Source organism: Lipophrys pholis (genome assembly GCF_963383615.2).
Source record: "Lipophrys pholis genome assembly, chromosome: 9".
Classification (NCBI taxonomy): domain Eukaryota; kingdom Metazoa; phylum Chordata; class Actinopteri; order Blenniiformes; family Blenniidae; genus Lipophrys; species Lipophrys pholis.
Window position 1 is genome coordinate 14664895 of NC_137639.1, and position 144179 is coordinate 14809073.

The 144179-nt window shown below is 40.8% G+C and overlaps 5 protein-coding genes across 8 annotated transcripts; 3 read left to right on the top strand and 2 right to left on the bottom strand.

Moving 5' to 3' along the window:
* The first annotated feature begins 444 nt into the window (after positions 1-444).
* limd1a (LIM domains containing 1a) lies at positions 445-19441 on the top strand. Its single transcript, XM_080472337.1, has 8 exons — positions 445-2109; positions 6893-6994; positions 12749-12816; positions 14078-14140; positions 14881-15011; positions 16031-16082; positions 17476-17544; positions 18037-19441. Exons 1-8 carry the CDS (start codon positions 936-938, stop codon positions 18175-18177), a joined length of 1800 nt encoding a protein of 599 aa, XP_080328463.1. The 5' UTR covers positions 445-935; the 3' UTR covers positions 18178-19441.
* Positions 19442-24742: 5301 nt separating this feature from the next.
* Positions 24743-44916, top strand: ncam3 (neural cell adhesion molecule 3). 2 transcript variants are annotated; one of them, XM_080472152.1, is made up of 17 exons: positions 24743-24945; positions 34539-34631; positions 34955-35026; positions 35194-35391; positions 35482-35619; positions 36353-36496; positions 36582-36699; positions 37265-37419; positions 37533-37666; positions 37909-38044; positions 38139-38306; positions 38781-38900; positions 41725-41852; positions 41941-42109; positions 42282-42477; positions 42566-42682; positions 43207-44916. In XM_080472152.1, exons 2-17 carry the CDS (start codon positions 34565-34567, stop codon positions 43247-43249), a joined length of 2103 nt encoding a protein of 700 aa, XP_080328278.1. In that variant the 5' UTR covers positions 24743-24945; positions 34539-34564; the 3' UTR covers positions 43250-44916. The 2 variants fall into 2 exon arrangements, with proteins under 2 accessions (XP_080328278.1, XP_080328277.1); XM_080472151.1 differs by lacking the exon at positions 24743-24945 and having other exon boundaries at positions 34384-34631.
* A 2062-nt stretch (positions 44917-46978) lies between these two features.
* Positions 46979-70198, top strand: mroh1 (maestro heat-like repeat family member 1). Its single transcript, XM_080471568.1, has 45 exons — positions 46979-47141; positions 48294-48368; positions 48453-48598; positions 49783-49914; positions 50040-50202; positions 51110-51208; positions 51595-51746; positions 52265-52405; positions 52544-52636; positions 53887-53965; positions 54327-54440; positions 54691-54764; positions 55262-55384; positions 55767-55874; positions 56054-56198; positions 56394-56434; positions 56834-56975; positions 57303-57355; positions 57558-57665; positions 57910-58029; positions 58134-58256; positions 58379-58525; positions 58898-58924; positions 61009-61131; positions 61237-61316; positions 61532-61673; positions 61830-61925; positions 62077-62181; positions 62410-62545; positions 62786-62898; positions 63054-63206; positions 63333-63389; positions 63758-63855; positions 63980-64142; positions 64953-65122; positions 65223-65360; positions 65586-65700; positions 66023-66169; positions 66249-66315; positions 66445-66566; positions 66767-66916; positions 67009-67143; positions 67507-67609; positions 67795-67860; positions 67958-70198. Exons 1-45 carry the CDS (start codon positions 46985-46987, stop codon positions 68032-68034), a joined length of 5118 nt encoding a protein of 1705 aa, XP_080327694.1. The 5' UTR covers positions 46979-46984; the 3' UTR covers positions 68035-70198.
* A 1720-nt stretch (positions 70199-71918) lies between these two features.
* Positions 71919-76777, bottom strand: ccka (cholecystokinin a). Its single transcript, XM_080470643.1, has 4 exons — positions 76709-76777; positions 74872-74951; positions 74254-74440; positions 71919-73773 (listed from the first exon to the last, which is right to left on the bottom strand). The coding sequence occupies exons 2-4, from the start codon at positions 74947-74949 to the stop codon at positions 73634-73636; spliced, it is 405 nt and encodes a 134-aa protein (XP_080326769.1). The 5' UTR covers positions 74950-74951; positions 76709-76777; the 3' UTR covers positions 71919-73633.
* Positions 76778-109338: 32561 nt separating this feature from the next.
* On the bottom strand, positions 109339-142804 carry trak1a (trafficking protein, kinesin binding 1a). Of its 3 annotated transcripts, none has more exons than XM_080471855.1 (16): positions 142597-142804; positions 133542-133736; positions 121465-121541; positions 120385-120501; positions 119910-120010; positions 119555-119663; positions 119077-119155; positions 118791-118921; positions 118627-118701; positions 118237-118374; positions 118041-118117; positions 117689-117928; positions 116522-116841; positions 113590-114066; positions 112261-112363; positions 109339-110763 (listed from the first exon to the last, which is right to left on the bottom strand). In XM_080471855.1, the coding sequence occupies exons 3-16, from the start codon at positions 121513-121515 to the stop codon at positions 109695-109697; spliced, it is 3087 nt and encodes a 1028-aa protein (XP_080327981.1). In that variant the 5' UTR covers positions 121516-121541; positions 133542-133736; positions 142597-142804; the 3' UTR covers positions 109339-109694. The 3 variants fall into 3 exon arrangements, with proteins under 3 accessions (XP_080327981.1, XP_080327980.1, XP_080327982.1); XM_080471854.1 differs by lacking the exon at positions 142597-142804 and adding an exon at positions 138360-138476; XM_080471856.1 differs by lacking the exons at positions 133542-133736; positions 142597-142804 and adding an exon at positions 125459-125621.
* Between the last annotated feature and the right edge of the window lie 1375 nt (positions 142805-144179).

Genomic DNA, 144179 nt, shown 5'->3' on the forward strand with positions numbered 1-144179 from the left:
TAAACCATTATAGTGAAGCCAAGTGTTGAAGGGCACACCAACCATCTGGACCAAACCAAAGCTGGAACCTTGGAGTGAAACATTGCAGTTCCCCTCCACAGTTTCTCTAGATTTTGGATTATAGATTTATTTTACATATGAAAATTAGATTTAGAGAACCTGAAAACATGCTGATGTCTTGCACCTCCTGGACCCCATATAAGTTCATTTAAGCCAGTTTTTTTTTTTTTTTGGAACAGAGTAAAAACGGTTTGATTTGACTGTAAAAGTAGTGGCTGGCTCATGTTAAAGTCATTGTTATGGATGACACGGTGCGTGTAAGAAGCAGAATACATTCAGTAGATGTGGGTCACCAGGGTGTGCAGTCTGTGTGAACAGTTAGTGGGACAGAGGTCTGGGTTGTCCTCCTCGGTGTGCTGCGCCTTTAAAAACAAGCTGCTCCCTGTTTGAGTCCAAACGGTGGGCCGGTGGACACGTTACAGCTCCGCTGCGGCTCCGACACGGTCCTCTGTCCCGGCGCGACTTTCCACACGCTTCAGCCAGCTCTCCCAACACTTCTCGGTGGAGCGGAGGACAAAGTTTTGAATGACGGTTTCCCGCTGGGACTGTACGGCCGGCACAGGGGAGGAGCGGGCAGTTTGCGGGGTCGTGCGGGGTTTCTGCGGCTCGCTGTTATAAGCGCTGGGACGCCGAGCGGAGCGGGACGCAGCCGGACGGACGCACTTTCACCAAACTTTTCTCTCTTCACCGCGGAGTCTGGACGGAACTACAGAGGTGGAAATAAAGGAGAAAAGTTGTCTCTTTGGTTTCTGCAACTTCTCGGAGGGCTCACTTTTTCCCCCCCACAGACATTTGTGATTTAGGTTCAACCTTCCACCTATCACAACTTTTTCTTGGAGCTGACGCGAATCGCCTTTTTTTTTTAACCCCACAAAATGGATAAATACGAGGATTTAGGACTGGAGGCGAGTAAGTTTATCGAGGATTTAAATATGTATGAGGCGTCCAGAGACGGTTTATTCCGGATGAGGAGGGATGAGGGAAATAACCCGGACTTTGAAGAGACGAGGAGAGTTTTCGCCTCCAAAATGAGTAAAATTCACATGCAGAAGCAACAGGAGGAGATGGCGAAAAATAACCAGGCCATCAAGATGAATGGGGGTCACGGCAGCACACTTTACACCAAGGACAGACCGCCCATCAATAGTTACAGACAGCCGGGGGAGGCGGCGGCGAAGCCCCCGATACTGTCTGGCCCGGTGCCGAGCGCCGCCGCTGGGAACCAATACGCACAGTTTGACGGCCAGAAACACCACACGGCTCCCCAGGCTGAACTCCCGGCCGGCAGGGCTTATGCCTACGGAAACAATTACGATAATAAAGAGCGCTTAGAGCTGCACTCGCCCCAGCACAACACCCCCTCCCCGCCCAGTCCTGGAAACCATTGCGCGCCCACACATGCCCGTCATGCAGCCAGCGCGCCGGCTGCCTGGGCCCCATCCAGAGAGGGCCAGCGTTCCCCCTCATTGTCTGGGTCAGCGGGCAGCAGTGCAGCTCATCAGCGCCTACCAGAACTTTCCACCGTCAACAGCCTTCCATCCCACCAGACTCAGGCTGTCCATGTTGCCGCCAGTCCACCCACATCCGCTGGACCCACCAGGAGGTGGGCTGAAGAGCCCTCTTTCCCACCGAATCCAGACCCCATCCCTGCCCTGCCTCTGAGTGCCTTCACAGGAGGAGCAGACTTTCATGTGCACCAGCCTGCAGCCGCTTATCCAACTTCCAATCCCTCTTCCAGCCATAATGGTCTCGTGGCAGCGTCCTCTGTTCCACCTGCATCCTCTGAAAAGTCTCAACCCAAAGCCCAGTCACCTGCCCAGAGCCCGGCCAGTGTCTCCAGAAGCTTCAGCCAAGGTCAAGGTCAGAGTCAAGTCCCTGCCTGTGGACAGGCCGAAGTCCCCTGCTCCCCTAAGCCGGTCCAACTAGCCTGCCAATCCCTTACCACCCAGCCCCCCGAACAGGGGCCTTCAGCAGCTGAAATGAAACTAGAAGCCCTCACTAAGCGGCTGGAAAAAGAGATGGATGCCCAACCAAAGGCTGACTACTTTGGTAAGACGTCAGATTAGCAACACCAACATGGGGGCCTCTGTCAATTTTGTATCTGCTTTCAAGCCACTGACATGATTGAGCCGCCCACCCACAGTTCAGAACATAAACGCAATTGTTGTTGACTTCATATCTACACGTGCAGACACTGTCCCTCTCTGCCATCTCTGGTGGGTTTCCTTCAAACACAGACACACTTGTCTGGTGTGTGTTTCTAACGGGCTTCATCAGGAGTGCATCCCAGATGTTAAAGGTCTTTGGGAGCATTTACAGTCAAACTCAAATGTCAAATGCTGACAATCATTTTTTTCAATAACAAGAATGAATAAATGAAGTCATTAGTTAGAGCTTGGTCGCTTCCATCAGATCTGAGTTTGGGGTTACTCAAATTTAACTTCCTATGTTATACTTTGTTTGGATAAAGTTTTTACATTTCATTGTAGCCCCAGACCTGTGCATGCACATTTTCCAGCACTCCCTGAGCATGCCATGCATAACTTGTGCACATGTGAAAGCAAGAGTGTGGAAAATGATTAAGAAGAATAGCACCTTTGACTGTCAGTGTGGGCATGATGGGAGTCATATGAAGAACAAGTAACCATTAACGTGTGGCTGCAGAGGGTGGAGGAGGATGTCCATCATCAGCAGAATATCTAGTTTCTATTCCTCTTATCAGTCCTTGTTGCTCTTTAGCTGCGCTCCATGTGACTGGCAGAGCGTTGGCAGGAACTGATTATAAACTTGGCTTGGTTGTGGGATGAGTTGACATAGTTGCGAGCAGTAACTATGCCTCATATAGTGTTTTGTTTCCGATAAAGCCGACGCTTGTTTGCTTGATCATTCATAGAAATGCGATGTGCTGCTTCTCACGTGAAGCACAGCAGGATTGGAAACAGTGCGAGTTGGGTGATGTGTTGTTGAAGGCCACAAAGCCCCTCATTACACACACAGCCCACTCCTACATCCTCACTGGAGGAATTTCCTGGTGGAATGTCATGATTGTAATTCACAAAGTTTCTCAGACCACCCCCCCCCCCCCTCCCCCCCCCCCCACACACACACACACAAACTGTGTGTATCGATGTGTAAAGGTAGACGTCCTGGCGTATGTCACCAAACACAGCAAGCTTCATAAATAGCCTTGCAGCATGAATGTTACGGGTGTGTGGGAGTGCACAGCAGAGGAGCAGATTTTAAAGTAGCGCAGTATATATCTTTTCTCAGCCACACACACACATTCCCACATAGCCCACACTGAGCTCCTATAAGGACTTTCCCACCAGACCATGGCTCATCCTCTGAGTCATGCTTCCATGCCAGAATAAAAACCTGTGTAGGCTAGTTTCCTGCGCTTTAGTAACTTGATATAAGGCGTTTGTAATTATTCATAGAGGTCTTAACATTTTGAGCAATTTTAGGTGCGTTTTCTCGTCCAATATTTTTAAGGTGCTGGTAGAGTGCACTCTTTTTTTTGGTGGAATGCAGAGGCAGCAGGAACTGTGCTTTTCTAAGCCTCTGCCAATGCGTCAGTGATTTTTACATGATATCTCAGCTGGTTCCATATGCAGGGTTGAGTCCATTTTGCTGATTGGCACAAGTGGAATCAGAGGTTCTGGGAATATGAGTTCAGTGCCAAACGGCTGCACCAGGGGAACACTGAGGAATGTCTGCAGGAAGACAGCGAGGAATTTTAGAAATGAGGTCTCAAGAAACAAAAGGGAGGGGGAGCCTCAGACGTGTTTTTTGGGGTTCCTGTGGTGTGGTTGAATGGATCAGTAGACAAACGGGACAGATTTAGGGACAAGTCCTCGGTTGCCTCTTTGTTCTTTGCCAAAAGAGCTCGAGAGGATGTGAGATTTATGAACAAGTTCATCCAAGAAGGGAGAAGTGGAAGGACATCCCTGCGTAATGCTACCCTCCTCCTGACACACACCCCCCCCCCCCCACACACACACACACACACACACACACACACACACGCACACGCACACGCACACGCACACACACGCACACACACGCACACACTCAGTGGAGCGTTTACTGTTGTGTTAAGATGGAGGATTAATTTATCCCATCTGGCTGTTGAGTGGAAAGCTTTGTCTTAACTCTTCCCGTGGATTCGTGCCTTGTGGCAGACTTTTGGAGGCTTTCTTTCTTCTTTCTTGTTAATGTATGAATGTGATATTGTCTCAGGCATGTCTGTATCTTTTTGCTGTTGAATAAATAGACTGCGGTACTTGACAGAATTTTATTTTTAAAGCTGTGCCACTTGTGGGTGTGGTGCTTTTAGCACGTTTCAGTGAGCAGGACTGGCTCCAGTACATGTACAGTTTTTCTACTTTTACATGTGGATCATGTGGTTGATGTGCTGTCAGACTTACAGTTGTCTTTTGTTGCTCAGTCTTTTGAATGTATATATTTTTTAAATATCATTACTGGGGTCTGATATAAGAAGTTATAACTCAACTTCACCTCTGCCACAGTCTTTACGCAGACTTTACACTCCTTCTCTCACATAGAGTAACTTGTTACATCTCATTGCTATTTTTCCATCAAGAACACTTGAAATGTTTTCTGTAAGGCCCCGTTTACACGACGACGAATACGGGTGTATCCGCAAAGCTTTCTTCACTTTTTGGGGGGGTCCGTTTACACGACATCAGTGTGCGGATCCACTGTATACGCAAATTATTATTTTTTAACCGGCTCCCAAGGTGGAAAAATTCTTTCACGACCCCGATTCCCCCATGCAGAGACTGCCAGAGGCTATGGAGCGCTCTTCCTGCGGATTTCACTTACTGTACATAATAAATGAATGATGCAATCTGGAACCAATAGGTTCATAAGTATCCAGCAGTTTTTATGTACCCGTTTTAGCACATTAGATTCTGATCTGCATGCTTTTTGTGAAATGTTGGTTTTTAACATAAAATTGAATTTCCAATTTTAGAAGTGATACCAACAGCAGCAGCAGCAGCAGCAGCATCAGCTACAGTTTGTTGTTTGTCGGTGGCCTGAGAGCAGACAGCCACCAAGAGTTTTGACAGCTGGGTAAGGTGAGCGGCGGTGGAGGGAAAAATAAGGGAGAGATTTGACTGCATATTTTGCTTCCCTTCCCCCACAAACTCCAAGGCAGTCTGTCCCCATGAATAATTACACTGTTTTGGAATATGAGACTGGCCAAAAAAACAAACTAAATTTCTGGAAGCCAAACAGGCTAGCACTTTACTATGAAAATACACAATTTTTACTTTAAAATTTAACTTTCTAGTGTTTGTTGTATTTTATACAAATTACAGGCAGAAATAATCTAGAATGGAGAGTGTACTGTCGTGTCTGTATGCTGTTTCTGTACTGTGCTGTTGGTTCACACTGAGAGGATGTGCTCTGAAGACCCTTCGTTCACTGATTTGAGCATTTTGACAGGATAACTACTTTATCGTGTGTTCACGTAAACAAAATAGCTTACATAAGACCAACATTCTTCTGCCTTCTATTAATATCCCTTTATTATCTCCAAATCTTTCCAGCCGTTGGGGCCCCTGCTGATGTGTCCTGTGTGGTGGCATTAGGAGAGGCTTAGTTGTATTATATATAGGCCCGTTGTATATTGTGTTACCGAGAGTTGATGGGGAGAAACATTTGACAAAGGTTATAAAACGTAACGGCGTGTTTTTGGAGGCGGCAGCCGTGTGATGCGTGTTGGATCCAGTGGAAACAGAAGTTTCTTTGTTAGCGTTCGAGGAGGAGCAGGGCTGGGCTACTTCTTCTGCTCAGCGCTATTTGTCAGTCTCCGGGGAGTTTTTCTATAAAAACACACATAAATAGGCTAATGCCAGTACACATACGCGCGTGCACACACACCAACAGTCTCCTACTAAGTGAAAAAAAAACAACCTGAGTCTCACTTTTCATCAGCGTCATCCCCCCCCTTTTCCACAGTTTTCACTTCTTGATGGGCTCCTTGTTTCACACCGTATCATCTGATTGATATAGCAGCCAGCTGACTGCTCATTAGGGTCACCAGTGATGGACAGTCCAGATGTCAGCTGTCACAATACATCGAGTCATACAATGCATGCTCAGAGCGAGACTGGCAGGGAACCGTGATGATGAAAGGGTGATGTTTCTTCACCAGGTCTTAGGAAAGTGTTGCATCCTAAGCAGCTCTAGATAATAAGAAAATAGCTGCTTGTTGATGACAGGCTGACTGTGTGTTGCTCAGGAGCTTTCCAAAGTCAAAGGAGAGATTATGTAATTTACCTGGCATGTTCCCATGTGATCTGCTTTCTGCCAGGCCTGAATGCATACTCTTCAGTCAACACATGGGAGAAAGAGAGTCCTTACTTCCATGCATTTCCTCCTCCAGTTTCTTCTATCTGACATTTTCTCTACACATTTGAGCTCGTCTGCTTGGGCTTGAATGAGTGGGAGGATTTATATCAAGTAGACTCAAAGTGTTTGATATCAAGTCACACAAACTGCGAGTGCTGGGAGTAGAAACACTTTGATTTTTATCAGGGCTTTTATTAACAGAACTCCCGTTCCCTGAGCCAAGCCAAATAAGCAATGAGCGATGTATTTCCCCTTTCAGTCGTACAGCTTACTGAATGGGCTGCCTGACATATATGAAGTTATCTTTTCTTTGTCTCCACAAACTGATAGTATAATCTGGTTTGTGGGTGTGCGATTGGTTCATTTGTGATTCAAATGTATTTTAATTGGACTGCTTGCACTTTTCTTCCGGTGACTTTCTCTGACTTGCTGTCTTGCTGTTATGTTCTAGGAGCCTGTGTGAAATGCAATAAGGCCGTGCATGGAGCAAACCAGGCCTGCCAAGCAATGGGAAGCCTCTACCATGACAGCTGTTTCACCTGCAGTGCCTGCAGTAAGTACACACAAGCACACACACACTAAAAAACTCTGGCTCGTAAAAGCTCCTGTCACCTCCCGACTCCTACTACTTCTACTCCTGAATGAAAGTGGTGCCACCCTCCTCAGTCATTCACAGCCTCAAGCTAAAACAGTTATTTAGGAATTACTGACCTGCACTCGCTGCTGGTGTTTGGTTTTTGGGTGTGCCAGTCCCTCCCCCAGCCCACACAAAGATACACACAGTGAGGATTTAAGGCTGAATAATTCACCCAGGAAAGTAGCTTTTAGATTATTATCGGCTCTGCATCTTGTGAAGAGGTTCAGACTGTGAAGGCAACTTTTAAAACAATAATCATGTTTGAGAAATATGAGCTCTGTGCTGCTTATATGGCAGAAAAGTGGCAAGTGAACTGCTCTACTACAATGTATAGTCTTAAAAAAAAAATGCTATACATGGAATTTAAAGAAAAATTAACAAATAGACAGATTAAAGGATGTGAAATTCTGAAAATGTATATGATGATAGTAGAGATTGGCCATTACCAAAGTTTTCCTACTATTTTACAGTAATAATATGTAGGAATAGGAAAACACCTTTGAACCCTAAAACTAAAATAGCATTGTTAAGTAATGTATATTTGAAGTCTAAACAGATGTTAGATTGTATTTTCTGGTCTTTTTCTGTCGTGAATATGAGTGTCAAATCTCCAGCTCCTGTCCTACAGGTTTTATTCATCCCCTGCTCCAGCACACAGATTTAAATCAACGTGGCAGCTTCAGTCTTCCACGTCTTCATTCTTCATGATGATAAATTCATTTTGGTCACATGCGCACTGCAGTCCGGAAGCACCTGCAGGGTGATACATTAAAATGACGACGTGGACTGGAAATCACACCTCTAACTTAAACCCAAAGGTCTTTTTTCTACTGGAGGACTAAAACATAACTCCAAAAATATAATTCTCGAGAAAAGTCAAGTGATTGCTGTGCAGCAATGCTCATAATCATCAGCTGGCAGGTTTTTTTTTTTTAGATGACTTGCAAACTGCTGGCTGCTCATTTTACTTCATTTCCCCTCACCATACCCCCTTTTTTTTAACTGGAAAGATTTTGCTGCTATTTTACTATAAATTCAGACTTTGCAGTCATGTACTGCACTGTTCTTACTGCATAGTTAGGTTATAGTATAGGTTTACCATCCACTTGACAGTATTAGAAAAAAACCTTTTCAAGCATTTGCTACTATATCATTTACATTTATGTGTATGTCTCTACATATTTTCCCCTCTGAATTTCTGGAAACCGCATTAGCCAGTGCTTTACTCTAAATTACACATGTTTTCATGGATCTGAGTGTGACCTCTGTTCTCTGGCCCTCTCACCCAAAGTTGCACTGGCTAAGTCTTTTGGGTGTGCTTGTTCAGCTTAGATGACCAATTAAGTCCTGTCAGACATCAGCTGAGGTTCCTGACCCCTTCTGCACCGTCCAGCTCATGGCTGCTCGGTATCTTCATGCCTTGGTGAAGCACAGCCTGGCTCTCTACTCCAACCAATTAAAATCTGTGTCCCAGTTATCAGATTGTGGGTATGCGGAGGATTTCTGGCATGGTGGTGACCCCCTGCGACGGCTCATTATTTACATCACTCTTGACCTTACTAGTTACACACTCGAATGTGTGATTAACATGGTTGTATTTTCCCTCCGTACGCTATGTGTGTGTGAGAGAGAAAGAGAAGGTAAAATAAAAAATTAAAAAGAGAGAGAGAAATGTTGTGACACTTGGTGAAGCTGATGTCTGAAGTGGACAGGGAGACAGGGAGGCTTAAACACCACATACCTCTCATAGCTTGCTCCACGTGAGGGCATTAGGGTTGTGTTTGCTGAGAGTGGCCCCGGAAAAAGCATCTCATCTGGGGAGGAATGCAGGCACAGGGGGGCCCTCAGTAGGTCGGGCTCCAGGAGGGACAGTAGATGCTGTTATGTCAGCTGGACATGAAGAGGACAAGCAGACTATTCAGTGCGAGCGCCTCACCCACTCCACACAGCCGCCGCGAAGGAGCGTGCTTACATGTACACATCCATGTTCACTGTGCATCTTTTTCACACAATAATGAACGGAACAATCACGATGCCACGTGTTATTATGAGAGGCATCATTTCTTCCTCTCCTCCATCGTTCTGCTTGTTGGGTTTCATAACAAGTGTGTGAGACCGCAGACCTCATTCCATGTGAGAGGCACGGGACCGTTTGTGGTGGATTGAGGAGCTCAGGCTCTTTTAAATTCAGCTCTTCGCTGCAGGGGAGCTTCCCTCAAGGTTAATCATTACCCATGCTACCATGCAAGGGCATAAACAAGTTCCAGTTTGTGATTGAGCTTAATTTAGACAATTTCTCAAAGTAAAGCAGGATGTCAAACCAAAAATAAAAACTCTTTTAAGGAGATATTTTTATATTATGCTTATGTTGAATTACATGCAGTTTAATTGTACTTGTTATCCTGATGATAACTTATGACACATTGGTACTGTGAACACAAAACGACAGACAGATTCTTTACTCTTAATATCTGCCCCGCAGGCTTTGAGTACAGAAAAGGCCCTGAATCCACTGGTATGTTAACATCTGGTGGGGAGATTGTCAGGACCTGAACTTGATGTTCGAGGTGTAGTTCGCTGCCGGGAGAAATGCATTCAGACTGCCAGAAGTAATTCCTGCGATGATGTCTTAAGTGTCAATGAAAAGGCCTTGAAGTGGTTCTTAAATCGCAGATAAAATAAGACGACGCTCAAAACTAGAAAGTGGTTGGACTGTAAAAACACTTGAGGGTTTTTAGCTTGTGAAAAAAAGGAATTTTCCTTTTGAATTGACATTCATGGCCACGGCATTCATCTGACTAAAAGGGCAATTTCAACGCGCAGTCATGCAGCAATCATCTGATCAATCAATCATTTCTAGTGCTTGTTGCAAAATAGCCAATAAACTACATTTTTTAAAGTTGGTTTTAAAAAAGTTGCTCACTGCTGAAATGTCTTACTTGACTAATTGACTTACGGGAAGAACAGAGTTAAGCCTGGACTGTTAAGTCATGGCATGGTCATTTTGAATTGCTTATTTTCTGAATGGGATTACATAAGGGAATTCATAGAATAGTTTAATTAGAAAGTGGCGTTGTGTTTTGTTATGTCCCTCAGGTGTTTTACATTTTTATGAAAGCGTAGTAGTCGTAGCTTATTCTGGTGCTTTTTGAACCGTCAGTCCTGACTTTAATTAAGCTCTTATCTTTCCACAAAGCTTAAAGCTTTCCTTCCCTAACTCGCTGGGAGAGAAAAAAAGAGAGAGAGAAGAATGTGAGGAGGAATGGAGCATAACTCATTTCCATCCTCATGATTCTTCCCTCCTTCCTTCAGGGGATGCAGTTCCAAGTCTGTCTGTCAGTAAGTGCCTGAGGCGAGTCGCACACCTTGGCCCGGTCGCAGTGGCTCGTCTCTCCTCTGTCGTCTGAGCGCCTCGGCCAGACCTCAGCAGCTGCAGCCATTCTTCCATCTCCAATACTGCTTTATCCAAGTCTGGGTTGCGAGGGAACTGAGCTCAGCTGAATATGGGTGAAGGTGGGATACACTGAGTTGACCGTGCATCGTAGGGCAAACACTGAGGAAAAGACAACCACACAGAAATGCTCCCAGCACAGACTGAAGCGGGACACACACTATGCAGGAGTGGCTAATAGCCACTAAAACACTGTGCAGGGCTCGGCAGCTTCAGTGTGATTATTATTCAGTTATTTTAAGATAATGTATTTGTGATTAATCAGTTCTGACTATACTTTATGTCCCTTTGGTTTAAAAATTGGCTGTTTGTCCCTGTTTTTTTGCAATGAGTTTAAATCAAACATAAAAGAAAACAAAGAAATCTAGGTCTTATTGTTATTTTCCCTAATAGATTAATAAAGATTTTCACCAGAGGAAAACAGTACAACTTGTTAGGCTGCACTCTTATTCTTTGTACCAAGACTGAAATGGCCATTTTCTTCGCTTGGTAGGTTGATTGCACTGAGCTGTGCGACATGAAATGTTGAAATGTGTACGATGTCTTTGTGTCCTAGGGGCTATATGTGGCCCTATTGTTGTCACAGACCAACTGTCAATGTCAATGACATTATAGGAATTGAAAAAAAAGTATGCATGATGCTTTCGATGCAACTGTTTGCGTTCATTCTGAAGGAAGCAGCTTTAGTTTTCCTTATTGTACAGAATTCATTATTCTTCATTGTGTTGATGAGCAGAGATAACAATGAGAAAATGAGAGTTCACGGGGTTCACGCTACAGAAACAGACTGATTCAGGATGTGGTCAGTCAAATTGCTGTACATCATCATTACACAGAGATACTAAAACCAATTGAAGAAAGTAAAACAAGAGTGAAACATTGTACTTTTAAAGACGAGATTATGTGGAATTGGGTTCATCTCATTGCTCTGCCCTCCACAGCAATCTGAGCGTGTCATGTGGGCACTTAGGAAAATGAATCGCTCTCCCCTGCTTTGGATAGACAGGCAGACTGAAAATAGTGTGGATAGAAATAATCAGGTAAGCAGAGCATGAGACAGGCCGAGAGATAAAGAGAGCTGCTGTCCACTAAAATTAACCCCTCCTCCCCCTGCTGTCCCCTCCCTCACCTCCCCACTTGGAAAATGTGAGGAATGTTGCCTCTTCCTGTGGGACCTGAGCAAGAATAACTAAGTGAAGTTGACTAAAACGTTTTGCGTCTTTGTGTATGTGCTTGTGTGTGAATCATGTATTACTAGTGTTGTGAGGACCTTGGTCCGTTCGCACGTCCCCATAAACTGTGTCTGTGTCCTCTTTACGGGTGCAGAAACAAGTCTGAGCCGCTTTAGATTTTAGGGTGGCAGCTTGTATTTCAGATAAGGATGAAGTCAGGCATCATTTAAGGATACGGTCAAAGTCAGGCTTAACATAATATGTTTATGACAAACAGTGAAATATTATGCTGGGACAAGAAGCACATCTGGATCAAGGACGGGGGGGCTGATTAAATCCACTTACAGGACAGGTGTAACACATTAAACGCTGCTCTATTCATGACAGATCACAGGGAAAAGTCCACAACAACCTGCCATTCTTTGTTCTTTTTTTTTTTCTTTTTTTTTTACACATGCTGGGCATGCTTCCTCTCTTCCTGTCTACAGTCTGGATTTTGTTTTTTTTATAGCAACACACACACACACACACACACACACACACACACACACACACACACACACACACACACACACACACACACACACACACACACACACACACACACACACACACACACACACACACACACACACACACACACACACACACACACACACAGAGTCATATTTCCATTCACATACATCTATTTCTTATAGTCTTAGTCGATCCTTTTACACACTGCAGTTCACTTTATTTGATTTATATGCGCTGGATTTAGCACAGTATGATACATGTTGCGGAAGGGTTCGTTACCTGAGAATGGCTTCAACTAATTACCGTGTACCTCACACCAATAGTGTCCTAGCTTTGTTACTGTATTTTCTTTCCCTTGTCACATTAAACACATATTACCAAAAGTATTTGATTTTGTCCTCGTCAAATACATATGCTTAACCAAATACACATGTTCTGATGGTGTTTGTATGAAATTGTCCAGTTTAGTTTTTTTTTAGCGACTCACAATAAGCACACTAATGCTACAGGTTTTTCTGCCTTTGCCCGCAGGTCGGAGGCTGAGGGGGAAGGCTTTCTACTATGTTGGAGGGAAGGTCTTCTGTGAAGAGGACTTCCTGGTGAGTGCTTTATATGCAATCAATATTTAGTGCACCTCTGCTGAGTGTGTGTGTGTGTGTGTGTGTGTGTGTGTGTGTGTGTGTGTGTGTGTGTGTGTGTGTGTGTGTGTGTGTGTGTGTGTGTGTGTGTGTGTGTGTGTGTGTGTGTGTGTGTGTGTGTGTGTTTTCTGGAAACCTTTGTTGTGACTTCAATATACATTGGAGCGAGAGCCTATATTTATTCATAATATCTGTTCTGATCACCAATGTTAATGTGATCAACATTTTTATTTTCTCATTCGTCAGAATCCTTTCACATTAGCTTGCAATCAATAACAACAAAGTGTGAGTTAGTCATCGACCTTGTGACTGGGTTTCAAACCTCTAATGCAGGCGGTTCATATCAGTTCGCTCCCTAAAGTGGAACTGGAGGAAGGTCGGTAACTGGAGAAGCTTCTCTGCTCTGGTTTATTACTTGCAGGGCAGCCAGCCTGTTTACACTGCTGCAGTATTGACGGCATTGCAAACAAGTTGAAACTTTCAGTGTTCATATAATCACGAGTTGCATAATAAACGCCACTGAAATCCTCAGGTAGAGTTTGACTATCTATTTCATTCCAGCTTGCTTTTTATGGCGAGCATGCAAAAGTTTGTTTTCCTGACCTACCGGTAGTCTTGTATTTACACTCTCAGAATGTCTGTGCATGTTTAGACTCTTGTGTAAAACCTCATCTAATTGCCCTTCCACCAAAAACTCTTGACTGGCTAATTGTAATAGAATGATTGCAAAATTAAACTTTCACCCTGCATGCAGAGATAATTATATGTAGTTTTTACTCAGCATGTCAGCATGACCTGCCTATGCTTATATCAGTCATAAAATACAAAAGATTCCACTCATTCAAACAGTGTATGTGCATTCAGTGTAGGTAAAACCAGTTCTCAGCCAAACACACATGTACATCAGTACTGACATTCAAGGATTTTCTAAAAATGTGTAAGTTTTGTGATAAAAACACTTATAAGAAAGCAATGTCCTTTGCTTGAAGTTATAGAAACTGTTATCTGTGTTTTCAGTCCGTTTAAAAAAAACAAAAAACAGTTTTAGCTCAATTACATATGCTTAACCAAATACATGTGTTCTGATGGTTTTTGTCAGAAATGGTTGAGTTTTTGTTTTTTTTGTAGCGCTCTACAGTAATCAAAGCTGAAGAATTCAGTCATGCCTTCAAGAAATCATTCCCAGTGATGTCACTGCTAACTTTTCTTCCTTCTGTTGCAGTACTCCGGCTTCCAGCAGTCTGCTGACAAGTGCAATGCATGTGGACATCTGATCATGGACATGGTGAGAGCATGCGTGTGTGTCGGAGCCAGGTCTACTCATTTACTTCACCCTCAATTTTTTTTTTTTATTCATCTTTTTTATGTTAGCCCCTCTGGATAAAGACTTAGGAGGAAGTTCAGCAGGCGCACACACGCACACACATGCTCGCGCCTGCGGGTAAAAGAGGGGGGGAAAAAAAGGACAGACACATGCTGTCATCCGTAATCAGCTGCTGACTGATTTCGGGGCGATTGTGGCTCGGTTGGTGGAGCCTTGTCTCTCGATCAGAAGGCTGCGTGTTCATTCTTCTTTTAAGTGAAATCCTTTTTACCATTAGTGAGTCTCTCAATGCTCTCTTTTGAGCAGACACGGTGAAGAAAAGGACTTTGTTCTTATTGTCGTCGCCAACACAATAAAGTTCTTACTGTCGAACAACAGATCATTTGTCTTCATCTCACAATTCCCAGAGGAGGCAGTTTATGTTCCCAAATTGCGGGCGGTTTCAGAAAAGGTTTGTTATTGAGATTTCTAAATAATAAACCAAGGACTTGTGAAGCTCCTCCTCTTAGTTATTTCAGCATTGTTTTAATTGATTAAACACACAGGGATTATTAAACAGCCGCCCGGAATTATTTTAAATCATTCATTGATTATATTCTTCTTTTTTTTTGTGTTCAAATCGAAAGAAATATGATAGAGCACTAATAGCTGCAGAGATAAGGTATTAATGTTTCATTCACTCGACTCATTTGTCTCTGAAGATCCTGCAGGCCCTCGGGAAGTCGTACCACCCCGGCTGCTTCCGCTGTGTCATCTGTAACGAGAGCCTTGATGGAGTGCCCTTCACTGTGGACACTGAAAATAAGATCTACTGTGTCAAAGACTACCACAGGTGAGTGAGACCCGTTACTGCCGTCGTTTAAAAGAACACAAATCAGGATTAATCCGTGCTAAACACGACACTGGAGGAAAAACAATGTCTCGGTTTCAAATTCCCAGTGAACTCGCAGCCGTATTCTCTGAAGTCTGCTGCTCTACTGTGGGATCAGACTGAGAAGGCCTGCGCTGGGTTGACTGAGTTTCCCTGCCACGTGTGGCAGACACATGGGAAGTTTAGTCTGGCATGAAAGAAGAGGGAGGATGGAGGGGGGGGGGGGGGGGGGGGGTGGTTGTCACTGTCCAGTTAGAGGTGTGAAGCAGCATGAGGGCAGAGCTGTTCCTGTCTGAATCGGACAGTGACGGACTTTGTCACAACAAACCACGATTTTCTGACGCCAGTGTTAAGATTGTAGGCGTTGTGTGAGAAAAACTGATGTAGTGTCCATGAAATACATACATAACTGGGACTCACATTTGAACTGTCAGTAGTAGCACCTGTAGACACTCAACAGCAGCTCTTTTCCAGCTGTTTCATCTCTCTGATGGGACGGCGTATAGAGCCCAGCCAAACACACGGCCCACCGCCGCCTACATGCTCCCCTCGCTGATTAAGTCAAAGCTTATTGTGTATACAGTAGGTGTGTGACTGTTCCCTGCTCATCCACACTGAGAGACCCTTTGTTATTTCCTCAGACTTCCAGGTGCCAGCCATGTGTGTGGAAATAATGAATTCAGCTCGGCCTTTTCTTTCCTGCTTGATGTTGGATTTGGGGAATCACTTGTGTGAGGGAGAGAAAGTGTGCACATCTGCAAACCTGGCGTCTCCTCGGTTCCGTCCGGATCTGTGAATGTAATCAGAGAGGGAGGCGAGAGACTCAGCAGCTTTAATGTTTAGAAGAGGGACTCCATGTATAATTTGGGATCTTTCAAGTCTGGATTTGAATTCAACTGTTTTATGGACTGCACTTACTCAATTTGATATAGTTTAAACAATCCTGTGAGACTCTGTTTCTCTTCATCTCACTCTCTCAGGGTCCTTGCTCCTAAATGTGCCGCCTGTAACCAGCCCATCCTTCCTTCAGAGGTAAGACACCTTTTTAAAACATTTTTTTTTTTAAATTTCATTTAAATATTTGTGTGGGCCACACCTAGTTAATAAGCAATATTGACAGTTTGTCAATGTCACACTGGCAGGAGATACTCAAATGATTGCCCAGATAAAGACAAACTAAGAGAATCGTTTAGTCTTTCAATTAAATTTTTCCGGCACAAGTTCATAACGTTCCACTAAATGAACCTAATTATGATGTGATTATGATTCAGTGTTTTTCTTTGTATCGTGGCTCTTGACATTGAGTATCCAGGAGTTCACAAGAGGACAAAGAGAGTAAAGACAGTGAATGATGTCATGTATATAATCAAGCAGTGAGTCCAAACATGTTTGGAAGGGTTCAGGCTGGCCAGTTGGGTGACCTTACAATGTGGAAAATAACAACCAACATTAGACATTTTAGTGGTAAAACCGTTTCTCACAGTTTCAGTGAGAGTAGAGGACATGCAGTGATGGATGTGAGGCTGAGAACTTCTGGGGCTTCTACGTAGAGAGAATTTCACATAGGAAATTTCTGACGCTGCACGTGGAAGTAACTCAAAGACGTCCGCATCAGCTGGAAGCAAGAACCTAACTATAACTTTAAGCTTTTTGTTTGAAGTTAAATTTGGGTTCTTGCTTCCTGCTGATGCTTATGAATAGCAGTCTACTAGAAACGGGGCCTTACCACAGCTAATTTTAAGACCAATGTTTACGTGAGCCCATAAAAGCAATTATAGCTTCTGTTTTAACAAACATTGCGGCAACCAAAAGGCCAACTGCATCATTTTGACACTGTCAAAAGTTAATTCTATGGTGTTTGTTGTTTCTCTGCACTGACGATAGCATAGAGTCACAGTTGTGTCAATCCCGTTCTAATGTGTCACGTTAATGAATGAATTACATCCACAAGCGGTTCACGTGTGGCTTTTCAGTCAATGAGTACTCTGCAGGATACTGTCTGGTCAAAAGCCCATTTGCCACCAGGCAACAGGTCAGAACAAAAGGAGCACTAACATCTCTCAGCTGCGGTTGGATTCGCTGGGTATTGGGCAGATACGCACAGAGACAAGACATGCAAGCTGAGAAATAGAAAATTCCCAAGGGAGAGTTGGAATTTGAGTTGTTTGTTCAACAATAAATTCAAAAGACTCAATAGAGTTTTAACAGGAAGAGAGGATGGTAGTTGATCACCTAAACTAAAAGTTGTAATACAGAAGAGTGTTGCAAAGCACAGCCGATTCAATTCTTGCTTTTCATCGGTGTCCTCCTGCTTTTTAATTGATCTATGAAGTGTTTGTCAGACTGAGGGGTTGAACAGCACGAGGTGGCGACGTGTCTCCTGCCGAGTTTTGCTTCACCTGCGTTTGTCTTGATTTCTTCCCAGGGCTCTGATGAAACTATTCGAGTTGTGTCCATGGACAAAGATTACCATGTGGAATGTTACCACTGTGAGGTGGGTAGAAAAAAAAAGACGTCTCTGAGATGGCATCTGTTTAGTGGCTCTTAGCCAGGGATTTTCTGAATACCTCATTATGAGAAATTATAATGAGTCGATCTTAATTACAGCCTTGGTAATTGTGCGTTGCTGAGTAGCGCAGGTATCCAACACCTCATCATCCATATCTCACCATTTTACTTAATTGCCTCTTCATTTAGTTTTTTCAAAGTCAGACTGATGGAGCTGTTCCTCTTCATCCAAAAATAATCAGTGAGCTCTGAGAGGATTTATGTCCTTGTGATTTTTAAAATCTTTAAAAAAAAATTCAGGAAGTGGGTTTTTTAGAGTCCTGTGTACATATTTATTGCTATAGTTATAATGAAGGATTGCTCACATACAGGAAACATATCGAGCAATGGATAATTTCAAATTTTATTCTGGTCAGAAATGATTGCAGACCTTTTTTGTAGCAGTTCAACCTGTTGTTCCTGTTTTTGTGCTGTTCAGGATTGTAAGATGGAGCTAAACGACGAGGAGGGTCACCGCTGCTACCCTCTGAAAGGCCACCTCCTCTGCCACTCCTGTCATCTGAAGCACATCCAGCCTGGCTGCCCCTCTCCTGTAGCTGCTGCCTCCTCCACCTACTAACTGCTGTGTGGGCGGGGGGAGACACCTGGTGGACATCAGGAGGAACTGCCTAAAGTGGATGTTTACAATTCTTGTTGTAGAGGGTTGATTCAGTTCAATGCATTACATGCTACTGTTTTTTGATGCAAATTTTTTTGACAGGAAATTTAATGAAGTGTCCTTAATGGGTATGACCCAGTAATGAAGTATTGTGATATACCAAAGCCTCTTATTTGAAAGCATTGAAGAGTTGCATACCGACTTTGCAGAAGTGTTTCCATATGGTTGTTGTTCCATAAATATCAGTTGCATTGGCTGTGTAAATATCAAACTGTCTACTTGTTTTAGATGCTGTGTGCCTTCTACTACACAATTTTGCAAAGAACCCGGGATTTAGGACATGAATCAACATATTGATTTACAGAGAGTACATGAAATCTGCAAATCACCGGTACCTAATGTTTCATTCTAATATGAAGAATAATCTGCTCACTGAGATTATGCAATGTTCATAGGATTCTCACAAGATGTTCTGGATCACAATTATCTCCACATTGGAAGTATCATGACACCTTTTACCCAATACCAGCTGATGTGTATTTAGATACAGGAGAAGTGTTTCTTTTTTTCTATTATCGTCATTGATTGTGGTGCAAAAAAACTATACATTTTTCTTTCAAGCTGATGATCTGCATGTTTGAAGGTTACACAGTCGATTCTCAATCTGCACACAGTCAATATTGTTATTTTTGAAATGCAAACTACTATAAATTATACCAAACGAATAATTATTGAGTTAACCACCTCATATCAACACGAAACAGTGAGACTGTCCTCCAGTAGCTACACCTCCCTGAGTCTAGGGTCAGTTGTGTAACCATGAATCCATTACTTGTCCCATACGGTCTGTTCTGAGCACTTAAAGATAGCAGTGTGATTTTTCTATGCACCTACTTGGACCTTTTACTAGGCCTGCGGTTTGTTGTCTTTTATTACATTGGCAAACATGTTTAAAAAATATTTATATTACAATCGCTAATCATTAGTTCTTTGTTTTAAAATTTGATGCAAGTCCCATTAATTACTAACTTGATTTGCTCTGTGAAGAACAATGTTTGTCATGTACCTTTAAAATCCAAACGTTATATGTGTCTTGTCAGGAGTTTACTAACTTATCATTTAAAGTCCTTATTCCATAGCCAGCTGTAGATTCAATAAAACTGCGTATATCTATGTGCTGCATGATTGTTTAAAAGAAAATATTTAATAAATATATTGAATGATGCCAACTGGTTATTTTATTGTTTCATACCATTCAATCCACCCATCTTCTAAGCTTCACTATCCAACTTATTACTGCATGGGACTGGAGCTGGTCCCAGCTGACTATGGGTCAAGTCAGGATACACTAGATAAACACACGCCTATGAGTCATCCTGCCATTTAATCTCAAATATCTTTGAACTGTGCGAGGAAACTATAGCACCCATGGAAAACCCACACATTTACAGGAAGAACATGCAAACTGCACAGTGAACCACAACACTGCAAAAAACAAAAACAAAAAAATATATATTTTTGAGGGGTTGGACCATTACATCATAAGAAACATATAATGATTAGTCACATTCATTTTTTATCGATTTAGTATGGTATCATACTGCATAAATTGTACAAATTGAAGTTTTACCATTTAAAAGTGACAGTACAAAGTACTCTTCTTAAAAACCTACATAAAGTATGAGATACTTTTAATCACAAATAGTTGGTATATATAGTAATTGGTATATTATGTCATTAAAAACTCACGAAGTACCGGAAATATCACTTTATTTTGATCTTTTTTTTGTTTTTTATAGCAGTATAGCGATTAAAAGTCTGAAATGCCCGTCTCCGCCGGAGGGGGCGCTACAGATCCGCGAGGAGCAGTTGGAGCTGTTCGCTGCAGGTTGAGCGCACGTGTTTACACACTTTACGAAGTTGCAGCGCATTTAAAGCCATGTGTTTGTATTTATTTGACAGCCCCCCTCTCAGAGTCTCGGGAGTGGATGCTCGCTCAGAACGACCGTCTGCATTCAATTACAGTAAGTTGGTCATTCCTTTGTGAAAATTTCGTGTGAATACTTTTCAGTTAGTCAGTCAAGAACAAACGTTGTCATGCATGATATATCGAAAAGTTTCTTTGTTTTACTAAATTTATCCGCACAAGCACTTTAACACACGTGCTGGAACCTATTTTTAAACAGGTATTTTAAGTATGTGACACCTCTACGTTTCGTCATCGGGCCAGTGGCGCAATGGATAACGCGTCTGACTACGGATCAGAAGATTCTAGGTTCGACTCCTGGCTGGCTCGAACTTTTATTCTTTTTTCTCTTTTACTTAAAAGTTGGAGAAAATGGGTAACTTTGCAGGCTCACTTATTATAACGACATTTTGGGAATTAATTATGTATCAGCAATCAAATTTAATTAAAAACCTTAGTTAAATCTGTTTAGTTACAGGGGGCGTCATATCGCTGGAGTGTAATAAGGAATCGCTGTAGAGATGGGAGGGTGTAAAGAAAACGTCCTGTGTGGGAAACAGAAGGTTTAGCGAACACAACAACACATAATACAATCTTCCTAAAGTACAGATACCTCAAAATTTCAATGAAACACGTTGAAGATCACGTGTGTGCAGGATCCAACCAGTAGATGGCAGCAAAACACATACATTTTTCATTATTTTTGAACAGCAGTTTCACGTGACACGCAAACAGTCACCCTCACAACACACTAAAACTAAAACTGACATGATGGACCTTGATTAACAGTTGTATGTGTACAAAAACCAATGAGGCCATAAAAACTTTGTGTGAGACATCAGTCGATTCTTTATTTATTATTATTATTTTTTATGTCACATGGTTTTAATAAGCTGCTGTTCCCAGTCAGTATCAGTCTGGTTTTGGAAATTTGTCTCAATTATTGTAAATCTAATTCTTTTCATTGAACAATGCAATCTGCTGTTCATAAAGTAAGCACATTGTCAACTTATTTGCCTTTGAAGTTTGTAGATAGCAGCATTTACGCAAATTGTGAAGTATCAAACAAATAATTAACATTTCTTTCCAACATGAATGGGACTGTTATTAGCATAGGCATGGAATACTTACACTCTTGACAGATTTCTATTGACTTTACATGAGTCGATCACAGACAATGGCTGTATGTAGCCTGCAGGGCATAAACTCCAAGGTCTGCTTTTATTCCTGATGGATAGTTGTCTTGTTGAAAAGTTCTATAAGTTCTTTAGTTTACAGACCTAAACGATTCACTGGTCATTGGATGTCATGATGTCATAAAACAAGAAGTTATTAAATTAGACAATCATAGCGATTTAATCCAAAACTTGTTTTTACACACTGAAATTAAATCAAACATTCAGCAGGGAAATACCCGCACTCCGGTGCTTAGAATTGACGAACAGATTGAAATTAGATTAAAGATTTCAATTGCTCCAGTTGGACTCTAATGTCAACAAATGTGTGTGTTTCATCAGGGCTCATGATCCAAGGTTTAGGCTCTTTGCTCTCTCAACACTTCCTCTACATGCTTGTCCCGTTTATCCTATCAGCACATTTGAGTAATGGTAATATTATTATGGCTGCGTATAGAACAGGTGGTGTACAACACACAGCTCACAGAGAACTTGTGAAACTATCAACAAAGATATTTACAAATAATCAGAGATGTCTTTCCTGACTTTCACTCGTTGAAACAAATTAAGAGCAACAGTTTTAAATTATGTTGCCGGTTTAAACATATCAGATTTCTACCATGGTAAATAGTTTTGGATAACTTAGCCTCTTCAGAAATATGAATGTCTGTTGTCATTAATGTGAAACATGCAATGGGAATTATTCATGAAGTTTGCAACATGCATGCCATTGACACAGCTCTCATTTTCATACAGATCAATGAACCCTTGTATATCATTTTTACTCTTTGGATTTCAGCTTCATGTTTATGTTCTATTGGCATAAAACATTAGAACTTTAGTATTTGTTGTGCCACAGCTGATAAATCCCAGCCTTGGCAGTTCAAACCATAATTCTGCCTTGTCCTTGTGTCAAAGTGCTCTTGGGCAAAATAGTGACCCAATGGTGGATGAGCATCTTGCAAAGCAACTATGGCATCATTAATGGTGATCATGTGAGCAGGCGGGTGAACATGACAAGTCGTGGAGATTGTGTTCGGACTGCTGATGTGTAAAATGTGCAACAAATATCAATTTTTATTTATATATTTCAGATCTCTTCTTAGAGTAAGAGATACTGAATGTCGACAGTAAAAAACATATTTTTGAAAATATTATTTTTATTCTTACGTATTAGAGACAACAAGTTCTTAGAAAACATAATTTTAAAAATCCTAATAAAGAACCCCCACCCCCCAAAAAAATAAATAAAAGCTTCCTGCTAATTCTTACTTATAGAAAAGTGATAAAACACATTTGTTACAGTTTTATAATTCAGAAGTTGTCAGCAATAATGGAAGGTTGGTCCGTAGGATCCATTCTAAAGTCAAAGCAGTTAGTGGTACAGCTCCTCTGAGTGTGCACATGTTTGTTTGTATGCATGTTTGTGTGTCTCTCTCCCTTGAGCTCTGACACTACTACAATTACACGGTGGCCTTTTGTGCCTGAGGAGGGGTTTGTGTGTGTGTGTGTGTGTGTGTGTGTGTGTGTGTGTGTGTGTGTGTGTGTGTGTGTGTGTGTGTGTGTGTGTGTGTGTGTGTGTGTGTGTGTGTGTGTGTGTGAAGGCAGACGATGGGCTCCAGGACACCCACCTCGCTGCCGCCTTGTGCCCACTGGTCCTGCCCTGGGCTGCCCACAGGATGCTAGTCAGCTTTGATGCCCTCCTCTGATCAACAATGACACACGCACACACACACACACACACACACACACACACACACACACACACACACACACACACACACACACACACACACACACACACACACACACACACACACACACACACACACACACACACACACAACAGAAGATAGCCAATATATCCTCAGAAGATCCTGTAATCTTGTTAAAGTTTGTAACTATCAGACGTCCAAGTCTTAACTTCCACCGCTGAGAGCAATCTTCACATTTATTCGATGAGGCTTCAGTCCAGGCAAGCAAAAGTGTTTTGGGGACAAAGTTGCCATCAGATATCAGGGGTGTTCATAGTGTGGGAGGATGAGCTCCCTCACTTCTTCTGAAATAAACAATAGTTTTGTCCTCTGCTTATTATATATATATATTTTTAAATTGCAATTTCCTTTTAAAGATTAAAAGGAAAGAAACTCCTTTTTGTTTACTCACCCCAAAGGGAGGACCAATGCACGATTTGAAAACCACTGACAGTACAATTTGGAGTCCTCTGTCAAAGTTCTTTTTATACTTTTTGTGTACTGGGAACTTTTTTTAGTTTTTAATTGAACCTGTCAAAATGAACTTGAGTGTGCAAACATGTAATCTCATATTTCTGGGCATTTCTCATCTTTGTCTTGATTTAAAGCGATCGCAGAAAGGAAGGTCAAACTATTAACAACACTCATTTCTGTACGGTAAACATGACATTATACGTTTAGCCTTGCATAGATACTAGAAGCAACAATAGTGTTTGATCCAAAAGATGTAAAAACCACCAATCTTCCTGTTTGATTTTTAGATGAAAATTTGCTGTACCAGGCTGTACCACATCCTGCTGAGGCTCCCGTCTGCTAAATTGATATATGTTTTTTAATTTACAAAAAGTCTCGTTTATTTTCAGACTGTAATCATCCAATGTACGCCAAACACCAGTGAAGTGAAAATTGAACTTTGACAATGACAGAGAAGATTTGGTCTTTTTTTTTTTTTCTCTGTTGCTCATCCTCCAAATGCAATTTATTCACAAATGTTTTCTTGCTGAGAAGCATTGTTACAATGAAGAAATAATCTACTCAGTGCAAAGTACTTGGCTTCTTATTCATAATTGTCTGGCTTCAGGATCGACCGTCACCCCTCAATAATAAGCTGCGACCCAAATCAATAATAACTTTTCAGATTCATTGAATCAAAATAGGTATAAATAACAGATTGAACTGAGTTTTTTTAAAATAAGTATACATTTTTAATGGAGGTCCTCAGTATAATGAAATCCATACCTGATATTCTTCCTTGTGCCTTTGTTTCACCATGCTCCATTAGAGATGTAAACTAACTGTCTACGTTGTGAAATGATGGATCTCAAGTCACATCACAAGGCTTTATGGGCAGATACTGTTAAGAAGTGAATAGATGACGTTACACTACTTTATAGCTTAACTTTTTGACCTGTGACCCACTGAGAATGGCCCAGTAACACAATTTTGACCCACCAGTTGAGAATCACTGGTTTCGATAACCACAATTTCTTTGGTTTTTTCCAACCCCCATCACACAAGCTAAAATGCCTGAAGATGAAGAGTTTTGGGAGTGTACAAGCATATCCCGAAGTAGGCCGGATAATCCATTAAGCTGCTGCATCATTAGCGTAGCTGCACATACAGTATTAGACGCATTCAGCCCTCTGTCGGCCTTCCCCAGGGTCATATCGCCAGGCCTAGACATCTGCAGATGGACCCACGATAACATACAGTGTGGCATCTAAACATCCTCTCCTCCCTTTCTGTACGACACAGGGAAGTCATCAGGAAGACAGATGAACCGTCACTGCAGCGTGCCTGTTGCATCCAGCACATGGCATCATCGTGACGCACAGTAAGTGTGTGTGTGTTTCTTATCTTTTATAAACTACACGCAACATGTTTTCGTGCACATTGTGTTAGTCTTCACAGATGCGCCGACTTACGGCTTTTTGATTACTGTTGCATTTTTCCATCTTGATTTAGGTCTGAGGTCTTCACCACAATTGAATTACTTCTCTGTATTGTACTGTGTAGTAGCCAGTTCGGAGATGTTCAGCCAGCTTTCGCTGTGTACTTTTTCTATTCTCACAAAGTATACACACCCTATAATTGGTTGACTCCGTACTATTTCTCCCGGTATCATCTCCATGCACTCGCTCTCATATCTTCTTTGAATGTCCATCAGAAACAGCACATAACCTCAGGACAGAGTACACAGTGGTCAATACAGATATGTAAACAAGTAAACAAGCCCTCATATATATGTGAATGACTGCTACTTCTCAGACACACACACACACACACACACACACACACACACACACACACACACACACACACACACACACACACACACACACACACACACACACACACACACACACACACACACAGGCACACACACACACTCCTCAGTCACGCCCCACCCAGGGTGTCTGCAAAGTTTCTGGCTGTGGGGCAATTAGCAGTAATGGCAGGAAGCTAGTTAGTGTTATCTGCTGCCACGGCGGCCTCCACTGGCACTGATGGACCCTGGACCGGTCACGTAGAGACAGAGACAGGGAGCCTGGAAGGGAGGAGGATGTGGACCAGTTAAAATGCCTCGGGCAAAGGGCCGGAGAGAACATTACAGTCGATAATTCACCTGCTGGACTATTTATTTTTTATTTTTTAATTATAAATTATATTTGAGGAAATTAGGATTCTTGGGAAAACATATCATCACCAGTAACACAAACAGAAGAGATTGCCCAAATTCATATTTCATGTTTCTGGAATGACAAAAATGACCTAACGTCTCATTTGTGTGCTAGTGCTTCGTCTGCAGTGCATCTCCTGGCTGCAGCCGACATGCCTCTCTATTGTTCCAGCAGTATGCCTCTCTTCCTGTATGCATGACACTGTACACATGCCTAGCAGGGGGGAAGGGGGGGGGGATGACGGTAAAACCAGCACTAAAAAGCGTAAGAGGATGTAGTCAAGGAGGCCCAAAAAAGACTAAACAAAATAAACATACATAAACCCCAGAATGAGGCTCAGACACAACAGTCACGTACCGTAGGTTTCACTCGCTCCAGGTCACATTGTCAGACCAGCAGGAGCTCAGACGTGCCAGCAGCTTCCAGAGTTCACTGGGACTGTACTCAACTAATCACACTGTGTTCAGAAAATCCCAAAGAAAAAAGATGAATGTAAGATTTTTTTATTTATAGTATTAATACTATTTATATTAATAATGGAGTGGTAAGAACTATAAATTATTAAATCCCACTATTTCAACCAGTGGTCCTAAGGTAGTCTCCTTATTACCTCACTAAATAATAATAATTAAAAAAATGCAAAACACCCAGAACAACAACAAAAAAACAAAAAACAAAAGCAACATCGCAGAATCCGTAATACCCTCCTATGAATCTCAGTACCAGTCCCTCCCGACTTTATCTCTTTATATTGTGATGACCCCAGATTAAAAAAATAAAAGCCTTATCAGAAATTATGTTCAGTTTACATATTTATTAAAACAAAACAACAACATATAGTTGCATTAAAATGATTTCAGGCACATGTACAAATGTCGAAGCAATACATCGATTCTTCTATATGGTTCTGACCTGCAGAGAAAATATCAATTAATTTCACAAAAGTCTTTAATTTTATTACAATGTGACAGTTTCATTCAAGGTAAGTGTGCCAAACTTTCTACTTAATTATAATGATTTATTACAAGACTCACTACTGCCACCTAACGCACAAACATGGCATTCCTAAATTGTTATGTACAGTAAACACTTCATATGAAGACACTTGGTGAATTACATGGCATGTACGTGTAGCTCAACAGTGGGAAGCAATTCAACGTGTTATTTAGATGGACTGTGGCATGTTTTTATATTTTGTGGTGTTATTATATTTCAGGTATTCACATTCAGTGCGACTCAGAACTGAGCAGCACATCAGTGATGCAGCAGTAAGAAATACTCTATTGCTTGCATTTGACATTAAAACCATAACACAGGGCTGATTTAATTTTTTTTAAACATGCGTGCTAATTGCTGCACAAGTTTTATTTTCTGGGAACTGACAGACTTTGCCAACACTGAAACAGATAGATTTTCAGATCACACTTCTACAATTGGTGTCAGTCTTAATAGATTTTGTGCATCATATATGAAAAGCGGGACTTCTCTGTATTTTCAGGTCATTATGCTATTATTTAATGTTCTTGCTCAATTGAGATCGACTGATGTGACACAGTGAGTTTGACACCTTGGGATCATATATTTCAGCGGTGCTCAAAGTCAAATGTCTACTTCAAGACTAAAACAGTTTGTCACTAACAACTTACTACATAAATATGTACATATTCTTCAAGGTGTCTGCTGTATCGTGTTTGATTGGTGATGGATGGTTGTTGTGTCACACAAACCATAAAACAAAGGGTGCGTTGTTGTGGACACACATTTATAATGTGAATGTGGAATGATGTTTATCTGATTCGTGTGTGTGCTATAATGAATATTCACCGTAAGCGTCCCTTCTCTTTTTCCTTCCACCATTTCAATAGTCCAACAGAAAGAAAAGGCCTCAGTCAACAGCAGAAGCTGAGATAAAACGTGATAAATACCCCGACCAAACAGCTTACGGTAAATCTGCACCAAGAGGTTACACGGGGGCTTCCTGTCACTGTTTGGCTGAGTGCTGACTCCACATCAGTGAAGCTATTAGTAGTTTTACTGAATGCTCAAATGTAAATGTTTAAATATCCAGTAGATGTTTAAAAAAGCCCAAACCAGCATCAATATAAATACTCACAAGTTGTTCCCAATTACATAAAGACTTTAAAATAATCTCAGCGCTCGCTCAACGAGTGGTCACATGTGTTTGGATGAAAACATCCTTCACGGAAATTGTAGTAAAACACGGGCTGATGGCAAAGCACTTGCAGTGTGTTGCACTGTTTGCATTCATTCATCTGATGGCATGCAAAATAAACTGTAAGTAAAATAAACAGGGCTCCGTTTTGGTCCACTATTGTATTTGTCTCTGTGAGGTGGGATTGGGTCAGTTCAAGATGTCAGTGGTTATTTATGTAATGTACTGTATTACTGAATACACTAAAGCACAGTGGAAAACAACCTTTATTTGAATATTGGCTCAACAAAAGAACAGGTTTAACTTTCCCTCATTCAACAGACATGGCCACACAGTGCACACACAGTGTACTGGTTAATGCTCTCGCCTCGTAGTGCGATAATAATCAGTTTGACTGCAGGTTGTACCTGTAGAGTTTGAATGTGCTTCCTGTGTGTGTGCAGGTTTTCTCTGGTGACTCTGGATTCCTCCCACTGTCCAGAAACATGCATTTGAGGAGACCCTAAATTAAATAGTCAACAACTGCCCATTTTATGTAATGGCCTGTCTCTCTGTGTTTGCCCTCTGATGGACTGGCACTGGTGTCGTCTGTATTCTGCCTTCGCCCATTGAACCACAATCCTGAATAGGAAGAAGTGGTACAGAAGATCAATTGATGGATGGATGAATTCATGCATAGATAAACAGTACATTTCCTCCATATAAGCAGGAGGATGCAAACCAAACGGTGAGTAAATAAGCCATGCTCCCATGTTTGCCTACATGAAAGAGATGACCTGTCGAAGCACATGTGTAAAGATGCCTAATTCTGGACTGGACAGTCTGCAGTCTGTCTTCCTTCTATTGTTTTTGCTGATTGTATTTTGAATTGTAGTGACACGCAAACAGTGGCAGACCCCATTATAGTGTAATTAAATCACGCGCAGTGGCTTCAGATGACTGATGGTCAACTGAATGATCAAGGGAGATTAGTGAGTTCACTAATTTGGGCACTTTTCTATGTTTTATTTCCAGAGCAGACCTGAAATGCTCACTGAGCTGCTTATTTTTGGAAAATTTTGCAGAAAACAGCTCCCAATGATAGAAGTTTCTTAAAGTAAACAGAGTACCATTTGGGTCAGATCCTCTTCCTGGTGTGTATTTCACATTGCTTGGTTCTCACACTCCCAATGCTATATTTCTATCCCATTACACACTCATCTACAGCTGGATCTGCCACAGTGGGTTTTGATGTCTTCGAAGTTCAGATGAAAGATCTGGTGAGAGATTTAATGGCGACTCTCTAGATTGTTTAGACTGTGCAGCCGTTTGATGGCTTCAGCTGGAAAATGACCTCTTAGATCCCACTAAACTTTGTTCCTTAACTTCTTCAATATGTGTTTCAAACGTAAAAGCTTATTGTTCTGGGGTCTCATGAAGACAAGCGGGATGTAATGTCCGCAACCAAGGAATCACAGATGTTCAGAGAAATCCAAGCAAACTGTCTCACACTGAAAGGCCACCTGTCACGGTCCTCTGTAAATCCACCACAAGCTTCCTGCGCGGCACAAGTTGCCAGGAAGATAGGACCCCCAAGCAGGAAATGGTGGGGTAACTCCCATCATTGCCCAAAAACTGAGAAGGTACACGGGTCAGACAGAATCCTGGACTATTCACAGAACAACCTCATACAATGTGGTGTACATGCGGGACAGCACACTGCACTGTTTATTAGTTATTTATGTGACAACAATGATTGGCATAAACAGGTCTTGATGACCTCGGGGCGCCTGTTTCACTGTCTTCTTTGTGATTAAATGGAAGCAGGATAAATATAGCAACAACCTGCTTTGCTGTCACTTTCACGTTGGTAACAATAGGAAGAATAGAAGAGGAAGGAAGTGTGCTTTTTTTTTGGAATCCACATCGTTGTTATTTTGGTGACAGTGATTACGTTACAGACGTGAGCACAAGCTCAGATTCGCGTGTGAGGAATAGGCTAAACTTTGCTTACTATGTCAGTAATTACTTTGACTATATTGTTACAATGATGACTTTAAAATAGTAAACAGACGCCAGTGCCGGTTCCTGATCAACTCTAATACTGCAAAGTGTTGTTTTTTTTAATTAGTATTGAAATTGCATACTTAAACACTCAGTAGATTTCAGCTGATATTAGATTGATTTTAGATTGGACATGTACCCCTGGTCACATTTTTCTTTTCAACACCTGATTATTATGTGCAGTTAATGTTAAACAGAAAAAGTATCCTCTAAATCAGGAAACATGTTCAGATTATTTCTCTTTCAGATTTGTGTTTCATCTCTTTTTCGTGATATAGTTTGAGTGGCATGGTGCACACAAGGAGTAATTGACATCCAATAGACCTGATGACAATGGGGGACACACAACTTGGTCATTCATGTGGCACCATAAAAGCCCAACCCCTTCGTGATGAGACTAAGAAACTATTAAGTAATGTAGTATTTACATCTAAGCATTGTAGTATATCTAAAGAAATGCCGTATTGCCTAAAAGTGAGGTGAGCTGACAGGCAGCAGTGTTCTCAACTTCCGAATATAACAGGTGCTGAATTCAAACAGGAAAATGTGAGGAATAAATACAATACAATGTGTACCTGTGTTGCAAAATAGTTCCAGATGGGACTGTTACTGTGGATTCAGTCAAATAAACCAGGAGTAAAGCCTTTGAGTACAGAAAAGAGACTTGAGGACAAGCGAGTGCACACTCAGGTCGCACACAGAGTGGGGGGGGGGCGAGGGTGTGCCGTCCCCTCTCACGACAATCTATCTCTGTCTCTCCCTCCTTCCTGCTTGTCTCGTCCTCAAGTCGGCAGCTGATCTGCTGCTGTTACTGAAAGCCTCTGTGTTGTATAGGCCATCAGAGACTAAAATAGCAAAGTATACTGGTGTGCAGATTTCTCTCTGCTCAGATACCGCAGTGAATTTTAAAACCAACAGAGGCTTAGAGAGATATTTGGTTTTATATCATTTAAAAAAGGTGACTGAGACTTTACTTAATTGTATAAGTGACTGTGCATTTTGTGTGCATTTTACATGTGTTTCTGGTGTTATTTGCTTTCACTTCAATTTTGTTCATTGTGTGTGTGTGTGTGTGTGTGTGTGTGTTTGTGTGTGTTTGTGTGTGGGTGTGTCTTTGGATATCTGGTTTTGTGTAGTTAACTAAAAGAAAATCAAAGATTGAAATTTCTGACTTCCACTGAATTTCAAATATTAAAAGTGTTATTTATTGGAGAGTTCAAGGCTCATCTTTAGTATTGCATCTGATTTTCTAATCAGAGTTCCATCTGCCATTAATTTCAAAGCTGTTTACTAGTTGCAGCTGTTTCAGAATGACTTTCTCAGAATGAAGTCACTTCCTCAAGAAAACAAAAAAAAAAGGTTGCAGTGTTCCATAAAAGCCTTATGATAATGTTGATGACATATTCTTTATATATAGTTTTCTCCTGCAATTTGTGACTGTAACATCAATCAAAACGCGAGTCAGTTCGGATTTGGTGAGTTCGCGGGTGAAAAACAGAGCTGAGAGGAATGTGATGGAGAGAAGCTGTCAGTGTGTGTCCACCCTTGTTAATGGCACTCATTATGTGCACACTCCATTCTAATGAGCCATAATAACACCTCCTGATAACCAACCTGATAGGTGGCCCCTTTGGACTCGCTAACCTTTGATTGGCTGGTTTGATGTTGGTGCAGAGACACTGAGAGGCTATCAACGGGAAAAGCAGGAGTGGCAGGCTGGCTGTTGTCCAATAGAAGTGATTGGACCCAAAGGAACCGACTTGACTGCCATTCAAGCACTAACACCACATAGATGAAAGAGCGGTGACGTAAACCGTGTGTGCTTGAAGAAGATCATTTGATTGATATAGCTTATCTCATCATCAATCATTTTTGGGTTTTGTGTGATCATTCAATATATGTTTATCAGAACAACACATTGATCTTTTTGACAGGAAGCAAAGAAAATCATGGCACTTAGCATCTTAGCAACTTAACTTTATCCAGTCTGATCAGGACACTTTGGTCCAGCAAAGCCATTGTTGTTGTTTATCTAACACTTAATACAATGACCATTTTAAACTGACGACTGCTTTACTCAAGTAAAATTTCAGTATTTTATTGATTATATAGTGTTATTCAATGAGACCATAAAATGTACAATAAAGAATAAGCCATGGAAACAAAAGTCATTAACTCATTGAGAACAGGATTCAGAATCCTACTCAAAGTGGAAAAATCTGATCCCAGCTCATCGAACGACTCATAATGTGGCTCAGTAGTTTGTATTGCCTCTATTTGACTGTAGCCAAGGCATTTCTTACAATGTCTCAGTGATTTAGGTCTGGGGAACGGGCAGCTCAGTCAATAGCATCAATGTCTTCATCATGCAGGAACTGCATCGTCACCTCAGCCCTGCAGTCATGATACCTCTGCTTAGCAGGTAGACGTCTGTGCAGCCTTCCAAAGATATGCCCCCCAAACAGATAGCCACTGGGTTGTTGCCCTCCTGCTGACTCCATGTAGTCTAGTTAACTACCTGCTGGTATCTCCTCCAGGCTTTTACACTGTGCTGGGCTCACAGTCAAACCTTCAAGCATCTACACATATGGATGTGCCACAATGGAGTAACTAGTGTAGGCTTTAGATATCACCTCATGATACCATGAATGGTGCATGTTACTGGAAGAATGCAAAACTAGTCATGAATCAACCAGAGAGGATGCAGAGAGGATAATAGTCTATAGAAACCACCTGTAAAAACACATTCCTAAATGGTGGTTGTCTTTCTAATTGCTTCTCCTTTCTACCTCTTCTCTGTCCAGTTATCACAACAGCAAATTAAATGGATTCACCATCAGTATTGCCTCCTAACTGGACAAGTTGATATCCCCGGAGTTTAATTGAGTTGGTGTTACACTGTGATTATCTTTTTTGAGCAGTGAACTAATATCCTGTCCCCGCTGACAGGATTTGGTATGTGTATTTGTTATAACTAACTCCCAGACATTTTAAAAATTGAATTACAAAAAAGGATTCCTTAAAGCAGAGAATTACAGCTTTGCGTGGCAGCTCTCAGGAAACCATGACTGTCCAACTACAGACGAGACGATTGTGACTTAAGCCTGTTATCACCAACGCATAGTAATATTGAACAACAAAGATATGGAAAGTTGAGGTTGTCTTGGAAGCACTCTTGTATATTTATTAACAATTTTAAAGCCATTAAGTCAAATTAAATCTTGTCAGTCTCGTAACACGAGCATTTATTTACGTTGACGTTTTTCAGCAAGGTAGAAGCTGGACAGAGAACCAGCATGCAGAATTTTGTAAAACTGAAGCATCCAAAAACATCTATCTGTCTGTATTTCTGTGTGTTGGTATCTTTAAATCTTAATGTCTACTTGACCTGCTTTCACAGTGACATGACATATATCAGGCACATGATTGTAGAAAAAACCCAACAACCTTCAAACTGTTGTTTTCAAAATGTGTTTGAGTGAATAACTTTGGTTAAAGTCATGGCGTGCCTTTGAAGGTCATTTTTATTTGACTTAAACTGGAACATTTACTCAGATGATTAAATGTAGACTACTGAGCCAACAATTATCACTGTCAAACTCTTCCGTGTCTGCAATTACAGAGTAGAGGCTGTTTGGCAAAGTTAAGGAAAGGTTTCCTTTGCAGAAGCGAGGGCATCTCTGAGGTTCGCTGATTCCAGCATCCTACAGGATGTGAGCTTTCAGCGACACATGAGCGGTGGCAGTTCGGTCATTTTGGCGAGTGGTATGTGCAGTTTGCTGCGCGAGTGTAAAGAATGCAAGCTTTTTTTTTTTTTTTTACAAGAGAGAGGAAAAATGATGGAATGATAAAAGTATCTTCTGTCCCTGGAGAGCTGCCTCTCCTGCTTTCATCCGGTAGCTTGTTGGAAGAAAGACGTGAGCAAAAGGGCGGAGAAGGTGCGAGAGAGAGAGAGAGAGAGAGAGAGAGAGAGAGAGAGAGAGAGAGAGAGAGGAGAGAGAGAGAGAGAGAGAGAGAGAGAGCAGGAAAAACAAGTTAATAAATAAAGCAGAAACTTTAAAAATCAAAGATTGTTGGGAAGCCTGTGAGTTTCATCCCATTGAGATTTAAGGATTTAGGAAAGTAATGAGTTGGACAAATAGTGACCTCATTCAGTTATCACTTCCTATCTCTTGCCATGAATGAGCAACTTTAACTCAGGGTTGTTTTGAACATTCAAGAGTCTCTCTCTCTCTCTCTCTCTCTCTCTCTCTCTCTCTCTCTCTCTCTCTCTCTCTCTCTCTCTCTCTCTCTCTCTTTCTCTCTCTCTCTCTTCCCCACCCCTTCAAATTTCCTCTCATCTCCTCTGCTCTTTTGTCCCTATATAACCCCTGACAGAGACCCTGTTTCTGTCATAGCTGTTAGGTGGAAAGGAAGCTCAACTTATCTGTGTGACACTAAGTGACAGATTCAAGTTTTATTTTGTAGCAGGCTTTTATATTTTTGTGTTATTAATTAGATAAACGTTTAAGCATTGTGTACCGTTTTAAGATTTAGAGACCTGCAGTTCTGGGAACATGATGAACCAATCTGCCATAATTGTGAAAATGGCGCTGCTGCTCCTGTTGGTGGTGTACAGCTCAGGTAAGATGTGTTGGCATTTATTAAGAATATTGGTTAGAAATGCACTGTTAATTATTTAATCTGAGTAGTTTAATCTGTCAACAGATGTAATCTGGTAAGTACAATCAAAGACATCTGATTGATTCTGTCCAAAATCTAAAACGCCAAGGTCTGTTTAAACAGGAAAATGCACTTTTCAGCTGAACCTGTCTGAGAGCTCAAGATAAGATTTTGAGTTCAAAATAGGAGTGCAGATGAAAACTTTGGTCTACTAAATTTTAAATGGTTTGACAAAACATTGCAATGAGGCAACTGAATACTTCTGTTCCTGCTTTCTTCTCCAGATGCTAAGATGAACATTATTATCAGCAAACAAGATATCCACGTGGGAGAGGATGTTTTAATGTTGTGTAAAGGTGAGTCATCTATTTTTTATTTGATGATTGATAGACTAGCCTGCCTGAATAAATCTGTTAAGCTTCAACCACCTGCCATGTTTCATCCTTCTGAATCCGATGAATCCACTCAGCCTTTTGAAATGCATTTCTAATAAATGCATTTCCTCCTCTCTTCATTGTCGCAGCTGGAGGAGAGGGAGACATAACCTGGCAGAAGGACGGGGAGGAGGTGGACAATGAAAACATTGTCTTCAAGGTGGATGAAACCTCTTCCAAACTGATCATTAAAAACGCCACAATGAAAGATGCAGGCAGATATACGTGCCTGTGTGATTATGACAACGGACACACCGATGATACTCAGACAGTGCTGTATGTTTACGGTAAGTGACGACGGCGACATAAGCCATGTTTAGCATAGTAAGACGCTCTTATATGCAATAAAGGGATTCTAACATGCCTCCTTTTGTCAGATGGTCCATCATTTGAAAGCACGACCACCTATCATGAGTTTCTGGAGGGCACAGATGGGGTGGTGCCATGTCTGGTGAAGGGAAAGCCAGCGGTGGATGTTCAGTGGATCAGAAACGAGGGGCGAATTTACTCCAATGGTATGAGTGGCACGCAGGGTGAAAATCCTCTGCATGTTTGAATTTTTAATTATTATTATTATTATTTTTACACGTTATGCCTTTTGTTGATATTGCAAACTGTGAGAATGTGACAATGCTAACCTGGGAGGATAGTTAAATAACTCTACGAGTTTCGATAATGTTGGGCAATTCATTTTCCCAAGAGCACGATATGAAAACCTCGGACTACTTTGGAGTACTGAAACATAATTTCTGTAGTAAAATGAAGCTGATACCTTCGAAATATAAAAGACGCAATTATATTGCATGCGTCAATTTCAGTTACTGCAATTTCTGGCTGACCTTTTGTGGGCCAGTCAGGGATGGCCAACGGGCCACATGTTGCCTGCGGGCCACACAAAGCTCCAATGTTTACAGTGATCTAATGTAAGATTTAAAAGAAAAAAGTCTTATGCAGTTTATCCAAACTGTGACTGAAATCAACAGCTCATAATCTTTACAGTAATACAATTTCAGTCATTACATTTTTGCAGTAGAAAAATTATTAGAAATGATTAATTATTAGTAAAATCATTAATTTCATAACACATTGCTGTCCATTGAGAAATGCTCTCCATTATCAACATTGTGCAGCTCCAATAACAACCCTCCAAAATGGTGCAGGTTTGTCTTTTTGTGTTTGTCCTTGCCTTCATCTTCATCAAACATTTCATGTTATTCTGTCTGTCTCCTCTTGTCTCATCGGCTCCAGTGGAAAGACATATGGTTCAAATGCCCGATAACAGACTGCGTATCAATAAAGTGAAGCGAGAGGATGCTGGGACTTATATTTGTAGAGCCCACATCAGAGGAAGGCCGATCTCTCAAGCACTCTCAATTTCTGTCGTCATCAATGGTAAATTAGTATCATCACTTTTATGATGGTGAATATTACGATAGAATAGGATTTTGCCTCATAATCTTCTCTGCTGACTGTGCAGCTCCTCCTACTGTGCATCTGAGAGAAGAAGTGAAAAAAGTGATTGCAGGACCAGAGAATAATGTCTCTTTGGTATGTTTGGTGGACGGTCAACCAAAGCCCAACATCACCTGGACCATGTAAGTCTGGATGTTTACATTTCACTGAGAGTGTATTAGTGTAGTTCAGATAGTGTTGTGTCTGAATCTGTTCCCTTTCTGATGCATCTGCCGAAAATGCCTGAAGAAAACACCTTTTATTCTTCAATTACAGTTTGTGTAGTTAACTTCTGCCTTGTAATTTCAGGTTATAAACATTTTTGTGATGAGTAAAGCAATAATTTTGTGCATTACCACCTTGGCTGAGAAAAAGTTTGCTTTCAACAACAAAACTGGGTTATTTTGTGTTGATGTTTATTCGAAAGTCACTGAACCACTGTGTTACCAATGTAGCATGACATCTTGTCTGTGTGCCAGTGGGTGGAGTCGTATGTGTGTGTGTGCAAAACGGAGGTAGAGAGATTTCCTTATCGGCTTTGTTAATGTCCTGTGGCTGCACTCGTCTCACCCTCTGCCTCCAACTCTGGTGGCCTCGTTCCACCTTCTCTCCAAACCCTGGAAAGATGATCCCACTGCCATATATCTTGAATCCAGATAAATAACAATATTGTGTTTTGTTATTCATTTTAAACATTTCTAATTCCAGGCCGGTCACATTTGACTCCTTCCACCATCAGTTCAACTCGGATCGCAGCCAGCTGACCATACAGTCTGTTGCGAGGGCCGACTATGGGGAGTACATCTGCACGGCCACCAACAAGATTGCTGAGAGCAGTGCCACTATTATACTTCATGTTTTCGGTTGGTTTTTCATGTCAGATCGGGATGTTGCACCACTGTGGTCACTTTGAGTTTTTTCTTCTCTCTTTAAAAACCTTGGTGAGATACTTACTGAATTAGCGTTATGATTTCAGAGGCCCCAGAGGTGTTTGTGTCGGTGGAGCAGCAGCATGTGTCGGTGGGCGATCACGTCGCTGTGTCCTGTAACGTGTCTGGACATCCTCAGCCTCAGCTACACTGGCTCAACAAGCAGAACGGACACACGCTGGTAAGAGACTCTAATGAACACACACATGCACACGCACACATAATGAAATATTGTGTGACTCAAACTAACATTAACCAAACTTCGTGACGCATTTAGAATTGAAATGTTGACCATGACATACAGAAAACAATGATGCTCGTTATTCTGAGCCAGAACTTACTTTGTGGGTTTCTAAATGATGAACCGCATGTGCTGGATTTCAAATTTGGCCTCGTTTGATGTAATGTCGTCTTTTCTGTCAGACTTCGTCTTTTGGCCGTGTCCGTGTGGAGGAGGGCGTGTTGTTGATTGACGACCTAATCCCTTCTGATGGTGGATTATACTCCTGCATGGCTGTCAGCATCACAGGAAATGCATCAAGAGATGTTGCAATTTACAGTAAGGGTTTCATTCATTATATTCAAGTTACACGAGGGAAAAAAAATTATTCATATTTTACTCATAGAAATCCTCCTTGCCTTCTAATTCCCAGCCCAGCCTGGTGTACCCTTTTACATGACCGTCTCTCCGGGTCTGAGCTCCGTCCTCTTTTCTCTCAAAACCCCGCCGACCAGCGGAGGAACTCCAATCACAAGTTATGTGCTGCAGTGGCGACAAAACCCATCAGGACAGTGGAAAGAGACCACAGTACCAGATTCAGGTAAAATACTTGCTCTTGATATAGACTTCATAGTCATTCATCCAGCAATGAACATCATTTACACTGTAGCCTTTGTCAAACTCAAACTGACTCGATTTCATAGAGAGTATCTAGTACTTAAATTGTACGCAACAGCTCTGTGTTTTTCAATTGTTGCGTGGGTTGCCCTTCGGGGGCATCAGAGTTCTTCAGGGAAGACCAAGCAGCCAAAGAAAACTACAAGAATCAGCGGGATGCCTTTTCTCAGGATGTTTTCCTTTTAATTTCTGAGAAGAATAAATGATAACAAGAAACTAGTGGAGTTTGAAACTATTAATTATCTAATTGAAACACACATTTTAAATTCACTGTAAATATAATAATTGAGAATTAATATAATGGAATAAGTTAAAAAAAATGTAAGTGTAACAGGTATGCAAACTATAGAAAGATAAAAAGAAATAACTCTTTGTTTATCTGCTTATGTTTGTGCAGATTTCCTCGCTATTACAAACCTCCTGCCATACACAACGTACACTGTACGCTTGGCTGCTTTGAATGCAGCGGGACTGGGACAATTCTCGGATGAACACACGGTGCGCACCAAGGGAATGCGTAAGTTTTTAATTACAAATAATTAAATGTAACATTGAAAATACAATTTCTTTTGTGCATTATCTGCAAAAAGTGTGTTTACATATGTGTATTTCTATAAATTTGAAGTAAAAAATGCATAGCTTTTTTTTTTTTTTTTTTTTTTACATGACCGGGGGGAACGCACAAAGAGAGAGAGAAGAGAAAAGAGAGAAGAAAGTTTGAGGGGGAGGGGGAGGGGGAGGGGGATAACATACAATATCCTTGTTGTGCTACATATATTATTTGCAGTTATCACACTGATCCAAATACTTTCCAACTGTTTTTTGATTAAACCAGCCTGAGCAGCTCTATCTAGACAGTAACGTGAAGCAGGAACATGAATTAACAAAGTGGTGACAACAAAAGAGGAACATGACCTCCAAAATTTGAGCAAATGATGACAGAGAACAAGCAACTTCAGAAGCACCTTTCGTGAGGAGTGGAAGTGTGTGTGTGTGTGTGTGTGGGGCTTGTCCACTGGGTGTGACCGGAACTGTTGTGGGGGGACCCATGGCGACACCCCGGGGTCCGAGGCCATCGGGCCCGGACACCGCTACCCCGGCAGACGGAAGCCCCCCAGGCCCGGGGAGACCCCAGCGAACCACCCCAGAGAGCCACGCCCCCGCCCAAAAAGCACCAGACGGAGAATGCAGAGAGGAATCCCCCCCAGGCAAGAGGGGCCCACAAGAGAAGGATAAAGGGCACAGGGCACAGGGCCCCAGGCCCCGACCCAAGCCGCCAAGCCGAGAAAAGGCCGGAGCAGGGCCCCCGGGCCGAGCGGGTCGAGAGCCCCCCCAACCCCGGCGGCGAGTCCCGCCGCACCCCCAGGAACAGGCCCACCCACCGCCCCCCCCCCCAACCCGGCAAGGCAGAGACGGCCCCAGCCGCCGCGCCCCGGACCAGCCCCGCCCCCAGACCCAGGAAAGCGAAGGCCGGCGCAGGCCCCGGTCGGAGGACAGTCAACTCTACACCCCCAGGAGCCTCATATCCCACCCGCCCCATGATCCTCCCCCCCCGATCTTCCTGGAAGAACCCAACCCCTGACCCACCCCCCACAGACACCCACCCCTGATGCAGACGCAGACAGACACACACAGACACACACACACACACACACACACACACACACACACACACTCGGGACGGGGGGGGGCGTGATGACTCTCGCCCCCCCAGGCCGCCGGCCGGGCCCCCACCCGGCCACCACGGTATCCCAACCTCCACCAATCCAACAGCAAATGGAGAAGGAGCACCGCACCCCAGCCCCCCCACGAGCGCCACGCCCGAGGGAGTGCGCCCCTCGCATTCCAGCCGCACTCACCCCGGGCCGGGGCGGGACCCCAGCGGGAGGTGCTGGGAGGAGCCACGTCTCCTGCCCTTCCCCTGCCTTATATGTGTGTTGGATGTATGTAAGGGTGTGTCTTTGTGTTTTGAAAAGGTGGATGCAATGTGTGTGTCTATGGTGCGGTTTAAAATTGGGGGGTAGCGGGGCCCGGGCGTTCTACCGCTGACAAGCGGCAGAACCCCGAAAGCGGCTTTCCCCCTCAAGACCCTGCGTGACTAAGTGTGGTTAAAATTGTGGGTGGTGCAAAGTCGGGGGAGGACCCAGACCGCAGTTAAGTAGCCCGGACCCCCCACCTAGGCACCGCCCCACTGTTCCCTATTGTAAGGTGAGGTAAGGCAGGGAGGGTTCTGAGGGAGGGGGTCCCCCCGTCGCTAGGACCTTGGCCCAGCTGGACCCCCCGCGCTGCCCCACCCCACCCCCGAGCGGCCGGCCTAGGACCCGGGGAGCCACCCCCCCCCCAACAAGGCGCCGTAAGGGGACCCGGGGAGGGAGCCCTCACCCCACCCAACGGCCAGACAGCAGAGTCTGAAACCCGCAGGGCCCAGTGCGAGCCCAGCCGGAGGCCAGTGGCCAGGGCAACCCCCCTCATTCGCCCACACCCACACAGCCCCACCCCCCAACCCACACACACTCACACACACACACACACACACACACACACACACACACACACACACACACACACACACACCAGGCCCTGGAGGTCACTCTCAGTCAACCGTCCATCCAGAACCCGTCCCCCGCTCCCCCCAATCCGGGAACGAGGCAGACCCGGAGCGCGGCAGCAGGGGCCAACCCGCCCCACCGGGGGAGGGGGCCAGAGGGAGGACCCACCCCCAGCACCGCAGCGGGCACCCCCACCGGAAAGGGGGAGGCCCCGCACCCCCAGGGCCCGGACGACCCGCCCCCAACCCCCCCCCCCCCCCCCCAGCCGACAGCCCAGCCGGGGCCCGACACCCAGCCCCCCCACCACACCCCAGCGGGCCCAACCCCGGCCCAGAGCAGAGCCCCCCCCCACACCCCCGCCCAGGACTCCCCAGGCCAGGCCGCAGCCCCCCAGCATAGACGCCAGGACCCCCCCAAGCCCACAGAGCCACCAACCACCAAAGCCACGACGCCCCAACCACTGACGGTCCCCAGAGCCCCGGGGTGGAGAAAAATGCATAGCTTTATTGCATAAAGTGCATTATAAATATGAATTTGTCTTGATATGCAGATGTATATATATTAAGTGAAGCTCATGTTTTTTCTCGATTTCTTTGTTTCAACCCTTTCATAACATCATCTGCTGCTGCCCGGTGTTCACTTGTGCTGGTCACCATACCATGTGATTAAACTCGCCGAAGGAGGTAAACTGCTCAAATTTAGTATCTAAACTATGAAATGATGCTGAATGTTCCTGATCACAGTCATGTTCAGTTCTGAGTAATCATCTTTATCCCTTTCCCCTGCCCATAGGTGAACCGGACAGTCCAGTTTTGTCGTCAGATAAGATGAAAGTGGAGAGCAACTCATTCTCTGTCCCTTTTAAGCAGTCTGACAATGGTGGGACTCCTCTGCTACACGTCAATATTCGTTACAGACAGGTGGGAGACGGCGTGAGTTGTCAGTGTTACCTTTTCTGATCCATTGTGCTTGACTGACTGATTTGTTTCCTGTGTTCCTTTTTTCCAGGACAAAGAAGGTACAGAGTGGAAAGAAACGCAGCTGTCATCTGACACTGATTCCTTATTGCTGGAAGATTTGGCTTTCGGGTCAAACTATCAGCTGGAAGTTGCAGCTGTCAATGCTAACGGTTCCTCTGTGCCTGCAACATTTAACTTTACCATTGCAGAGCAGCCAGGTATGAAAACTCCCAGTCCCTACAAAGATAACGCTGAGTCGTGGCAAACAGAAGTGTTATTTTTGTCATCTGAGATATTACAGCAGATTGGCTGCTCAGTATTTTGGTTTCCAGAATAGAAATGTTTGAACGTTCAGCGAGGTGATCCAAGATCATTTTTTTTCTCTTACAGCGAGCAGCCGCAGCATGACCAAAGGCAGTGTGGTCGGCATCGTCATGGTGATCTTCCTGGTGGTCCTACTGGTGGTAGACGCCACCTGTTGCTACACGAATCGCTGCGGCTTGCTCATGTCCATTGCTGTGAAAGTCTTTGGACGGAAGGTCCCGGGCATCAAAAATATAGAGGAAGGAGAGGGAAACAATAAAGGGTGAGCAGAAGATCAGAAAAATTTGCCAGCCTTAGAAATTGAGTGGATCATAATAATTGAAACATTTGTATTCAACATTTGGCTGCAGCGAACTGAACCTGAAGGGTGTGTCTACTATGGGAGACAGTATGCAAGGGACACTCTCTAAGGAGGCAGGACGGATCACAGAGGTCACCTGCGACAAGGCCCCTCTCACCAAACATGAGTATGATCCCTTCTGCATACTATAACTGTACTGAGAATCAGAGCAAGTTCTTCTGGGGTTTTTTGAGAGGATCTCCTCCCCCTATGGTCAACGCATCCCCTCTCACAGTGATTGAACCAAATTCAACAGACAAAACACACCAAACAATTCTATTTTGAAATCCAAGTTCAGCAGGGTTGCCAGATTCTACACATCAAAAATGAAAGTCTTACTATTAACTCCAAGATCAATGACTTTTACATTAATAGATGTTTTTGTTAATGGCTGATGCGATTGAAGTTCTTACTAGGCCTGCAGTTGTATTACTTGTTAAACCTTCACTGATATTATATAAAGTAGGTTATGCTGGATTCTGGTAAAATAAACATACCCCTCTCTGGTTCACTGAATAGGCGCACCCTGCATACATATGCCAATTAGGGCTTAACATTCGGACCACTATGACTGTGCATGCATGTTTATTAACTTATTTTCTGCACAGCTTGCTGACTTGATCTCAATATGTCACTGATATATTTTCACAGGAAAACACAACCAGATAGAGAACTGCCCTCTGCTGACGCATGAAGCAACCAACTGAAGAATCAAGTGATAACGTACTGTACACCCAACAGAAGTCAGCCAGTCGCAACTGCTATGGGAAAGATCGAGCATATGGGCACACTGAAGACTAACAGAGAATACAGGCAGAATTTGTGCAGTATTGTGTTTATTTGCTTTGTGGTGATTTAAAGATACAGCTGAAAGTCAGACGGTAACCAGGTGTGTGTTTTACAGGGTAAAATTGCTGTGTTTATGTTTGTGATATTCAAAATGGTTTTCTGTAAATTATTTCAAAAACCACAACACATTTACCTACTGAAATCAATGTATGATATCAATGTCTATTAAATATGTTTTTTCTTACTAACTTCTTTTGCATTGTGGCAGCTCCACTAGTGGCAGCGCCTCATCTGATCCTGACACTGCAACTGTATCTTGAACCTAGATAAACTTAATGCAACGTAACGTGTTCTCATATTTATTGCTTGAAAGCCATGATATAACCAAAGGAGAAAGGTTCATTTTGAGAGGCAAATTTTTGTAGCCAGCTTGACGTATTCACATTTGTCTGTGGGTATTATTTTATGGTCAGCAGCTAACACTTTGGGGAGCTGTATTTAAGCATAATTTTCATCCTGAGAACTCTCTAAAGTACCTGTAATAATAATCAATGTTCAACACATGTAAACTCCTACGTACATGGACAAATGTAAGTTATTTTGTCAGCCTAGTCACATTATCACTTTAAGGAAACAACAATGTTAAGATGAAAATGAGTAAATCAATAAGTGTTTAGACATGGACTATGATATTTAACACTGTACATAGTTGTATATACACACATGTTGCATCATTGATTGTTGTTTGTGACATTTTGGACCATAAAACAGCTTGTTTTTGTCTTTTTAGGTCACCTAATGAATGTTTTTGTTGTTGATGTCATTCACTCAGAGTAAATCCTTAAACATATAATCTGTGTGTTGATTTAATGGTTGCAAGCAGATATTGTGTTACTTATACCAGGGGTCATCAACTTTATTTAGAGGAGCTTGTTACAAACGTCTCAAATAGCTAGAGTTGCACGGTTCACTCTTAATCACAAGGAATGTTATTATTTCTGAAGGGGCTCAGGACGTTAACAATAAATCAATGTGGTAAGAAACTGACATATTTGAACATACAGCAGTATTTATCATTATATGTATTCCCGGTGGGCTACCACAAATGATGAATTAGTCTGAACCACCTCACCTGACCCATACACAGAAAATAGACACTTTGAGGAAGTTCAGGCTATGTTCCATCCATTAAGAGTTCTTAAATCAATGACAAAGATAAATCTGACATACGCAATGACACACGTAGTTTCAAAGTTGTCTAAGCATGTATTATATATCAAAGTTATTGTTGTGAAGTCAACATTGGCAAAAGACAGACTTAACTATAATTTATGTTTTCATACATCACGGATTCGTGCTCTCAATGTCAACATGCGCATCTGGCCAATAAGATGGAGACCCACTGACCTAGACTGTTGACCCCTGAATGTTTTTCACTTCACTATTTCCCATATGACATAATTCCTGTTGGCACAACAGAGGCAAAAAAGCACAAAAATCTAAGAAACGTAACTTATAAAAAAGAGCAATAGCCCTGTTTGTGAAACCAGTGGGAATCTCAGAAGCAAAGGCAATAAAAAAAAAGAAGGAAAAAAAAGAAAAGAAAAGACAAGCACCTCATAGCGGTGTATTTTTTTTAAATTGGGTCCAAGAAGAGAAAGAAAACTGTTATTTGGGAGCATGAATCCCCAAACACAAACACATCCACATCATATACTGAAGTTATTGTTTATCACAAGCTATAATATAGCTATATTCACATGTTTAATTAATATTATGCACATGTTTAATTCATATTATGCAGCCCCACTAAATACATCTACTCCCTCCTTTTCCCTGAAATTGACACTCTTCCTGCTTTCAAGCATTCAGTCCAATTTCACTGTCCCAAAAGCAGAAGTTTGTAATCTCAATAAAGTGCCAAAGTGATTTAAAGGTTCATGGCGTTTTGAAACCGTTTGCTTTTTTTTTTTCTTAATTTAATTAGATTTTTGCTGCAAAAACAGTCTTGTAATTGCATGTTTTGAGATAGTCCACATTGTTATACGATTAAAACTACCCTTGGTTTATTTGTGGTGAAGTGAGCTTGTGTTGGTCTTTTGAAGCATAAGCATTGAATTTCCTCAGGAAATAACTGACACTGAACTCTTTTTTTGTCCAGAAACTAAACTTTCCATCTGTGTATAAACAGGATAAACAATGTCTTTGGTTTATTTTTTTTCATGTTTTGATAGCTAAAGAGATTAAAAAATTTAAAAAAAACCTAATTCCTATAAACTGTTTCCAACCACCGAGCGGCGGAACCTGCTCAAAAGCTACAGGGCATCATCACGACCAGAAAACAAAGAAAAACAGGAATTTTTCATATGTGGACCTGAAAGACTGCAAATGTATTTTATATGCAAATATGGTGAAAGGAGGTTGTTACTTTTCATAGATAATATAAATGAGAGGTTGGTGTAATAAGTTGTTCAAGTCAATAAAACGGTAAATACATTTAGATGACTTAAAGTGTGATTAATAAAATTGTTCATTATTAAAAGGGACATTATGAATGAGAAAATGAAAAAAGGGCAAAAGTTTCAGGAATAGACATCTTGAAATGGAAGGAAATGAAAACTGAATACAGTGTACGGCTGGATACCTTTAAATAAAGGAATAAAGGAGCAAGAAACAGTAAAACTCACTATCGTAAAACTCATGATTTATGAAATGTATGAAAAGTACTAACACACAGAAACGCACACACACAAAATATATAGCTTTGGAATAATGTGAAAATGTGATGAAAAGTCACCTGCTGATGCAATGTGTCAAGCTAACATCTTCATATATATATAAAATACATGCTATGAATAAATGATTTCAATTATTTACAGATTAGTCAACAAAAAGTCACGCTCTTTAGAGACATTACAATTGCCTATACTGATTGGAAAATACAATTATCTTATTGGAAAATACAATTAACTACCGGTACACTGATTGGAACACAAAAGTTGCCTCACACAGAGTAGTAAATATTGTTTGAAAACCAGACTTCCTGCGACCAAATATATTTGTAAAGATAGTAAAAGCTCTCTGTACAGTTCCTGTCACTATACAGCCTCATCCATAGTTAGCCAAGACGAGTTTATTTGTGTAGCACTATTCATACTCAAGGCAATTCAAAGTGCTTTCCCTAGGCAAAGAAATACATGGAATTACATTAAAATCATTGAAATAAAACCAGATATCAAGAAAATAAAAGCACATTTAAAAGAGAAAAGGCAATCATAACAGGAGAATGATTACAAAATGAATCAAATGAAACTGGGATTGGCTCCAGAGTTCCCCAACCATATAGAAGACTGAAGGACATTATCTTATCTAACTGAATAAGCTCAACATTTTGTTTTCAAAGTAATTGCAAGGAGGAAGACCTGAACTACCGCCCATTGATCACACATCACCCCATGAATTAAAAAAAAAACAAGTGCTCCAGTGAAAACATGACATGTAATGTCCTTTGTGCACAAAAGTCTCTGTCCTGAGTGTCTGTGTGCAGGGGTGGTGCAGCAGTGACCGGGGGCCGGACTCCCCGGTCCGGTCCTGCCTGGGCCCGCCTCCCTCTACTTCCGCCCCTGCTGACTGAAAGCACATGACCGGGCGTGTTTACACCTGCAGTCCAACACGGTCCCCGCTAACCTCAGCTGCACTGCTGACGACAGAAGCTGCTGCGGTCCTTCACGCCGAGAAAGGAACTCCCCCGCCAGTGAGAGAGGTCACCGTTTACCGGACGTTCACTGGGAGTCGAGGTGAGTTAGTGTCTTTGTGTTTTTGCGGCAGAATGTTGACATTTGTCCCTCTGCGCCTCTTCCGTAGCTGCTAGCATAGCATGCTAACGTGTGTCTGTGGTTCACTGGTTGCTCCATCACCAGGCGAAAGGAGGGTTAGAAACAAGGTACAGCAAGCGTTATCTTAACCGATTTACTCGGTTATAACCATCAAGTGTGTTTGTTCTTGATGGTGATGTCTCCAGGCTGATTTTTAGTCGAATTAAGTGACGGATCCTGTTAGCTTCTTGATGCTGATTGTGTTCACCTGTCAGTGACCTGAACAGGTAATCACACGTCTCTCCTAATATCTTCCAGCAATACTCGGTTATAATATCTACAGCTCATAAGATTGTATCATTGAGGCTGCTGTGACATGATTTACACGTTGTCCTGTAATGAACCCATCAGCAGTCTCCACAGTGTCGTGTCAGACGTTGTTTCTCCTTCTCAAGATCAGTTTTCTATATCAGCTGTTTTCTCCTCCGAGACACACTGAGCACACTGGACACGAGTGACAATCAGGACATTAGAGGGACAGCTCGTCTTGGACACTTTGATGGGAAAGTGAGGAGGTTGATGCATATAGTGAGGGACAACATGCAGGGGGATGGTGTGTGGAAGGAGACACAGACACATGATATTGGAAGTTGATCTGCTGTGAAAAGTCTGCAGATGGATAAAGTTTTGAAACTGAGCCTGTTGTGGTTGTAGCTAGTGCAATTTTAAAGAACTTGGTCAACTTAATTGTCTCATTTGGCAGGGAAATCATATTACTTTGTCGTTTTCTTTCATCCGTCGTTATTGTGCCTGCGCGAGTGGCAAGGCGCAAAGACTACTATCCTATATTATTATTTTTCTGCCATTGATTCACTGAGTAGCTCGTCCTGCACTTTTGAGAGCATGGACACAAAAAGCACATCAAAATGTGTGCAATGTTCAGTAATATGTTGCAATTTCTTTTGTTAATGATTCAGCTAACAGTTTCCGAAAAAATCCCCCAAAACTGCAAAAAAAAAAGCCCCATACAAATTACCATCTGTGGCCAGGGAGACGCTGATATCAGAGGAGAGGCAGGCAATACTTTCTAGATTTACTTTGTTAAGAATTGACATTTCTCTCTATGCTCCTCAGCTTATCCATCATCGTCCTCTGGCTGGTCAAAGTCAGCTCTCCAGCTGTCCACCATGGACGAGACTGATGTAGAACGTGAGTCTCGTCTCGTCTCGCCTCTGTGTTTACTTATTTTCGCACCAATTTTTTTTCCGTTCTTATTTATTTATTTATTTTCAGAGGTAACTTTGGCTCTGCTGGACGCAGCCAACGATAAAGACGCTGAGGTCCAGGAGCAGGTCAGAAAGTCTGTGTTAACTCTGGGAAAACAGCAGCCTGACCGAGTGCTGGCAATGTGTCAAGACTACCTCCTGAAACACCCCAAGGTAAAATCCCCACCGCACATAGCATTTCATGTCTAGTCTCAGCCAACACAATGTTCAACATACAACTTCCTAACTACTGTAGGTATCTTTATTCTTCCTTTTTATTAACAATAACATATTTTGTTTAATAAGCATGGCTAGAGCTTCATGGTGGTATTGATATTTACCTTTGAGCCTACTGCAGCTGTATTTATGTACGAGAACGACACATACCAATGTTTCTTTAGGAGTGCTCCAATACTCTTTCATCTTCTGAATTATTATTAATTTAAGTTTGGAGTCTAAAGTCAATAAAATCAGGTACATCCACACTATTTTTTTAGACAACCCGAGCCAACAATAGTTACGCAGTCATGCTGTAATCTGTTAAGCTGGTCACACACCCAATCCAGCCGCTCATGTGGCTCCCTTGCTTGTTGTGTGTCAGTCATACTGGTAAAACTCAGAAAGGTTTTCTTAAAAAAAATGTCAATATTCAATCATTTTTGGCCACAAAAAGTAATTTTAACCTAAATATGGTCACCTATATACATTACAATAACAATAATGTTGTTATTTTCTTAGATACCCATTGTAGTTACCAAATCCATGGCTACAGATCATCTGTCAAAATTTGAACAACACTTAGTTAACAGTTGGATGAGATGATTTTGTAAAGCTAATGTTTTACATGCTGATAAACTCATTTTTATCTTTAAAAAATGTTTATTATTGGTCATCCTTTCAAGTACAAAACAATCAGTCTTATGCCGATTGGGAAAATATTTGACATTTGCACATGTAGCATGACATTTCAAATCTCCATCTTTTTTTTTTTTTTTTTTTTAATACATACATAGACATTTCACCCTAGAGCTCTGATTCAGCATCAGTATATGAGGCTGCAGCTCCTGCAGTGTCATACTGTCACAACAATGTTCTTGTGATTATCAGCTGATGGATCATTGCAGAGTCAGTGACGGGACACAGGAAGTCTTTTCTGTTGAGACGTTACAAATGATCTCTTCCCTATTTAGTTTTTCTGTCTAAAAGCTGGTTCCCAATATGTATTTGAAACGTGGTGTTTTTATTGCAGATGACTAACTGTTGTACCATTGTAATATTTTCTGCTTTGGGATTTCTTTGTAACCATCATTGTTGTTACTTTCCTCTACTTTTGTTTCTCCATATGTTCCTTTATGTAGTTGGTGGTGAGCCACAGAGTCGTGGTTCTTCGAACTATCGAGCTGATTGTCAGCTGCAGGATTGACGAAATTAGCGCTCCCAGAATAAAGAGCATTATCACCTTGGCTTCAGATGAAATGACTCGATCAAAGGTATATATAAAAAAAAAAGTGTTTGAAGATAAACATTACGAAATTCCATTGTAGATAAAGAATAACTCGCACATACAATCTTTTTTTACTTATTTGATTTTTGACTGTGTGCCTGTGTGAATCAGGAGGTTGTCCCGGAGTGGCAGCAGGCAGCCAGTAATATCCTGGTGGCTGTGGGCAACAAATACATCAATGATATCATGGAGGAGATACTCAGCAAGTTTCAGCCAGGGGTCTTGCCTCATTTCTTTGTGGTTCAAACACTTGCTAATCTGTCGGATTCAAATGGTAAGAAACTATTTCATGAATTTAAAAAAAGAAAAGAAAAAAGACATTGAGTCTCGTTATGAGCAGAAAAAAAATCCACGCACAGTTCAGGAAGTGAAAACTGGCTCAAAAGCAGAGGCTCATGTAAAAACAAGAATTTGTTAAACTAGATCAGAAAAGCATTTTTCAGGTGGCTCCTAAAGATGATTTGTTGTCTGGATGTTTGATGACTCAAATTAAATTCATTTCTATTCTCTCTCCTATTTTTTTCTATTCTGAACAGAAATAACACTGTAGGGTGTTCTTAGCTGATTGATGCATCTCTTATTGATTAGTAATGTAATTCAGTGAAGCCTGAACTAAATGTGGGCTATTTGTTTAAATGTGATTAATGCTGTAATTGTCTATTAATAATCCACTTACACAGACAGGAGCTACTAAATGTTACTGTCAAATGGTTGAGTTCAGGACAGTTAATTGTAAGCAAAAAGAAACCTCTTTTTCCGCCAAACTAAGAAAGCTTACCTTTAACGTTAGACTGATGTAATTAATCCTGAAGTGAGTTTGTGTTTGGTGCTGGTTTGTCCAGATATTCCTGCCGCAACAGGATGAATCGGCAAATAAATGCTGACAGTTAACGTATTAAGAATACTGAGTAATAGAAGAAAAAAATACTCTGATCTCACCTTTTATCTGTACTGTTTTTCTCTGTGGATTATTTGGCCACAGCCTAAAGACACATTCATGGATTCATTTAAATAATTGTTTTCACAACTCATGTGATTTTAAGAGGGTCTTTATGAATAAACTTATCACATTCTTGTAGTAAACAAAAGTCATATCACTCCACAGGGCTACTTTTGAATATTTTGTACCCATTTAAAATGCTTGATATGAACCATTGTGTATATTTGTCCTTGTTCCATAGTTTATGGCATGGTGCCCTTCCTCAACGCTATACTAGGCACCATGTTGCCCATGCTGAACATCGCCAAGCAGGACAACATGAAGTGGGTCTTTTCTTCCGGTAAGAACCTCCCAGCAGCTTCCCCAAAAGCATGCAATGTAAATCTTCATGTTAAATTATGTTTGTAGGAAACACTTTTATGTAATTAAAGTCCCTTTTTCCAGGACAACTCGAACTTCAGTATTAGTGTTTTTCTTTAGAAACTAATGTAAAAAGTGTGAATCTTGTCTGTGATTGGATGGATGTACTTGATGACTAAAATCCACACAAAAAGCCCCATATCTCAGCTTCCTGGTGCTTTTTGGATTTTCTACATATTATAAAAAGTCTGGTTACGGGACGTATGCATGCTAAATTGTTAATTTCACATTTTCCTTTGTGTTTTTGTTTTTCTTACACTTTGCCTTTACTGCTTTTCCCCTGTTTTTTTTCTTTCTCTTTTGCAGCTTTGTGTCACTTCAGTGACAGCATTCTGGAGTACTTGGCCAACCTGGATAAAGCTCCTGATCCCACCGTCAGAAAAGACACATTTTCCAGTGAAATCTATTGTGCCTTTGACACCCTCTTCAATCACTGGTTACAAAGCAGGGAGCCCAAGGTGAGCTCGCTGCTGCAGGTCCATGCTGGAGCTGGAGCACAATGGTTTGAAGTACAGGAATACACAAAACAACAAAGATGACCTACGTTCGTGTGCAGAGGTTGTATTGGAGGAAGTTATGTAAAAAAAAAAAAGCTGTAGAGGTGAGCCATTTAAAGAAAACAATGCCATTCAAAGTTGGAAAGGCAAAGTTGAATAAAGGAGAAACACTGCAGAAGTTTACCTTTGTAGCACATGTAAAGTTATTGAATATCCCAAAGGTCTTGGTTTTGATTGCATCAGACTTTACTCTCATCTAAAATGAATAATAATAATATAATTACTAAGAATAAAATTTCTAAGTGATACAATCTTATCAAGAATTCTGATGCTCAAATTAAACCTGTCAGGACTCTCCTCAGGAATTATTTAGACAGAGTGAATGTGCTTGTGCTCGCAAGAAATTGTGTAATTTTACACGTTGGTTTGTGTTTTCAAGCCAGTGAGTTGGTTTGTCTTTGTGTCTCTTTGTGGTCCAGTTGAGGCTGACGGTGGCTGAGGCAGTGGGCTCGATGTGCCACCTCATGGCCAGCGACAAACTGGAGGAGCAAATTCCCAAAATCATTCCTGCTATCCTGTCGCTTTACAAGAAAAACAATGAGCACTACATCATCAGCAAGGTGGGTGCAATCCTCTTAACAGCTCTTTATAGGTTGGGCAACGTCGACTCCTTGTCTATACAAATGCAGGACCATTGCTCCACATTAATCTCTAAACCATGTCTTATTCATATATGTTGTTTCTCCTTGTCTGATCAGAGTCTCTGCCAAGTCTTGGAAGCCTCTGTCAACATGAGCAGCAGGGTGCTGGAGACACAACTGGACAATCTGCTCTTTGCACTGCATCTACAGGTAGGTCAGACAAACACAAGTGTTCAGTTAAGACAGCAACTGGCTGAAACATTGAGTGAACCAGACGATTAATGCCTAAAGTAGAGGTATACAGGACACTACAGCAGTAAAACACTGATCATTTACTCTATACTCTCCAAGGAGTATTTCATTTTCTTCATCAAAATATTGCCAATAATACAAACATGTGGGTTATTTGCAATCTCTACTTTATTCAATTATGTGAAGCAAATTTAATATCTTGAATACCTTTTTTTTGACCTGAAATCAATTTTATTTCCTTTTTTTTGGTATTCGTTTTCTCTTATTATTGTGAATTTACTTTCATCCTGCTGCTCTTGTAATCTCTCTGTTGTATTATGTAGCAGAGTAGGATTACTGTTGCAACAACACATCATCATTAGGGTAAAACGAACCTGTCTCACGAGGGTTTAAACCCTGCTCACGTTCCCTACATTGGCCTCCAAAACAACTTAAGAAAATGCTGTAGTTGCAAAGTAGGTCTGGCTATAATCTTGCACACTTAATTATGTAGATGTTGATGAATATGTCCTTATATTTGGGATACTTGTAATGGATGGTGCTTTGATGTTTTACTTTCCAGGGTAATTTATTAGCCAGAATTTGATAGCAAATGAGAAAATGACTTGGGATGTGTTTAAATGCCACTGTCGTATCTCTGCATTCCTCTGAGCTCCTGAAGCTAAACTTTAGACTGTAATTTTCTTGTCGAGTTGTTCACGAAGAACACCATGGGAATCTGCATTGTCAGATGTTTTTATAGGCTTGTGACTCAGCCTACTCTTGGCGCTGCGCCTCACCTGTTGCAAAATTTGACCGCAAGTTTGTCAGTTAGGTATCACATGATGTACACGCAACTGGGTTTATCCAACTGTGACACAGTACTGGCAACTGTTAGAGCACTTATCCCTCATGGTGTTTTTGCAAAGGATCATTTAACTGTATTTAAATGCCGTTTGAAAACAGATGTGCATAAATGAGCGACTTTAGGAAAAAATGTGGTTTTCAAATTAGCTTTCAGTTCTTCTTTTCAACACAGTTGAAACTTGTCACGTGCTCCTTTGTGCTTTAAAAAGATGTGTGATTGGCACTTCCTTTGGCAGCCAGTATAATTGAAGGTTCCTCCCTTTTCGCATTGGCATGATATTCTCATTTCCCCACTAAAAAGTCAGTGCTCACTTTAACAAATCACTGGGAGAATATAACCTCACAATTCTTGTTTCTCACAGGTATCTGCTCCTGTTGATTACAACAACCCACAGACGGTCAAAAACCACAACGAGGTTCTGCGATGCTTCAGTTTGCTTGGTACAGAATTTTTGTGGCATTCATGTGTCTGTCAGCTGACCAATGACATTAAAGTAGTTGATTTGTAAAATGGTAACATGTGATGTGTCTTCACCAAATTCAGTGTCTGGAAACTGTTGGATGTTCTCCAACAGACTTCTCTATGTGTTTTAATTCTATAGAGTCACAAGAGCAGTAATGCGATCATGCCGTAGTGAGCTGCCCTCAATTTCATTCACAAGATAATCATGTTAACTTCGCCAGTCAAAGTTTTTTGTGGTCTCTCTAATCTTGCTTCTTATTTTTTGGGCTTTTAACTCTGAAAGGAAAGATGGAGAGTTTGACAAACTCTTTTCTTTTATTTCCTCTTGTGTCCCTGCAGTTAAAGCTTTCCCAGACCGGCTGGTTATGTTTGTTCTTCAGAAACTGGAGAACAGCAATGAGCGAAACAGGATTGGCTCCCTGGCTGTACTGCGTCACCTCATCAACTCGAGCAGTGAGGAAATATGATAATGGAATCTAGCATGACTGCCACTTTTCCTGATTACCGATACACTGTAGTCTGTTACTCTGCACATATCAAAGATTTTGAGAACATGAATAAATTAATAAAGTGGGTGTTTGTCATATAGTCACATCAAGAAAAAATTATTTACAAGTGCAGTACATTTGACCAATAATAATCCATTTGTTGAAATGGGTCTTTACCCGGTTCACCACATCTGGATTTTAATGATTAATTACAGCTTCGACCATGGAAAGCAAAAAGCTCCTGATTCTGGCCAGCATCAGACAGCCCATGGCTGACCACAGCAACAAGGTAACACACACACAAACACACTGTTGGTGCTTAAGTAGCTAATTGCTGAGATTATTGTCACTTGTAATGTTGGCAGTTTCAACTCTGATGTAGTTTTACAGCCTTTTTACTATGAAATACTAGGCACTTGTATAAAGCGGGTTCATTTATGTATTTATATTTATTTGCAATTTGTTGCACTGTATTAAGCCCCCGAGGGGGAAATTCTTTTCTCCGAATTGACCAATCGATAGCAGCCACACAAAGTAGCGCTCAGGAGGGGACTGGTGGGGGCTGAGGGTCTTGCTAAAGGACCCCGGTGCAGGTTTTTTGGATTGTGGGAGGAAACACACCCAAACACGTGGAGAACAGCCAAACTCCACACTAAAAGCATCCGGGCGTATTTGAATCCACAACCTTCTCCCTGTGAGACGAGAGTGCAAACCACTGCGCCAACATGCGATTTCTTTTATTTTTATAAAAAAAAAATTCTGATTTGTTGTGCTTCTGTCTGTCAGGTAAAGAAGCGTGTGGTCCAGATCATCAGTGCTATGGCTCATCATGGATACCTGGAGTTGGATGGAGGGGAATTACTGGTTAGATTCATAGTTCAACACTGTGCTTTACCCGACACATACCAGGTATGACTTTCTTTTTTAAATTTTCCTTCATTCTTATTTGTCTATTTGAATATAGTTAAAATTTTACAACTGTAGTTGTAATGGTGGCTTGTGTAGTTTCACGAATGCGTTGCAGAAGAAGTCAATTTTTCCATCTTCTGTTAAAATAAAAACAATTCAATCAAGAATATACAGCTTTATTCCTCCATACTGTAGAAATTACAATGAAAACATGTGATCAGTGGACATCATGGACATCACCTAAAACCTTCTGCCTCCAAATTTAAATTGTAGCAAACAAAGATATTTCTGCGATAAAAAACTTTGTATAGTGAATAGACCTTTGAAAATTTGAATCACACCATTTTAATTCCGATCAATGTATGTACTCTTGTGTCTGCAGCGAGGTCAGAGGCCCTTCGATCCCGAGGAGGTGACCAATGAGGCACTAAGGACAATGTGTGACAACACCCTTCATCTCCTGACCACCACTGTTGGACGACTAGCTGATGTACGTCCACTGTTGATCTTTTGGGGAGATGTTTATCTGTTCTGAGGGGGAAAAAAATCTATCAGTTATGAGCTCTGGTTAGGATTTTCGATTCACTTTGATCAATGAGTTGCACTTAATTAATTGTGTGTGTGTAAAATGGGTGAATGAGACGTGTAACTTGTTTGCTTTGCTTTCAGGTACTATGGCCAAAGCTCCTGCACTATTTGACCCCCCCACTGTACAGCAACGCTACCGCTCCTCTCTGTAAGAGTTTGATAGTGCTGGGAGCCAAGAAGAAAAGTAACCAGGAGGCCAGCTTTAAAATAGACTTTATACAAGAAGGTTGGTGGAATATTTACAAAGCATTTTCATCTGTATAGAATTAAGGTAGGGTGAGATAAATAATCTGCTGTAGGCTGTCGAAGTTTGTCTGAACATTGTATAAAGATGAAGTTAAAGAAAAATTTGAATCAGTTGTTAAATACTTCATTTTATCACATGTGAGCATTTATTAAAATGATTATTTCTCTTTTTCAGTCAATCTTCCGACTCCTCAAACAATAATGATCAGATTGCTGGTGAGCATCTTTCCACATTATTCAAACTCTGGTAACGTTAAAGCAGGATGTCTTGTTTCCTTTGCACCTAATTGAGAAGAAGAAATTCTATATGAAGTCCTTTCACTGGTTGATGTATATAATGAACTGGTTCTGCAAATTTATTGTTTCACACCAAGTAGGGATTTGTAATGGAATGCAAGAGTTCTTAATTCTTTCTCATCACATTATATTCTGTCAACAGCTTTTGGGATCCACAGGCTAAAAAGTCAGATACTTTTCATTTGAAATGACTTTAAATTAAATCTACTGGTTACCTTTATGATTATTTACTGTCATTTTCTTATGATTTTAAATTGGAGACACTCTTTGAAGGTTAGGTGTTTGTTATATGATGTGCATGTGCCTGTGTTGTTTTAGGTGAATGCAGCTTTCCCCTTCAGTTGCAGAGATCATGGAGCTCCGTCCTTGTCTCTGCTCCAAATCCTGAGTATCAATATTCACCCCAAAACGGAGTCCCTCTGGGAGAACGAGATCCCTCCTCTGCTGTCGTTATTAGAGGGTATAAAAACGTGTGGACGTGGCTTTCCTCCTTTTGAGTTTATTCTGAAATCTGATTGTAAAATACAAGATGTATGGCTGCACTCCATTTGAGTTTGGGATGGCATCATTTTGTGGTAAAACCATGTGGTTGTGATCCAGATTATGTCATTACAAAGCTTAACTACTTTTAGGCCATCTCTTTTCAGTATCTACCTCTCAAGAACCCAGAAAATGAATTCTGAACACAAGTAGAATGCAGCTTAACCCTGCACATGCTTTTTTTTATCCATCAAGTGTACTGTCTCCCTCTTAATGGAAACTGTCTAACTGTTGTTGTTGTTTTCAGAGTCAACTGCAGACAGTCTGGATAAGAAGCAGTGGGATGAGAAACTCCTTAAGGTATGGTTTTAAATGTGTAATTGTAATATTTCATCCACTATGACAAGCCCCCTTTATGTTCATAGAGACTAAATGCACCTCATGACCATTAGAAATCTCTTTACACAGATATAGAAAATTGGAAAAGCACATTCTCATACAAAGATTTTTACAAACCTGTTGTTCGGTGAGTGTCCCTTTAAATGTGACCCACATTTTCCAGCTCTTGTCCAAAACTGTGGCATCGATTGACGACGACAAGTGGGTGTGTCGGTTGGCAGCTGAGGCAACGAGATACCTCTCTACTTATAACAACGCCTTAGAGGAGAAGGTTGGTGTTTCATTAACCGTTGCAGCTTTCGTCTCTTATCAATTCGACCAATATTAAAGTTGTAGTTAAACTATAAATGTTGGTTATTGTGGGAACTTGACAGCCACACAGTGTGTACACGTACAGCTGACCAATTGAATACAACCCCGCAAAGACTGTTAAATAAATGTTCATAGTACAAACTCAAATATTACTTTGCATAAACATAGACAACTGTATAAATTGTCTTTTTCTCTTCCTTTAGAGCTTTCTTTACCGCTTCATCGGAGTGACTCTCCAGCAGTGTTTCAATAAGGAGGCGGTGAAGAAACAACTGCAGGAAGTCCTGCTCACAGCACGGCACAATGATGCAGTCGAAAGAGAGGTATGATGTAATCTCTCTCATCGAAACCTCAGTCATTACTTTGTACCGTGGAGTTTCACACATTTACAGTCTGACTTCTATTGTCTGTCATGTGTTTCTATCAGGGAGTCTCAATGGGCGTCGGTCTGTGTGCCAACAGCCACTTAGAGGGAACTCTGGCCAAGCTGGACGAGTTTGGCAAATCGGATGCCTTCAAGAAGTCCCCAAGCATCTTCAACTTGCTCAAAGTACAAATGACACTGATTATAATGCTCCAAGGAAAAATGGGCAAATGAAGAGGACATGTTTTTTAAGTTTCTTTTTATGGTAAAATCTCTAAGTCATAGCCATCTGTTTATTTTCCCACCAGGAGCGTAATGATGTTGAGGTGGAGAAGGTGAAAAGCACACTCATCCTGTGCTACGGTCAGGTGGCTCTGAACGCACCTCCAGAGAAGATACTCACCCGCATTGATCAAGACATCCTTCGCTGCATTAGCAAACACTTCAATACCAAGGTGAAGTAAATCCTGAGCCAGGAAAATTAAAACGAATCCTTAAGTCGAGTGTTATCATAGCATTAGGCGTAGAGCTGTAGTTCTACTGAAGTAAAAGTCGGGCAGTGTATCCCTGTGCTCCATGTGGGGCCTTAGTGAAACCTCCTAAACATCAAGCATGGAGTTTTTACCTGCAGGTTCAATAGAGCACAATCCTTTTTATTCCATGTAATAACAGATTGTTTTTCAAACTATCCAGAGAAAATTATTCATATTTCTTGTACTTTTCAGATAATAGTGTTCCTATGGAGCAACGTTTCTCACAATAGAAATACAGTCTGGATTTGTTTGCTGTTTTTTTTTTCAACACTTAATTACCTCTTTTTTATACAGGTTCTGGGGATTAAAGTAGAGACAAAGGTATTGTCAACGGAGTGCAGGGACTTTGAGTTTTCCTGTATTTTGACTATTAACATTTTCTCTTTCCTCCTTTCTTACTGGAGATTGCTTTCAGTTCTGCTCAATGGTGGTGATGCTGTCACTGGAAAATACTTGCTCACTAATCAAGAAAATATGATTTGAGAACAATTACGCAGTTACTTTTTCTTCAAGGACCTTCAGCATCCATTAATTATTTAAAACTAATCTGAGTTATGAGTGATGTCAATTCTTTCAAGTGCAGCTTGACAGCCATGTTTAATTTTTCAAACATGTATTACTATTACCCTCAAGATCGCAGTTCAATTGTGATTCATTCAAAAGTTCTGGTATAAATGACACCTAAAATGCACTTCCTCAAATATTCAAGGAAGTGTTGAAAAGTGACAGCACTTCATAGATTGCATTTTGGAATTATTACTCATCAACTTGTTACATTTTTCAAGAGGAAATCAAAAACCTTTAACATCTGCTTTATCTGTGTTTTGTGTAAATTTAATCCTAAATTTCACCTGTTTCTTGGGTTGGAAAACAATCAAAATATGAAGGAAACCTTGAAGAGAAAAAAAACTGTTCTCAACTTCTTCACGAATCAGCAGGGGACAAAAAAAAGTCCTCTCTGCAGTAATCATGACTCTTTATATAATTCATTAATAGAAAAAAATCGTCAGGTAATCATGTGTACATCTGATTCCAGTGCTGTGACTACAGTGTGTTGTAGAATTATACTTCTGCTTTCTTTTCTTGTTTTGTCTATGATTTCCTTAAGGTACAATATGTGAGAGTCTTTGTTGTGTAATGCCACTTTGTGCACTGGGTGGTGGAGTTGAGTTGAACAGTTTGCCTTCAGTTTGGCTTTCACAGTCATTTGTTTGTTGTACGCTTGTCATTAGCATTTTTTTTTTTTTTAAAGAGAAATGTTAATACATTTTTGTCAGGACTGTTTTAACTACAAAGCGTTTCTTAGCTCACTGAGCAATATTAAGATACATTTAATGAATTACTTCAGCATTGATGGGGCTTTGCACTTTCACAACATCCTTGCACTTTTCCATCATCTAATGCTATTTCAAAGGAGCAGAAGTAACCTACAACATCATTCAAAACATGGTTACATTACTCCAGATTGGAGAAATCCTCTCATCCACACCCTGTTGTTGTTTTGTACGGATGTGACCGTCCTATACATCTAACTTACTTGGTTTAAGTGCAGATATTGTTTAATCCTAATGAGCGAGGTGATGAGGTAGTCGATGGTCTGTACAGGGCTGAGTGTGAGAAGACGGCTGTGGTAGACGTCACAGGTGCAACTGTTTTTTTCGTTTCAGTGATTTTCTTATGAGTCAGTTTTAAAAGGAAATAGTTAAAAAACAAAAGAAGTCACAGTGATTCTCCTGACTTGCCAATTTTCTCATTTACTGCAATAACCTGCAGAAAATCACATAAAATGCATACAAAATTGTTTTACAATCTTTGAGGAAATTGGCAGTATTCAGATCATAATGCCGGTTTTTGGTTTTTTTGGGACTGAGATCAGACCTCTGAGTGATATTGGTACATCGCAGAGCAGCTTGTTAGCCTGTTAACAGTCTGAACAGAATGAAATCAAAAGCTGCATTGTCTCAATGTATTTGGTTGCATAAGGCTTGTAAATCTTGCATATTGTACCTTTTCAAGGTGGTTTGCTCTTTACTCACTTACCAGTTACTCATCCTGAGCGTGAAAAAATACTTTTAATGATTCTTGCTATTTTCAAAAGGTTCTTTGGCTCTTATCTAATCTGCTATCTTTTAGGCAGAGCCTTGGAATGGGTTGCTTTTGTAATCAGTTGCTAATTAAACAACTCAAAGCTTCTCTCCATCTGTAGTAATGGCGGATCAATCTACAATATCTCTATTGGATTGATTAGGTTGCTTGCTGATTGCTGGAAAAGGTCTTGATTTTACTTTTGCTCTTCTTAGAGTTGCATCTGCTGAGTGGCGCTGCGGTGCATCTTGATCTTTTCACTCCTGAAAACTTTCTTTGTGTGTCTTTTACCTCATTATTTTGTGTGTGCGTGTGTGCAGGACCTCACGATGAAGCTCAGTTTGATTAAGAGTGTAGGACACATTGGCAAAGCCATCAGCGAGTGTGTGAAGAAACAAGGCTACGTCTTCTCTCGCAAGCAGGAGCTCATTACAGTCATGCTGGTCAGTAGTTTGAAAGCAACCTCCGTCATTTGACAGTAATTTATAACATTAACAACATCAGTTATTGATCTGATCATCCTTGCTGCCGTTGTCTTCACTGATTAGGATTTTATCAAAGCCGAGGCTGCGGACTCACTGAGGACTCCAGTTCGCCATCTTGTGATGACCACATGTGCCAACCTTATGTATCCTTTTCTGCTGGAAAGCTGCTGTATTTTATCTAGTTAAACATGACTAACAGAAAACATTTTCTTTTTATATGTACAAACTGCTCTTTTCTGTAAACTCAGCATGAAATTTAATTTCAGAGGCGTGCAGTCCTCCTAGGTCAGTCTCTGGTTATTGTTCTCGAACTTCCTGTCTTGTTCCAGTGTTTTCTCTTTGACCCAAAGTGCTTCAGGCCGCTGGACCCTGCACTCAGTGAGAATGAGAGCTTTGACTTGCTGAAGGTGTGTGTGAACAGTGCATTTTCTCTGCCACCTGAAACACAAACCCCTGAGAAAATTAAAGAGGAGGAAATACTTGACCCCAAGCAAAGAAAGGTGAGGTGCATACACAGTGCTTCTGCTTCAAGAATGGTGTTTGTTGATGTTGTCGCTCTTCTTAAGGATGTCAAATAATCTAAGATGACTTGAGTGCAACGTTGTTCCAGATGTCATCGTGTTTCCTTGCTGAAATGTTCTGGTGAATCTGTGCAGGCTTTGTACAAAGACACGATGGCTGCTCTGCAAGACCTGCTGAAGAGTGTTCTGGCCAGGGATCCCACTCCTGATGGCCTGCAAAGTGTTTTCAAGGTGAGCCCTGATATTTTGACCCGAACAGACCATTTTTGCATAATTCTTAGTTTGTCAATCTGACATCTGTGTATCATTCATAGATAATGAGCATTGTGCCTGCATTTTGTATGTATTACAGTGTGTTTTGATGTGTGTTGTTTTTGTGTAGCACATTGAGTCCTGGTTGAGTTCTGGACAGGATCACGAGAGGGAGAGAGCCGTCTCCACCACTGCTCACATATTGGCTTTCTATCTGGACAACCTGACCGTCAAGGTACGCAGACACACACATCTGCAGTTACACATGCACATTATCAAATCAGTGGTCTTTTATGAATCATATAAAACGGTTTCCTTTCTCCACACGATTCATTGAGAATCTGTCCTTTAATTGTGTGTTCATATTGGTTTAGTCAGCACCTTGCCATAAATTACTAATATTCTTTAGTTGTGCTTGGAGAGAGCCAAGTTTGTTATTTTTTTCTTCTGCATGTTTGTGTAGAACATGGTGTCTTTCCACAACCTTGGAGCCCTGCTGGGTCGACTCTCTCCACGATGCTCTGACCCTCATCCTGCTGTACGCGCTGCTGCAATGGACTGTATATACGTCCTGCTTTACATACAGCTGCGATATGAAGGTACAGACACCTCATATGTTATTTACCTTGACAGGAAACCTTTCTATCAATAATGTCTGTTTATAAGTTCTGACATGGTGACACAAGGCCTCGTCTTTAACAAGGTTTTTAAAAGCTAGAAAGTGAAAAGGTTAACTAGTCTTGAGATCAGAGTATAAACCACAACTTTAGTGTTCTTTATTGATGCCTCGTAGCTGGTATTTAAGTGAAAGTTGATGTTGAATCTGTGCTGGTTCCCAGGTTTCGCTTTAAATTATAAGGACGAAGGTGTCGACTCTCTGCAGCTTTTAAAAAACCAACTAGAAAACCCTGATCACTCGGTTCTCTACAAAACCTGCTCAGATCTCACAAAGGTACATTTTATATCACACAAATGTTTAACTCGGCCCACTGTAGTGGGCTTATTCAGATTTATTTGTTTTTTGGACTATTTATCAAGTTAATGGTATTTAAAGCATCCTGTACAGTACAATCGTGTGTAACTTCATCCTGTCCTGCCTTTTGTCAGGTGATGAGTAAGCGTCTGCCTCAGCAGCAGCTGGCGACGTTGGTGTTCATGTTGTTTGAAGGGCTGGTGGACAGCCAGACGAACTGCTCCAGAGCGTCTTCTGTCATCCTTAATACTCTACTAAAGAACAGAGGAGCCGGGCTGCAAGATCTGGTAGCTCATACTTACTGTTACATAATCTTTATTGTCTGATGAAATCTATAATTATTTCTAAGATATAAAAACAGACATGAAGTATTTGACGCATACCTGCTTTTTTTTTTTTTTTTAATGTTCTAGGTCCCAGAGATGCTGGAGGTGCTACATGTGCATCTGCAGAATATCACCGAGGAGCAGGTCAATATATTGCTTGATTATCATCATTATTATTGTTGTTGTTCACATATTCTTGATTCTCCATAAATTGTCTCAAAAAATAATCATGAAAAATACTTTATTCCTTGTGGAAATTTCTTCACTGAATTGACCCCTCGGTATGCAGCCACATAGCGCAGGGCTCAGGGACGCCCGGTGGATGTTTTTTTTTTGTTTTGTTTTTTTTTGAAGGAAACCCACACATACAAGGGGAGAACATGCAAACTCCACACAGAAAGGCCCTGAGCTGTATTTCAACCCACAACGCAAACCACCCCACCACTGTGCAGCCTAAATCAGGATTAACTTTTATCATTAAAAAAAAGACACTTATTACTGTTTCACTGTAGGTGAGAGTTGCTGTTGGACAGACGGTGCTCATCCTGGCTTCTCAACATCTCCAGACGGTTATCAACACACTAATTAACCAGCCACTCCCTTATGACAAGTACGTATCCATCATTTGAAATACATCAAAGGCTCTTCCTCTGCGCGTCAACACAATGTTTCATCAAGTCAGTTTTACGTCATTCTTCATAGAAATTGAGTCAACGGCGTGTTTATTTGTGCAGCTGGACGTGTGAGATGTGGATGGCTTTGGGGGCAGACCCCATTGTAGCCAGTCAGATCATGGAGATGGTGATGGAGAAGCTTCTCATCAGCGCACCCTACACAGACAAGGAGTCCATGATGAGGGGAGGGTCGACAAAGGTGGCCACCAATCAGCCGCTAGCTGTGAGTCAGACATGTTCCTGGCTCCTTGATATTCACACACACACTTGAATTTAATGCAAACACACACTTTCTCTATGATAGGAGATAATGGTAACAAACAAACGACTGTAAGGGAAGCAGCTCACATGAAAGCCAATTGCTGTAGACTAATAAATTATTCATAAATGATGGAAGATGGCAGGTCATTCTGATTAAGGTCTTTTTTTATTTTGAGTAGCGACTCTTCTCCAGTTCGATATAATATGTGACCTCTTCGACCCAGCCTCCATACATGGGTGGCAATGTTTCTTTCCATTTTTGTAGGATCATTCTTCTAGCTAGGAGGGTACAGAAAGCTATCAAATTAGTCTTTTGCACCTCTAAATTTACAGTCTTTGCAGTCACTCCAAATATGGCAATAAATGTACGCTTTTACTGTAGTATTAGATATTTTTGACAAAGTGTTAAAGATTGATTCCCGGAAGCTGTTGGAAAGTAATTTTAACTTGTTTTAAATATCAATTCTAGCAACTGTTAAGTTACTTTAAAATGAAAAGTACTGTAAGATGAAAATTATTACTGCATGTTGAATTCCAGACACAAGGACGTCTAGTTTTTTTTCCGATCCAATTAGCAGCCATAATTCTCCTATATTCTTGTCGAAGTGTGTCGTTACAGTTTGTGCAAATGGTTCATGCGTTCAGTTTCCCGCCGTCTGATTGGGGAATTTGTAAAAATGCTTTTATTTTAAATTGAATAGCAAGTGTTAAAAATCACGCAGCAGATGGACGGTGACTCAGAGTTGTCTGTCTGTGTGATGTTTGTTTGCAGATGACATGTGGCCTCAAAGAGCTGTTGTTAAATGGCCAGACTCAGGAACCGGCAGTCAATCTGTTTCCTCGGCTCTTCTCCTGTCTCACCATCAGAGTCGGTGCAAGTGTTGGAGTCGCGGCACCAAAGATCAAAAACACTAAACAAACGGCCCCCATACACGTAGCAGGGTAGGCAAGCTTTTTCATTTTTCAAGGAAAAAAATATGTATGTAGATTCTAGAAAAAGTATTTGCGTGTCCTGATGGTTTGGTGTCTTCCTCCTTCTCAGAGTGGCGGCTGAGGCACTCAGAATTTTGTTAGCACGAGCTCAGTTGGATGAAGTGATGAAACGGTTGGATGAAGACAACGCCTGGGATGTACTGAAGGAACCGAGTACACACACAACAGGGATTACTCTACTTGCAAGGTACACACACCCATTAACCAGCTGACTGCAGATGGGCCTTGTTAGATATTATTAAATGATTCTATTATAGGTCTGCAGAAAAATTACAAGAACAAAGATGGATTTCATAGAATTCCTAAATATGTCAAATTAAATTCTTCCCCACAGCCGATCAAAACACTGGATAACTGTTCTGTGTGATGACAATATTCACTGTGTGAATTCATGTCTGTTCTTGCTCTGAAGGGCGATGGCAAAGCATGCTGGTCCCAGGTTGCCTGCGATCGTGGAGTGTTTGTGTCCGTCCTTGAACAACATCTATGAATGTCAGAGGATCACTGTCACGGCCTTCTTTTCTGAGGTGAAACACACAAAAATGTTCTGAACCATGAGAAATTTACCGTGTCTGCCTGCGACTGCTCCCAGTTTATCGACATTACACATAGCTTTACACATCGGTATAACTGTATGAACTGCAGTACTGTGCAGAGGATGGTTCTTCTCTGTGACATGGACTGTATGTTTGAGTTTTGGTGTCTTTATGGTGTTACTTGGTGGATAAGGGTCATTTTTAGCCCTCTTTTCTGAAACGTACTACTGTAGTTGACATCAGCTGGAGAACATTAATAACATGATTTATCAGGATAATTCATTCATTAATTTTGAGTCCCTCTCGTGTCCAGCTGCTGAACCATCACGTGGTGACAGAGTTGATGTTAATAGATGTGTTGATGAACAACATGATGGAGAGGATATCGGATCCTTGCTGCACAGTTCGCATGTTGGCTGTGCGGGGGCTGGGAAACATAGCTGGGGGATCACCTGAAAAGGTACGCGTGCGCACAAAGTATAGATTTAACAAAAATCTCCTACTAGTTTCTTTACTTTTCTGTCTTCTCCCTGCATCAGGTAAATAAATATGCCAAAGAGCTGCTGGCAGCCATGAGCTCAGGAATGGAGGAGAAAGATGACCCAGGTAAGTGAAGTTCATCACATAATGTTGAGTGCAGCTCGCCTATTATATTACAGGGAGTCTCGCAGGTTTACAAGTTGGCTGCCTCTATTGAACATGCTGCTGATCTAAAATGTGTGCTTTCTTCTGCAGGTAAACTGATCACCCTTGAAGCCATGTCTGGTCTGTCTAAAGTTCTGCTCTACCTGGACGAGAAAAATGTCCACTTACTTGTTGTGTACATCTTCATGAAGATCAAACCGTTCTTGGAAAGTGTAAGTTTTCTTTCAGTTTTGTGGCACAAGGTTGACTATAAACGATTTGATTTGAAGCTTGATTTAAAAGCCGCACCCAGGATGTTGTATTTTGGATGAATATTGCTTAAATAATTTGATTGTGATTTCATCTCAATCGATGGAAATCACTCGGGTCTCTTCAGCTGAACGCTAACACTGTCACTCTCTGACTCAACCAGGAGAATGATGATATCCGCTGTGCTTCTATCAATTTGATGGGAAACTTGTCCAAGTTTGGCTCCGGAGAGCAAGTGTTCAAAGACCAGATCCACAATGTCCTGGTCAGCCTGCTGTTACACCTGGTCGACCCAAACACTCAGGTGGTCAAGGTAACGCAGGAAAACACACAGACAAACCTTCTCGGAGGTGAAATTCCATTTTTGTGCTATACGCATTAGAAATTGGTCTCTTATTTGTTCAGGCATGCAAGTATGCGATGCGAGTGTGTGCTCCTGTGGTGGGATCAGAGCAGATCACAGCCATGTTTCAAAACCACCTCCATGAAGACAAGAGCTTGCACTATGGAGAGTTTATCAACGACCTCACAAAATACCTGGTAAGAATCGAGTGAAATGCTCTATTTAGGTTCCTGTTTACCTGTTTATATACTTTAAATATCTAGTTTTTTTTCCTGAGGTTGGTTTTTAGTGTTAATGTCATCTACCTTCAAGAGTCAGATACACGTAAACATTTCTAAAATGAAGATGATTTCTTTAAAAGCAACATCAAATACAAGTTGAAATAATGGTGTGTGCTGGTCAACAGGTGAGAAAAAATAAAATTTTGTGACTCTTGATGTTCTGATAGGAAATGTTTCTTTGGGATTAACTCCACAAATCAAATGCGGTGTTGGAATAGCGGATGTCGTTTACCCTGCGAGGAGTTGATTGTTGATCTTCAGTGCATGTTTTGTTTGTAGATTCAGGACTTCCCCGGGATGCTGAACTTCTACCACATCTCAGTCGTCCAGTTCTTCAAGAGTAACTGGGCGGAGGTCAGAGCAGGAGCGGCCATGTTTATAGGTACGACAACACTATTATCTCACTCCATACCGTCAAAGACTTTTCTCAGAACGTCACAACTGAAATGGAAGCAGTTTTTGTGCACAAACAGTCACAGCAGGTAGTTTTATTCTTGCCGTTAAGGTTACCACAGGAACATGTGATCTCTCACGCTGTGAACTGATTGTATTGGCGTCTCCCTTCAGGGTTTTTGCTGGGGAATCTTCAAGAAGAGCATCTCTCCCACCTTAACATGGGCACCATCAGTAAAGGTTTGCTTCAAAATACTATTTATTTTGCTTCGGAAAATGAAAGTGCGTTCAGTTGTATTTTGTGGTTTTAACTATTTGTGTGTGTTTTCCTCCACAGGTTTAGTGATGTTGCTCCAGGATCCAGATCCTGTGGTGAGGGTGAAAGCTGCCGAGGCAATGGGACGCTTTCATTAACGCACGCACACCAACATATAAACACTGCGCAGCTCGTGCTTTCCGTTTACGAAAATATTCTGCACCCCTTGTAAAAAGTGTAGCAAGTAAGTGTTTGCTGAATATAGTACCTGCAACAGGCGTTAAACCAAAACAGTAAGAAGGGTAAAGTCAGGCAAGCGGTCACTTTTATTAATAGAATCGTACCAATGAACACTGAAAACACATATTCAGAGACATCAGCTCATTCATTCATATCTACTGTACATATATAGTCCTCCAGCAGCTTGAGCTTGTCACTTTCCAAGGATACTTAGACGAGGTTTTAATTCTGATTCATATTTTAATGACCAGGGACTGTGCTGTTTTTTTTTTTAATAGATAAATGTCGTCTGTAGCATCAGTGAGAACATATATATAATATAATGTCACCCGTCCAGGAGGTTTTTAATGTAAAAGATAAAATACATTTGAACAAGATTCTAGATTTTCTTTTTTTCTTTTTAGAACATATTATAGTTTCTTCAAATATCTGATGTGCAAGTGAGAATTGCACACTTACAATACATGTGAGAGATTTTATATGAGCCTGACTTGTGCACGTACCTCTAGTTTTATTAGCTTTAAGTGAAAATATCTATGGATGTACATATTCTTTTCAGTGTAGCAGGCTTTGTTTCAATGGACTTGATCTTTGGATCGGAGCTCGACTCTCAATAAAAGACCCAAAGAAGCATGTTTAGATGACTTGGACATGCAGCGACGTGGAACATTTAAAATGCAGACTTTTCTCAGTGCGAGGTAGTCTTGCCTTTAAATGGTATGTGTCATAGTAACATGACTCCGTGTGTCATTACTGTGTGAATCACATCATTTACCGATCAGAAGGGCCAGCAATAACGAGCTCTTAACTTTGAAAAAACAAAAACAATTTCTGTCGCGCACGTGAGCTGGCTTGTTAAGAACACAAATGAGACGGTTTTATCTTGTAGGTTTCAGTGCCAAGTTCACCTCCATCACTGCCCACCACTTCAGCCTCATCAGCCTGCTTTCACACTGATTCATGATTCACCTTCCTCATCATCATTCCTCAGCTACAAACAACTGCCACAACAACTTTGCCAAATCTTCTGTTCGCCTCCATGAACGCACCAGCCAATTGACGTCACCGTCGTATATCTTAGGTGAAGTTTCGTTCGTGTGGATCCGAGTGCAAGGCTGAAACTCGACTTAATTTAGTGCTTCTGAACAAGCCGGCTTCGTCGGTCCATTTTTACTAACCAGTGTTTTTAGGCAGGACTTAAAACTGCCAAATGTCCATTGATATCACACATTAGAACAAAAAGATATATAGTGATCCTGATGGCGATTTCCTCTCTTTCTCACTATGAATACACTTAATGTTGTTTCATCATACGGTGTCATAAATGGATGCATGCAGTTTACTTGTATTAGCCTGAACCTGCTCTCTTCATTATGTGTAAATACACTGTGTGACTGGTGTTTTCAAAATGTCTGTACTTGTCATTGTAAGAGGCATGTCACCAAATCGATCCGCTGAAAGCCAAGCAAGGGTGGATGGAAAGTGAAACGTTGATTTGGTGACGTTAGAAATATGTTAAGTATACCTCTAATATTGGGTTTGCACTTTTTAAGCTCTGTCCATGCCGCTCCTGATCTGAGCACTGCAGGGAAACTTAAGCTGATGAATTTCCAAAGTTGCGGATACTACTTTTTCTTTTTTGTTTTGCACTTGAGAAAAAAAAGCCTGTTCTTGTGTTCAAATATAACCTCAAAGCAAACTCTTGAATCTTTCACGCACATCTTGAAGTCCTGACGGCTGCTCCCAGATGTCTGTTGCTCGTCTTAAATGCTCAACAAACAGGCTTTTAGCACTTTCTAACACTACAGCTTGGCTTTGGGTAAATACTGAATACTAAGTGTTCTCGGTTTTAATGGCCGTTGTAAACTTTGTCCCACTTATTTGATTTTTCATGTTTACCGTTTTTTTTTTGTTTTTTTTTAAACAAAATCATGTTGAATGTATGTTTGTCAAACGGCGGTACGACTATTGTTTAAATGTATGAATGTGGACTCTTACTTTTCCTTGTTTTTTTGGGACCAGTAGAGAATGGTGATGACAGCAATCATTGTATTTAAGTAAAGAAATAAACGGTTTCATTCAAACATTGCTGGCTAATTGTCTCCACTTTATATATCTTGGATTCTTGCAGATTTTGTTTATCACACACAAACAGGCAGAACATGGAAACATATTCATATTCTCACTGTGAGATGAGTAGTGACCACTATCCATGTAGAGTTCAGTAAAGGTTTGTTGTCTTTGTGTGAATACAGTGATGATATCCTTTGAACATTTGTTTCAACTTAACCCTTCACAGCACCCAATGAAATCCACGATTTACCCCAAGTCCTCCATATTACACAATTTATAGTTTAAACATTGATTAGAAATGACTGATGTAAAACCTTGCCTGAACACATTTTGTATTGTTTAGCACAAGTATTTATTCATGTATTCAGTATTTCATCAATTTCCCTTTTATTCAGATGCAATAAACGGGACGAAATGTTGATGTTATGCTATATGTCATCCTTTGCATGAAAAATGGCAAAACATTTATTTTACAGGATTTTCTGAACCTTAAAAAGCGACAATCTTGTCATGCTTTCTGATATTACTGAGTTGAAAAGGGATTTAAATGTTTGGTACTATTACGGGTGCAGTATGGATTTTGTTGCAGGGAAGAATGCATGTTTTTTTTAATTTTTTTAGTTATTGATTTGTATTCCTCAGCGAGCTGGTGCATCTCGGAAAAATCAGGATTCAATGAAGAAGAATCCCCCAAACAAGAATGACAGGTGAGCAAGCTGAGATTTCAAATCCAATAGTATTGCTGTCTGAGGTTTGAAGACGCTGTTTATTGTGTTTTAGTTTAAACTTGGAAAAACCTGACGACAAAATGTTAAAAAAAAAAAACAAGTATGCAATTAATCTCATTAAGGGGATTTGTTTGGAAAAAGTTTTCTGAGAGTAAGAAGGTGTAGAAATGTTTCAATGCAAAAAGATCTGATGTAATTCAAACATCAAACTTGTGTGGTTCCTACAGTTGAGTCTTTCTGGTGTGCAAAGGCCCAACAATCCAGAACAATGAGCTGTTTGTATAATCTATCAGATTATGCATTTAAGGCTCGGCCTGAGCAGGCTAACAAATGATCCCCATCAGGGGGTTGTATTTAGTACAGCAGTGTAGTATACCATCCCATTGGTGTGTCTTCCCTTCCTGTGACAGCTTGTTGATTTCCTGCGGTCGGCTGTTTGTCGATGTCCTCTGACAGCGGCAGAGTAAATACAAACCACTTATGATGAGCAAACACAAGTGTTGCGTGTGTCGGACAGGAAAATAGACTCACATGGTCAGACCTTAATGGATCAGTTTGTTTCTCCTCTGGTGTGTGCGTGAGAGAGACTGAGAGGAGGTGATGCTATTTGTTTGTTTGTTTTGACGTGTAGTCATGACAATACGGGCTCGTGTGCTTCTTTTGTATTTGTCAGCATCATGTGACCGCATATCTTTGTTTGATTAAGCTTGGCCTTCAATAGAGGGATGCACCTTCAAACGCAGACCAGACATCATCTGTCTGGGATCCGTCCCCACAATCTTAGAGTCACCAATTAAACTGAAGCTCATCAGAGGGCAAATAAAACCGCTCCACACTCAGAGAGAACATGTAAACTCCACACAGAGAGAAGCCCCCCAAGACCGGACTTGAACATCTGTTTTTGAGCGTAAACCACTGTTCCACCATGAGGCAGCTGCTGAAGTTAAAACAAAAAGAGTGTGAACGATGCAAATGTGTGTGTTAAGAAATGCACTTTGAATCATTAGCAACATATTTTATTCTTTCCCAGCAAGAGAAAATCAACTAATGACCACTTTCCTCAGATTCTGCACTTTAAACAGTAAGAATCAAAATCCTTTTTCTAACGTTATTCTGATCAAAATCATCATATACAGGTACATTTATATTGCTTTGTGTCAGATTCACAGACAAATATACATCAACTCATGATTTATTTGAAGACCATTTTAAGATAAAAGCTTGATGTTTATTGTGTTTTATTGACAACTTGAAGCTTTGGGGTTTTGTTATCATCACTGTGGCAGAGGAGACCTCATCTTTTTTTTTTTTAACAGAGTTTAATCAGTCATCTTGGACGATACTCTTGTGTATTTAATCCATTCGTCATGAAGTGTTTCAGAATCACCTCTTTAGGCAAGATACTTGACACTGATTTAATCCGGGTTTAAAGTATACTGCATCCAGGAAAGCAGCTAATCCTGGGAAAGCCTTTTGTTTGGCTGGCTTTGATGAAATGAAGGAAGCCCTGGAGAACAGCGCCAAATGCTTACCGAGAGGCAAACGTCCAGTGTTTTCTCTGCTCCAGTGATGAGTAACACTCCTCCTTTCTAGACTCAGGCAGCAGCCACATGAAATGCTTGGGATCATCCCACCAACTGTACCCGGAAAACATCACAATATTTGCATTTCTTGCTGATTTAAGAGGAACAACTTCTTTTACAATCTCACTTGACATCTCACCTCACCCTTAAGAAGATATATCTTCCATTATTCAACGATAAGGAGCTTCCCAGGCATCTCATACAGATAAAAACCTTTGTGCTTTCCAAAATGTAGTTTGTGCTTTTCACACTGCACCGTTGTTACCTTCAGGAGTCATAACCGAGGCTGAAAAGATGCTTTTCAATCACTTTAATGGGGATGTAGCTCCTGCTTCTAAAGTGTTTCACCAAAGAGAACATTATTAATGTTGTCTCACACTGTGTTACACATATTGTGTATCATAGCTATCAGATACAATCCTGATTTTGATTAATTTTCCAAACACACCTCAGTGGCTCATCAATTACATCTCTCAGTTATGTACATTTGTAATCCAACATGTTGGTTATTCTCGCTGGAATTCTTTTATTTAAAGGAACAGCTTTTAGTAAATGTATTACTCACTTTATTTTAATACTTTAAATGTACCCCTCTTGAAGTCGTATATCAGTTATTACTCATTGCTGTAACAAACCTTTAACTGTTCACTTCTACATGAAACGATTCCCATCTTAGAAAATATCAAAAATACTCAATCAATCTGTTTATTCATTATATATTTAGTCTCGAACAAATGAACAATCCTGTCTTATTTGAGGCAGGTTTTCTGAAAGCTCAAATCTCTTTTCTGTTTGCTGTCCATTTTCATGATCCATGTCCAGATGTTTGGAGAAATAAGAGCGAATTGAGAGGTGGCTGAAGATGTTGTTGGCTTTGGTTTTAAAAGATTTGTATTTGATTCTCTGTGATCTCCAAAACTTTTCACTCAAATGTAGTGCTATCATTTGGAAAGAAGCAATTTGCAAACAGCTTCAAAGTTCTGATGAGTTAAGATCGTCCTACACTCGGGTCAAGCTCTTCCTGGGTTACAGTAAGTGCAGTTTGAAAAGCATTCAGCATTTTTTATTATTTTTTTGTTTGCTTTTATTTGGATTTGTAATTTAGGATTTGATGTGAAAAGCACACCATGGCTTTAGGAGGAGTATTCATACTCCTCTGCGCTACGCCTTCCAAAGTCCATCCAGCCCATGTAGTCTCTGTCAGTTATCCTGTGGCTGGGGGGGAGGCCGCTTGATCTGCTGCTGAGTGAGGACCTGGCTTGGAAGGGAGAGCCTGGAAACAAACATCATGATGGGATGAAAAAACACGATTGCGATGCAGTATTTTATATTGGGAAAAAAAGAAAAGAATAAAAGAATTGACAATGTTGAGGTAAGCCATGCTGCCTCGTTCTATTCTTGTCTCTGCTCTGTGAGAACGGTGAGCTCAGCAGGTCTCTCATCACGAGAGCGGAGATGTGCAGTGACAGAGGGAGAGGAGAGTGAGGTGGGGTGAGAAAGATGGAGCGGGGGGGGGGTGTTCTGGTCCACGGAAGCAGAAATGGAAGAGACATGAGAGGTGAAGCGAGAGGGAGGTGGGAAATGCCAGATGGCGGGACTCAAGCTCAGCGTGAATGACAGCAGAGCACGGAGGGATGGACGAGAGGCCGGGGTGGAACAACAGGACCAGGAGCAGAATAAAAGCTGAAGACTGATCGGAGCGTCACGAGCCGGGATGACTAAAGGGAAAGACCAATTACTTTTGATGGCTCACCTTTCCTGGAGATGATTCTGGCCAGGAGCTGGCTCAGTCTGTGTGGAGCATCTGCGTCCTCCCGGGCCTGGTTGTAGCTGGCGAATTGCCCTGAGGGCGGCGCTGGAGCCGAGCGGGCCTGGCGTGTGTGGTTGAGTGAATGGGACAGTTGTAGGCTGTCAGTGGCAGGAGGTTTACCCTCGACTCTCTGTCACAGAGCACACGAAGACAGCAAGGCACAACTAGAATTATCCAACTTTCAAAAATACAAGACATTTTAGACGTTTGGTTTAAATGAAAAATCATCATAAAGGTGTATTTATAATATAATGGATTTAAAAAGCAATATTAAAACCAATATGTGTGTGTGCTTATTTCCACTGCATTCTTTATGCAATGTTAATAAGCCTGTTGAACATCTGACGTAAGTTTAGATGGAGCCATAACTCTAACAATCAGCTTTTTACACACTAATTTGCAATTTGCGTTTTACATGTGGATACAAATGCAGAAAAGTGATAGTCGACAGGGATCTGTTATCATGATGCGTTGCACAAGGTTTTGCCAATAAAAGTAATGAAAATCAAAGGTCTCAGATTGTGGCAAAGCATTTTACTGTTGGGCGTTGGGAGGTCTTACCAGGGACCGTGAAGGCAGACTCAGAGAACCGCTGGATAAAGCAGCCAGGAGAATGCACACACAGATTCCTACATTCATGACTGGACAGAGACAGAAGCATACAAAATATTCAGATAAGAATTAAATACTTATGTCACATTTGGATTGGTTTTCCTCTACTTTCTGTCTTTATTGCTGCCTTAATGTAATGAGCGATGAGGACAAGAAGCTCTAGTAACATGAATTGTACAGAATGATGACCTCTGATGGATCCGTTAGAACTTCTGACAAACATCCTTTTGTCTTTCTCACACACTCCTTCCTGCAGCTGGAGTGACGATCACTTTAGTAACACACACACGCACACACACACGTGTGATGAATGTTCACCATCAGCATGAGCAGAATCCCAAAGGAAACACAGCAATTATGTCTAAATCCTAATTTGGATCTAAGTGCTGCATTTGAACAGCATCATTATCAACATTATTGGAACGAGTGAAGAAACTGAATTAGTTTCCCTCTTGATATTAAATTCTCTCTCAAAAAAAAAAAAAAGAGTGCCCAGAGTTGTTTTTTAAGAATCGAAACATATTGCATCAGATGGCTGAAGGGACAGCGAGACAAACACGGGTTCAATATTACTCATCAGACTGATTGCTTTGTCCTGGTGGAGCCTGACAAAGCAGCACATTGGTTGGTGATGAATGATGATTTACTCCAGAACATTCTTACGAAATATCCAATTAGATAAAAACCAACCGTGGCAGTCGCCCAAAAGCTTTCAGTCCCCAATAATTCACAAACCTCTCTGTGGATCGTTCTCATTCTCTCTGCTCCGCTCTCATTCTCTCCTCCAGGTTTTTTTTCTTATCTTACTGGTTGCTTCTCGTCCACAGATCTAAACCAGGGTGTGTGCACTGACAGCGTCTACCTGTACATGGAGTCCTGACCCATCTTCCGCAGTTTTGAACTTCATTTGCAGGTGAATTTATATTTGTGTAACTCTTTCACTGTCACGCAATACTCTGAATAATCACTTTTTAAACTGACACAGTGGTGATTTAAATAGTCATTCTCTTCATGCTAATATAATTCCCGCTCGTAGCTGGTCATTTTCTCTCATTCATTATTCAGTGGGCTGTTAATGATGTGGTACTGTCCTGTGTATAAAAGCTCTCCTCTCCTCTCCTCAGGAGTAAAAAACACAAAAGACATTTTGAACACCTCCATGCTTACAGATTTTCTCAGGGCACTCACCACTGGTACAAACAATATATTAGACACAAACACAGAATTTTGCCTTCAGATGGAGGAGCAGTGACAAATGATGATGTGGCGGTTTTCACAGTCAGACACTACTTATATTCCTTTTTCTTTTTATCATTTGCATGTTTTGAATGGTGCCTCTATGTGTTTATCTGTCTTAATCATATTTTCTTGCTGCTGTTCAGGTTTGTTATTATAAAGCAAGTATAAAATGTTGCCTTGTCTCCTTTAAGCGATGATGCATCCTCTGCAGGTTTCACTAAAACCATAAGATTTTGTATTCAAATTCTTGTATTTAAGGTCATTAATTTTTATTCCACCTATTTTTTACCATCAAAACTTTATTAATAACCTAAATATAATGAAAATCACCGCATACAAGTAAAGAAAAACCATTTGATCTTATTTTTGGAGCTGAACATGCCGATTCAAGAGTTGTACAAACAATATCCACCAAAGGGAAATTTTAAAAGTAAAAAAAAGTCTCCCCAAAAAATTCCAGGGGTCAATCACTTTCTCATAAGCTGCTTCGTCACAGGAATGTGCTGTTAATGAAAAATCAAAACACGAGTAGTTCTTTCCTTCTTACCTGCAGCTCTTTGTGTGGACCAGGCGAGGATGATCTGAAGATGTTCAGCGTTGCTCCAGTGATGATGCTGTGACTGAAGGAGGGAGAGGAGAGGCCATATTTTATACACACACAGAGGGAAAGGAGGAGGAGTCCGGAGGCGGGGGAGGACCCTGATGTTGGCGCAAAAACTCAGGACAGTGACGCAACTGAAGACGCAAACCTGCACGTATACAACAAACGCACAAATACACTGACGCACACACACACACACACACACACACACACACACACACACACACACACACACACACACACACACACACACACACACACACACACACACACACACACACACACACACACACACACACACACACACTTGAAGTACAGTGCTTTGCTGCAGACACACTCTTAGGTGCCCTCCAGTTTCGGCGAGGACAAAATGACTTTGGAAACATTATATGGATATAAGGATGTGATATGACGGAGCCCTGCAGCCTCATAAACAAAGTGTTCTTCACTCTGATTTGTTCTTTTCTTCACATTATTGCTCCCTGGTGGAGTTCAAGCAGAATGAGAAACGTGACTTAATTTTTTGCCCATTCTTCATCTCAAAAGCCCATCAAGAGATTTGATATTCAATCACATCAACAGCAGGGACACGTCATCTTTTTTTTTTAGCAACTATTTTTATCACAACGTCTTTGTAATTTTCACATTCCAAAGATATGTGTTTGAAGGTAGCTGATAGTGCTAAATTTGTGTGTGTGTGTGTGTGTGTGTGTGTGTGTGTGCGCGCGCGCGCACGCGCACGCGCGCGTGCGTGTGTACACACTGTGGTAGACTCGTGGCCTGTCCAGGGTGTATTTCGCCTTCTGCCATCGCTGGGATCAGCTCCAACAATCCAAGATGGATAAAGAAGTACAGGAAATGTATGAAGTTCAAATGAAATGTAAACCTGAAAAATGATCAAACCCAGAAAAGAAATATGAGCTATCTAAGAGCAACCATATCATGATGACAGAAAGTGACTCATACAATTAGTATTAATGTTATTTGGAGCCAGGAACACAAGACCTAAAGTGAGCTTTAAAAGTTCAGTGCAAAGCAATGGTTATGGATGACTTTATATTCAAATCCAAGTATTAATTATTTCACCAGACCATTCTGTATAAACAACTCTGTTGAGCTGCTGTCAGTGTGCTTCTGTGTCTCAGAAGTTTCCTAGATTTGAACTGCATGGAAGTTGTGCCAGGAAAAGTCTTTGCCATTAGAAAATAAACATTAGATTCAAACTACAATTGGTCATTTCTAAAAATGAGCTGCTCTCTCTCTCCCCTCACAGATAGAAAGTCTCTGGTTTGAGTCCAGGTTGGGTTTGAGGGTCGTTCAGTGTGGAGTTGGCTTCTTGTCCATGTGCGTCAGGAGCTGCAGCTCTCAGAACTGACAAATCATCGACTGTCGCTAAACTAATCCTAAAATCAAAATGATGTATTTCTAATAATTTTAACACAAATGTGATGCCCACCCAAAAGACACTATTGAGCTTCTATTTTGTGAAAACGTTGCAGTAATTGTTGACCTGACTATTAAGGTAATAATCACGTAATTTATTGCATTTGTTCATCAATGTCACTTTATTTGATTTAAAGATTCAGTCCTAAAAAGAGATACCAGTGTGTGTTGTAGTTCATTCTTAAATGAAGGTTCGATACTAAAGTTCACCATTGCATCCTGAGTGGAAATACTGAAACCCGCTGTAAACGCCAAGGTCAAAGTCAACTGAGAATAAGTTTTGAACAAGCACTCGTCTCTGAATATCTCTTAAAACCACCATCAGAGCTCTGCAGGCCAGACTAAAGTGGCAGCATGAGGGCCCTTTGTGTCTGAAGGTTGAATGGAAATCATATGTTTCATGGTGTGAGTCGCACACTGGAAATGATGCATTAATGCAGCAACTGTCGCTTAAAGAGTTCAATAAAGGTTTGAAGAGTTGCTCAAGCTAAAATCTGACTTAAGCACAACTGCTTTATTTACTTCACTTTTTTTTCCCCGCATCATGTTAAAGTAATAGCAGGTATTTAACAAACCACTAAACATATGGGTATGCTAAGGAAGGAGGAGTTTATTCTGAAAATGTTCACCTTTAACTAAAATGTTTTGAATGAAAAAATACCCCTGAAATCCGACCTGATAAGGTGCTTCCTTACTAAGTAATGAACTTGTTTGGCTGCAAGCTCCGTCGCCTTGTCGGTGGTGTTTTCCATTCATCTTGGGCACAACTTAATCCAACTTAAGGTGGATACCCGCCCCTGCAAGAACACAGAAAACTGTACATTTTCTTGCGGTGGAAAGAATGTGATTCCCGGGTAACACATTTCATATCTTGCAAGAAACTCAGGTGCACAACCCCAAGAAGGAGATGAGAAAAACAAAAGTGACATTTTTATTGCTTTTCTCCAACAACCATGGCCACTTCACATTTCTCTACAGCCACACAATAGTTTGTCAGACATCAAAAAAGTAAAACGTTCTGCCCAGATGATGCATCAAGAACAAGCAGTTAGATCTCCCAAACCAGAGCTGTGAGAAAAGAATGATGTCTTTCTGTTCACACAGCTTTTGGAGCGCGAAGAACTTTCTCTATTCCTGCTGTGTATCAACAGACTTTCAGGGTTCCTTACAGGGTTAACACATTCACAGTCCTCCCTACAGACAAGTTTACATTCAGCATAAGAACTCACCGGCATGTTAGACCCCGGGAGGAAACCAGAGAAAGCGCACGTGCCCAGGAAACTCCTCACAGAACGTTCCATAAGTCTGGGATCAAATCAGTGATTTTCTCTCTGTGAGGAGAGCGTACCAACCACCACCGTCTGACCCACAGAGAGTTTCTTCTTTGTTCATTTTGCACGATGGAAGGTCGTCCTGCAGGAACCCTGGTGAGCTGATTTTTGCCCGCAGGCCATTTATTTGGCACCCACCCACCCACCCATGCTTTTAAACATTTCAAAAGTTATTTTCAACTTTCTTGTCATGTTGAGGAAGAGAAGCGTCATTTTCCCTGTCAATGCTTTTTTTGGCAGTCAGACTTTAGCTTGTCATGAAATGTCAATCAAGCCTTTGGGGACTGCAATAAAGGCTTTATGGAAATGCAGACAATCGAACTGTTCAGCCATACAATGCTATTGACAAAGCATTGTGTTGTATCTAGGCCTTTAAATGTTTTTTTTTTTCTTGAAGTTCTTATCTTATGCAGATACTGAGCCACATACAACCCAGTGGGATTGAGAGTGGGCCGGACCAGTAAATGAAGCAATAAAACTTCTCAAAATATTTCCCTATATTTCTGTGTCCAACATTTCGAGGTATGAGTATAAGTTATAACTTATACTGAAGGTAAATTGAATGAAATATCATTTTCATAGTATACAAAGAAAAGTAAATCTCCAACAACCGAAGCTCACCGAAAATATTCCTGGTTTAAATTTGCATGTCTTTCTGCAGTTATACTGAAAGTTTCCCTTTTGCCTTTTTAATGGAAACTAATCTCTCCTCCTACAGTATCAAGACACCTCTATTTGAGAGTAATTGGTGATTCTGATAAAAAATACAGTTTCAAAACCATGTCCTCCATTTGTGTTTCTTTTAAGGAAAGCAGTTGTTTTCTTTGTCATTTTTACGCTCCTCGGAGTGTTGAGTTGCCAGAGCGAGTCGTCTCTCAATTAAAAGTTGATTCTCTATCAGGTCGCGTGTCGAAGTGTCTCTGAGCAAAACACTGAACCCCAAACTGCTCCCAGTGGATGGACTGAGCGCCTTGCATGGCAGCCGCCTCCATTGGAATATGAATGTGTGTGTGTGTGAGAACAGGTGAATGTGATTAACAATGTAAAGCACTTCGGGGAAATGATTCAGTGGTGAAAAAGCACTAAATCAGCTAAATCCATTTACCATTTACCAATAAAAACAAAACAAAAAAATCCAATCAACCTCCACATTGTTCAGGCTTTGTCTATGAAATAGTGATCTTGTTTTAACCCCCCCCCCCCCCCCCCCCGCCCCCGTTCGCTTTCCCAATGTCTCTCTTGCTGTCAGTCTTTTTGCCTATATATAATCATATCACCAATCAACACAGTACAAAGTGTGATTACACTGATTTATTATTATTATCATCGTTCTTCTGCTTGATATACTGTGTGACCAGGGTTTGTCTCTGCTGTGTTTTAGCTCTACTCCACTATGTTGATGAGGCTAACATTAGTCTGTCTCCTAACACTGCCATCAGCAGCTGTTTGACTTTTGATACACCCACAGACTGTCACTGACACATGTCTAACTTTTCAAACACATACACAATGTCACCATTGCAAACGGTTCACTATTTCCCATTAGTTTCACTATCGTCTAAAGGGAAAATGTTCGCATGCTGTAGCATTGAACTTCATTTACCTCATGAAATGAACAGTTTTTATTCCCTGCTCTACCACGTATCTCCTCATTTTGTGGAAAAACAAAACAACACTTTACTTGTTCCGCTGTGTGAGCTTGTGGCCGTCATGTTTTGAAAATGTGATTTGTGGTGTTGTAGGTATCAAGTGTGCTTTTGTGCAAATAGACAACTGAACAAATGACTGAAACCAACTAATCCACTCTCCTCCCACAGGATTTTATTACAGAAGTGCAACTATGAGACTCATCAGACAAGTTCTGTCTGATGTTTTTTGGGGGGGGGGATGGAACTAGTTGAAAAGAATGCACAAACAGAGACTATAAAAGATTCTTCTTGTACACGATGACATGTTGACATGTTGACATGTGCTATATACAGCAACTCTGATCCACTAGGGGGCCACAGGCTGAAAATAACAGTCACTATATCTGAACACATTGCAGATACAGTATACTGATAAAAAGGTCCATCACGTCCACTTGACAGGTAGTTCTCTATGTGCAGCACAAGCAGTTTGGAGTACAGTACCAGAGAGAAAAGGCACAGTGAAATACAGATTTTTGCTTTACTGTGGCTCGTTAGGAGGCTCCACTGCATTGCACTGCATTGGGATAAATACTGAGAATAATGAAAACAACAATTTTATCAGATGATTGAATTAATATGTCAAATGTTTAGATAAGATGTTTCTCTTCAGGCTGAAGTAGACTCACTATGAAAGTAATAGCCATAATAATCAAACACACCTTGTGGGACTGCAGCAGGAGCTGCATGATACGGTTGTGGTTGTCATTCAGGCTCTTAGTGAGAAAGTTTGGGCTCAAATAAATCAAAGTTATCCAATACACACAGCTGTATTGTCCAACCATTGATTAGGTTTAACAACCTTAGATTTGTGTACTGGCAAGTACATAGGCAAGTGTTTGTCTTTATATGTGGAGCACTGGTCATGCTTTTCAGATGCGAGGTGAGTCATCTGTAAACACGCTGAGCAATCTTTTCAATCATCTGATAATGTTTGGGCCCTTAATGTAGTTTTGACCGTATCAGAGAATTTAAATGGGACTTCAACATTTTTCTACCGTTGGAGAACAAAGTGAGCAACTACTACCTTGTAGATGATGATTTGTTTTGTTTGAAGAATTGTTGGTTTATTCCTTCTTGGTTTCCTTCTCTGCTCCACAAGCTGAGACATTTGCTGACTGCATAACTAGCTGCTTCTTTTCTACCATTTCTTTGCTGAATGCAGTTTTTTTTTAAGTTTTTTTATTCCCTGTTGGGAAGATCTGTTTATTATGTTGATCTATGCAGTGCATATTAAAATAGTCATGAGGTTTATTTCCTTGTTTTGTTTTTCCATTAACACTTAATGTTGGCCCCCAGCAGACTTTCAGTGGAGAATAATGTTGTATGTTGACTTAGGTAATATAAACACAAGTTCATTTTGCATTGTTCACATAATCATTTGAGTTTATATCCGGGCTATATTATTCAGAAGGCAGCTAAACTTTAACTATAAAAAATCTGTCAGAGCTTGTGTGTGTTAGGTTGGCATAGGTTTACGACTCAGACTCGGCACCTTTTCTGTGCTTTGTTATTTTAAATGCATGCACTAACCATCATTTTCACTCCATAAATAATTCGGTAACAACAAGCGGCTTGCTCAGTGTCAAACTGTAAATTTACTGTTCACATTTTATGCATTGTATATTAGTTGAGCTATGGTATCATTTCTCCACATGGCATGAAGCCTTTTGTTGTTTTAAATATGCAACAAGAAAATAACAAGAAAAGCTCCCCATCGTACAGGATTCTGTTTGGCTGTGGATTTTTGTTTGTCAATTTCTAATGATGTGAATTTGTTGTATTTACTTAAAGAGCGAGGGAGTCAGTTTGGACTGCAAACGTAAACGTGATGCCGATACAGATGAATGATCCGCCCGGGATCTTATTGTTTTAAAAAATTGAAAGTACATTTAAAGTACTGGCAAAGCACCAGACTAGTGCGCATACACCTTGAGATTTCGCTAACTGTTTTTGTTGAGGGGTGAAATCATGTCTCCATACTGACTATACATTAGGAATGTTGTGATATTTGTTAAAATGTTGTTGCATGAGTATCTTCATGCATTCTATGCACAATGATAGCAATGATTTTGAAAAGTTGCACAGTTTGGTATATTTTACAAGTGAATTTCATTATTGTAGATATGATTTTTTGACTTTCTGGCAGAGCAGATATTAAAGGTTTCAACCCAAGCTGTTTGGTTAGTTGGTCCGAAAGCCTAATACGACTCAGAAAGATTGGGTGGATAACAATTATATCAGAAAGTGGAAATGACCACTGCAACACTGCAACTGCTGAATAAAGAATTTTCTTTCATTCAAAACATATCCGACTGAACTTCAATCGTAACAGGATTGAATTGAATGTTGAATAAAAAATTCTAAACTGGTCTTAGTTCTGTTTTTGGTATATTATTTATTTAAAATCTATTCGTTATATAATCTGTGGTAATTTCACACTGCCAACTTCAGTTGCCAGACCATGATTTGTTGGATCTTAACAAAAGATAATAAATTATTTTCTGTTCTAATCTTTACTGTACATTCAGGCCCCATAATGGCTCACTGTGACATAATTACTGCCTTCAAATGAAACAAACGTGCACAGGTTTTAAAAGAATGTGCTCATGTTTATTCCCTATTCCTCCTTTTGCTGGTAGTGAATCAGGGTACTTGAGTTAATTGCAGCGTTGTGTTGTGTGGGTCAGAAACCTCTTCAGCAGACAGACCCTCTCGTCTGCTCCAATTAGCCACTGTCAGAGGTGAAGCGAAGGCCAGGGACGGAGAAAAGGACAAAGGGCGGGAAACGCTCGGTGCCAAATTGATCTTATTTAACCCTCATCTGTGGATTAACTTAAAAAAATAAATAAAAATAAGTGTTTCTGTCTTTTGTGTTGGAAAAATATTTTGTGCAGCAGATTGTTTTAATTATGCAAAAAAGCAAACCGGTTTAAGGAAATAATGAAAGGTTTTGAAAAGTAAAGACAAAAGTAGAGTGAGGTAAAAGTGGGCTAAAGTCTGAAGCTGTGCTTTATCCAAAAAGCAACATTTTTAACAATTTGTTAAATGCATGTGACTTGTAGTTTTAAGATAGAAGTTGCTTGTCTGTTTGACTGAGAAAAATGTTCACAACTGATTTTGGTTTGAACGTTCACATCAACATGTTGATTTGGTCTGTTTGAGTTTGCCAGTGTTTCATTTTCAAGTGAAGGAGCTCCACTGCAAAACCTCTGTCACTGGAATACAATCTATATCCACAGGCATTTAAAACTTGTATGTGACACCACGGCAAGATGTATGAACTAATCACAAGAGAAGCAGCAAGAAAACAGCTCAATGATTAAATAACAACATGTAGTCAACAGTTCTGAGTGAAGCAAACCACTGCAACAGCATCACAGTCCTCCACAGATGATATTCTGCACATTTGATTGGTGGACAGATTTTTTATTATTATTGTGTGATTAGAGTGAAGAGCCTTTAACTTCTGTGCACCATGTGATGTGTGATATTGCTTGTTGAACTCTCCTTTCTCAGAGGAAATAATCACATTGAACTTTTCTGCTCTCGCTGATGAACTATGCAATGAAAATATCCGACTGCTGAAGTTTGTCATATGAAGTATAATCAAACTCGAAATGGTAGTGACATTGTTTTTAATGATTATGAGGTATTAATATTAAACGTGTGAGGTATTTGAATAGAAACAAGCTGTGAGGTGTGGACCAGCGTGCAGGAGAGAGAGCTCTTGTTACAGCGCCGTATGAATGACTTTCTCCGGGGAAATAACATGAGCCTACATCCAACTCGGATTTGTAATAGATCCTGTTAATCAAAGGTAATGCTTCTCACTGGGCTTTTAAAGTAGTGTGAGTTTTCTGTGTGAACATGCATCATCACTGTCATGAGTACTTTTTACCCATGCACTTTGTGTCTGACAGACTGACTGCAAGTTTATGAATTTTATGAAATACTTTTAGAATATCCTGTCAGGAAATAGTAATCTTTCTAAATGCTGTCCCTGGGTGGATGAATCTCTTCCTGCATAACTACGACTGTAATCTAAAACTGGAGCGGAGGGCAGAGAGTAGCAATGAATACATTTAAACTGAAAAATCAATGTGGATACAGCTGATTTTTACTACTGCCACTGATCAAGGCAAACACACTTCTCAGGAGACAGTGCAGTAAAAGCACAGTGACAATGATTTGGTGCACAGGAGGTCAGTGAGCAATGCAAAGTCACACAAGGGGGTAATCCAAAAACTTACGGCCAGGTAAGACGTCAAGAAAACCACTACAAAAGACCATCGCGATGGTTTGGGCGAGAAAATGCAAATGCGGCTACTCAGAATCAATTCCTATTGACATAATGTATGTTCTATCCCATTATCAAAAGCATCACAGCTATGTGTCAAACTAACCCGGACCGACTGAAAAAAGTGCTCTAAATTAGATCTCAAATAATCTATAGCTTGATTGACTTGGTCTCATCATAATAAGTGAAAAATGTAATAGTGCCTGTAAGTGAGCCTGCTTTCATTTCATTTTATTGACCCTGAACAGTTACTGTTTGAAGTTTCCCCATCAACAATATGGAAGTTGCCCTCTCTGGCCTTTTGCGATCATTTACAATAGAAACCGTTTGGTCACGAGCTGTCAAGCTTCAGTACGACGCCGCCACCGACGATGATGCATAAATGTTATTGGAGCTTTGAATTTCCTGTTTGGACAGCTCAATATCACTGAAATGATTTGGATGTATTTTTTAACACTAATGCTGTGCATTTAACACGCAGGGATGTTATTTTGTAGTGTACTGTCTTAAAATAAGAATCAATAAAAACGTGTTGTTCTTAATATAGTGAGCAAATACAGCAAATTTGACCTGCTATGATATAATGATCGGTTTAGAGAACCTGGTAGCATCGCTTTAGAAGTGATTGGTCTCTGTAGACTGAGTGTGTGATCCATCATCACTCAGATAATGAACTAACAGTGAGGGCAGATCTCTGACACACACAAACACACACCCGCTCTATGTTTGTACTTTAGTATTGGACCCATATGAGGAGCAGAAGGGAGCAGCTCCACAGGGATCACACCATCCAGTGATGAACCTGCAGGAGCTTGTTGTATTGTCCACCTCCCACATGCTGGGTGATACATGAGTGTGAGGGGGTGAAGGACTATTTCTTTTCCATGATAGAGACACAACAATCAAAGAGTGAAAAGAAAAGGGAAAAAGAAAAGTGGGGCCATTTTAGTCATTAGCCAAGCGCAAAGACCACCAGAGATGCTCGTAAAGAACTTGTAGAAACACTCATTTGACCCACTTTGTTATGATTTTATTTTTTAACACTTCCTGTGACTGTTGAGAGCTAAGACCAACTCGTCATATCAAATGAGTTCCTGCTCACTAACAAAACCACAAAAATACCGATACAGGGTACAGAAAGAATGAGTCCAAACATCTGTATGAGTGTCAGCTGACCTGTAACAAAGCCCCACCCCTCTTTATTTCCCTCACAGCCAATAGCGCTGCCATCCTGGTTCACGCCCTCGTCAGCCCACGCTACATAACCAATCTAAAGAAACGTGTACATTGGGGCACATTTAAGTTTTCGCAATTTGTTGAGAGTACCTGGACAGAACTTTATCAAAGAGACCTCTGATGTTTTCCTGTTTGTTATCTTCCTTTATGAGTTCTTGGTGTATGGTGAATGTATGGTGAGAGAATCAGTATCAGAACCAAGTTCTGCCAATCCTGACTCTTACTTCCTTCGAGCTTTATTAGATAAGTTTGGTTGTATTGGATGGCTTGGGATGGACATATCCGATATTTGCAATCCTGTGTCTTGTTTAGTGTTTATTAGACACAACGTAGTCATGGTGCTGTGACCAAAGCTGCTAACATAGAAACCAGCTCGACTCTATTATGAAAAGAGATTCATCAAAAGAGAGCAATATAATTGAGACTTATTGTGCTGCTCGATCACCTGCTCGCTATCAAATTACATAGAAACCAGAGTCCCAATAGATTGTTGAGCCACATGCTGTGGTCATTTGCAGAATGACTGCTGATATCTGAATCCACACAGGTGAGAACACCTTTGGCTTGTATGTGTACAGAATAAATGCATGATGAGGGCCCAGTGTCCACTAAACATTAATTTCAAACAGATCACTGCATAACACATGTTACTCTTAAATCAAGCTTATTAATCACCCACACTCACACAGAACTGTAAAATTTAACCAGTTTGAGTAAACAGATTCAGTCATACTATTAATAACAAACGCACAAGGCTTTGGATGATGAAAGTACATCAACCCCAGCGTAGGAGAGACCACATAAAAGTCACAGCACTCAGAAAAAGATGTGTGTGTGTGTGTGTGTGTGTGTGTGTGTGTGTGTGTGTGTGTGTGTGTGTGTGTGTGTGTGTGTGTGTGTGTGTGTGTGTGTGTGTGTGTGTGTGTGTGTGTGTGCGCGCGCGCGGGTGGGGGTGGGTGTCATTAAGTACATGTGTACATTGTTTTCAATCAGACTAAAGGCAGAGGAGAACGGCAAATACTATCCATCGATTCTGTGTCACTGTCTGATATGACATATATGACGTATATGAGGGCAGTAAAGAAAGCAGGGGAGACAGTCTGATGTGTGCAGAGCGGAGATCATTAGACCACAGTCACTGCCTCTGTGTATCAATCTGTAAAATTACCCTTCGTGGAGGTTGTCAGGCTTTCTTCAACTTAATGGCAGCACAAATACGTGTGTGTGTGTGTGTGTGCGCCCACATGTTAAAGCCATAATGCTCGTGTGGAAGCAGCTCCACTGTTTATCATCTCAGTGTCTCTCATGTGGTATTTTAAATGACTTCTGATATATTGTTGTATTATTAAGGCCGGTTTGAAATAAAGACTGCCATCTATCACTTGCTGGAGACATAAACTGTGTAAAAAGGATTAAAGAGTGATCGTTTTCTGATTGAGATGTACATTTGTGGTTTTCACATATGTATGTATTTATTTATTTAATTACCACAATTTCACACATACAAAGATTTTGACTTGTGCATGAATAATGCAAAATTACGAAAACATGGACATCCAAAAAAGCGTTGGAGCTTATCATGTTGGAGTCCACATCCAAACTTACTGATGATATTATTAGACTCTATTGGCCTCTCACAAGCCAGTAGGATAGAGTACAGTTCAGTCAAACATAAAGTTCTGTTACATCATTCTCCTTTAATTTCTGGTGCAACTTGCATTTACAACCTCACAACAGACGGGTGTGAGTCACTCACAGTCAGGTGGTGGCCTGAGTTGGATAAATTCATATATGTGTTATTGTACTCTGTGTTATACTGTATCGAGTCTCAGGAATTATCCATTTTTTTTGTATCTATTTTCTCATGCAAACTGTGGTTTATAGTGGATTGCCATTAAACTTCTGACCAGCAGTGATACAAATGCAAATTGCCTTGAGGTGTTGAAAAAGTTTCTTTAAATTGGGATTTTCTGTTCCATGTTCTATGTGGTTCTCTAAAAACAAATAGGGTAAATGTTAAACTGGTCCAAGTAAACATCTGGCTTCAGGATGGCTCTGAAGACTGAACTGTTAGGGTCTGAACCAGGGTCCTGAACCAGTCACTCTCTGCTATAGACTGTTTAAATATTGAAAAACTGTTGCAAATCTGGACAACCATATTCCTTCATCTGGTTCATTTAAGTCATTACTTTATAATGGAACATATTAAATCTAAACTTTTAGCCATATATTTTCTATGACTTCAAAAAGCATTGTGATTCCACATGACCTCCCCACATTAAATAATCTTAGCTACACACCAGATATCTGAGTCTTTCTTTGGAGGGTACTGTTTCCTAATGGCTCTCTGTGACATTTGTGAAAGGAAAGACAAACTTAAACTAAATAAAAGAACAAAGGATACAATTCCCAACAGTTCAGGACTAAATTGACAGCGTGTTGCTCTCTGTGTTTGGATCAAAGCAGATTTTCACATTTCTGTCAGAGATGGTTTGATCTCTGGACATTTGGCAGCAAATGTTTATTTGCCATTAAAACTAAACTTTATGAAAAATTAACTCATGGTCTTCATCCAAAGGCTAAGTTGTTGCCTCTAATGGAGCCGCTGATAGGTTAAATTGCTCTTTCGGTTTTCCATGTATTTGTGGGAAAGGGGTGAGAGTGAGAGAGGATTGTGGTTGAAGTTTAATCGGACATCCTGGAGGTGTGATTGGTCAGATAGATGATTGGTGAGGATTGAGTAAAGGCGCATGGTCTGAGGCACAGAAGCCTTAATTGGATCTGAGTCGCCCTGCGGACCCCTTCTGTGTCTCACTGAGAACAAAGAAACACACTGGCAACGATGCTCATTTCAAAGACAAACACTTTGAGGTATAATCACTGCGCTGCCACATTAGATTTAAATTCTTTATGCCGACCCTGTTTGTCTTTGAGTTTCACTAACAAACTCTGAATGCTGAAGCGGTTTGTCTCAGGGTTAGCCTTGTGGAACAGAGAGGCTGGAAGTGCTCCTGTTTTTGAATAATTTCGGTCAGACTGTCGCGGCGTTCACATCATACATGACCAATTAGCTGGTGACTGGTTTAGTGGAGACCAACAGAGCAGTCAGAGAGGCAGAGAGAGATGCTTCTCACTACAATACAGCAGGAATGCAAAAAAACACCTTGAGTGAAGCTCATTTGTCGCCTGCAGACGCTGTTGAGCAGTGAAAGAATAGAAGTGGATGAAGCATTAAAGCATGAAATTCAGCGTGCATGAAAGTAACACACTTTAACAGACTTTTGCAAAGTTATTTACAGATTGTACGGATTATTTTAGAGAATCACGAGTGCCAGAAATCAGGTCGGGTTTTATTAATGCCCCAACACATAAATGTAAAAGAACACAACACTGCATGAGTTATTAAACTATTACTGTTAAGTTTTGCCTTGTCAGAAATAGTGAAGTGAAATTGAGTGAATTCTAATTTTAGGGCTCTAAAAATAAATCATAACATTTTAATAATAGGTATGAAATGTTGGTTAAGAGGCTTTAATTGTTCTGGACTGAAGATCGATTTAGCTGCAGAGGGGACACGAAAAGCAAACTGCATTTCGTTTACACACATATACTGTTGATTCTTTACAGTTTAGGCTTTTGAGTGTGACTAGATGTAACATCATTAAATACATTATATAGCCATCTATACTCTATGCACAGCTTATTGCTTACCATTGGTCGCATAGGATTGATCTTGCACAGTCGTATCAGTATTTTAGCATATGTTTAGAGCGGCGTCCACAGAGGACTTTTCACCCAGCATTACACGGAGGGAATTTAACACTGAAAGACGAGTTCAAAATGAAAAGCAGATGCGATAGTGAAACATGGATGAGTCTAAAAACGGTTTCATTCAAGCGAGCCTAACCTGTGTCGAGGGTCTTGGCTCGACTGAACAGGCTTGTTAGGTGGTTTTCTCAAGGAAAACTGTCACGTTTGAACACGAGGAGTTGTAAACTTAATGCCAACAAAATATAACTAGCAATTAGCATGCAGCTTTCTGCTCAGTGAAATTATGAATGGAACAATTCACAAACGGTCTGTTTGTCTAAGTGTGACTGGTAATTATTCACACACGAGTGTTCAAAAGTAATTGGATTTAAGACAGGAGTGTGACACAGCAGGAGCGGTTTGAACTGTTTGTCACCTTGTTTCTCGCTTATATTTCTAGTTTAATACGTTAGTGAATCCTGATTATTAAAAAAAAACAAAAAAAAACTTTTAATTTGGTATTTCCTTTTACCAAACTGCTGTAATCTTTGGGCTGTAATTCCTTGACAGAAAAAAGTAGTTTTCTTCTTCTAATACACCTAGTGTATAACTAGTCTTCATGGCATACTTGAGGTATTAGTTCATGTTTCTGTTATTTAAGCAGTGTCCATCCACCAAAACCTGGATGATCTTCCTACAGTAGCTGCCTCACCAAAAAGCCAAATAAAATGTTAAGAGCAATGAGACGAGTGAATACTTATTGCCTACTTCAATGCTACAAGGTACAAAAGTGAGATTGTTGAAATCCAAATAGTAAATTTATGTGTTTTCTCCAAATAAAGTCTGAGCTATGATGCTTCCTTAGTGTGCAACATCCCACTGGGGGGATTGTAGCATCAGTCATATCAAAGTTTTAAAAACCCAAGTGACAAAGAAAAAAAAATGTTGGCTCTAATTAATGATACTTGGAACTCTAACTGCAAACTATCAGTTCAGTTTTTAATTGCAGCTCTAACCAATCGGAGAGTATTATTATCCACCTCCAACCTGAGAGTAGGGAGCTAATGAGAGCCAAAGCGACAGTCCATCAGCAGCAGAGCACAGAAAAAAAAAGGACTCTCTGATGGTTACATACCTGCTCTCTGCAGGCTAGTTGAAACACTATCATTACCGGTATAGTTTTCCTTTTCATTCAATGTTTATTACATTCTTTCTTATTTATGATCATGCTGAATCTGTTCTGAATACCTACCATGAGATTTATGATGACATTAATGCAAAGTCAAAGAACATCATCAACTTATATCCATTCATTTTTTGTCTTTTCTTATATCAAATAGTGTTCATGGACACATAAAAATGTCATTACATGAAGAAAATGTGTTTGTAATTAAATGCTGTGTTTTAAAATGTGATTATGCAAAGAGACATGCCGCACAGCAGCTTGGTACTAGGCAAAGACTTTCTCACCATCATCGAACACCATTTATATAAGATAGAACCAGAGGAAATGGGGGAGCATTAGGAATTTTTACGACTGTCTTAGCTTTGCCTAAACACAGATTCCATTTACGACCGCCTGTTGTCTGCACGTAGATTAAATTGTTTATTCTAACTCACTTAAAACCGGACTACACGGAAACCTCTTTGGACAGCTCCAACACAGCTCTCAGATGAGGTTGTGATGAGATTTGTTCCCTTGCTGCAAGTTTTTTCTTATTCAAATGCCTTTTTCACCTTTTCAATTGCTTTGTCTCCTCTTGAGATTTTTGCGTGGGAATTTTCCGGACATACTGTTTGTTATTAAGATCATCACTATATTAATAATGCAGATGCGATATAGAAAACATGATTTTTTTTTTTTTTTCAGTGAATGCTCACAGCATCAAACAAGAGCAGAATCTACATGTGCACCGTTACAATAGAACTGTAGTGTGAAATCGAACACTGTCATCAACCGTCCATGACAGGATGGGTTCGGTTCAAATGTTTAATTCAGGCCAATGAACTGTTATATAGTTTGATATAATTTAATTTGTGTGACACAGGGGTAATCAACATGGCCCTGTAGGCATCTGGTAGCCTGCAGAATCCTTGTAGGACGTGATTAAAAAATATTGGACATTAATTCATAACTCAGTTCAATTCAATTCAACTCAATTTAATTTTCTTAGCACCAAATACAACACAGTCATTTTACTGTTTCAGAGAAAGAAGCCTAGCAATTCCACATGAGCAATCATAAGCAACAGGAAAGTGAAAACCTCATTTTTAACAGGAAGAAACCTGCAGAACCAAATCGTTTTAAGTTTGATGATGCAACAACTACCTCTGCTGTGCTTTACTTACGTCGCTGACTTTTCCTCTCGTCAACTATTATTGATGGGAGAGGATGGATGAGGAATTCATTGCTCATTTGCTGTTTCTGCTGAAATGCGACTGAAACCACAATCTGCTGCCACATACGGCTCAGGCAATATGTTGGTGGTGCACCGAGTTTTGTGAAGTTGCATCCAAAGCTCAACTGTGCTTCATTAGGTTGGCAAGTTGAGTCATGCATCATATTACAGATGTACATGTAAACAACAAATAAGGAAAAATGGACCCCCCCCACACACACACACACACACACACACAAATGTAACTAATTTATTATTTCTATTCACTAAAGGGAAATTATCCATGTAAATAATGATCTTCATCAATAATCCCAAGTGCTGCTGTGCCGATACATGTCTGCATGTCTCCAGTGCGAATTACCATAATGACCATGTAAGAATGCTCAGTGGAATGATATGTTAGGGTTATTAGTGGCACAGGTGGCTCATTGATCACATTTAACCCGGTTGAACTTAAGAAAAACGAGAAAGAAAAAAAAAAAACATCTGTGAGGAGACTGTTCAACTAAGATTTCCAATGGGGATATGTGCTTAGCTTTGACTGAACCATGTGTTTAAAAGTTTCAAATTCAACTCACTTTTATGATTCCCCTGTTTTATATTCTGCATTTGGTTCTGTGGACTGTAATGTCGGGTTTTGTGGTAAATGTGAAGAATACTGTGTATCCACATGGGACACTTTGAAAAGTCAATATGTCACAACTAGATGATTTATCACGTAGAGTCCCTATTAAAAAAAAGAAAAATCAATGAGTAACTGTCTCTCCCTGCTGACACATTATAAAAATGTATTTTCTGTACACGCCTCCACAATGGCAAACAACTACAAATGTAAGAGATTGTCAAGTATGCCTTGAATAAACTTCATCCATGTGTGTGAGTGGGTGAATGTGATGAGCTATGTAAAGCGCTTTGGGGCTGTTGTCAGCGAAAAGGCACTATATAAGTAAGTCCATTTATCATTATTTATTTATTTATCTATCTATCTATCTATCTATCTATCTATCTATCTATCTATCTATCTATCTATCTATCTATCTATCTATCTATCTATCTATCTATCTATCTATCTATCTATCTATCCATCTATCTATCCATCTATCTATCTATCTATCTATCTATCTATCTATCTATCTATCTATCTATCTATCTATCTATCTATCTATCTATCTATCTATCTATCTATCTATCTATCTATCTATCTATCTATCTATCTATCTATCTATCCATCCATCCATCCATCCATCCATCCATCCATCCATCCATCCATCCATCCATCCATCCATCCATCCATCCATCCATCCATCCATCCATCCATCCATCCATCATCATGCAGTTTAAACTTTATTATATGTATTAATTCTTTGCTTCAGAAACTTCCTATATATATATTTTTTTTTTTATATATATTAGTAACAACTTTGTACATATATTTATATTTTGGGTTGTTTTCTTGCTTTTATCATAGAATAAACACACAAGAAAACATATAGAAATCTGTAGTGTTAGCAGTAAAATATGCACATAGTTTGACCTTGCACTTCAGAAATGTTTCTTTAATGGTCTGCTGCTTGTGGTTCCCTCCCCCAACTCTAACAACATCTTGTCTCTTGAATTTACCACTGGCCTGGTGTCTCCTTTTAAAGATTTACTTTTGAATTTGATCATAGTGTGATTTAGCTCCCCTCTTCAAATTCAAACAATCATTATTCATCTGATGTGTCAGGACTGTTAAAGTGGAGACCACTTCTGATTTAATGGAAGTGCAGCCCTTGAAAACTGTCCTCTGATGACCCTTGTTTGATTAGTCTTCTTGAGTGAAAATCATTGAGCTTCATCTCATTGACAGCTGGGTCATTGTGATGACTTCTGCGGGAGTCAAGTATTGTCTGTCAACACATCAAAATGTTCATATCAGTCAGAGTCTACATTCTTTGTCTGGAAAAGGAGAAGTCACAAGGACACAATGAGAGGCTCGACAGTAAAACCAAACAGTGGATCGACACTGTGGAGGGAGGATGTAGGTTGTGGTTTTGACCCGACCTGTTTCAAAAAAATGAGCTGGGGAAGAAGAGTCCACTCATGATGTGAGCAGTTCTGATTACCAAAGTAGCGTGCCTGTGAATACTAACAACTGCCATGAGCTCAAAGTCAAGTGGTCATACATGAACAGTAAAAGCAGCTGAAGCATGTGTATGTGTGTGTTGGTCAATCACTTTCTTTTAAGCCAGTCTATTAATCTATTGTGGTATGCATTTACAAATGTTTGTTTTTGTGAGTCCTCTGGTTGAGTGTGTTGCATCAGCATGGAAGTAATGAACTTGCAAATCTTGATAATATCGCTTTTTATGATTCTCCTCCATAGTTTGAGCTTGCACATCAATATTATTTTCTGATGTTTATTAGAGAATTACTGTGCAAATATTTAATGTTTTCTTCCTCTGGAAAATGAGGATCCATTAAGTCAAATATTGGCAACTAGCTGCTCACTCGCAATAGTTATGCCCCTTTCCAATCCCTGAATCTAATGAAATATTGTTGTCACGGGTAATGTTGTCACAAAAAGGTTAGATATAAAATTCCAATTAAAATGAAAAGGGTTCTCTCCTCCAAGAAAAATTATAGAAAATCTGATCAAATGACAGCGTTGATAGAACTTTGCATTAAATCTTCATTTAAACATACTAGAAGGTCAAAGACTTTCTCACCCATTATCACGTAAAGAACCTCTCTGTGTTTCCCCCTGCCTCCTGGCATGTACAAGATGTGAATATTCAGTCAGTTGCACAAATTATCTCGGATTCCTGGTTGATAAATATATTCTCATGCTAATTTCCTTTAAAATTTTACTTTATCTGGTTAATTAGACGTCTTTAAACTGAAGACGACTTTTGTATTTCCTGTCTTGTCGAGCATGCGGTCGAGGCCCAATATCACAGACAGATTTGTTAACAGGAGTCGCTCTCGTTAGACAATAAACAGAATTTACTACATTCTCCTTCACAGCTATTATTGCTATTATCCATTATTAGTTAGCAAGTCTTCTTAGCTCCAGCACTTCTACAAAAACTATTTTTAATCCTTAAAAGCATAATCACGAGCAAAGTAATGTGTCTGTTAATTGATTCCTCAATTTGAGTACTTTTTTTTTTTTTTTTTTTTTCCAAAGTTGGACCTGCAGTTCAGTTCACTTCCATATCTCAATAAGTCACATCCAAACATTTACAGCTCGATAATTTCCCTCGGTGGTTGAAATCACGGCCTCTGGCACTTGTACCATCGTTCTCAGTAAAAGCGGATTTGTTTTGACGGGCGGTTTTAAATTGATGGTTTGACATTGCTCAGTTGTTGCACGGGGAACATTTCTCATGAGAACGTCACTGCAGGTTATAAAAATGTAAATCATAGCGCTGAAACTCATCTGGCAAATAGTTTGATAACGCAACAATTATAGTCAGTGTTAAAGATCTTGACTGACAGACACACACACACACATACACTGAAATGCACTCAAACCATATTTTCCCTTTATAAATAGGTCAAATTAGTACCTGCAATGTGTGATCAGCCTAAATGTTATGATCACTGGCTCAGAAAGTCACATTTGGAAAAATTACAAAGAAGAATTCCTTCAGATGAATTGAAATGCAAAAGCACTTTCCCAACTTGAAATAATACCAGATTTGTCGTCTGAGCAGAGTCCAGCCGCAAACAAGGCTCTATGGAATTTGGCCATCTGCAGTATTTTTATACTCTTTTGTCTTAGGGTGAGATGATGCACTCCACTCTATACTGTCCACAATTCTCTTATTGTTAATAAACACAAATGCATTTTATACATCTTTCTTGTTTCGAAGCTTTTTGTTCTGATGCATATTAATAATTTCTGTTTTTCATTTGCACTACTTTTAGTGAACATGCATGATAATTGGAGGTGGATTATACTACATTGTTTCTTGTATCATTAACTTTAAGAACTTTGTTGTAATCTACAGTAGTATGATTTTTCACATTAATAGTCCCTCCGAACTGAGGACTGAAACCAGCTTCCCTCTGATTTTTAGCCTGCTGTACTAACCTCTAAACCATTGGTATAACTTTCAATACAAACGATATTGACATTTGTGAAATAGCAATATAATGCTTATCATGCATGAATATAGTAGCAACTGTCAAGAATCTTTGACATATTTCATCATATTTATAGTTGTGAACAAACTAAATAAATGGGACAAAGGTGAAAGAGGGAGAAAAAAATTATGAAAGCCTTTTTTTTTGTTTCTATTTTAAGATTCCTTTTATTATTCTGACATTTCATGACAACGTGAGGTTTGTTTACTGCTTCTTATACTGTTTACTTCAGGCTGTTATCTCTGTCAGGATGTCAAACAGCTCTCAATCCCTCCCGATGAAGATAAGTGTCTGCTGGTCCTTCTGTCATCGCAGAGAAATTCCTCAGATCAAGTGTCGCTCCATTAACTCATATGAAAGTATACAAATCTGAAAACCTCACGCGATACAGAAAATAAAGGAGCGGCGACATCGATCATTGGTTTGTTTTCGATTCAGAGGACCACTGTGACAGTACAGTATTTCTGGCTTATTCATCCCTCCATCATTTGTCCTTTTCCATTCCTCTTGCTGATCATTACAAGCGGCCATAAAGACATTTGGATCTGACCACAGGACATGGGAGCCATAAAACACACAGACAGAAGAGGTGGATTTGGCTCTAATGTGCATAAAGTGCACCAATCAGTTGACACTCTTTGATACCTGAGAGGCCCCAGAGGAGGAAAGATAAGAAAACCAACAAAGCTTCAGTTATAAACATGAAATATACAGACGGTGCATCAGAAAACCTCTGTTTGTTGTAATACACAATAAAAGTGCGCTGTCTCACACTCAGGGCCTATTAATGGTTCACCTTCGACATTATTCACGGCTAATCTGGTGTCACTGCGTTGAGCTGAAAACCTTTTGTGGAAATCATTAGTGATAAATGCTTTACATTGAATTTAGTAAACCTAAAAATGTATTTTGCACACAGGGATTCATATGAAGTTGTATATCCTTGATCATTTTTTGCATTTATTTTACAGTTGCCAATATTTAAAAAGAGTAAATAGTCGTGATAATGATAATAATGTAATGAGGTGGCACCCCTGTGTCTGGTGCTCAGCTGTGATCATTATGTGTATAAAATGGACTTATTCTTTTTTCCCCCTAACGTCTAACATCTCTCCACTTTCTTCTCTTATTTTCTCCACTCTTATCTGAAGCACTGCATGCAACGTGCTCATCCATGCAACTTTCCAATTTCTATCTGTTGCGTCACATCATTGAAAACAGTGGCTATATTGAGGAACACAATGTGAACTTTCTGCGGTGTCTGATAGTGTGGCTACCTTTTAACATTAGATCGTATGAGACGATTACTACTGAAGTTTATGGTGCGGCTGCACTTTGTTGGCCGCATGTTCCCTCTGAGAGTGAACATTGGTTTTCCGTTTCATAAAAACATTCATTTCAGTTTAATTGTGTGTGTGTGTGTGTGTGCGTGTGCGTGTGCGTGTGCGTGCGTGCGTGCGTGCGTGCGTGCGTGCGTGCGTGCGTGCGTGCGTGCGTGCGTGCGTGCGTGCGTGCGTGCGTAAAACTGTCTCCCTGTGTTTGCCCTGTGATGGACTCACACCCTGCCCAGGTTGTATCCTGCCTTTGCACTGTCAGCTCAGATCGGCGCCTTGTGACCTAGAATTGTATAAAGCAGTATCTAAACGATGGATGAATGGAAGTTACACCTTTAGAATATGTCATCTTCAACTCTGCCTCCTGTTCTAAAATACTATGGACTGAACAGATGGCTTGGATTTCCTCTTTGTTGTATCCAATGACGTATCTGATCACTCAACAGATATCCTCCCTGCAACATTGAATATTTTTGGTTTGTTTATTTGTTTTTTTTTCAGGCAAGTGTTTGCAGAAGCCTTTCGCTCTTCGGGGATACAGCATCTGACGCTTTCATGGTACATATTCACAAAGTCACTATCACAATATAACTTCAATGCTTGCTGCTTTACCAGCAATAAGGCTTGCACGGTCGTGTCATTTATCTCCTGGCTCAGTCTCAGTATTGAGTTATGTCTGCTATATGCCTACTTAAACAGAGAGAATCGTTTGCAAACACCAGTTTTTGTGGAAAATGTCAAGCCAATATGGTGAAATTTAAAAAAATAAATGTATGCATATTTTAACAACTGGAAGTCCGATGGTTAGGGATATCCATTGGATTTATTCTATAGTGACGCAGACTCTTCCGTCATAGTCAGTCCTACACACATCGGTGGTGTTTCCTGGTCTTACATCTCCTCTTGTCGGATCACAAGTACACACCTGCGATTGAGCGACGTGAATGTTACCTGGCAGCCCTGCCGTCATTACAGCCTATTCTGGGACATTTGTGTCTGAAGCAAACAGACACATTTAGAGACAGCTCCAGTTATTTTAAATAAAGAGGAAGCGTCCTTTAGTGAGAGTCCTATATCTTTCAACTTTAATTGATAAATGAATATTTGATTCAAATCAATCCCCATTTTTACATTATTAAGTTACAAGACATACACATGCGACTAAACGGCAAAAGCTAATAAATATGTAATTGTTAAACAGACATACTATTTCACAAGAACTATGAACGTGAGCTGCTTCACTGCTCAGAGACACATTTCTTATGTCTACATAATGGTGTCAAAACCTACTCAGTTAATCACCTGTTTTTCATACGGTGCACTGCTCTCACAACAGTTTGACACATTAAAAACTATGAACTGAACATCGTGAAACAAACTTGCTTTATTTATATTCATTTTCTTTATCTTCAGTTCATTTAATTCATTGTCATTCATTTCTGGTGTTGAAGCACAAAGTGCTTACTCTGATGAAAGGATATTGCATTAACTTAATCTGTGCATCACTTGAAGGTATAGAGTTTGTTTTTGTAATGTTTCTTCTTCAAATAAATATGATCCTCTTTGTTACATACACACAATTTAGTAAAATGACATTTCCACTTCAATGTCATGTCGACTTGTTCTACATCCTTTTTATGACGCAGGCCAAGCGAAGCCGGTTAAATATAATTCAGGGCTGGGAATGTCTCAACAGTCACAATCCGAAAAAAGAAATAAAATCATCTTTTTTTTTTCAAACATAATCATGACAAATTCTAGTGGCGCAAAACAAAGTTTTCTTTTTGAGTCAAACTAATATTTTTGCTGTTGTCTCCACCATCACCAATGCCTCTTTGTCTTCACCTCTTCTGCTCTGCGGAGCACGGGGAAATGCAAAGTATACAAAAGTACATGGATGTTTGACAACAGGTTAAACACAAATGATGACTAATGAAATGGAAAGCTAATCAAACAGATTGTGGCATAGACTGCTGAGTCACTGTTGGGGAAAGGCACACGCAAACACACCCACTTAACCTCTTCAGACATTTTATTGAAAGGTTGCAATGATTGTTTCTATTTATTCAACATGCACAGTTGCAAACTGTTTCTGCGAGCTTAAAAACGTTGTGTCATACACCTTTTAACATGAGTCAGAGTAACTTTAGAATGGATTTGATCATCACCGTTATTGGTTCTGTTCTCTGATTACATGGGCTTTTACGATATTTGCTTTAACAACCAACAGGCAAAGATAATGAAGCAGCCAGAAAGTTTATGTGCACATTGTTAACTCATCATGATTAGAAGTCACTGTAATCCATACGTTTGTCAAAAGTAAAAAAGTTCATTTTAAATTTCAGTGACGAGTGAATTGAATCCGCAGCTTTTAATCAAGTAAATAGAAACTGTAATGTAGTACCACCATCATTTTCACAAGTTGTGAAACACTAGTTCGCAGGTATATGAATCAATGTTCAAGATGTATCCTGTCAACACTTTGAGCAACCACATTGTTTGGTATAAATCAGTCAAGTTGGCACATTTTGACAGAGTGCTAGAATATAATAAAAGTGGGACAATTGAGTTTTCAAAACAGGAAAATATGTACTTAATGTTTTCAGATAGACTAAATGGTTTGAATGGTTTTGCACATACTTGCATGATATGAAATTAAAACAAAATTTTCAGATTTGAAAATAGGAAGTAATAATTCCATAATTAAATGATTAAAAAAAAAAATATATATATATATATATAACATTGAATTGTACAGAATGGGTTGGCGGTTTCATCGCTTCACAATGTTTCGCTGACTTTCAGGTGTGTGCCGTGACTTATGACACACGGTTAAACCAAACATGTGACCATGAACAAAACTTGTGGTTTGAAACTAAATCTATCTCTGAGGCAGACACGGCTCTGTCAGAGGAGAGACGCAGGCTTGTGGACAGGCTGGCATCATGTGGTGACGCTGCTGACCAAACCACTGTGATCACAAAATAGGAAGGTGGTTGAACAAGTGTGGGGGGGGGGGGGGGGTGTTTCCAGGAGTGCTGTCCAAGGTCTTCTGCAGAAAGACAGAACGAGGAGCAGACTGTGAACCCCAGATGCTGCAGTCACCCAGGGAGAGCAGCAGAGAAAAGATCAATCAGACTTTTTAATGAAAGATATCAGCACCACCAGCTGAACTGGCAGAAAGTGCCATGGTATGATGTTATTTATTTTAGGAAAACCCAAGCTAAGCTTCTCAGCTCTGCACTGAAACAGGAATGGAAGCAGGGGGGCTGTCATGATGGAGGTCAGATTTGTTTGAAGTGTCTGCAGACAACAGAAGGCTGTGAGCTCTTAGATAAAAAAAAAAAGAAAAAGAAAACTGGACCAGGCTTGTGGGTCTTGTGAATGACTATTATCCATCGAGCAGAACCATCAGGAGACATCCACAATTGCCTCAAATTTATTCTGCGGCCATGAGACCAAGCAGCCAGCCTGTAAAGTACCTCGGAAAACTTTGATCCAGGTTAAACAGCAGAGCCGGAGCCGCTCTGATGTCAAAGGGTACTTATCCATGCAGATTTCTTAATAATCTTAGTGACGCTTCACTTAATTAAAAAGAAGGTAGTTCTTCATCATGGCACAAATTGGATTCTGTTGGTTTGACATGTTATTATGTAATAAATCTGTTGTGTTTAATCTACCCATCCATATTTTATAGCAACTAAAGGAGATGGAGCTGATCCAAACGGACTGCGGGAGAATACAAGGTACACCTTGGAAAGGTTGCCTTTTTCATCATAGATTAAACACAGAGGGACCGAAAACCACACACTCTCACATTAACACTGTTATTCAAAACCCATGCACATACGTGCATAAGTGAAGTGAGGCCAGGAGTGGTTCCCACTACACCACTATTGTGACTCAGACATCAGCTTTTAGTTTCTCACTTCTGCCGTCAGAACTCACTTCATGTTTGGTTCTTAAGAAGACTTGGAGAAATGCAATTCTCTTTTGGATAATCGGCGGTAACTATTGTTAAAGCTAAAACTGTTTGAAATGAAACTGCACTGCGAGGAGTAGAGGAGGAGGCAGAACTGCGTGGCATGCACATACCTAACTGACGCAGAAAACATCAACTCTAATTTTGTTGTTGCTCGTGGACATGCTGCTAATCACATCAAGGATGCTGCTGCTGAAATTCACAACCCGAAATAAACTGAGGACAATGATCTGATGCTCATATTGTCTCAATGTTACTGTACTCATATAATAGTTTGAGAATGTCTCTATAAAGATAGGTTCATTAGACTTCTTTTACTCACATTTAGTGCATTGTTATGCCGGACTGATTGATTGCAAGGACACTCAATCTGGTGGGCTTGATCGAAATGTAAGACAAGACAAAACACAATATGAGAAGATATTCCTTTATTTGTCCCACAATGAGAACATTGACATTGTTACAGTAGCAAGTGGACAGTAAATAGAAGAGTAGCAAAAGAAAAGAATACAAACAATAAATAATAAGTGTAAAAACTACATACATATAGAAAATAAAACTGTGGCCTGGAAATGATGCACTCAAGCCGATTTGATCATTTCCTAATGAAGTGGATGTTTCCAACCAAAGGGAAGGTTTTGAACTTTAGGCCTCGCTACTGAACTGAATTCTCCTGTGTGGAGACAAGAGACATCCTAGTCCATGAAGTAAAGTGAAATGGATCTACTGTAGCAACACACAAGTTTCAGAACATTCACCATGGGGAATTTTGTGAACATTTGTTGTCACTGAGTCAGTGGATGTATTTAGTGGTTTAGACTGAAAGTACCCAAAGTCACAGAGAAACATTTAGTCAGACTGTGTGGTGTTTGCAGAGTTCCTCTGTCTCCATCACTTGGTATGCTCTGCGGCTCCGCGTGTATTGATGTGCCAGTGTAAAGAGGCTGAAATGAGCTGTCAGATGCATTGAATTATCTGTTTTCTTTTGTATACATTCATAAAGTTATTCATCTCTTGGCTGCGGGGCCACGTGACAAAGAACAGGCGTGCATTTGAAATGTTACATAATCTGTGTAATGTTGACACTCAGTCTCAGCTACCTTTGTTCTAACTATGCACTTGCACTAAATCGTTTGTATCACTCGGTTCATCTCATCCACTCTCACAGATTTATTACTTTGTGCCGTGCAGCGAACATATGCCGTGTGTATTTACACGGCACATGAAATCCTCTGACTGCAGCCTTTCAAACCCTACAGTTTGTGCACGCGTGCTGAATGTAATGCTGTGTGGAGGTTAAACTGTTTAAACAGTCTCATTATGGGGACAACAAACAAGCCTTGATGATCTAAATCATTCCATATTTCAATAAGTGTGTTTGGTAAGAACAGTGTGCATCAGGTCACGACAGTTGCTGACTTTACATAAAAATGTGCCAGTTATTTCAGTTGATACAGGAGTTAAGACGTTGACACTGCAGCTATGTTGGTCTGTGGCGACAAAGCAAACTGTCCGCTTGTGTGGGAGTTGATGAGATTAGGGAGGGTGGGGGGCTTTGTTTCTATAGCAAGTGAAGACAGAAGAAACTGAGCTTCTCAGACAATGGATGCAGTGAACATTCAAAGACAGAACTTATTTCACAGTTTTGTATCAAGGTCTGGTAAAGCGGCCAAGTGTGTCTCAGTGTCGACTGAATCCTTCAGTAAGGTGTCGATTGGCGAAGACGCGGTGAGCATCAACACAGCGTCTCTGATGTCAGCAGCAGATGTCACCTGCTCCACTTCAGGAAAACCACAAATGAATACCCAAGAGAAAAGATGAAGAAATATTGCAAAGATAAGTATTTTCAGCGAGAGGTTCACTGATAAGCCCTCTAAACGCTTGTGATATCAGAGGAGATGGATACCAGAGTCATAGGAGCTACAAATACAAAAAGCTAAACTTCTTCTCTTCAGCTCCTCGCTTCTCCCCCCTGAGGGTGTGATCACACGTCCCTTTGCTGAAGTGGACTTTCCTCCCAGGCTGCTGGTAATTAGTCCATAGCCAAAAGTCTCTCGAGTCACCTTGGCTTTAAAACAGCAAAGGCGAAGAGGTGCAGATTGAAAGTGACTTCTCTTCAGGACCGTTTCTGTGAGCCACTTTTTAAGCTTCAATAACTTGAGGGAAGGAGAGGTTGTTGTTTGGTTTTAATAACTTGAGGGAAATATTAGTATTTTTTGTTTTTCTCATCTTTAAAATGAGACCAGTTCACTGCAGTATGACCTGTCCGGCTACCCTTTTCCCAGGAGAATAAGCAATAACAGACCAATGCTAATCCAAACAGAAATATCCCTAAACAAGCTGACCGAGGCATGGCAGGAACAAAAGTTTCCTTCCTTCCTACCATCATCTCATTCATCTTTTTTACTTTTCCGTCGGGCCTGACTCAGCTCTGCAGAATGTTCTCATTTCCCCTGTGGGAGCACACACACCTGCCAGCCCTCCTCTAAGCATCAGAAAACCTCTCATCCACTGCTGCCATATCCATCTGTGCTCTCTCTCTCTCTCTCTCCATCATACAGACAGAGGCCAGTCTGAGCTGCTTGTTATTATAACTCACTGTATGTATGCTGTCACAACTCCTGGCTTTCCAGAAAAAGGTCAACATCATGTATATTTGCAACGAATACACTCAGATTTAGAATCGGTTTGGTATAAAAGGCATTTGTTTGGTATTGTCTGTTGCTGTAACAAAGCTCACCTTTGGAGAAAATGTCATTGTAAACCAATTCACCTAATAACTGCAGAGAAAGAGAGTGGTGGTCATCCAAGAATGCCTGTGGGAGAGACAGGATGGAGGAGCAGCCCGAGACAAAGCCCCTCTGAGCTCCTCTCTCATGCCAGGAGGAGCGCATACGGGTTTGTTAAACCACTCAGTGCTTTCCTTAATCTTTAAGTATTGCTTTGCTTTCTCCTCCAGGCTCAGAGTTGGCAGTGGTCTGTGTTTATGCCAGCTGTCTGGCGGGTTTTCTGAGACACACATTGCCTCCCTGTGGAATGAAGCTGCGGGGGAAACGGCATAAGTGACAACATTGCTCCCTGGTGTCCGGTACTTTACACAATTACCAGCAACCATCGCAAAGTATCGGTGAATTTTAAAGACCACACTAACAATGTTTCTTAACCTACACATACAATTATGAAAAGTTCTTGCTTTTAATGTCTTTTTTCTGCAAAAATATACTTTTTCCCCCACTACAGCTTTCTTTAGCAGCTTTACATCGCCGTTTTGACTCACAAAGTTTTACCAACTTGTTTTATATACCTCAAGTTAGAATTACTTATTCAGTTTCATGATAAAATGTGTTGTGGCTTTTTGGTCTGTGAAAATTCATATTATGAAGAGTTCTAGAGCTAAACAAAGACAATGAGTCCCCCAAAATTTGCAGTTTCAGTTGCATAGTTCAGGGGCCAGATACTACAGTGGCCAGGAGGTTCAATCCAACATTACAAAAACTGAAAACCGTTTTCAAAGCTTGAGAAAATATTGAATCTCTGTAAATTTGTCTCACAATTTTGTAATGTTGGTTTACACCTACCAGCCACCATAACATACAGCTAAATAATGAGAACATGTTTAATAAAAAATAATAATAAAAAATCTGTTTCAGTGCAAGGAAGAAAAAGGACATTCTGAAAATGTTTACATTTAATAGACTTTAACAGGAAAAGGTGTAATGTGAAATACAATCTACCACATTGGTTCTCTGCTGACGAGAGTTGGCAAAAACATGAGGCTTCCTTCGCTGAAAAATTAGCTGCAGCCTTCAGAACGCATGTTACCACAATCTCACCCTCATGGTGTGGTTTTGACTGGTGATTCTTTTTGCTGGCAAGAAGACAGCTGCTGCATTTTAATGGGCATTGCTGCCATCTGCTGTTCAGCTTTGGGTCCCAGGGTTACATTATATGCCCCCTTCACATGTTAGGATCAAGAGGATTTGTCATTAATACGATTCTGCTGATGTGTTTGTAATCTTTGCACTGTGCAAGGCCATTACACAGGCCAGACTGATACTCCTGCTGTACGTTTGACGTCCCTTCTAGATTGAATAAAATGTTGTTGAAGATGGATGAATGGATGGCAAACAACATTTATGTATATAGAGCTTTTTCCATCCAGATGTGAGGAAAACTGTTATTATTGTTTGTTAGAGGTTAGTGAAGAAGCATCTTTGTATCCTTCCTGTTCCTGGTTGTAATGTAATCATGACCAACATACTTGAACCTGATACATGATACAATCACATGTCTAACACATTGTTAAAAGTTGAGGGATGTTACATTTTGTTTGGTGAATTTTCCATCAGGATCAATATAACACCTGTCAGTACAGTTTTTTTGTGAAATAGAAGCATAAAACTCAAGTCTATTTGTATTCATTGTTTTATTGACAGTACCGTAGGTTCTGTAAAATAGAACTCGTCAGTCCCTGACCAGAGTCACCTCTTGCCCTCCTTATCCCACACAACTTAATTGCTGGTTTATATCTCTACAGTATTATTTAAAAAAAAAAGAAAGAACAAGAAGAAAGAAAAAGGGAAAGAAAAACAGTTAGCACGACTATCTGTGTTTCATACATATACAATGTAATAATATATATCTCTCAGACGTCAACACAAACTAAATTTATACAGATAAATGGCCTTACAGCAGGATCACTGTTTCAAATAACTTACATTCAGATGAAATAACACACAGAAAAAAAAAAAAACAAGCGCACACAGACACGCCATCTTTTTGTTTCTCTGGCCCTGTCACTTGGCATGGTTTGTAAATACTGTATCTTCTGCTATGTTCTGGCAAAATGTGCCAGTGCAATCAAGTAATGGCCTGCATCAATCAATTGTCCAAACTGAATCCAATGTAAATATTTCTAAGGAGCTCTAGTGCATTAAACATTAACATGTGCAGTTTGACAATTAACTAAAAGTCCTCCACTTAAACATGAATAAATATCATTCAGTTATGCTCTTGCTCCAAATTAGACAAATGTCTAAAAATATATATTTGATGATGATTCATCTCCCTCCTTTTTTTCAGATTAATGTCGTTGTCGACTGTTCACGTCAGTTCATTTCCAATGACCAAACTCAAAGTCAACACTGAACAGCTCTGAATTTATCAGTAGGTTAATTATATCCTTTGTTAGTTATTTATATTTTAAATGAACGCAAACTAAATGTACAAACATTGTGCAAGAGTGCTTTAAAAACAACAAACCCATCATATCAGTCTTTATAGTGGGACTGTTCTGTGCCCATCAACATTCATCAGTCTGGCTGAAACTCAACCAGTGACACCAAAACTTCCCTTCAGCATCAAACCATTACAGATTATAGCTTCTCCTTTTAAAACCAACATTTGAACATTTCAAGTCAGTTACACTCACAAAAGTCTCATTGCTTTATGTGTTTATATTGCTGCTTTCTGACTGTCACAATAAATTATACAGTGCATGCAGCTACTCTGTTATGGAGCTGTATTGTATGGGTTGTGGTGTGAATGGTCCCCCCAGTCTTCATCTGTGTAACTTTGGTTTTTTTAGTGAAAGCTCAGTGCTCATGACAGACTGTCTATCACAAGTCCATATCTTGCCTTAGGCACAGACCAAATCACCCTACATTCATCTTTGTCCTCACACTCCTCCCACAATGACTAGATCAGCAGTTCCCACCATTTTTAAATGGTATCCTCTAAAAAGAGGATTTCAAGAAGGGCTGTGGATCCCCTCTTTGATCTTTGAACTCTGAAAACATTACAGGAACGCCAAATGTTGACGGACAAACACATTCTCAGGAACATACAAAAAGCACTGACATTAAAAATAAAAGCAAACAGACATTTTACCAGATAAGCTCTAGTTTGAAATCAATGAAAAAAAGTATTGTGGTTTTCTTTGATATGGCCCAATCTAATTTCAGACAGCCCTCCCCATGGCAGAGACTATTGGACTAGATGAATATCAAAGAACAATGTAGAGGAACAAAATTGAAAAAGAAATTCTTGAAATTTGCAGTAACACTGTTTGAAAAGGTTTTGTTTACCTGGACCTTCTCCGTATCACCATTTATGAACAACACTTTTCCCGAAGAGTCTAAGATCAGGAGATGACGACAAGGACAACAAACAGTCGTCTATCATAATCATGTACAAGCAGGTTCTGATACGCAAGTTCATTCGCAGGATAATTCTCATTTACTCTGTCTACTGCACACGCATTCAACAGAAGGCAAACAAAATAAACTAGTAATCTAGTAAAATAAAGGCAAACCCCTAGTCCAATGAGTTACATTATGTATGTTTTAGGCACATAAGAACATTCAGTCACAGCAAGAGGAAACATTAAAGCCCCAATCTGGATTATGTCAAAGAGAACAAATTACAGAAGGAGAGGTGGGAATAATGGCTGCTACTATGAAATAAATCTCAAAAGAAGTGAGTACGGTTTGTGACTTTTCATTTACTCCAGTGCAATACAATGGACTCATTCATAATCAAGGTGATTTAAATGCTTTAATGGCCCAAATTGAAGACGGCAGTGTTTCTCAGTGATGAAGACCTTTTGGCCTCGCTTTGGTTGACGTTAGCATTCGTCTCTTTCATTTTATGGACTGACCTTGGACACAAGCAGATGGTTTGTGTTCACAAAACAATAAAAGACAAAGGAAATGGCAAAGATTTTTTCAAAGCCGAAAACTAAAATGTCTTGTTTGCACACCCAACAGTGTGACATTTCTTAAAGTTAAAATTAACATATATTGTAGTGAATGTGTAATTGTTTAGAGTTAGAATGGAGTTACTAAATAATGCAAAGAAATCAAATCTGCTATCCAGGTCATTACTTCAATATTTGAGACTGAAGGGTATGGGGTGGGGTGGGGTGGGGGGGGGGGGGGGGGTGCAGTGTGTACACCAGATCGGGCCTTTAATATTTTACCACATGACACAGTATATTGCATATACATTATGAATTTACATCAGACACAAAGGAAGGCAACATACTCCACCATCATTAGTCTGGCCCGACAGTACATAACACAGTGTAACAGTTTCAGCCTCTCTTGGTTTATTCTTGAACTTTTGAGTTGGCCTCATTGAACAGACTGAAAACACTTTAGAAGGATGAGGGATAAACCGTAGTCCCTTTGTCTCGTTTCATCTGGGTGGGCTTGGTAGCTGTATCGATACACTTCATTTGGTTTCATAGATATATTGTGTGTATAGTCATGTCTTGAGGAATTTGTTTGTAAAACAAGTCAGATTTTGTGTTTTCTTATGAGTTGTAATGCTGAACTACTATGTCCCATTCTCCTCATCGTTGTGTCTTGCCGAGTCCTGCCATTTATCTTTTGGCCGGGTGTGTCTCTGTATAATCGTGTGTGGTGTAATCGTTTCCAATGCATGTAGAGTCTGTGGTATGTGGATGGTCTTTGTAACCAGCGTGTTATTGGTCTGCGATTTGCCCGTTTCCTGTGTGTGCGCGGCCTGTTGTGTGTGTGAGGTTTGCATTGTGTGTGGTATGAGTATTTCTGTGCTGGGTGGGCCTCCGGGGTCTTTCATAGCCATACTGGCTCCCACCATGGCGGGATAACTTCGATTCCTTCTTAGTCCTGCATTGAGACCTGGCAGCCCCCCACCGAGAGAGGTGCTTCCTTGTCCAGAGGAGCCAAACGGGGCTAAGAGGGTGTTCCCAGTGGAAACCGATGCAGTAAAAGGGGAAAGGGTGCGGAAGCGTTTTAGTTTGTCCACGAGTCGCAGGTTTGTCATCTCAGTTTGGCTGTCGTCATCTGACTGCTCCCCTTGCTCTCGCTCCGCCTCGCTCAGCACCTCCCTCAGGATAGTACGGGCTGGTTTAGAGGCAAGGAAGGCATCGTAATACGGAGGGTCATCACTTGTGGGGCTGAACTGGAACACAGGGCGTGTAGTGACTGAAGAGGCAGATTTGGACCGAGGTGAGCTGGGTGGAGTCGAAGGCTGGAGGAGAAGGAGGCTGTCTGGCCGTTTGCTGGGCCGTCCAAGTTGGTTCTCCTCTGGTCTGTTGGTGCATGTTTGAGCCTGAACGCCTCCTGTGACTGCTGAAGCTCCACTAGCATCCAACCCTCGGTCCCAGCTGCAGGGGTCGTACACCGAGGCAGAAATCCCGCACTCTTGCAGGAGGCACACTAGGCCCAGAGAAGTGCTGGTGGTCTTGGTGGAGTCCCGAAGGTTGGTGGAGGACTCGGCTAGGGAGTGTGAGAGGGAGAGGCGGCGTGGAGTGCAGCAGGGGGTGTAGGAAGGAGTAGGCGGGGCTGAGAAGGGTATAGGGGAGGCTGCAAGTGTAGGTGTGCCGATGCAAGAAGTGCTCAGACCAGAAGCAAGAGCTGGGCTGGAGATGTAAGAATAAGAAAAGAATAAGAGAAGAAGGGAGATGCGGGGGAACAAAATGGGTGCAGAGATAAGAAGAACATCAGTCAATCAATACCAGGACTGTCGCAAAACAATATTACATGTTTAAATCCATGCAATCAAAATCAATTACAAAGAAGTCCACAATCACATTTTCAAGCCAATAGTGCACAAATGTGACAGACTGAAGAACAAAACAGGCAGCTTGTTAGGAGCACAGTCACTTTCACTGGCAGCCTGAGGATCATCTTGGCCAGGAAGAGTCAATATGATTTGCATTACTATAGTAATCAGGAAATATCTGGAGTCCAATGACCAAAGTATTGCAAGAGCAGCATGTTCAGCCGAGCAGCAGCTGCAGAAGCCCGGTGCATCCATAGAGGAAAGACTTGGTAAGCTGCTGTCATATTGTAAACGACAATAAATGTAATTTTCTCAGAGTAGTGCTGTATCAAAGTGTTTAAGTGACTGACGTGGTAAGTGTCATAGACACATTATGCACACAATTTCAGTAGCTAGATCTAGGAAACAGGTAGGCTTTTAAGTTGGTACTGGCACACTATAAATAAAATTTAATTGAAATATACAAAGAGGGTATCAAAGTCCTCTTTGATTCAAAACTGGTCTTCAGTGTTAATGTGCTAAATGCGTAAGCTGCTATTATGTGCTGTAGATAAATATTCAGTCAGTACGTGAACCTTTCTGCGTAGGTTATATTTCCAAGAGGTATAGGATAGTTAGTTTAAATCAGTGACAGGAATCGCAGTGGACAGACATTCAATTGTTAGAGGCACACACCAAGGATATAACAAGGAAACATTTGAGGCAACTCTGTGTTTAACTGGAGCCAACCATTTGGTATCATGGGAAACAATCTGGAGTTTAAGTGGTTTGGCAATGGCAACAGTTGCCTCAAATAGCTGCCTGCATGTCATTGCCCCAGTGTTTCCAGACAGGAGAGTTAGAGCTATGTTCTCATGTTATTCTGGTTGACACACACCCACAGTCCTTAGGAATGCACCGCCATGCATTTCCTCACCCATGTGCACACCAGCAGGTGCACTCAATGGGTCTGCTTTACTTCAGCCATGACAACCATATGATACAACTCCAGCTCTTCTTCGTCATCACATGACCTGTCGAGCCAATCACACAGCAGGGACATGGAGTTTGAGCTACGTCCTGTCACTTTTCAGTCTTTTACTGAGCGCACTCGTTTAGGATTTTCATATAAGCTCCCAAGTAAGTCTGGCAGTAACAGCTGCTACTTAATATATTTGTTATGATTGTAGTATCCTCCCAATATTGATCTCTTGACGATGTGCAGCATGAGAGGCTACCAACATGTGTTCATCACTTTTTCTACATCGTCAAATACTCACTCTGTAAACCAAGAAGACAAATATTGACTACAGATAAAGGAAAAAAAGTGATCTATGCATAGCTAGTTTGAGGGTTTGATGTTTCTGTTTTTTACCTTGAGGACACGGAGAGCAGCTGATCTGAAGGGTGGAGGATCCTGCAGGTGGTGAAGGTGTATGTGGAGCTGGTGTGCGACATACACTTCCCTGGGAAATAAACTAGGGGAGAGGAACACAGAACACAAAGAGGTGTTAAGGCAGACACAGTGTGTTCAAAACATCACATTGCAAAACATTTGTACATGAAGTAAAGGGGAAAAAAGCCATAATCAGTGTAAAAGCCCCAAGCAAAAGCACCAACTTGAATTAAACCCCAAATGTCTCTTATTTAAAGGTTGATTTAAGCTTTAAAAAAAATATTCTGAAACATTCAAATAACTTTTAAAGATTCAGCTGAAGTTAAAGCTGAAATCTGTCACTATGACTAATTACGGAATCACATTGTTTTACAATAGTATTTGGTCAATAATTTCCCCAAGGGAAAGAACGAGATATTATTCATATTAATTAGACACTGACATCTGTGTCATGATCTTAAGTTAACTGTAAAGCACCAAATAAGGGAGTAGTAAGAATATGTATGCAAAAGTCATTATAAACAGTGTGTAGCACAGCTCTGGTTGTTTCTGTATAAGCAAACTAGTTAAGTCCAACATAGTCCAATAATATTTCCACCAATAAAGTGTCTGCACAAGGTGACCTTAGCCCGAAGCTACACAGTCAATCCCAATATGACCCTGCTGCTGCTGTCAGGTGTTCACATGACTTGAGCAGCTGCACTAATAACACCTGATATAGACATGAGCATCAACTGGAACTCAGGAGATGTATGTGTACGCATGTTTCTGTGCTACAGTGTGTAAAATGTGGCAAAAAGCTTCCAGAAGTATTTAGCTTTTTCTTTTTTAACCATTATTGATGAACCATTAAAGAGCACAAGCTTTGCAGAAGTTTAGAAAAAAAAAAAAAGAGACAGATATGATTGCCTCATGTAGAGCAAAGTGTGGCAGCGGGCAGTGAAAGGAAGTTCAAATTTGGAAGCAAGACTAAGAAGACGCAAAATAAAATTGATTAAAGATTAGAAAAAGCTAAAATGAAATGAAAAAGTACTCTGTCTCCATGGACTTCGATGGCTGCATACACATGGACTGCTCCTGGGATGGATGGATGGGTGGGTGGGTGTGCAGGTTTGTACACATGATCATGCAGGATGGGATGACACATTCGGTGTCTGCAGTGTCCAGTGAATGCCTCCCCTAATCACTCCCCCCCACCCATAATTCTTCACTCTCCTCCCAAGTGGTCCCATGCTCCAGGGTTAAATAAATGCAGGTTTTGGGGTTGGATGCAGTGTTGTTGAGACCCCGGCTAAGAGGCTCCCTCACCAGGCATGTGGTCCACAGTGCCAGCCTGTAAGGCATCTAGCTCCTTGAAGTCCACATGGCCGTTCATCTCAGAAGACGGGGTTAGAGAAGAAGAAGGGGAAGAGCTAAAAAGAGGAAGGGGCGTGGTTGCAACATGTCCATCTTGTCTTTGAGTCACCCCTTTCGCCCCACACAAAGCTCCATTCAGTGCTTCCGACTGGCCGTTGTCATCAGTGCTGTCAGTTTTGAGGCAGCGGACGGAGGGAGTAGAGGTAGTGAGACGCAGATCCATGGGAGCAGAGCTCTCTTCTGACAGTCCGGTGAATGAGTCACACGACACTTCATCTTCCTCTGGCTGGTCCAGTTGCCAGCTGTCATCCTGCTCCTGATCATGCTCCAAAGTACGGAAGCCCTTTGTGACCACACCGGGCCGATGATCCAGCAGGGCACCCATGTGGGGCTGAGCCAACTGCTGCCAGGCATGGAGGGTTGCAGAGCCTGGTTAGAAAAGAGAAAAAAAAATCTCAGATTATATTTGGTTTGCATGTAATGACTACGGGAATGTCTCCTGTTTTTTTACACCAGGGTAGCACTTTTGCTATCAAATATATTATGAAATTAAATATTTCTCTTATCAAACTTAAGTTCTATAAATATGTAAGTTCAAAAGCACATGTACAGAAAGCCTGTATTCTTCAACTTTGCCTCTTTATAGCAGAGGTGGCAAACAAACTGCCTGGGAGACTGAGCCGGAATGGGCCCACGGGAAAATTACAAAGTAGATTCAATTAAAAAAAATAATTATTTGTCCACAGGAGTTTGTACCTTACATGAGCGGACATAATAAATCCTACTCCTTGCACGCTGAATGACATTGGCATGAAAGCCAGAATGTGATATTGTGAGAATATATATGCTAAATGAAAACCAACAAGCTCCCGTCAAAGTTAACGTGAATCACTGTGCGTTGATTTAAGGAAAATTAATCATAGGTGGTAAAAGTGCATCAAATATCAGCGTTTTCAGAATGCACCTGTATTTTTTGCTCCAAAGTGAAAAGATTTTTGAAGTTGACATTACTTCTAGATTATCATGCGATCATCTGACTGGTCTGCTATCTGGCCCAACCGGGATCAAATTCAGCTGTATGGAACCGTTGCACTAAAATGAGTAGACTCTGTAGTATTGTCTGCAGCATCCACTGCACTCAAGAAATACTACACTGCATGTGTTAAATTTACAAGATGAATTCATGTTTCATTACACAGACACGCACGCAAGCATGCACACATCCACACAGGCAACTTGATAGAGACGTGCACAATCCATGTCACTTCACCACAAACTCACAATGACAGGACAGACAGGTAAAGCACATTCTTGCACTATGACACCGTTTATAGTTTTTCTTCATGCATCACTCTCTCTCTCATACACACAAACCCGGCAAAGTGTGTTTGTGTCATTTCAAGTCTAATGATTGGTTGTTTTCCTGACACACACTGAAAGATGTCAGTCCAAAAACTCACAAAACTAACACAGAAGGAACAAAAGAGGGAAAAGGTGAGGAAATTAGTGTGATTTTATTCAATAAATCATCAGACAGAGAAAAACTGACAAGTTGAAAAGAAAAAGAAGTAAAGTGCAATGACAGAAAGGAACCAAACAGAAGGAAGGACAACAAAAGAGAAGTGAACGGGAAGGAAGAGACATAGAGTAGTGCAGGTTTATGGAGAAACTATCAATATGAATCTCTGCTGAGATTTAAGGGGAACAGCACAGTACAGAAACATGAATAACTTAACAATGATCGAAGATGGGAAATGAAATAGGATACGGGTATGGGGGGGGGCTGAAAATTATTTTTTAAAAACATATTTATACCATGACCAACCATCATTAGACTTGAAAATAAACATCTCCATGTGGTTTTTTTTTTGGTTTTTTTTAAATAAACAAAGCAAAATGATATCTCTACATTTCATTGGGTCTCGGTTTTGTCTCCTTCATTTTCTGACCTTTAGTCGTCAGCTGCATGGTGTGAAACTATCACATTTCCAAGTCCCACCATAAAAACGAGAGATATAATAAGATTGAACACTAGGTGGTGCTACTACAAAAGACATGAGGAGTAACGTTTTCCTCTACTGGTGGTCTATTTAAAAATGGATGAATGTCTGGCAAAGTAGTTTGTACTTTAACAGGTCTCAGCAACATCTACAGCAATGACAACATATTAACATTCTAACTCAATGATTAAAATAATTTGTAGGAAAATAAAGATTCTCTACTGAAACAATTAGACATTGTATTTTACAACATCTCATACTGACTCACTGCAAACACTGCTCACAAGTTGCAATGTGTTTGCAATTAATTTAACAGATGAATATAAGGCAAACTGCGATTTGTTAAACACCCTCACAACAGAGAACAGTACTTACAGAGATAATGTGTTGAAAACACCCAAAAAAGTTCTGCAGAGAGCAGAAAGTGTGCTTCTAGATTTCAAACCAGCAACGCGGTTGAGTGTGTCTGAAATAAAATGAATGCTGCAGATTTAAACTGCCTTCCTGTTGTTCCAACACCTCCAGCAGACCTGTGGATAAAGCCGGAGGAGTGCCTGTACTTGACACTCGACTCAACTCCAACAAACTGGAGCTCCTCCGCAGCTTGCTGGGATCCGTCAATGAGCTCAGAAAGATTTTAGACTGATCATAGTTTTGTAATATTACATACTGGCTTTGTGGCTGGTTCTGATTGTGGGCGACATTTTCAGAAACATTTAGAGGACTGTAATTGGAATTATGTGCCTGGGTCTCATTTTGATTTTGGCTTCTATTTAAAATGTCCTTTTCACTGCTGAAAACTTGATGAAAGTTGGGATTTCGATTCTCTTTTTCCTCATGTGAACATATAGCGGCTTTGTGGCTCTGAGAAGAAATATAATCACCTTCTAGTGGCTTTACAATCTGCAGCTTCTCCGGCAGGTAGGACCTCGCCGTGAAGGAGTATCCTGACCAGATGGATGGATGTGAGCACAGTGATAACAAACTCTCTGTTGGGGTTCCTGGGCCTCCACTGTTCTCCCCACCACTTTTCTCCTCCTCTTTGGCCAGGTAAGCCAGCTTCCTTTCTCGTTCCTCCTCGAAGAAGCGCTTCTCTGAGAGGTAGTTATCACGGCGGAGGGACAGGCGACGCAGGGCGGCCTCCAGGTCCCTGCTGCCGGGGGTCCCGGGGGTACCAGGCGGGCGCTTGTTCGAGTCTTCTGACCTGGAAGGTAAAGAGGGCTTTGAATTGAAACTTTCCAGTGGTGATGCAGTCCTCTCTCGCATGATGTCCACACTGAAACTGACCCATTAGGCCCATTCAGAAGCAGAGTCTGTGACACGTCTGCATTTATTACAATTCACATTAGTGGTTCCCTGCTGACAGAGGGTTGTGATGTAATGCGTTGATGTCAACGTTGTTGCTAACAAAGGTCACACATTTCCCACAACCCACCTAGTAATAGCCTTTACTTATATAGCACACTATACCACTTATGCAAACTCAATGAGCTGACAAGTTTATATACCCCATGTACTGCACACACACACACACACACACACACACACACACACACACACACACACACACACACACACACACACACACACACACACACACACACACACACACACACACACACACACACACACACACACACACACACACACACACACACACTGAGCAGCAGCTACTACAGGAGGGGTTCAAATCTGCCAGTGTAACATCCAACACTAACCACAGGAACACAAACAAGTACACTAGAAATACAGAGCGAGCAAGAACTGAACTCCAATAAGGGAATTATCAAATTGTATTAATAAAAAAAAAAAAACATTGCTAATTAAAGAAAAAAAACAAATGTTATTCCACTATGTAAAAAATGTCCATATAAGACTGCAAAGATTATTTTCTTTCAGAAGCTGGAACCAGGAAATAGCGTTATTTTCTCTTTAAAATAAAAAGAGTCTCTGTCGGCTCATCAATGATACCGATGCAGTTCAAACTAAATACTAGATCCTTAAAATAAAGTTCTGTGTCATTGGAGGTAAATGCCCGTAAATGCCCGTACCCATCATCAGGAGTCTCCAGAAGACTGCTCGTCCTGTTGTCTAGATAGATTCCACTTCCTGTCTCGCTACCATATATGGAGTTGCAGCGTGGCGTGCCCACCCTGCTGGAGCGCCCTGAGGTGAAGCATGAGGTCTGATTGGAGCCGGGGATGTTGAGAGGGGAGGGAGCGGCGGAGGAGCGCTGCTGGCGCATCAGATTCAAGTTTTTTACTGTCTGAAACACTCGCTTTGGATGAAGTCTGGAGAAACATGAGCACATGAATATGAGAATAACGACTTTATATACACCATGTTCTTGGAGGAAATCATCAAAAACCTGTTTTCTTTTCACGCTGGATAAACTGAATGTACCTCTGTTCTTCTACGTCTGGGTCATCCATCTGAAGTTCCTTCCTCATGGTGCCCTCTATCTCTGCAGCCAGAGAGTCCTGGAAAAGAAACCATTAAAACTGATCTGTGTATGCTCCAATACTGACTGACAATCTCATAATTTAACAACTTTACAATTAAGTTAAGTGACTGTGGTGGATCTCAGCCTTCGACTTACCATTGGGAACAGCCCCAGGGAATGGAAGCGCCTCTGTGTGTTGAGCGGGAACGTTTTATTTCTCAGGTTCTTCAGTTCCTCCTGAGCTTCATGAAGCATCTCCATACACTCTGCGTATTTATCCTGCAACTCCCGCAACTGAACAAGGACAAAGGAAGAGAAAATTCTATTTAACTGCAAAACAAATATGATACTTTAAACTAAGGAATTATCACAGTACCAAAGTTTTGAAAACTTAAGACATTTTTGCGACGTTTAATCTTTAAGACAATCAGTTGAACAGAGTTACTCCCGAGGTGTCTCCTGTGCCAACGTTATCAGTGGATGGGAATGATCTTTACACAGAGTACAGCCATGAGGTCACAGTTAGCTGGTTGTGGACCGTCTTACCTCAGCAGTGAGCTGGCGCTGGGCATCTTTGGCTGCACCTAAGTGCTGAGTCAGCTCCTCATTTTCCACAGCATACTGTCAAAACAAGGGACAAAATCAGACAGGCGGTGAGAAACATGCTGTGTACATTCAGCATGTAACAAACGATTTCTGTGGTTTCGTACAAGCTTGGCCTTCTTCTGGAGGTCGACGATCTGAGAGAGGAGGTGTGTGATCTCTTCCTGCTGTCTGGAGGTGTCCTCGGTCTTCCTGGCCAGCTCCTCTGCCAGAGAGGAAATCTGCACGTTGGCATCGCCTGGGAATAAGAACCAGTGTTCAGCAAAAAGGATTATTTATACAGCGGCTTTTTCTACACTGCGGTCCTGCAGAGGACTTTAGGAGACACTTTGTGTGAATTCAGCATCAAAGTAGTGGACGTCCCTGTACTAACAATCCGAACCAAATACTCACGTATTTCTTTGACACAGTCATTAACAAGTTGCTGCTCTTTCTCCTCGTAGGAGATCGTTTCGGTCTCCAGATGACTCGCCTGAAGGAAAATAAGTTGGATATTGGTTGTTGAAGATTGTGAAAAAAGGTTCAAAATGGTTTATAATACAATATATATTAAGGGACGATGTTTAAAACATATGACTAAACATATGACCGTCCAATTGGCTTTGAGATATTCACTGTACTGTCATTCTGTCAATGCAACACTACAGTATACAGCTGCTTAAACATAGTGAAAAATTAAGCATGTAGCATTTTGGGTGCAATATTTTTTCCCCCAAAATATATATTCTGCGTTCATACATGCAATATGTCTTTCTCTATAGGATCGCTATATATTAAACTATTGTAATAGTCGAGAAGATATTGTGACTTGAGATGTGGACTCTCACCAGCCCAAGTTAGTACAGATGATGGATTTATGGATGAATTGTACCTCTGATCGCAATGATTTGTTTTCTTCCTCCAGATCTTTGAGTTTCTTCTGCAAGGAGTCCAGAGGGAAAAATGTCGGCGTTGACACTGCCGGCTCACTGGGGCGTACACTGTAAACACATACACACACATGAGGGCCGAACTTAGTAAGAGCAAATAAAAGAACATATTAAAATGCAGTTTTTCCACTAATTAAATCCTGGCTAGAGGGACGATAAAAAGGCAGATTTCATTATCAGCTTCTGTTATGTGGAATTTTTAATCACGTGGTTCTGTTTAACATTTGGTTTTAATTTCTGCTGCTTGATTATACGAGGAAAAACCTTCCAATGGGAGATGAAGGCGAGGCGGCTTACGGTGTGGAGGTGGTTGACTCTCCCTCACTTTCCTCTGCAGCGCTGGTGTAAAACTGTAACAACTCATCTTTCATGGTCAGGTCATGACGCAGCTGAGAAACCTACATGTGGCGAGAAAAAAACCCTACTTTTTAGAGAGAAGACAGGCAAAGTTAAAGAAAAGAGCAAAGAAAATCTAAGCACTCCGTGGCATGATGACCTTTCATACAAGGTAGAGAGTCAAAACGTTCACATTTATAGATATTTTCTACTAAAGTTCTCATAAAGCACAATAAGCAACAGGAAGTAAGTGCAATGTACTTAAGTGCTGTACGGAGACATTTTGAGGTACTTCACCCTTTTGCCACTTTATACCTCCATTTCATTACATTTTAAAGAGAAATATTGCATTCCCACTTAACTACATTAATCTGAAAGTTTCCGTTGGTAGTTAGTTGTAAGGTATGGAAAAAGAGGTTTTGAATACTTCCTTTACCTCCTCCCGTATGTGCTCCACTTGCTCCTCCAGTAGCTCGTTCCTCTCGCTGAGAGCTTTGTTTTTCTTCAGCAGCGACTGTCCGATGCGAGCTGCCAACTCCAAGTCGCGCTCTTTCTGCACAGACACACTTTTGTTTAGTATATTAACAGAAATGGTTTGACAACAACAGATACCTTTAGATTGCCTTTGCTTCCTATCGTTGTGCGACAGCATGCACCCCCAGAATATCATGTGTGCACCAACACGGGCATGTTGAAGCAGAGTAAATCTACTTTTGTGCAAAAATGAAAAAAGAAACCTGAGGTGGGCTTTAAAGATACTGAGCTTTTCCTTCAAAACAGCATTGTGCAAGTTAGTAATTGTATGAAAGCTGCATGTGAAGATGCAGCAGGACAACTGAAAATGTTAAGAATGAATCAAATCAAATGAAGATGAATTTTTTTTTTATTACAAAAATCAAACAAAGACACCAATAAATTAATAAATAATCAATGATCAATAAAGATTATTTAAGAAGAAAGGAAATGATTTAAACAAGTACAGAAAGCCTGAGATGAAAGCCAAAGTCTTTTTACCACATTATAGGGTATTAACAAGAAAAGCAAATATATGACTTAGAAACTATCACTGCTCATTAACAGCACAACTTTTGAAGACAAAATTTCAACTAGAAAACTAAACAAAAACTTACAATCAAACCAACTGTTCTGTTTATAAAATACAATTTGATGTGGTTGATTTAAATCATACAAGTATAATTAGACAATAGTAGTGCATCACCAATCAGATGAAGTGACGGTCGTTCATTGATGGCGTCACCTCTATACGCTCTGTGTAGACTATAGTCTGTCTGTTTAGCTTCATGGCTCGTTTGACTCTCACTGTGTTTATCAGTGATCTGCTGTTGTGAAGTAGATTAATTGAGTTACTTGGATATGAGCATCGTATAATTTATTATGTTTTTGTGAAAGCAGATGATATAACCCACATAAAACAACCAGACGGTCGGTCCGAACACAGTGCAGTCATTGTGTTCATTCATTCATTCATTTATTACACTCCGGATCAAGATTTTACCTCTTCCAGCAGTCGAGTGACAGCGTCAATGTCACTGTAGGTCTTCGTCATCTGTCCCACTCTGTCAGCACACAACACTGCAGACGTAAGAAAAGACAAACATGAAGAGTCAGTGCTTTCACAAAAAGAAGACAGCAGGACTTTTATTAAAGCAGTTGCTTTGTTTATTTGAGTATATTAAATTGGTTCAACTTAACAGAAGTAGATCAAAGAGAGGAGATGTAGGTTGTCGTTAAAAAAAAAAAAGTTTATGTAGTCATCTGCCTGGTTCTTCATTTAATTTGGTTAAAACTATAAAGTTACGTATATTCTACACTAGTTTTATCTAAGTCAGGGTGTTGTGCAGGTGCAGCTGATCTCAGCTGAGTGGATGAGAGGTAGGATATACAACATGGTCCATCAAAGAGTGAACACAAAGGGAAAGAGTCCCACCTTTTTGGCAATTTAGACTCAATCAACCCAACAAGGATGTCATTGGACTATGTGGAAATAACCCCAAATAAAAGAAAACAAGAGCAGAAACATGCAGGAATAGGGAGGACAGGCCAACTCCACACAGAAAGATCCTGGCCTCAGAATCAAACCAAGATTATCTTACAGTGAGGTTTTAGTGTTAATATACCCTGGTTAAATAAACGCTGCAATGCACATTTCTGTAGTTATTTAGTTTGTGTTCTTGTAGAGATGCTAACTGATGTTGAACTCAAGTCATTCATTCCCTCTGAACCTGCCTGAATCTTTATTCTATTCAGATAACAACTGACCGACTTTATGTTTTTATCATTGCTTGTTTATTGACTTACAATGGCTAATTTAGTCACGGATTTATTCCATTATCTTATACTGTTATGACATTTGAACAACACTGAGTGTCATTGGAGGTTGTTTGTGCAGACTGAGTATAAAGTGGGATGTTGAGCAGTAACTGTCCAGGGAGTGGTGAAGTTGGCTGAGCTGCAATGTACAGACCGGTTGCACTGAATGTAAGGAAAGGTTGTTTTCAGTGTTTACCCTCAATACTGTTGATGTTGCACTAATCTGACCAAAATGAATTGTATAATGAACAGGTATTTGATTTCACATTACTCATTAACCATGAGTACATAACTTTTCCATCTGTTACCACCTTTTCTTTCCACTCTCCTGTACCAAGTTCATTATTGTTAATATCTTCCTAAGAAGTGCACACACCCAGAAACTCATTCACACCAATAATACTGATCCCTGCACTGCCCGGTTCCTTGGAAAAGAAGAGTCAATAAGTACAAACTAGGGTCAAAGTGACGGGCCGCACCCCAGCTCTGCTGATGTGTTACGAATTTGCTCTCGTCCTGCTTTGGTTTTAACGATTGCACATGAATTTAAAAAGCATGAAATGATCAATCCGTGCATGATTTTGCAGAATCAGAACACATAGAATTTATTTTCGCTAAAACGTCCTAAACGTACAGACATAGTACACACTCTGAGGACTCACAGGATGCAAAAGAGAGCCTGCTATGCAAACTACATGTTTTCATATTGCCATAGACGACAGACACCTCATCAGCCTGGGTGTGCTGATAGACGCCTCACCCAGGTTTGTGTTGGCTGAAGATATTTCTCATCATCATCATTCATTTTCAAATAGGCTTTCCTGTTGACTAACGTTGACTAAGCATTACATTGAGTGGATTCACAGAGGCTTCTTAATTAGTAAATAAAGGAATTATTACCTAGTATTTGTTTTTATCCAAGGGTTTCAGGGATGATCAGTGACTTTGGCTATTTCATCTCAATAAAGCAGTAACTGGGCAAATTACTGCCGTCTTTATTTAAAATGTTTGTTATTACAATTACAACTAGAGAGTTTACAGTCAGCGTCTCTGTTTGGCTGCACAGGCTCACTGGTGCCAACAAGCACAGCCTCACATACAGCTGCATCTTAAAAATCTATATCATTAATAAGGTAATTCTACTGTCAGTTATTTTTTTTACAATACTCTCAATATTTTAAGTGAGAAAATCTGTGACTCCAATTGAAAAGTTAAGGAAAATACCTCTGATCTTATTATATTTTGATATATTTTCATGACTTATGGGCTAAAATTATAACGAATCATGTGGAATGTTTGAAATTGAACTTGTCTATAATAATCCCAGTTTTTGAGATGCACATGAATTATTAAATGGTTCACTGTCTGAGCTTCGCTTGACAGCACGTTGCGATAGTTTAATGTCTCATTTGAAAATTCAGGGAACAAATGCATACAAATGTCCTACTCTGGTAACCACGGACGCCTGTATCTAACCAGGAAGCCTGCGTGAACACATGCACAGGCGCAAAAAACTGTGACACACCTGCTATCTGATGTTATGAGATTGTGCACATGACAGGAGAGGGTGCAGCTTGTGTTTCTGCAAAACATTGTCTGGGATGTCTATCGGAAGAAATGCTGCTTTATTTTCAGTCGAACAATCCAATCTAATCAAACTAAAATTAAAACAAATACAACTTGTGTTAGTGCAAGAAAAACATTAAACTATTTGTCAATTCATTTTGATTGGGGTTTGGTGGCCAGTTGGTGACACCTGAACTTGCCATAGGTGACAGTGTGCGTCTCTCTGTTTGTACTGCGATCAACCAGCGACGTGACCAGAGTATAGCCTGCCTTTGACAATTGTGAGCTGGGATTGGCTCCTGCAGCCTGCGGGTCAGAAATGGATGAAGCTGTATATAAGGTGAAAGGATGGAGAGGTACTGAAGGGGACAACACCCAGAAGAAACCATAAGTTGCCGGGATTATGTAAAAGCAGATGAAACTGAATACTGGAACTTGATCAGCTTGTTTTCTTGGTAACTTGAGACAGACACCCCTCACTCTCTCCCCCTCTACTCCACTTCATGGCAGTAGAACGACAGAGGAGGGCAAGAAGGGCATTCACCGGCTGGATAACAATGGCTGTAATGTTAAGACGTATACATGCTCTTTGTACAGCCTCCCGGAGCCGAAAGAAAATGTGTTTTTGAAATTTTTGGCAGATTTAATACTTATTTGGAGTCAGACATTCTAGCATCAGTGAAAATCCCAGGATGTTTCTTTAAAATAAAACAGTAATGAGCAGACGTAAAGTAAGACGGTTGTGGACGACACATTCACTATGTAGGACACAAGTCAACAGGCTGGGTCCCAGGAGAGTATATAAACTGAAGTATACGTAATCAACCACATAAGACCTTTCTGATTGAGTTTAACATGTCGATAAATCTCAGTTTCAACGCACTAGGACAGTTGTGATCCTGGTTTCTGTCGGTGTGGTATGCAGTAAGGGGACTGCCTAATCATTTTCATTGTTGGTGTCTGTCTCCCACCAACACAAGAAAGGACTCTCTGTTATTACCATCACTACCACAAACATAGCCTGTGTTGACCTGTTTGATGCCGTGCCAGTGTGCATCATTACATAACATTTCTTTATTGGATTATGGTCCTGCTAAAAAATATAATCAAGCCACAGAAAGATCAAACCTCCACAGTCCGAGATACAATATAAACATAACCGAAACATAAGAAGGCCATGAAGATGAGTAGTTAAGAAATACATTCCTTAACTACTTTTATCATTATCAGCTTTTATATTTTACTATTTTTCTGTCACTTAATTGAGAACAAAAAAGGAAATATCTGCCATTTATCTCAAACTAATTGAGAAAGTAGTGTACAGGGATTGAAAACACAATGAATGAACGATTAAACAAACCTTGGGTAAAGAGCCAGTCGCTTATTTAAACATGTGAGCCCGGCAGGCAGGTGAAGACCGAATACACAAAACAAATCACTCTCACGGACTGCACCTGCGGCATGAAGCCACAGCCCACAGGAGACTCGATACCTCTCCGAAAGGGTGATACAGACATCCATTATTTAATTAGTGACCACTGATGAACACGGAAAGAGACTGAAGGAGGTGAGGCAGTGAGGAACCCCCCGATTAAAAACAAGACCACAGCTACCTTCAATCAGAACTTGTTGCTCTTCATCTTCCTCCTCCTCTCTGGATATCTCAAGTGTGGGAACACAGACAAATTCTTCTTCTTTTTCTTCTTCTTCATCATCATCCTCCTCCTCATCTTCTTCTTCTCCCTGCTGCTCTGTGCTTTCATCATCCCACAAGCAAACATATTCCTTGTCCTCATCCGGCTGGTTGGTGAATTCCAGCTCGTCCTCAGTGCCGGACACAAACACGGCCATGCTGGACTCCCAACACCCACACCTAACCGGTAAAGCAGTCCAACAGGTGCAGCACCATCATCCGGCCTGTCAGAGTGCACAACACTGTGTGTGTCACAGAGAGGAGCCAGTGAGAGTTCATGTGTGACGGTTTATGCCTCTCCACATATTCCATTGTCGATGAATGGTGAAGTCTCTCTGTGCTCACCTGTCAAGTACCATGCAGGATCACCTGTATGATATGTGTATCATTTGTCCCTTGGGACAGCCCAGCCAGACTGCCAGATAGTGTGACTCCTCCCTGACTCCTCTGTGACTGGCTGGCTTATGGACGACTCTACTTCACCAGACTTCTGCAGCAGATTTTCATAAAGTAGGTTGGGATATTTTTAGATGAGCTCATATGAAAATCTGTATTTTCATCCTTTTAATCCTTCACTGTCCAGCATATTTATCATGTTTTCAACCAGAGGGCAAAGTTAAGTGACACACCTGTTCCATGTGTGGGTCTCAGGTCTAATAAAAACAGGTTCAATTGCAATGTCTCCCCCTCCAGAGACAGTCACTTGGTACAGTCCTGCTGAGCCACTATGGTGACAGTAGGACAGAAAAGAATAACAGATAATCACCTGTCTTAGGGGTGGGGCAAGACACACAAGCTACCTTCACAGGGTGGTTTAATACATATTTTACCTCCAGACTGTATTATCAGGGTAGATCCACAGGATAACCAAGCTGGACAGTGACACCTAAAACATTTTCCACTCCTGTTTCCCAGTCTGTTTTTCAAATTATAACATAATTTGAAAGTTTGTTATTTTGTTAGGTTTTTTTTCTGGACACATTTTTAATTGTGATAATTATTCCTGAGGTTAAAAAAAAGATAGAAAAACTTTACAACTTTTAAATACCTTTTCATGACTTTTAAGCTAAAATGATAAAGAATAAAACAAAAAATAAGTGGCTCTGTTTGATATAAACAATGACAAACCAAAATGTATTTTAATTCTAAACATAAAGGTTTTGCAAGTCATATAAGAGTTCTCTTGAGAATGAAAACTTGTGTCTCAGTTCGTTAACTTGTATCTTTAAAAGGCACAAAAACTAAAATATAGCCAGGAGAGCCTTACTGGCAATACTTACTTTAATGTGTCTGTGCAACTTAAGGTCAACACTTTCATTATTATAAAAACGGAGGAAAATAGTTTTCAGTTCAAAAGATGGTGTTACAGAAACATAATGACTCAACACAAAACACAGAGTACTGCAAGTTTCCATCTTCTCTAAACTGCACAGTAACACTAGCGAGACTCACTTCCTGCCAGCAGGCAGACACAGATGGAAAAAAAAAAAAGCCTGCAGCACCTGGAGAAACACAATTAAGGCTCACACCTACAAACTGGGCTAATCACTCTCCGGATGCATAGTGCGCAGTCCACCTCAGTCCAAATTCAGTGTTGATAAATATACATGTTCAGTACAGGAAGCAAATCTCACTGTGCAGCTCTGAAGACCAGCATAAAAACAAAGTGCTGTCAAGTATAAATGGACCAGAGGACAGAACTGGGTCGAGCTATCCAGAGAGAAAAGATGAGTCTTTTGATAAATGAGTAAATCTTTCCCGTAAAATCTGTCATCCCACTGGTGAATCTTAATGTATAGGTGACTTTATATTTTGAAGTGTTGTATAAAAATTGATGCCTATCAGTGCACTATATTTTATGCCACTGTAAAGTTAACCGCTTCATTTGAACGTCTTCCATGCAACTCAAGGTCAAGGCTTGTTTATCATCACTTATCACTCCATTGAAATGGTTCATTTGAGGCTCGGTGGTTCAGCTTGAACAGAGGCTTTACTGCTGTTGTTCGGCCAGACAAAGCCGCTATCAACTCACCTGGAACCTCTGGAAGATCAAATAAAAACCAGCATGATTCATTTGCAAAAAAAAGTCCTGTCATAAAGCACATGGACATAGTTAAACATTTACTCAGCAATAATTATTTACCCCAAATAAAACGAATAAGTAACTTTACGTATTATATATTAATATAATATAAGTCTCCCACGGTCCCAGTTTCTTCATGAACCCTCATGAACTGCAATCACAAAAAAGCCACATTTCCTGTTCATTAGTCACCACCAAGTGTTTTAATTACTGTAATTGGCATTGAAAACTTGACGCCTGCGCCAAACCGTCCTGCATGCTTGAGTAACTCCCCTCAATGCTCCTATGGATGCAAAGCTGCAGGCAACAAAGGAGCACTAGACAAACACCTCTCAGTGTTTCTGAGCTGGAGTTTCCCTCCCTCATTGCTTTTCTGGTCATGTTCACGCTTTGCTCAACTAATAACCGTCTCCATTTTCACTTTCATGCCACTTTTCCATCACCCATGTCTTAAGCTTTTCTCAACATAGGATTGTTTGAAGAAATTCACTGAACTGATGAAAGAGGCAAAATATTTATGTAGTTAGAATATGTGTAAAACCTCCACTAAAGTCATCAGAGATACAGCCTCGAAGATTTCCTTATTGCTGATGTATTTGAGGTTTTAAATGTACTATAACTTAAACACTCAGTCACAATTGTAAAGTTTCTACAAAACACACTTCATTTCACTTAATTTGCTTTTTAAATGACAGGATGCTTATCAGTGAACATTAAACAAACTGTAAGTAAGCCAGAATGAGCCCAGAGCGTTTAGTTTATATCTGGAACCAAAGTGGAGTCATAAACAGGCGGTAATATCTGAGAAAAGTTCAGAAAACGTCCAAAATCAACCAGACTTGCCTATTACATGTTGATAACAATTGTTTTTCCAGTAGGATTGATTATAGCAACAGAAACACCAAAGTTGTTTCCCCTTTGCTAGAGCATACATCAGATAGTCATGCTCACCAAAGTCATGCATTAAGTAATTTCTTTTTGTAATAATACCAGAAAACATTGATGGACAGTACTAATGTAGATGGACCCTTGCAATTTAGAGAATAAATTAAAATGAGCATGTAATGGTTTATTCTCTTACTGACAATCATTACTCATATAAAATATCCTTCCACAGCACATCAGGGTTAACGTGTTTAATTTATGCACATTAATGTGACTTCCCTATAATGTTTTCTCTGCATGTTTTGTCTCTGAATGCATTTTCTACAACCATCCCCCACATTCCAGCATAAACACAATGGCTTGCAGGGGTCTCTTGGCCTCGGCCCCCTTTCCAGTATGCCCCTGTTCAGCCATTTGTTTTGAAGGTTTCTGAAAGTGCCAAAGATTATTTGGCAGGCTGTCATCAACAAGAATGTCTGGGAGCGGCATGCAAATCATCAGGCTAAATATAAGCCAGCCTACTTCCTCGTCCCTCCCGTCCCACGTCTCAGAATAAAATCTGCTGCTTTCTATTTCTGCTTCTACACTTCAACTGAGGATTGATCAAAGGAACCATGGCTCCTTATTTCAGCACCACCAGGACACCGTTTGTTATAAAAAACAATGTTAAATCACAAAAAAGTCCTTTCAAACGAGAGCCAGCTGCAACAGCATCACTGCAGCAGCTCACGGCGAGGGGCCGTATTGAGCTGCCTCAAAATGTTATGTAACATTTTCTTCTGAGCATCCCTGACACACATACATAACTCCGATTGTATAATGAGCCTCTTCAATACATCTCACCTTGTTCATCCAACACACATTAAAAAAAACAACAAATGTACAATTTCAATCTGTACCTGTCCTCAGCCAAATAGAGCCAATTATTCCGATAAAAGCAGCCTCGTGTTTAATCAGTCACACAGCATTGCAGGTGAGCAGGACCCAGGCAGCAGATGAGACGGCGACACAGCTAAAGAGAAAGAGAGGACAACAGTACCTGGACCTGTTGTTAATCAACTGGTCACATGACCAAGGACCACTGACCTATCGGTGGTACACATGTCTTCATCGTCAGTTGAATCATTAACCCTCGCGGGTTAAAAACAGACGCTGCAAAAAGAAAATACAACAAGCTTTCGTAACAAACCAGGGAGAGTTACATAAATACTTTGCACCTAATCTACAGTAAAAGTGTCATTTCACTGCTTCGCAACCATTTATTATCCCAACTTTTTTTTTGCTTGAATCTCCAGTCTCACGTTAGTGCTTTTTTTTTTTTTTTTTAAAGTGGATTTACAGTATCACTAAAACAACTATTTCCAGGAATTTTTCTCATCCTAGTGAACTGTTATTCATGTGGTATGTAGCAGTGATAACCAGTTAGCTGGTGTTATCACATGCATCCCACCGGTCCTCATCCAACAACAACAAAAAAAAACAAACGTCGTCCCACATCCCGCACTTCACACCCACTACTCCTCCTTGGCTCTATTTTAGCTGCCACGCTGACTCAGCTGCCACACGCCACCTGTTTCAACACCCACCGTGTCCAGCAGGGTCCGTCTGGGGCTTCACTGATGCTGACAACATCCTTTATCTGACATTTACCTTGATTTGTTTTGGGAAAACTGAGCCAGAAGGTCACAACCACATTGGTGTTGTTTGTAATAAGACAAGCAGAAGAACAACATTCAAGCTGATTCACCACACTTGGGGGGTTGATTTTCTATTCTTAAAAAAAAAAGAGGGGTTCCGAGGTTCCTGCCACAACTTGTTGTCCTGTTATAGTTGCTGGACTTCAATCTCAAAACGCACACTTTTGGTCATTTCCACATTAAATTGTCTTTTTAATTACATTACACATAGGTTGAGCTCTGCATCTATGCACTATTGATGTAACGCCTTTCTTGTTGTGCCAGTGTACTTACACTAATCCTATTCATAAATATGTATTTCTTATTCATACTATTGTTTCAATCGTCCTTTAGCACAATCTCCAGAAAGTAGTTTGACCCTCTTGACATCTGCAGGTATTTACAAACTGTATACTCTTACCATCAGTACACTCTTCATAGTACCAGTCCAGTTCGTAGTAATCCGCCTTAACAAACCTCTGGCCTCTGGTCTGGCCTCGTCTCTTCATTCTCACTGCTTTGACACGCGGCTGTAACGTTTCAAATGTCCCAGCATGCTCAGCTGCAGCACCCCTGACAAGCCAGATGTCCCAGCATGGTCAAAGCCGAGCAGCTGTCACTGGGATCCAGTCAGTCACTGATAGGGTTCATCGGTCAGTTGCTTAAAACTCCTTGCTCTACCCAGCATGCTCAGCAGCTCCCAGTGGACACACGGTCATTGTTGGTAAAAGCTGCCGTTGTTTCAGCACATGTCCTGTGTGTTCCAATTAGCAGAAGCCCGACAGCACATTACGCTCCGTTTGTTGTCTTGCTGGTGCCATTTCTGCATGTCATCCCAACAAAAGCGTAACTTGCGTCATCAGTTGTCAGCAGGAGAAAAGATTGTAGTCTGGCATTTTTTTCCGCCATGTCATCTTTCACATTTCAGTAAATTTTCCATCTTCTGTCGATGTGTTTCTCTCTTGTAGGTTTCATCAGTCACAGTTCCAGCAAATGTACAGATTCTATCGTCTTGTGCTCGCATCCATCTATAGCTTCACGTCAGTTTATCTTCTCTTCCTGTATCCCGTGAGCACGTCTTCTGGCCAGTATTGTCTTCACAAAAGGCATATTATAACCCTTTTCTTCCCTGCTGGAGCTTTTCTTGATCACTGACAGCACCAGCTCTACACATGGACCTCCGCATCCCTCACAATGACTAAATACACACAGAGGCAGGGAGAGTGAGGGAGCAGGCAGCAGCAGTCACGGGTTTTGCAGCAGAGACGATGATAATGATGACATCGAGGGGTGGGTGGGCTCGGAGCGGGTGAACAGCCAATGAGATGGAGAGTTATCACCAGCACGATCCCGCCTACCATATCCATGTGAGCACTCCCCACCCCACCTCCTCTCTCCTCTACTTTGTCCTTCGATGTGGTTGCTATAGTAACAGGCTCAGACTCCAAGGCTGAGCAGCATGGAGAGGCAGCAGTTTAGCGTTGGCAGGGGTGACGTGGCCAGCCCAAAAATGAATGAACACAGTGGGGGTATTCAAGGATTGGTTGCATCATGCAGGCCAAGATTAAGCATAACATGAGAGACACAAAGCTGCTCAGGGATACTGAAAATGACAAATATCTATAATCGGAGTATCAAAAATGGGAAGAAAAGAAGCTGTACTGCAGAAAAACAGATCCTTGTGTAAAATAATTCGCTTACAGAGATGCAGGTTTAAAAAAAAAAAAAAAAAAGCTCATACTGCTAATGATGTGGTTTGCGCACGGTTTCTATGTTGTAGAGGTAAAGGTCATTAGAACTGCTCCCAATGTGTTTTGTGCAACATCATGAGGTTGCATCATCTCTATTACAGATTCAGCTCACACTTGTGACAGTTGTGACAATTATATAGAATCAAAAAATGCATTTCTTTTCCGTTTTGAAGTAATCATTGAGTTATGTGAAGAAAAGACGAATGCTGAGTACCTATACAGTACCTATACAGTACCTTTGTTATGAAATAGTAATGATCACATCAGTGTATAATCCACACATTCCACAAATAGTTGTTTTTTTTCTCCATATGTTGGACTACATATCACGCCACACTATACTTAACGCCAGCTCCATTAGAATACATTAGGAAGCAATCTACCAATCAACCAATCTCCTTTACTCATTGAGACATGCGCTTGTGACGTCATCACAACATGGAGTTGGTCCCGATTGGCCAGCTGCCTCGATGTCATTATCTCAGACATGTTGTCCTTATGGAGCAGGTCAATCACTGACCACTAGGGTGATGCAACAGTTTCATAATCTGTCCATTTGTAGCAGATTATCAAATCTGACCGGACATCTAACATTTTATCGCTGACTAAATTGAATTGCTTGTATAAAACTTTAAGAGGCTCGAAATGATCAAAAAGCAGCAATCCTAAGACAAGCCCAGGTTAATGACCAGGATGAAACTAGTGTGAACGATCTGCTTATAAGCCAAGGTCCCTTACAGTACTCCAGCAATCTGTTTCAGGCAATAATACGGGGCAACATGCCTCCAGCAAGCGGTTAGAACAGCAGAAAAAGAAAACGACAGCGTAATTAAAATGCATGAATACATTGTTGTCCCCTGCAGTATGTCCTTGCAGACTATCTCATGTTTCTCATGTAACCTGACCTTGCTCTCATGCAGGCTGCTTGTGATGAACGTCAAGGCCACAGGGACCATGTCAACACAGCGGGGTCGAAGTTAAGCCTATTTATACGACGTCTCATCTATTTTTAGAAGCATGTTTTTACCCTGAGTCACTACTCAAGTAGACATGAATTACAACTAAATAATTGATTCGGGGGAAAAAAAAACCACCCACATTAGGCTCCCTCGGTTTGCTGTGTGTTTGCACGTGTTTGTGTGAGCCTGTGTAAAGCTTATTTGATATGGGTTGTGTGCAGGAGGGCATGTGCATGTGTGTTTTACAGCTGGCGGAGACGTCAACCACAATACAACTCTCAGGTTGATAAGACAAGGGCATGCATGCGCATAAAACCAGAGTCTAAGTTTACTGAAAGAGAAAAGTGAACATTAGTCAGAGTGAGGCAGCCCTCAGGTGTGTTTGTTTTGGCAACCATAACCAGCTGCCGCACCCACACTGTGATGGACAGATGGCCAAGTCTCTGCTATTCTCTCTCTGATTTCTTGTTTATCAAGGTCAGGATGAATCTTAAACCTTTTATTGTCACTTTGTAGTGACAGATTTACCTCAAGGTTAGAACTCGAGATACAGAGTCTTGAACTCAAGTTTGATGTTGAGAGTAATAGTGCATGAGGTTCAGGAGTAAATCTGTTAAGGTCTTTCAAAAACAATGCGTGGTCCACTTACAGAAGTACTTGAGGGTCTCCTCTATCTGCTCAGCGGTCAGGTCAAGGGCGGAGTCGGGTTCCACGAGGGGTGTGTGCAGCCAGTCATCTTGGTCATAGCCGAAGATGGTGTCGGCCCTCAGCTTGTAGACGGGCAGTTGTTCCTCCAAAAGGCTGATGATCTCAAGCTCTGGCAAATCAGTACTGTTACACACATCTGTTTCAGGACAGAAAGAGACAGAGTACAATAAATGCTCTGACCATCACAGTCATGATAAGTTATGTTGATGCAATACCTGTGCGGGAATATCCTGTATGTACAATGAGGAAGATGTAGGTACTGGTATGTAAAGTGTATATGACTGCATTTGTGATTGCACATATCCAGACTCATCTAGATTTCCGATGCTGATCTATGTGTTGCAGCCAATGGCAGCTATGACTTGGACTTTCGCTGTGGAGTTTGCAAGTTTTTCTGATGTGAGTGTGTTAAGGTGGTCCTTTTTTTTTTTTTTAATTTTAAATCTTATGGTCTGACCTTCCCAAAATCCTCCAATTGTGACTAAAAAAGTTCAATGAAAATATATGAATATTTAGAGGTAGCTCAAAAACCCCGAAGTTTGCTTATTTGATGGAATTTAGGCGCTATTTGCCAGGTGCGTCATTCGCTCCTATGCACCACACATGGCCTTTGTCAAGGAGCTTCAGTGTCATATTTCTCTATCTATATCAGAATAACCGCAATCAAACTAAAATGTACTGTGTTGAGATGAATTTCTAAGAAATTTACTGTGGTGCAGTGATGAAACTGACACAGTCTTCTCTCAAAGACTTCACTGAGTTGGCAGTTGTTCAACGTCCCCATGGCCAAAACGACCTCAACAACAAGAAAACAGTTTTTGCTGTCAACCCAAGATGACATCTGTGGTGCTAAATGATCGAACCTTCGAAAGTGTTTTTAGTATTAGAATTTGATTTTACACTGTAAAGCGCTTTGGGGCTGCTCACACAGACAAGTTGATGGTAATGCAACGTCAACAGCCAGTGGAGCGATGCTGAATGAAAAGGTCACTCTAGAAAGCAGCAGTAGTTCCTTTGCAGCTTAAGATTCTAGCTGTGATGAACCTGTTGCTGGATGCAGCTATGCATGTGCTTCACTACCGAAAAGAGGCCGAAAAGAAATAATGACCAAAGAGCTTGCAACTTCATTGAATGGGAGGGGTGTGTCTCATCGAGCTGCTACTGTGGTGGTCAGTGCAACTGCTGAAAGTCCTGGGCACAACCTCAATTTGGCAATAATGACTGATGACTGACAGCCACAATGAGATAAACTTCAAGGCCTTTGAGCTACCTCTATATGTGCATAGAGTTTTGTGAGACTTTGCAAACCACATTTTCTTATCAACTGCAAAATATCTGGGGGGTCAGAATGAGACATTTCCAAGTTTTACTTTTTTGCATTGGACAAGTACCACCCTAGTGTGTGGGAGTACTTGTCATGGCTGTACTCTGCCTTCACTCAGTCAGCTGGGATTTTAATGTTGTGGTTGATAGTTCCGATCACAGTGGCGTTGTTGTTATTATTCATTTCAACAGATGACGTTCATACTTATACACGAGATGAGGCGTTTATGACCAAAAGAACCGAATCAAGTTTAGTTGGAGCCAAAAAACATGTTGAACCTTTACAATGAGGCCAACGCAGCTTCTAAAGTTTCAGGTATACTGTAGTTTTGAAACATGTACAAAAAGTGTTTCTTAGGTTGCATCTATGAAGTTTCAATCATGGTGGCCTTGGGCCTTGACTCCCATAACCCCACAGAAAATGTATCTAATACATCTGAGAACACCAACAAGTCGCCTTCTGACCGACCTACACAGCCCTCCATTATGGATTATCTCTACATTGTGTGGTCATATGTCACATTATTGGATTTTGTGTTATTTGACCAATTAAACAAAACAAAAACACATGTCTCTTGAAACAAGTATCCCAGCTGGACGCTCGTGCACTCTACTGGAACTAAAGGTCTATGTCGTCCTCTGCTGGTCTACTTTGGTACTGACCGATTTCTCCTTGCAGCAATATCAGAAGTGACCGTCTGAAGGTTAAATTTAACTGAGTGCAGTTGTTTCAACATAAATATAATCCAATGTGCTGTGACAGAGTAGTGTAATGTGAATTAAATCCTTTTCAGAAACAACCTAATCCATTGCGCCCCAAGTTAGAGAAACTTATTGCTCTAATGACTTATTTAGGTGGTGTTTTTTGGTCGTTTAGTAAATCTATCTCAATACAAATTAATTATTATTTGTGTGGCCAGTTACAAATGTGGTGTTCAGTTATAATTTAGATATTATTAAAATCAAGCAAACTAAAAGCACAAAGTCTTTTTCCAATGTCATACTTCTGTATTCAATGTAGTTAAATGAATTACAATCATTTGTGTGAGAAGAATGGTGGAGAAGTGGTTAGTACTCTTGCTACACAGCTTTTCCTGGCCTTTCCTGTGCAGAGCTTGCATGTTCTCCCTGCGCATGGCTTTTCTTCGTGTGCTCTGATATCCCCCCTCAGTCCACAACATGTAATTGAGGCAATATCGTGACTGTAAACTGGCTGTAAGTGTGAAATGTGAGTGTGTGAGAGAGGGTCCCTCCCTGAGATGCACTGGTGACCTGTCCAGTTTGCACACTGTAACGTATGATCAGTTCACTTTGACTTCATGAGGTCCCGAGTTGGACGAAATTGTATGATGGATTATTGCGGAGCAGAGAATTCTGGTCGGATGAAGTCTAATAGAAAGTTAACCTTTAGTATAATACCACATAATACCAGATAAGTGTATTTAAATGCCAAATCTTTAATTAGTACAAAAAAACTTAAATAAAACTTTATATAAGTTATGACATTTTCCCTTTTATTTTGAGCTTAATCAAAAAAACTGAACCAAAAACTAATAATCCACAGAGGATATCTTACACATAACAGCCAAACTAGCTCACTTTATTTTTTTCAACTAAGTCAACAGCAGAAATCCTCAGCTCAGTGCTCATTTAAACACGGGCACACTTTGCATCTGCATGCGGTTGTGGAAAACTCCATAACCTTACCTAAGCTTTCAGCTATGTGCTTCTTTGTCCACACACCAGTTCCCTGTGCTATTAAAAGTTTCATCGCTTTTGGGCTCTTTTAAAGTGGACACTGTGTTTGCATGTTTTAGTCAGTTTTTCTTCTGGGATTTGGAACAGAGGAGCCGTTGGACAGACAGAATTAGCATTGACATTGGGCAAGAATTACCAGTGTAAAAATAATGTCCTTTGTTCCTCTGCTCTGTCGCTCCACGGCCTGTATGTCTGTGTCTCTCCCTAACAAAGCTGTCTCTTACAGTTTGCTAATCCAGACTGAATGACTGACTGACTGTGCTGGAAAGGGGGAAGCACACATATGCAGCAGCTGGAGATTCGCTCAGCAAACACAGCCAATGGAGCTTTAGCATAGAAGTAAGTACGGATTTCCTACCACCCAGATTTTTACCACTAATTTGATTTAGCAGCTGTGAGTCACATGAGAATAGTGCAAGGATTCACAGAGAAAGTCATATCTGTTGTCGATTCTAGTTGACCACTTGGTTTGAATCCCAATCGTTCAAATCCAAGAAGGATAAAGTATGGCTGCAGACCAACAGCTCCATTATATTTGATCAGTTTCCTGCATGTAATCAGCAGCACAGAGTCACCTGACCACATTTCAATTCACTTTTACAATATTTCTCAGTTAAAATACAGCTGCACTTCAGCACTGATAGGACATGTTTGGGTGTAATAATAGCACAAAACCTTTCTGTGCCACGTGCTGAGAAAAGGTCAGTGGAGAGACAGGGAAAGCGGTGTGTGTGTCCCTTGTACAATTCAAACATGACCAGTTCTTTTGTACTAGCATTTGGGAGTTAAAGATTATTCACAAACAGCTTATAGATTGTTCAAAGTACCCAGATGGTCTATGACAAGGGACAGTATGTGATTTGTGTTTCCTCCAACAGCCAACACAAGTATAACAAATCAAACTTTGGGGCACCTGATGACAGCAACCTCAGTCCTCAATTGTTTGGAACAGTTGGGATCAGAAAGAACAGCAGCTGCAGTAGCTAGTAGCTACCAGAGCATAGACCTACAGGGTTTGTTTTTTTTTATCCAACTATAACAATGAATTGCAATACAGACAACTCTCAGTACACTTCCAAGGGCTTGAAAAACACGAGTCCCAATACTGCTCACACAGTACTGAGCAACTAAGTGTAGTGTCACTACAGAGAGACCCTAAATTAGGTCAGCGAAGAGAGAAGGTACGCAAGCATGTGAGCTGGACTCCAGTCAGCCACACATGGTATCAGTGTCAGACTGTTTAATCACCTGGACAGGCCTTTTAACACACAGCCTGAGGGAAGGACGAAGAGACACACTGAGTCCAACATGGTTACCCTCCATTAACTAATGCCGTGCAATAATGACACTTTAGCCCACTTTAACCCGTACGAACCACTCTCTTCCTCGCAAACTTCCAACCTAAAAATAGATTTTCATTCACTCAAAAAACACTAAAAACTTTAACATCTTTAACATTAAATAGGTGTAAGCTTAAGCTGTGTTAACTTGTGTCGGTAATCCCTACAAGTACAAGTCAGAAAAGACAAGGCAGCAACTAAAGAACAAAACAGGGTGAAAGAAAACAAACAGAAGACAGTGAGTTAAACTCTATCCAGATGTAATCCAGATTGCTCATAAACCTGATCAGAGACCAGCAGAAACTGCCAGAAACTCATTCTTTGTACGGTGTACTCACTCATGGTGCCTGAAGCCCGACAACCACCAGCTCTTTTGCCCTCCTATCACATTTTCCAGTGGTCCAGGAGAGGGCAAGGTCGAAGAAACAACACAGAGAGGAGAGAGAGAGAGCGCGTGAAAAGACTGTTGGGAGGGTGGAGAAACAGGAAGAACGGGAGAGGGAGGGAGAGGGGGAGAGAGAGAGAGAGAGAGAGAGAGAGAGAGAGAGAGAGAGAGAGCGAGAGAGAGAGCTACAGGTTTTAGAGGACGGCGCTGGGTGGACAAGACGACGAGAGAAAGACAGGAAGAGAGAAGGGAGGGAGGAGGGAAGAGGAGAGGAGACCCGAGCCAAACTGGTCCGTCATGCCTGACATGCCAGTGACGAACGCCACATAACCCGGCCCACACTTGCTCTCTGTGAGCCCCTCTCGCTTCCCTGCTCTCACAGCCAACCCACCCAGCTGGACTCCCTCTTACAAACCGTTTCTGTCCTCATCCTATAGATGGTGTATAAACACTGCGGGGAGCTGCAGGCCTGAAACTGCTTCACCGCTTTGACCTTTCCATTTGTTCCAAATCCTGATAAAACATCTAAATGGAATATCACATGGAGGATTCACATGCAGAAGACAGAATCATTAAAAACATGAAAATGGGCACTTGAATCCTGAGGTCAGGAGACTGTTAGTGTTACATTACGAAGCAAATGTTTACCTTCCATAGCAACAGGTCAGTGGAAACCATTTCTCCTTATTACAGCTGTAATCACAGCCTGTTAAACTGCAAGCATAGACTGGTGTGTTTGTCATGTAATCCCACAGATTCCAGAGTTAGACACTGAGTGATTCTTTGTATGATTACATTTGGTTTACAAGGTTGCCATTTTTTATTTGAGTCTTGTCTTATACATATATATATATATATATATAGTAAAAGGGCACTTGATTGTGAAACAAAAAGACTCAAATAAATAAATGGCAACCTTGTAAACCAAATGTAATCATACAAAGAATCACTCTGTGCATGCACACGCACACGCACACAAACCTTGTGCTATTAAAAAGTCTGACCTGTGAATCCTTATCTTTTATTAAAAACGATCAACAACAACTAAATAGCAAAAGAAGTTGCTAAAACTGAACAATGTCAAATTAACTGCAAGTATATAAGAATATAAGAAGGTTCTAAAGAGAATAATGTGCTATTTCATCACTTGTCTGGACATTTTTCTGTTTCACTGTTAAACATTACAAAACTGGCACTCTGCTAAAACTGACTCATTGTCCTAGAATGTGCTGGACTCTGATTCATTTTTAAAAATATATTATTACAGGACAAAATAACAACCCACATCTGACTGAACTCCAGGTAGAGCTAAAGGTTATTGTACATGGATATTCAGGTGGTTTTGTCCCAAAGAGGCATTTTATATACCTACAATGTGACTAAAGAGATGTGGTTTTTTCTGAGTATCTGACCATCTGACTTCACTAACACAAACTGGACTTGTTTGAAATGGCTATAGAGACCTTTCCAACGTGAATATACTGTATATCTTAATTGCCAAAATAGTAAAAGCAGCCATTAGATTTAAAAGTTCAAAACAAGAAGGTGTAAAATATGTTAAATGTTTGACTGTAATAAAACATGGCACCACTCTAAGCAGCATAAAGTCCTTTCCCCACATCTTTCTGTGGTTTACAGCTCCTGATATGTGAAATACAACGACCCATGAAATGGAAACCACTGGAGAAATAAAAGAGGTGCAGACTAGACAGGACACCCGTCCTTATCAGGGACAGCAAACACACATCATCACATACCAACTACACCAATTTCATCAACATGAAACATCAGCCAGGCTTTCAAAAAGACATCACAAGCACTGCATTGTTCACTCTGTTTGGGAATGGTATTACATTAATCTAGCAGACCATTTTAAGTAGGACAGGACTGTTGTAACGCAGCTTGTTTAATGTGACCAGCATAGAGTCACTTTCTGGTAAACAAACAAGAGCAGTTAACTTCGTATTTTTGGCAAAGTGTGCTACCAGCCCGCTCTCTTGCTCTTTACTTTAGATGATCCAGACTTTTCACACACAAAAACACTGCATCCAAAGTAACAAAGGTCAAGTGTGAAAGACTCCCACTTCATTCTGAGGTTTGTCTACATTCCCTAAAAGGAAGTTGAATATGCTGCCAGACCAGCTGCAATATGTCAAGCTGTAAACATACAGAAATTAGTTGCGAGTACTTTATCATGGTGCCTTAGTGGAGGCCACTGCTGTATCAATCTCCTGTTACTTGGTTTCATTTCTGCTTCGTGTGTGATGATGCAAACAGTAAACCACGACCAAAAGCTTCCCCAAACATTACAGCACAATAGATGTAATTGCAGGCTGTGATTGGATCAGAGTGGAGGAGCATACTCAGCACTCTGTGTTTGTCCACTTATGCAACTTCATCTGTCTCTCACTCAAGCACTCTGTTCTTCTGTGTCCCTCCCTCAGTCCAACCTTCTTCCACACCGGGCATCCCATAATTTCACTGTTACTCAACTCTTTACATCACTGCTGGCTGGTAACCACGGAGAATCAACCTCACACCCAGGAACTGGCCCATGGCACAAAACTGCCCCATTCAGCTCATTGTGCTCATTCATCCTCTAGACTTAGTGAAATCACACACACACACACACACACACACACACACACACACACACACACACACACACACACACACACACACACACACACACACACACACACACACACACACACACACACACACACACACACACACACACACACACACACACACACACACACACAGTGTGTGAAAGTGAAAGCTTCCAAAGACAGTTGGGCAGAGAGGAAGACAGACTGACAGGCAGTGAAGAGAAACGGAAGGAAATAAACAAAAAAAGTCTGTACGTTAAACTTTTAATAGAAATTTTTAATTTGCAATAATAACCACTTTGGACCAGCAGGTGGCAGCACTGACTAAATCCATTCAAATGCATTGCCCTTGAATGGCTTGTGTATTAAAGACACATGACTATAGTAAATATTACCACAACCTTTGAGCTCACAGAAGACAGACGATACAATGCTGTCACCACCATGTCATGGTTTTATTGAAGGACAGTGAAAGCTTGTTTGGCCTAAAATGTAAGCCACAAAGGTAGTAGAAGATGGATACCATCCCTGGAAAATGACTATATTTTAAAATCTTTCTTAAGGCATGCTGTATCGGACACCTTTAATATTGATGAACAAACCGACCTGACAAGTCCATTACTAATTGATACTGGTGGTCCAGGTGAGTGTGTTGATTGGATAAAAGACTAATGACATTTCAATGGACACCAGAGCGGCAAGTGTCCAAACTAAATAAAGTAGCTGATATAAAGTGGAGCCCAGTGTGAGTGCCTGATTTCAGAAACTACTAGAAGTGTAGCTTTTGCGTCTTTGTGTATGGAGACAATAACAGGAACTTTCTTTCCGCAGCGTGCGTGGGAATGTCCTTGGGAGGGGATTTTCCTGTAGATTGGAGCTTACACTCTGAACACTTCTTGGTAAAGACATGTTTCGTCCAGGTTACATTCAGTCATTTTCAAACAGTTAATAAGATGGGCTGTAAGTATAAGTGCTATTTGAGAAGTTCAATATTTATTCAGCTTTAATGCAAAATCAGTTTAATTAGGTGTCTGGTGTGTGTGTGGTCCACACAGGGTTGGTCAGACTATAAAGCTGATTTCAGAGCACCGAAGACAAGGCATCGGAATCCCTCTGTTCTATGGGAGGGAAGAGTGGAGGGGGTGAGACAATAAGGCAAGGGAGATGAGTGAGAGCACTGACAGGGAGTCCACTGAGAGCTCCTCTCTTTCTCACATGCTGGCTGGTACACAGAGCCGAGGTCCCCTGGAGCTGCTTTATGGACAGGAAGTGACATTGGAGAAGGGTCACAAACAGGGACAGTTTCTCACAGCTCCACGGACTTCACTCTCACAATCAACATCTTCTCTCAGCCTGCAGTGCTGCTGCCACCTTATTCCGAATATCATTACAGATTAAGGGCAACTGAATGTAAACATTCCCTTTCACAGACTGGCAATAGTTAGAACAAGACATTTTTGGAGCTATGAGGCCCTCGGCAACAACCAATAGAAAACATCTTCAACTTTAAGTAACTGTTACACACTACTGCCTCTTACTGTAGAAAATTGGTCATTCACAACTTGCATGCAACATTACCAGTAATGGTCTCGGCATCTCTGCAGGGGGCTCTGAACGTCTGAGGAGCAGGCGGCAGACTCGCCTCGCTGACATACTCCTCTTCCTCCTCCTTGCAGGCCGATCGGAGCCCTGGGTAGTGCGGCTGTGTGTGTTGAGAACGCAGTGTGGGGGGCGGGAGGGAGGAGCAGGAACAGGTGTCGGGAGTCTGAGTCCTCGGGTCCAGCTTGGCGCTGAGGAGGTTACCGATTTAAACCGGGACCAGCCATGGACAAAACTCAGAGCCACTAACAACAAGGTTCAGGGAGTCAGCATCCATGTTTGTGCTTAGGAGGACAAAAGTGATCAGGCGATGGATGAAGGCTTGAACCGCACACTTGGCTGAACAGATTATTCCTTGTATGCCTGAAAGAGAAAAAGAATGGTAGCAAGACTGTAAATAAATATCATGTAATAATTTAAAAACCAATAAACATCTTTTTATCAGGCTATCATGTGCAAACAGCTTCTTATTCTATGCATCTCGATGCATATCCAAGATAGTAAACGAGATTCTTTCAGACATTTTCTCACTCAGCCAAGTGGTTGTATTTATAGACATGGTGTCACACTCGTCTGCTCATGGACAGCATAAACACAGAGGAGAAGATCATTTTAGGCGTGGCCTCACTTTACATGGTTATTAATGATCCATCCATATAACACCTACAATCTAAATTAATCTATCTGAACAGCAATGTGTCTGAGTGGGCGGGAATCGTTTTATTTTATGATTAAAAAGAAAAAAGAAAAAAAAAGGATTTTTCACATTCTACAAGAATCATTCAGAGATAATAATGGTTGTTAAATGGTAAATAAATTGCTAATATAGCACATTTTCAAATCTCCAACAGAGCATTTTATATGATCAGTCACATTCAATTGTGCATCTTGGCCTTCATCGTCTTTCCTAAGGATGCTTGCAGCGCGGACTGGCAGAGATGAGCTCTTACCACCTATTTCTGATGACCCGCTCATCCAACTAGGTCACTGCCACCTCATTAAATGTCTTAATTGATGCCATCAGCAATACACTGTATATTTAGCCCATATATCAGGAAAGTAATACGTTAATAAGTGATTACAAATGAAGGGAGTGGTTGGTTTAGGTAACTATTTAGACAGGGACCCTCTGTTAGGCCACAAATGAAAAGAAACAACACGTGAAGTAAACAGCTCCAGTATTAACAATAAAAGGAAACCCGGCTAGAGCGAAAAGAAGGAGGGCAAAAGCTCAGCACAATTGTATCTCTCAACAGGCTGCACACCCAACGTCACAGAGGAACCTGGCTATGTTGCTGTTTATGTACAGCTCTCCAAAGCACACGGAGAAGCCTCAAGACAAACTCCTCGATACGTGCACCTCAAATTCAACTCTGTTACCATTAAAAACCTCAGCCGTGGTTTTGCTACCCCACACATTATGTTTTCTGTCCACATTGTCTAAACTTCACCGTCTAACATCTAACCACACCTACTCTTTTATGTCTCACCGTCTTTTTCCACACAGCCCTCATCTTAGACGTATCGAGTCAGATCCCATGGAGAATGAGGGAAGCTGAATT

Coding starts and splice junctions, on each gene's coding strand:
- mroh1 (XM_080471568.1), top strand. CDS start 46,985: ATGACCGGGCGTGTTTACACCTGCAGTCCAACACGGTCCCCGCTAACC. Junction 47,142..48,293: donor GACGTTCACTGGGAGTCGAG/GTGAGTTAGTGT, acceptor TATGCTCCTCAG/CTTATCCATCATCGTCCTCT. Junction 61,926..62,076: donor GCCTGCAAAGTGTTTTCAAG/GTGAGCCCTGAT, acceptor GTTTTTGTGTAG/CACATTGAGTCCTGGTTGAG.
- ncam3 (XM_080472152.1), top strand. CDS start 34,565: ATGATGAACCAATCTGCCATAATTGTGAAAATGGCGCTGCTGCTCCTG. Junction 35,027..35,193: donor TGTTTTAATGTTGTGTAAAG/GTGAGTCATCTA, acceptor TCATTGTCGCAG/CTGGAGGAGAGGGAGACATA. Junction 35,620..36,352: donor GGGGCGAATTTACTCCAATG/GTATGAGTGGCA, acceptor CATCGGCTCCAG/TGGAAAGACATATGGTTCAA.
- ccka (XM_080470643.1), bottom strand. CDS start 74,949: ATGAATGTAGGAATCTGTGTGTGCATTCTCCTGGCTGCTTTATCCAGC. Junction 74,441..74,871: donor GTCTGCCTTCACGGTCCCTG/GTAAGACCTCCC, acceptor GCTCTGTGACAG/AGAGTCGAGGGTAAACCTCC. Junction 73,774..74,253: donor CAGAATCATCTCCAGGAAAG/GTGAGCCATCAA, acceptor GTTTGTTTCCAG/GCTCTCCCTTCCAAGCCAGG.
- trak1a (XM_080471854.1), bottom strand. Junction 119,664..119,909: donor GAGTCAACCACCTCCACACC/GTAAGCCGCCTC, acceptor ATGTGTTTACAG/TGTACGCCCCAGTGAGCCGG. Junction 118,922..119,076: donor TGACTGTGTCAAAGAAATAC/GTGAGTATTTGG, acceptor TCTTATTCCCAG/GCGATGCCAACGTGCAGATT.
- limd1a (XM_080472337.1), top strand. CDS start 936: ATGGATAAATACGAGGATTTAGGACTGGAGGCGAGTAAGTTTATCGAG. Junction 2,110..6,892: donor ACCAAAGGCTGACTACTTTG/GTAAGACGTCAG, acceptor GTTATGTTCTAG/GAGCCTGTGTGAAATGCAAT. Junction 14,141..14,880: donor GACATCTGATCATGGACATG/GTGAGAGCATGC, acceptor TTGTCTCTGAAG/ATCCTGCAGGCCCTCGGGAA.